The sequence below is a fragment of the Myxine glutinosa genome, chromosome 12 (genome assembly GCF_964187855.1).
Source record: "Myxine glutinosa chromosome 12, kmMyxGlut1.1, whole genome shotgun sequence".
Classification (NCBI taxonomy): Eukaryota; Metazoa; Chordata; class Myxini; order Myxiniformes; family Myxinidae; genus Myxine; species Myxine glutinosa.
This window is the reverse complement of record NC_136272.1, coordinates 26,419,277-26,563,455: the sequence shown is the minus strand read 5'-3', so window position 1 is coordinate 26,563,455 and position 144,179 is coordinate 26,419,277. Positions and strand designations below refer to the sequence as shown.

The following is a 144,179-nucleotide window of genomic DNA, read 5'->3' as shown; positions in this document are numbered from 1 at the left end:
GCGGATGAGGGTGCAGTGTAACAGATTTGAGAATCCTCTAATTTTTGTAAATATCACCCTCTGTAAATAGTAATTCTTGTAAATACCTCCGTTTTGTGTGAAAGATCAACGGTCGTCCTTTTAGTTAGTCCATCGCATGCACGTAGAAAATCATAGACCTCTCTATAGTTATTTCTTATTCTATGTTAGTTTAAGGCTCTGTTTCCCATTAATTGACACTGCATTGCACCAGATCAAATAAGATAGATCCCCTACAATATCGCCGTGGCCTCCCAAAGCGCCAGCACTGCGGCGTTCGCCACCGTTGCATTGGGTGGGGTTATTGGCATCACCATCGCCCCTTTCAATTGCCAACTGCATTTGCCCTCCATTACGGCGTGCTCTAACTCGGGGAAGAAAGGCGTGTCTCCACCTCGTCATCAGAAGGAGGAGTGAGCCAGCCCCGATCAACCAACCAAGGATGAGGGGTTTGGCCTGAGAGGGCGGAGAGAGAGCGTTCGAGGAGGTTTGCGAAAGTTCCATGGGCGTGGTTATATAACCCGTCGCGCAGAGCCCCCCACCGCAGTCCACCGGAGTTCAGTTCAGAGAGTTCAGTTGAGGGACTGCTTCAAGAGAGGTGGGGAGGACGCGAGATGCATAAGGGGCCAGAGGAGAGAGTGAGTTCCGGAGAGGAAAGCGTATAACCAAGGAGCACAAGGCGAATGAGAATCGGCATGCCCTGCTCGCGATACCAACCAGCACTCTGAGGAACAACAAGTGCGGGCACGCGAACCTCGACGTTCCGTGGTCCTCGGATCTCCCTGTTGCCCGTTCTGTGAACCAGAGTGCGAGGAGTCGGAGCTGTCACCTCCAGCCCTGCCGTTTGCATGGACCTGAACCTTCTCATCCCTCCACCCATTCCTGCCATTCCATCCTTTTGTGTACGTGAGTTTGTTTTTTGTGTCTTGTCCCTGGGAATAAGTTAAGCTTGTATAAGTGGAATTGCACTGTGTCTTCTTCTTCTTCTGTAAATTGCTTTCGTTTTCTTTCCTTCTCCCTTGGTTTCTTTGATTGTGTAAATAGGAATTAATAAATCCCTGTTCTTCCTACCTTTGCCTTCTTTCCTTCACATCCATTCGTCCTGGTGATTTCCATCATTGAACACCTGTGGCACGATTTGGCCAACGCATAGGAATCGGGTTTAGTACTTGCTAATGGTTCGAACCGCGGGCTGCTAACCCGTGCGGCAAATAACATCTTGTCCGTGGTTTCGAACGGGGCTATCCACCGGCTTCGTGGAGAGGTTGGCGGAGGTGTACGGGACTCCCTTGACCAATCACCTCGGCCAATCTCACCCCACGAAGAAGCGGGATAGTTCCAGGGTCGGGGAGACGGCCAGCTTAACAGGACAAGGGGATAACCACCCCTTGCTAACGGGAGAGCCGTCCCCCGTTTCCGTAACAATATATTGTTGCGGATATGGGATTTGCATCCATCCATATCCGCTTGTAAATATTCCCCGATTTCCTCAATACTTCCCAACTATCCCCAATCCCCCATTCCCTAGTCCCATTTTCTGTAAACAACACTCTGTAGACCCGACCTCCCCCTATTTCCCCCATTAAATGTCGTGCCCAGGTTCACCGCATCTCATGTAAGACAACTATAGGACATCTTGCTAGTTATTCTTAGTCTATGTCAGTTAAGGACTCGTTTCCATTAATTCTGACCCTTCGTTGCACCAGAATATGATTGTATGGCACCGTTAGGAAGTTTAGGACCTCCCAATACCTCCCCGCAGCTCTTCCTCACAGTTCAACAACAACAACAACAACAACAACAACAACGACAACGGGCGCGGGAAGTGCGCGTCCTCACTCCGGCTTGGTTGGTAGGGGGTGTTGGGAGGGCATCAGGCCTTCCCAACGAGCCGCCATCGAACATGTGCTCGACGGGGTTACCCAATAGGGGCTCCCTGTCAGCTCCTCGTCAAGGGCGGAGCCCGGTAACCCCCGCACCCAATGGCAGCGGCGGACCGGCCCCAGTGGGGCGGAGCCAACCAGCCGAGGGCGTGTCACTCCCCGCTGAGCATGCGCAGGGAGAGAGAGGTGACGTCAGATGCGCGCTGAGCTTGAAGCAAGAGAGACGTCCCTTCCGAGCGCTGTGACACCTCCCTGCATCTCTTGGACCGTGCTTGATCCTGTCCCCGAGCCAAGGTGCACCTTGTGCTATCAACCTACCTGTCCATTCCTGCCATCAATCCCTGTGTAAGTCTACCTTGTTCCGTTTGTCTGTGGTCTGTCTGGGCTAAGATAAGACTGTAATTAAGTGCCTATCTCTTCTGTGTCTTTACCTCACTACCTTGTAATCTACCCCCTTTTCTCCACCACTGTAATTATACCCTCCTCCGGAGGTCTTGAGAACTGTACCCCTTGCGTCGTTTCATCTATCCCAGTCGTTGTGTCCTTTCCATCATTGATTTAGCATAGCGCGATTTGGCCAACGTTTGGGTGGAATCGGGTGAGTTGGGGAAGAATCGGGGGAACTGTTAGGTCGCGGCAATACCACCGCTCGGTAAATAACATCTTAACCGCGTCCGTAACAATATATATATACAGTCACGTGAAAAAGTAAGTACACCCCATGTAAAGTTTTGACTTTTTCAACATATTTCAACATACAGCTATTTGATCTTCATTTCAACAATATTGACAGATAAAGGTGACATAATATAACAAATATCATGAAACATTTACATTTTGTAGTCCATTGTATAATTTAAATAAACATAAATGCAAATTTCGCATGTGGAAAAGGTAAGTACACCCTTGGCTCTTATAGGTGGTATTGCCCCCTTTGGCAGAAACAAACTCAAGTAGGCATTTCTTGTAACTGTCTTCCAGTCTCTGACATAGACTGGGAGAAATTTTTGCCCACTCCTCCACGCAGAATTCTTTCAGCTGTGCGAAGTTTGAGGGTTTTTTTTGCATGCACAGCTCGTTTCAACCCCCCCCCCCCCCCCCCCCACAACATCTCGATGGGATTTCGATCCGGGCTTGGACTTGGCTATTCCAGAACCCTCCATTTCTTTCTTTTCAGCCATTCCTTGGTGGATTTACTGGTATGTTTAGGTCATTGTCATGTTGCAAGGTCCACCTTCGGTTGAGCTTCAACTGTCCGACAGATGGCCTCACATTAACCTCAAGCACCCTCTGGTACAATGAAGAATTCATAGTGGATTATATGATGGTGAGCTGCCCAGGCCCTGTTGCAGCAAAGCTGCCCCAAACCATAATATTTCCACCACCATGATTTACAGTTGGTATCAGGTTCTTGTGGTCAAATGCTGTCTTTGGTTTTCGCCAAACATGTCTTCTCGTACTGCAGCCAAATAGCTCTACCTTTGACTCATCTGTCCAGAGCACATTGTTCCAGAAGTGCTGGTCTTTGCTGAGGTGTTCATTGGCAAACTTTAGTCTTGCCCTGATGTTCTTTCTGGACAGCAAAGGTTTCCTCCTGGCACACCTCCCATGTAGATCAAATTTGTGCAGCCTCTTTATAATGTTAGACTCGTGCACTTTGACATCAAAGTGGCAAGAGCTACCTGTAGGTCCCGTGATGACATTCTGGGGTTCTTAGAGACTTCTTTCAGCATCTTGCGGTCTGCTCTCGGGCTGAACTTGCTGGGCGGCCTGGCCTGAACAAGTTGGCAGTTGTTTGGAATCTTCTCCACTTGTAGATGATCTTCCGGACAGTCGAATGATTGATTTCAAATTGTTTGGAGATCTTTTTAAATCCCTTCCCAGACTCGTACGCATCTATAACCTTCTTTCTGAAGGCCTCAGAGAGCTCTTTTGATCTAGGCATGGTGACGCCACACACTTCAACAACAAAGAGCAAACCAAACTAAATATCTGAGGTTTAAATAAGACAGGTTCCTCCAAGATCCTCTCTAACGATGTTCTAATCATTTGCACCTGTGCTGGTGCACCTGATTCTAATTTTAGGTATTTGAAGTAGTGATAAATGTAGGGGTGTACTTACTTTTTCCACATGCGAAATTTGCATTTATGTTTAATTAAATTATACAATGGACGACAAAATGTAAATGTTTCATGATATTTGTTATATTATATCACCTTTATGAATCAATATTGTTGAAATTAGTCAGGTTCACTATGTCAATAAATTATATTTCGTTCAAAATCATGGTAGATTAGCAAACCTATACATTTTTGGAAAGGTTATAGCATAAGGAAACTAAAAATCAATGTTTACATTTGGAGAGATACCTGTATGGCGGCCATTTTGGATTTTCAAAATGGCCACTGTAAAAGACATATTTTGTTCTATTTCTGCCTCTAATTACCCTAAAAACTTTTTAAAATATACTAAACCTATATTTTCAGGGACAAGGAAACCAATGAAAGTATCAAATTAGTGCTATGGGGAATAGTAAGACACGAATCAAAGGTTTTGAATTGCAAAATACTGTCTTTATATTCGCGATAAGTTGCATAATCAAATCCATGTTATCATTTTGTACAGGCAGTTAATAACATCAAAATGTGTCACAATAATTCATATCACCAAACATACACAGGCAGTCAGCAAAATCATATATACACATGCAGTCAGTATAACTTCACATCTACACAGGCAGTCAATGACAAAATATACACAGGCAGTCAATGGCATCAAACATACACGATTACAGAATATACCATTTAGAGTTCGTCATCACTGTCCTGTGTGTCGTATCCGACAATATAGTCCGCATCGTTTTCACAGTCCGTTCCACACAAGCAAAGGTCGGTCAAATTGATTGGCAAATCGAATTGGTCGAATGGTCGATCGAATCGAATTCGATGAATCGAATCGAATCGATCGAATTGGTCGAATGGTCGAATGGTCGATCGAAGCGATTGGTCGAATGGTCGAATGGTCGATCGAAGCGATTGGTCGAATGGTCGAATGGTCGAATTGGTCGAATGTAATTGGTCGATTGGTCGAATTGGTCGAATTGGTCGAATCGAATTGGTCGGAATTGGCAAATGTAAACATTGATTTTCAGATTTTTCATGTAATAACGTTTCCAAAAATGTATAGGTTTGCTAATCTACCATGATTTTGAACGAAAAAACATAGTGAACCTGACTAAATGAAGATCAAATAGCTGTATGTTGAAATATGTTGAAAAAGTCAAAACTTTACATGGGGTGTACTTACTTTTTCACGTGACTGTATATATTGTTATGAATTTGGGGAGAGGAATATCTAGAGCCAGATAGATCTGTGTAGGTAGGTATTTGACTGTCGCGATAGGGAATAAGATAGCACCCCTTGTGTGTCAGACCTGGTAATCATTCCTTTGTCCCTTATGGCAACGCACTCCTATAAACACTTAGATAGGCCCTTTAGTGCACACAGTAATTAAATCCCCTTCCCTTACAACGACTTTGGAAAACAGGCAGGAAGCCAGATCGGGGCACTGCCGGATGGCCGCCGCCAGCTACACCTCTGGCAGGCCTAGCAACATCGAGTGACACGAGCTATAACCACGCCACAGGGAACGTGTGATTGGTTGGCGCGGAAGGCGCGAACCTCCAGCCAATCAGGGCGGGAGGCACGAAGACACAACTGAGAAGGAGGTGATTCATTGGAGGGAACATTGGAGAAGGTTCGGTGGATGGCAAGACGCTGAAAGGGACTGGTTGGTGGCGCGCCAAGGCTGACGTCACCGCCGCAGGTTATATTAGGGCTCGCCGGATGACATTTTCTCTCTTGCGCTGCACGTCCCTCTCTGGCTCTTGCGCTGCATGTCTCTCTCTGGCTGTCTTGCGCTGCACAACATTTCAGCAGCTCTTAGTTAGCAGCTCTCTTGGGTTTTCATAGCATGCATTCGCATTTGCTCTCCTTTGGCCCTCTCTCCCTTTTTGCCCGTTCTTCTTCGCGAGTCTCTTGATGCTGCACGATGTCTTGTGCTCTCTGCGCTGAGAATGGAGATCGCGTTTGTCGTGGTGCTTGGAGTGGTGCTCGGTGCTTTTGGTGCTGCGAGTGGGCGGGACCCCGTGTGCGATTGATTTGGAGCTTGAAGCGCGGCGTGCGGCTGAACAGACTAGGCTGGGGCGAGCGGGTCGTTCGAGGCCTGGTGGCGCACGAGCGGGGACGAACGGAGCCGCATTGGACGACACACTACAAGATGACGGACAGTTAAGACGCCCCACATTTCACACATTTCATACATGCCATATGCTTTATTTTCCTTTCATTCATTCCTGTGTCCTGTTGTTGAGTCTGGTGTGTGGGATCCCAATTTAGGATTATCATTTATTTACCGTCGCGTTTCATTGTATCGGGTTCCGTTTAATAAATCACTATTTTTGTACATTAAATCTTGGGTTGTTCGAGTTCATCAATTCCCGACAGGACCAGAGCTGCAGTCGGCATGCTCCAGGTAAGCGCTTTTCCCGCTTCTTCCTCTTCCCGCGAGTCAAAGCAAAATCCGTGTTTGGTCGTCACCTCCAGTAAATCTGTTTGGTCCATCCGCGGTCCCTGGTATTAACCAGAGGGATTCGCACGACAATATATACTGTATACAATATACATATTGTTACAGACGCGGTGGTGGATGTTAGTTTACCGAGCGGTTTGGTATGACCACGTCTGCACAGTTTACCCGATTATGCTCGAACGTTGACTAGTCGCGCTACGCTAGATCAATGAAGGAAAAAGTGACACAACGGCTGGGTTTCAAATGACACGACACCAAGGGTTCAGTTCTCAAGACCTCCGGAGGAGGTTATATTATGGCGGAAGGTTAGACTACAGAAATGAGAGGGACACCATAGGAAGATAGGCACTTAGACACACTCTTATATTAACCCCAACAGACGACAGATAAACGGGACAAAAGGCTGACTCACACGGGGATTGATGGCAAGGAAAGGCAGAATCGATGGCTCCAGGTGCACCTGGGCTCAGGGCAGAATCGACCCGGTTCGGTCCGGTCCAAAGATGCGGGGAGGTATCGTCGCGCTGGGGGTGGCGGTGGCTTCCTCTGCTCTCCGTAGTTCAGGCGCATCTCACGTTACATCCGGTAAGTCGCCGCGTATATCCGGCGGGGAGTGACACGCCCTCGGCTCGTTAGCTCCGCCCCAGATGGAATCGGCACGTCGCTTCTCATTGGGTGCGTGCGGGGGGGTTACCGGCTCCGCCCTTGACGAGGAGCTGACAGCCAGCCCCTTCGTGGTAACCCCGTGGAGCGCATGGTCATGGCGGCTAACCGAGCCGGTGTGAGGACGCACACTCCCCCTGCGCCGCGCCGCGCCCCTCTGTTGTTGTAGTTGTTGTTGTTTGGGGAAGAAGATGGGAGGAGGTATGGGAAGGTCCTAAACTCACTACTGGTGCCATATAATCACATTCTGGTGCAACGAAGAGTCAGAATTAATGGAAACGAGTCCTTAACTGACGTAGACTAAGAATAACTAGCAAGATGTCCGAAAGTTGTCTACGTGTGATGCGGTGGACCTGGGCACGACATTTAATGGGGGAAAAAGGGGAAGGTCGGTTCTACAGAGTGTTATTTACAGGCAATGGGACTAGGGAATGGGGGATTGGGGATAGTTGGGGAGTATTGGGGAAATAGGGGAGTATTTACAAGCGGATATTGAGGCCAAATGCCATATCCGCAACATTGCACCCTTCTCTACCCTCGGGGCGGCCCGACCCAATAAATTTTTACCTATTTTAGTGTGGCACTCAGATGTAGTTCCCTCTACTATTAACTCTACCCTGAGTGCGACAGTTTTACAGATATTCACAAATGAGTAAATATGTCCCCCTGCGACGTTGCACCCTTCTCCTCACAGAAACACACCCACAGGATAACCGAATCGCGGAAAGAATTCGCAAACTAAACATACAGCCGGTAGGGAGCATTATTTACACGACTACGCTGCTATTTACACTACGATCCAGGACCTGTTTTTGGAGGGACACATGCAGATGTTATGCATAGAGAGAGCACGCATGCCAGCATCGATACACCAACCCACGAGTGCTCTGTGGCCTACGGCCTTTAATAACGTGCAGAGCACCCTTTCCCAGCACGAAAAGCACCACCCCATCACACAGTCAGCACCATCCGGTGCACCAATAAAGTGTCTATAAATCATTGTGTGGTGTCGCAGCCGGCCGATGTTCTGCCGCTGGTCTTGCCTTCGTGTGGTGCACTTGGCCTTCTTACTTCTTTCAAAAATAAAGAAAGGCGCCAACCGCGTCCATTTCTTTATTGTGGCCGGCAGGGGGCCAACTATAAGTGGTTCACCTGTATGGCATAGGTGCCACGTTGACCCATAGGTCCATCCACGGGTGGTGCTTGGCCGCATAAGAACTGCGGTCCATGGTGGGTGGCCACAACCATTGCGGTCCATATGGTGTATCGATCCAGGCAGCAAGCAGCGAAAGTGCAGGCCCACAACTGCGAAGCCAGCACCTCTCTCTCCTCTCTCTCTCTGCCCCAAAGCCAGATCCTCGGAGGTGGGAGACAAAAGAAGCAGACAAGTGAGTAAGGTGGTAAGGGCGCAAAAGTGCACGCAATACAAGATGATGCACACTGGGGGCACATGGGAACCAGGTGAGACAGGTACGTTCCTATCGTACGCCCCCCCCCCCCCACCAGGTAACCTACATGGCCCCTCCCTTACCGCTTACTGTATCCACAAAACACAACACTACCCATAAACATCTACTTTACAAATCAACAAACATCCCTACTGTCTTCCCCGTTCCTCCCATAAACCAAATTCGTCTTCTCTCCCTCCTAACCAATCAAATTTGCCATTTTCAACTCTCATCAAAATTTGCCATCTCCAACTGAACATCACAATTTGCCATTACCAATTCATCATCAGTCCCTCCTAGGGAGGGAGAGATGGAATCACCCCAATGTCTCATCCACGTCGTGATGCGTCTCACAAATCCAACAGCAGTCCTTACTTCCTGCAACACAAAACAAAGAAAACACAGGTGTGGAGTCATCATCATCACCTCAGGTAAGTGGCTGCATATGGTGCGACAGGTTCATCAATCCTAACTATTTCCTAAATGACTTTAACAACTTTACACTACCCGGGGTCTTTCTCCGGCCAAACCATTGGCCCTCTTACACTATGGGTTCTAAAAACCAATTCCCATTGGCCAAACTGTGGTGCTTTTCAATTTGGGGTCTCACTCCCCCGATTCATCTCCCGGTGCCCTCGCACAATTTCTGGGCTGTGGCGTGTACCTCTCCCAGCGGGTCTACCCACCTGCACACCTCCACCACTGCAGTTGCCTCCGAGCTTACCTGCTCCTTACCCTAACCTAACTACCTGGGGAGGGCCCTCTGGCGCTCTCCCCACTTGGTGCCCTCTCTGGCACTGGGCTACCCGGGTCCATCCTCCGGATCCTCGGGACCCATCCACAACTCTACCGGCTCCCAGAGCCCACCTGCGGCCTCACCTGGCCGACATCCTCACAGTGGTGGAGTGCCCAACCAACTACACACACTAACAGGCTACACGCCCAGCCATTTCCACAACACTAATGCACCCATCCACAACACCATTCTGCAACCGCACCACAAATGCCAATATCCACCCACAATTTACCTGTACCCTCTACCTAACACTTACACTACCCGCCCCGGGTATCCGTGATGGGGGTCCACTCTTCCCCCATTCACACCTTCGCACCATGCACACCACTCCGTACCACTTACTCCAACTCTCTCCACACACCTGTACCTGCACACCTGTGCTCTCACACCTGGTGCCACCTGCACCCTTCTCTCCCCAAGCGCATTCGCGCTGATCCACACACTCACTACTCACACACTGTTCCACACACCTGTCCAGTTGCACACCTGTGCAATCACACCTGTTCAATTCTCACACACACGGCATCATCTCAGCTAACTACTCCCCTCTGAAACTTGCGCTTCCCAGTCGTCCCTTTAAACTATTGCGCTCCCTCGTCATTATCATCCACACTAATCTACCCGCGTCCCCACTACAGGTATCAGTCACTAACTAAACTTAACGTTACCTAAGGTCATCTTCTCTAGATCCCTACCGTTATATCCTAACCCTCCCGGGCTAGTTTTCACTGCCATACACCCCATAAACTAGTGCTCCTTTGCCCCCACATGGGAAGGATGGTGGATTTGCCATCCCACCACATCGGGGGTCTCTCACTACCAATTTTGCACATCAAATTTCAACAAATTAAAAATTTGCCAATCACTACCCATCATCTGCCAATCATTACTGCCAATCCTTTGCCAATCATCAAATTTTGTTTTTCTTTAATTTTGGGTCCAAAACACTAACCTCATCACCCAGTCTACTCACTAATGCCTCTCGGTGCGCCAATTCCCGTCCAAAGCCCGGCTTCGTAAAGCCAAGCCATGAATGCGGGTTGTTCTGTGCCAGCGGCTGGATACGTCCCGCATTCGGTGCAGGGAAGGAGGTTTACCCGGGCCGAGATCCCACGCACCATCTCGGCACGGAGCCATCCCATGGCTCGATCTCGACCTGCCGGAATGCCTCAACAAAAAGTGGTCGCCATGACGACCCTTTCTATCGGGCTGCCCGCTCCGCCTAGTGGAGCACGGACGCGGCCGTTCCACGCGAGGCCCAGCACGCACCGAGGGCCCGCTTCGGCTAAAAGTCGACCTAACCTCTAACCTGGTTACCGTCGATGCTTCACCTGGATTCTTACACCCCGCAGCCCGTTCCTTGCTCACACATCCAGCCGTCTCCATGCTCCTCGTACCTTTCCTTACACACCTCGGTACACTCATTCCACTCACAGCCTTGGTCACACACCTGACCACCGAACACCTTGGCACACATTCGTCACTCGCACACCTCACCAATACACCTCTTCGCGCCCCCTCCTCGGTCACCTCCTCTGTGACAATCACAGGTGTGCCCTCACTCGCACATCCTACCACGTGCCTCACTACCAATTCCAGCGTGCATTCCCACTCACGCTCTACCATTCCAGGTGTGCATCCTTCCATCCCAGGTGTACATCCTCGCTCACCTGTCACAACCAACTCACTCTCCTTGTCACTCTCACTACTCTCACCTCCATTCTTGACAGCGCACTCACCCTTACTCTTGACAGCGCACTCTTTCCTCGTGCACCTGTCCGTCACACACCTTTCTCGCGCACACTCTCCCGTTACACCCTCTGTAACACTCACCACAGGTGGACACTCTTCCTTACTTCTGACAGCGCACTCTTTCCTCATGCACCTGTCCGTCACACACCTTTCTCGCGCACACTCCTGCGCACACTCTCCCGTCACACCCTCTGTAACACTTACCACACCGCGCTTCCATGTGCTCCCTCGCACACGCGCTACGACCGACTCATTCTCGCCAGCACCCTCACTCCTTGGCACGCACTTTTTCCTCACACACCCCAGAGTCGGACTTTCTCGCACACCTCCTTTTTCGCACACCAGACCTGTCGCACACTTCACCAATGGCCTCTCACGAACACCCGGGTCCATCTCGACCCCCAAGCTTCTTAAATCACCTGGCGCATCATACGCACGACCATATTGGTCACCACTTACACCGGGTCCTCTTCCTCTTCGCTTCTCCTCCATCACCTGCGAATCCCTCATCCGGTTAATGAGCACATCATCACGATCCAAACACAAACTTTGGACCAATTCTTTTATCTCCTCTTTTATCTCTTTCTTATCCCCTCTCCGTCGCTTCTTAATTTCGCTCACCCCTTCTTCCACTTCTTCTAATTTCTGCTTCACCTCTTTTATTCCCCGGTACGTCTCCTCAAGCTCGTCCTCCAAGGCTACCTTGACCGTGTCCATGTGCGTCCTCACCTGCCGGTCCGTCGTCTCCATTACCTCTATCACCTCGTCCAACCTCGTTGTCAGTCCCTCACGTACCATCTGACATTCCCTCTTCGTCGCTATCAAGTCATCTTTTAGTTCTTTCTGTGTCGCCTTTAACCCTCCTAATACCGCAGTGTTCCTTTGAACCTGCTCCGTTACTTCTTTTTGTCCCTCCGTCAGCTGTTCCACCTCCTGCGTCAACTCCTCTATACCCCCTTGCAATTTTACAGTCCCCTTTCTCACCTCCTTCTCCATGCGCTCCTTACAGTGCCTCACCTCCTCGCGCACTCCTCCGACCTCCTCACTCACTCCTCTTCTGATCTCCTCTCCCATCACTTGCATCTCCTGCCCAGATGCCACCCTCATCTGCTCCATTTCCTCCCTATGAGCATCCAGTTTGGTTTCTACCCCCATTCTGACCCCCTCTATCTGCTGCCCCATTTGGTTAACTTCCCTTTCCGCTTGGTCCCTCATGTCCCTCAATTTGCCTTCCATGGTGTTTTCTAACCCCTCTAACCCTTTTTGCATCCCTTCCATTTGATTCTCTTGAGCGGCCATTCTGTTTTCTACCCCCGTTAACCCCTCCTGTATTTCCCCTAATCTATTGTCCAATTTCCCAAATTTCTCGTCTAATCCCTCACTGGTACCCCTCGCTTCGTCCCTCATTACCCCCATTTCGTTTCCCATTACCCCCATTTGGTTTCCCAACCGCTCACTATCAGCCCTCATTCCCACCATTTGTTCCATAAGGGCCCTCATTTGCAGGAGGAAAAGGTTCGAATCCACCAGGGGCGCTGCCACGGTCGCGGTCGCGGTGACCAGCGAGGCGCCATTTTGTGCGTCTGCTACCCTCGCTGCTTCGCTCTCCTCACGTCCCTCAATTTGGTCCTGGACCGACCCTGCCTCACTCTCCACTACCGGACCCCAGCCGACTTGGTCTGCCATAGCGCGACTTTCAAAATTCGGGTTTTTATTTCCGTATAACAAAATCAAATTTCGCCGTTATAATTTCGTCGAGCGCAGTAAACGCGCTCCGGATCGATTCTACCTCCCAAAGTTTGGGCCTAACAAATTTAGTCCCGGGTCCGAATTCCACTCCTCGACACCAATTGTTACAGACGCGGTGGTGGATGTTAGTTTACCGAGCGGTTTGGTATGACCACGTCTGCACAGTTTACCCGATTATGCTCGAACGTTGACTAGTCGCGCTACGCTAGATCAATGAAGGAAAAAGTGACACAACGGCTGGGTTTCAAATGACACGACACCAAGGGTTCAGTTCTCAAGACCTCCGGAGGAGGTTATATTATGGCGGAAGGTTAGACTACAGAAATGAGAGGGACACCATAGGAAGATAGGCACTTAGACACACTCTTATATTAACCCCAACAGACGACAGATAAACGGGACAAAAGGCTGACTCACACGGGGATTGATGGCAAGGAAAGGCAGAATCGATGGCTCCAGGTGCACCTGGGCTCAGGGCAGAATCGACCCGGTTCGGTCCGGTCCAAAGATGCGGGGAGGTATCGTCGCGCTGGGGGTGGCGGTGGCTTCCTCTGCTCTCCGTAGTTCAGGCGCATCTCACGTTACATCCGGTAAGTCGCCGCGTATATCCGGCGGGGAGTGACACGCCCTCGGCTCGTTAGCTCCGCCCCAGATGGAATCGGCACGTCGCTTCTCATTGGGTGCGTGCGGGGGGGTTACCGGCTCCGCCCTTGACGAGGAGCTGACAGCCAGCCCCTTCGTGGTAACCCCGTGGAGCGCATGGTCATGGCGGCTAACCGAGCCGGTGTGAGGACGCACACCCCCCCTGCGCCGCGCCGCGCCCCTCTGTTGTTGTAGTTGTTGTTGTTTGGGGAAGAAGATGGGAGGAGGTATGGGAAGGTCCTAAACTCACTACTGGTGCCATATAATCACATTCTGGTGCAACGAAGAGTCAGAATTAATGGAAACGAGTCCTTAACTGACATAGACTAAGAATAACTAGCAAGATGTCCGAAAGTTGTCTACGTGTGATGCGGTGGACCTGGGCACGACATTTAATGGGGGAAAAAGGGGAAGGTCGGTTCTACAGAGTGTTATTTACAGGCAATGGGACTAGGGAATGGGGGATTGGGGATAGTTGGGGAGTATTGGGGAAATAGGGGAGTATTTACAAGCGGATATTGAGGCCAAATGCCATATCCGCAACAATATATATATATACTGTATACATATATTGTTATGTTCTTGGGTATGGATGAAATACCTTGGTGAAGTTCAGAATTTATTTTTATTTTTTATTTTTATTTTTTTTGTACACTGAATCGAGGCTCGTGAAAGAGCTAACATTTATTTCACAAACAAATCAACCAGACAAACAAAATATATAAAAAGAGGGAGCGGAATACAAGATGGGGAGAGAAGGGGAAGCACACAAACATAACATTTGAGAGCAGAGAGATGTGTGGGAGGGAGAGGGCATGGGGGGAGGAGGCGTGGAAAGAGGGGGGGGGTGGGAGAAGTATAAAACACAAGGACACCAAGGACTTCCAGGACAGAAGTTAGTATTTCAAAAAAGTGGATTTGGGGTGAAATTAGCGGGGGTAGAAAAGAACAAGGTTTTGGATGGGGGAAGATAAGAGATTGTGGTGAACAGCTGTTATAAAGACATGGAGGGTGGAGTGGGATTGAGGAGAGTGAGGGAGTTTGTTCCAGAGGCGGGAGAAAAGAGGAATGAAGGAGTGAAGGTGAGCAGAGAGTCTTGATTTTGGCAGTTTAACCATAAGAGGGTTGCAGGCAGATCTTGTGCGACCTGCAGGAATATTTGGGGGACATAGCCCAGAGCGAGCTGGGGGGGGGGGGGGCAAGGCCAGAGAGGAGTCGGTAGAAGACGGAAAGACCACCAACCTGCCTGCGGTGAGTGAGTGAAAGGCCCTTGGAGTTAGCTTCATCGCGGGAGATTCCAATGATTCTGAACGCTTTGGTTTCAACAGCGTGAAGACGAGCTAGGTGTGAGGCAGGAGCACCAGCCCAGAGGGGAGAGCAGTATTCCATTGAGCTGTGGATGAAAGCCTTGTATGTGGTGAGGAGCTCAGGTGTGCCAAGGAAGGACTTCGCACGACGGAGGATGCCCAGTCGGTGACTGGCTTTGGAGGCCAGATTTGAAATGTGGTTTTCCCAGGAAAGATCATGGCAGATAGTGAGACCCAAAAGGTTGAGTGACAGAACTTCTTGGAGAGGATTATTCAGAAAGTGGATGGGAGGGTTGTCCAGTCGGTCTTTTCGGAGAGACATCGTAATAGTGTGAGATTTGTCAGGATTGAAAGACATGTTCCACTTGTTTGCCCAGTCTGTGATTTTTTCCAGGTCTGCATAGAGTGAGGAGGCTGCAGACTGCCGATCTGAGGGATGAGGAATGGAGCGACAGAGAGTAGAGTCATCAGCAAAGAGATAGAGAGGATTTTCAAGAGAGTCAGAGAGATCATTGATGAAGACCAGAAAAAGCACAGAGCCCAGAACACTGCCTTGGGGAACTCCAGCCTGAACAGGAAGAGGAGATGAGAGAAACCCATTCAGGGCCACACTTTGACTACGACTGGAGAGGAAGTCCGCCAGCCATGCGTGGAGATTTCCATGGATACCAAAGGAGGAGAGTTTGGTGAGCAGAGTGGGGTGCCAGACCGTATCGAAGGCATGTGATATGTCAAGGGAGACAGCTCTAATTTCCTGTTTGGCATTGAGGACCTCCATCCATTGTTGAGAAAGCAGAAGCAGCATGTCCAAAGTAGAGTGACCAGGTCTGAAACCAAATTGATGATCAGAGATCAAGCCATTGGAAAAGAGGAAAGATTTCATATCTGAAGCAATGATGGATTCCATGACTTTGCTGATAATTGGGAGAAGGCTGATTGGTCTGTCGTTGCTAGGATCTGTTTTTGCACCTTTTTTGTGCAAAGCGGGGATGTTGGCTGATTTCCAAGCAGATGTCAGATGACCTTGAGCAAAAGAGAGGGTGAAGAGAACAGAGAGAGGGAGTGAAAGAGCGGAGGAACAGGATTTTAGATCCCGTGGGCTGATGCCGTCAGGTCCAGTTGCAGAATCAGAGTCGAGGGTTGACAGAAACTTTTCCACCTTGTCAGGAGGAAAGGACACAGAGTCCAGGAGCAGCTGGGTATGACTGGGTATGGTGGGTACAGAGAGGGATGGGTTTGGGACACAAGATTTAGAGGCAAACACAGAGTTGAGGCATTCAGCTTTTTCACGTGCGGAGTCAGCTGTGTAGCCATTTGAGGTGAGGGAGGGGATGGAGGGGGAACAAACACCAGAAACAGATTTGACCAGACGCCACTAGGATTTGGAAGAGGGAGACAGATAAGAGTGTTCGGTCTTGAGAATGGAGAGATATTGTTTCCTGGCTCTCCTGAGGGTGGACACACACTTGTTTCGGGCTTTGTGAAAGGAAATTAGATTTCCTTCCATTGGATTTGCTTTCCAGGAGACGAAAGCAAGTTGTTTCTGGGCAACAGCCTCACCACAAGATTCCGTGTACCATGGACGGGAGGAAGGGTATGACAACTGAAGACGAGATGGGATAAATCTGTGCATGAGAGAGAGCAATTTACTTTGGAAGAATTCCCAGGATGAGTTGATGTCAGAGGCTGTAGAGATGGGAGACCAGTCCAGATGATTGATGGCTGCTTGAAGACCGTGCCAGTTGGCCTGAGTGAAATGCCAGACTCGTCGACGCTGAGGAGGCTCTCTGAGAATGGTCAGAGAGATGTCCACTTTAACAAGCACATTATCAGATGAGCCGATTGGAGCAGAAGAAGAGCAGCAGACATTTTCAGGGAAGTTAGTCATAACCAAGTCCAGAAGATAAGATGCTCCGTTGACTGAGATCCGGGTCGGGAAATTGACAGATTGTGTCAGTCCCAGTGAGTCGCAGAAGTCCTTTGCTGAATGTGTAGATTAGTATGCTCCAAGTGGCACGAAGAAGAAGAACCCACCTAGATGTAAATTAATTAGGCCGACTGTCCGGGTAAGAGCGTTTATGTGTCTCCACACGGAGGAGTGGAGTTGTGTTATTGAGGTAGGGCTTATGGGTAATAATTCCCCTGTGTGTAAAGGCCTCTTGTAATTTTTCCCTCCGTTTTTATATTCATAAAAAAGCCATGCCACGAATGCTCCATTCACCCACAACACCGACAGGGCTAGCAAAAACTCCACAGCTGCTTGATAGGACTAAACCCCACGTCACGCGAACCTTCTTGATGAAGGACTAGACTCCGCCTCGATGATGCGTGTTAAAGGAAACCATGCCCCGAGCTTTGTGAGTCGTTGAGGAACGATGGGGTGCTTCAATCACGCTCGACGATTGGTATTGTGACGTCAGACAGCTCGGGCTGAAAAGGATAAAGAGGAAGATTCTGCCTGAATCAATCTCATTTTGTTCTGCTTTTGGTCAGGGCGGTCTCTCTTGCCTGGTCGCTTGCTCTTCGTCTGTTCTTGCTTGGTCGCCGACAAAGGAGGCCGCGATCGTGCTGCGCTTCGTGCGGGGTGCGCCTAAGAGACGGTCGGAGCTCGGTGCAGCCGAATGAGAAGGACCAAGGGAGGAGCTCTTGTCCGTTTGCCTCGCACCGGCGGCTGGCTGTAGACGCGACGTCGCACCAACGCGTGTTTTCCCACGCAGGGACGCAGGACCTGTAAACCACACCAAACCCTCGTTGAGACTGGAGCTAAGTGGCTGCATGACACTGAACATTTATTTTCGTTATTTTTCCCTTGTTCGTGTCTTTGAGTCTGTGTAGACTGTAGAGGGACCCTCATTTGGAACTTTTAGTTTACCTTACCTTCCCTGTTACTTTGCATTATTTCAATAAACCCCGTATTGATTGCATTTCTTTGTCATACCTGTCTTGTTCGTTTATTCGTTTGTGGGGCGAGGAATAAACCCCGATCACGGCCACCCATTCAGGTAAGGCCTTGGGTCCTCCCCCGCACGCGCCAAACAGATAATCTCGCAAGGTTCGGCTTATATGCCTCGGAGTAAAGCTCGTTTTGGCTATCTGTTACCCTGAGTTGTTCACTACAGGGTCGACACGACAACTGGTGTCAGTAGAGTGGGATTTGAACCCTCTGAAAAACAAAACAAACTATAACTGGTGTCAGGCAGTGCGATTCGGACCCGGCGGACACTCAGTGACCGGGGTTATGAGTGCGACACTCGCTGAGTGCAAATTGCGCTCAGCTTTCGGAATTAAAAATTAATAGTCTCTCTCTCTCTCTCTCTCTCTCTCTCTCTCTCTCTCTCTCTCTCTCTCTCTCTCTCTCTCTCGTAGGAAGGATCAATCGTAGTACCGGGGTGTCCAAATTTTGTTTAGTCGATTGGCGTGTGAAGACGCAACTTCACACCAAACAAAATAGAAGAAATAACACAAGAACTGGGGGAACGAATTGGTAAAATAGAGTGGAGAATGGATAGTCAAATTAAGGACAGGCTGGGGGAATTCGAGATTAAAATGGAGATTAAATTTGGGGAAATGGAGAAGGCAATGGGAATAGAATTTGAGTCATAATGGGAGGAAATGGTATTAAAAATAGAATAAGGCAATACCCAGGCTGTCCGAATGGGGAGAAATTTGGACAAAAAAATTGGGGCAACTAACAAACGAATCAATAAATTAACTGAGGACCTGGATGGCTGTCGGACCTGCGTGGATGCCAGAATGCGGCAATAGGTAGAGGAATGGGGATTCGTTAAATGACAGGGGGTGGGTTGGCTGAAGAGGTAACAGAATTGGAGACTTGTGTAACTCAACCAGAGAGTGGGTGGTTATTAATAAAGGCCTGTGGGGGCCGCAATTGATGGGGGGAAAATAGTAATGAGATATTACAGGAGCGGCTGGAGACATGGGACAATACCATCAAGGGAAAGGTTGCTCGGGTCCAACAGGGTCTGCGGGACGAGATGAGTCGGTCCGTTCAGCATCTCCCCAGGATGAGATTAAGGGGAAACAGGGGACCCTCACCACGAGCCATATTTGGGCACCAGAGGCTCCGAGATGGCATACCCAGTTGGGCGGGGGTGGGGGGGGGGTATTTTAGCACTGGGCTGGATTTGGACATGGATGAGTCGGGGAAAAGAGCCTTTGGAAAATCAATTCCCCTTGTGCATTTTGACGGGTCAGGGAATTTAGAGGCTTTCCTGACGCAATTTGAGTGTGTGTCCCAGCTCAATGGTTGGGAAGAGCAGGAACGCATGGGGAATCTGGTGGTGACACTGGGGGGGGGGGGCAGCCGCGGACGTTTTAAACGTTGTCCCAGAGGGAATATTGACCAGTAGGGGCATCTGCGACGCCTTGAACCACAGGTTTGGGATGGGTGCAAGTTGCGACCTGGTCAGGGCCCAGGATATTTCCCAGTGAGGATAGCATATAGGGCACAGGCATGGGACAAGCTGGCGTTATAAAAATTTATGGCGGCTCTTCCTGACCTCGAGGTCCGGACTCTGGTGGTGTTGCGGGACCCGGCCACGGTGCACCAAGCGGCGGAATGCGCGGCAAGACTGACCTTTTTGAGGAGGTCGAACCGCACATCAGAGAGGGAACCTGCGATGGTACGACAGGCAGAGGTACGGGATCAGGAAGAGAAGCCAGAGGACACGGCCATAGGCCGAATGTTAAGGGGGTTCAGCCGCCAGCTATCAAGTTTGACTGGGGGGAAATTTGCCGGGGGCGAGTCATGGCAGTTTGGTCCAGGTTTGCCATCAGGACAGCCTCATTTTCTTCAGGTTGGGCTCCGCCTGGTGCTCCGCCTGGGTACCAGAAGGGTCCGTTCATGGGGACTTGTTTTAGGTGTGGGAGAAGAGGACACATGCAGTGGGATTGTCAGCAACCCCCTGGGCCGCTACCTCCTAAAAGGCTTCACAGCCCAGAAAGGGGGGGACCCCCAGTAAGACCACAGGCACCAGAAAGAGGATCACCGCCTAAGCCTGGGCCGGTCGCCATAGAGTGTTTGGGAAACTAGAACGAGCCGAGCATATGGGCCATGCTCGGCTGGCAAGTGTGTGGAGAAGCACCCTCCTTTGGTGAAAGTAGTGAATTGCGGAATAATTGGCATGGGTAATCTAAGGGTTAGATGCAAAATTGAGGGAGAATTTTGTGAAGCTGTGGTGGACACTGGGGCCAGTGATACCATTATCAATCCGAGCGTGTTAGACCAGAATGTTGGAGGCTGGGATAAAATTTATAGGGTAGAAGGACACAGCCTTCAACTGGCTATGGGGTTGATGGCACCAATATTGGGACGCGGAGTGGTGAGGGTGGAGTTGGGTAGGCTGGAGGTCAATGTGGTGGTATGGGTGGCTGAGATGTGCGATCAATGTCTTCTGGGATTGAGTTTCTTGGTTGAACACGACTGCCAACTAGACCTTGGGCGTGGTCATATGTCGTTGGGCACTGAGAGGCTGCAGTTGGTGGGACTGGGGGATGACGAGGAGGTGCAGGGGACGTGGCTGGAGGTGCCACGCACTGTGACTGTGCTTCCCAGGTCTGAGGCCGTGGTGATGGTGGAGTTAGCAGCAGGTGCTCAACACATTGGCCAGCTGGGGCTAGTGGAGCCGTGGTCCTCACAGGGGACCGAAGGATTGATGGTGGGTCACACCCTTGTGGACACTCGTGGGCCTATGTTGGTGGTTCGGCTGCTCAACTTGTCCGATAGCCCTCACACGGTAAGGGGCGGAGCCGTCGTAGCCAAGTGTAGTAGTGTAGTTGAGGTCACCGGAGGAGGCGGATTCACACGCTTGCCAGTACAGCCGGAAAGAGGGAAAAAATTGGGGGAATTTGATTGGCCGGACTCTGGTGTCCGGACAATATCGGACAATATTGGCCGGACAATATAATGTCCCGCACACGAGGGAGTGCGGGACATGATGACACGCTCTGAAGAGGGCCTTACATCAGAGCAGGTAGAGACATTGCACAATTTGGTTGATAAGAACTTGGATGTTTTCTCTCTCTGCTGAGGATGTTGGACCCACGAGCCTCGTCAGGCACAAAATTGGTACTGGTAGTCAGGGATCCACAGGCTCAAAAGCTCAATTAAATGGGTTGGACCTGACATGGCATGCTATACTTTTTTTTGTTTGTGTTTTTTAAAATTAATTTGGACATTAAGGTCCGCTGAGAGGTCTGCTCTGCCGGAAACCTTGCGAAAAAAATTTGTGGCCATTTTTGTATATGCAGCCTTTATTTTTTGCCCGAAAAATGTGAAAGATGTTTTTTTTCTTAAAATCCTCAGTGGGTTGTGTAGGCTGTCAATAAATGCATCCTAGATACACAGAACACATGTGTTGACAACATCAAATTGAGAAATACACTTACAAAACCTTTCCAAATTATTTAGAATCATTTTTATGCAAAAGCGCCCCCGATTTATTTTGCATTTTTTCATTATTTTCATCTTTACTTCATTGGTAATCAACTCTCCTTGCACTGCCCTCTCTCCTCCTCACCCCCAGGAGTACCTCTGGCTACGGCTTCCTCTCCGCTCCCACCTTTTGTTCATATGTGTTCTGTACCGTCCCCCAAACAGTGATGACTCCATCTACATTTCACTGTCTGACAACATGGACCAACTTCTATCCACTCATCCCAACTCTCTCTTCCTCATATGTGGTGACTTCAATTGTCATCATGCCACCTGGTTGGGTGTGGGTTCCTCTCTCACCAGTCATGGCACCTCAGCAAAGGACTTCTGTGACTCACTGGGATTGACACAATCTGTCAATTTCCCGACCCGGATCTCAGCCAATGGAGTATCTTCTCTTCTAGACTTGGTTATGACTAACTTCCCTGCTAATGTCTGCTGCTCTTCTTCTGCTCCAATCGGTTCTTCTGATCATGTGCTTGTCAAAGTGGACATCTCTCTGGCCATTCTCAGAGAGCCTCCTCAGCGTCGACGAGTCTGGCATTTCACTCAGGCCGACTGGGACGGTCTTCAAGCAGCCATCAATCGTCTGGATTGGTCTCCCATCTCCACTGCCTCTGACATCAATTCTTCCTGGGAATTCTTCCAAAGCAAACTGATCTCTCTCATGCACAGATTTATCCCATCTCGCCTTCAGTTGTCTTACCCTTCCTCCCGTCCATGGTACACTGAATCTTGTGGTGAGGCAGTTGCCCTGAAACAACTTGCCTTTGCCTCTTGGAAGGCTAATCCAACTGAAGGAAATCTCAGTTCCTTCCACCAAGCTCGGAACAAGTGTGTGTCTACCCTCAGGAGTGCCAGGAAGCACTATCTCTCCTCACTCAAGAATGAACTCTCAAACCTGTCTCCTTCCTCCAAATCCTGGTGGCGTCTGGTCAAATCCGTTTCTGGTGTTTGTTCCCCCTCCATCCCCTCCCTTACCTCAAATGGCCACACAGTTGACATCGCACGTGACAAAGCCGAATGCCTCAACTCTGTGTTTGCCTCAAAATCCTTAGTCCCAAACCCATCTCTCTCTGTTCCCACCTTTCCCAGTCGAACCAAACTGCTCCTGGACTCTGTGACCTTCTCTCCTGACAAGGTGGAGGAGTTTTTGTCAAACCTCGACTCTGATTCTGCAACTGGACCAGATGGCATCAGCCCACGGGTCCTAAAATCCTGCTCTGCCGCTCTATCTCACCCTCTCTCTGTTCTTTTCACCCTATCCTTTGCTCAAGGTCATCTGCCAGCATCCTGGAAATCAGCAAACATTACCGCTTTACACAAAAATGGTGCAAAAACAGATCCTTGCAACTACAGACCAATCAGCCTGCTCCCAATTATCAGCAAAGTCATGGAATCCATCATTGCTTCGGATATGAAATATTTCCTCTTCTCCAATGGCTTGATCTGTGATCATCAATTTGGTTTCAGACCAGGTCACTCTACTCTGGACATGCTGCTTCTGCTGTCTCAACAATGGATGGAGGTCCTCAATGCCAAACAGGAAATCAGAGCTGTCTCCCTTGACATATCACGTGCCTTCGATACGGTCTGGCACCCAGCTCTGCTCACCAAACTCTCCTCCTATGGTATCCATGGAAATCTCCATGCATGGCTTGCGGACTTCCTCTCTGGTCGTAGTCAACGTGTGGCCCTGAATGGATTTCTCTCATCTCCCCTTCCCGTTCAGGCTGGAGTTCCCCAAGGCAGTGTGCTGGGCCCTGTGCTTTTTCTGGTCTTTATCAATGATCTCTCCGACTCTCTGGAAAATCCTCTGTATCTCTTTGCTGATGACTCCACTCTCTGCCGCTCCATTCCTCTTCCCTCAGATCGGCAGTCTGCAGCCTCCTCACTCTCTGAAGACCTGGACAAAATCACAGACTGGTCAAACATGTGGAACATGTCTTTCAATCCTGACAAATCTCACACTCTTACTATGTCTCTCCGAAAAGATCTACTGGACAACCCTCCCATCTACTTTCTCAACAATCCTCTCCAAGAAGTTCTGTCGCTCAAGATTTTGGGTCTCACCATCTGCCATGATCTTTCTTGGGAAAACCACATTTCCAAGCTGGCCTCCAAAGCCAGTCGCCGACTGGGCATCCTCCGTCGTGCGAAGTCCTTCCTAGGCACACCTGAGCTCCTCACCACATACAAGGCTTTCATCCGCAGCTCAATGGAATACTGTTCTCCCCTATGGGCTGGTGCTCCTGCTTCACACCTGGCTCGGCTTCACGCTGTTGAATCCAAAGCTTTCAGAATCATTGGAATCTCCCGCGATGAAGCTATCTCTGAGGGCCTTTCACTCACTCACCGCAGGCAGGTAGGTGGTCTTTCTGTCTTCTACCGACTCCTCTCCGGCCTTGCTCCCCCAGCTCTCTCTGTGCTCTGTCCCCTAAATATTCCTACAGGTCGCACAAGATCTGCCAGCCACCCTCTGATGGTTAAACTGCCGAAATCTCGGCTCTCTGCTCACCTTCACTCTTTCATTCCTCTTTTCTCCCGCCTCTGGAACAAACTCCCACACTCACTTCAATCACACTCCTCCCTCCAGGTCTTCAAAACAGCTGTTCACCACCATCTCTTATCTTCCCCCATCCAAAACCTTGATCTTTTCTACCCCCACTAATTCACCCCAGATCCACCTTGTTTGAAATTCCAACTGCTTTCCTGGAAGTCTTGGCAGTGTCCATATGTTTTATACCTCTCCCACCCCCCCCCTTTCCCATGCCTACCCCCCAAAGCCCTCTCCCTCCCACAGTTCTCTCGATGTCTCCATGTCTCTCGGTCCCTGCTCTCAAATGTTGTGTTTGTGTCCTTCCCCCTCTCTCCCCATCTTGTCTACCGCTCCCGATGTTATTTGTTTTGTGTGTCTGTTTGTCTTTCTGTGTGATTAATGTTCGCTCTTTCACGAGCCTCGATCTTGTATACAAAAAAAAAAAAAAAAAAAAAAAAAAAAACTATGCCCTGAGTTATGACATCAGCCAATGTGTCATTCTTTTCACCAAACATTATAGTCATTCCACAGTAAACATTCTGAAAATCAAACCAAAATCAATGGATCTGTGGTGATTTTATTACCCTTACGCTAAAAAATCCTAGAGACATACCGTATATTTAGCATCATGGTAGTTTATGTCCATTTTATTAAACATCCTGGCCAAGGCATCTTTTTAATTTTAACAGAACCCTGTGCCCCCATAGAAAATACTTGTAACACAAGAAATACAAAACAGCAAAATGATTTTTTAAACAAAATGTACACAGGATGACAAGCCAACAAAACAATGATCGTTACGCAGCTGAATTTGGATAGATTAGTGACCAGTATGTAGAAAAAAAGGAAATTAAACTTTAACTGAACAAAATAAAAAATTACTGGCAACACATGAAATTAACATTGCACTGAACAAAATAACTTATAATGTGTAATGCATGTCACTGTCTTCGAGTGTGAGTTCAATCCTTGAACATTTGTTGGGGTCCCCGGTGCAGAGACATGCGATGACACACTTCACATTGGCTCTCGCACAGGAGCATCTTCGGGCACACATGCTTTTCTTGCAGTGACAGTATTTGGTGCGTTTGAATTCTGCAGGTTTTGCCTCCTTCAGCGTCATGGTTGCCACCAACTTACCATTGACAAGCTCTCTGCCAAAGTCAGTGGCAGCAGGGTAGGTTGGCTGAAACATGTGTGCTCGCTTGCATACAGCCAACTGATGCAGGGCTCGGCGAAGGTGTAACTGGAAGGCATCTTCGGTAGGTGGAAGGCAACGCATGTCTCCTTTGATGTTACCAAAGAGATGGGCTCGCAGTGCATCCAAATTACCACCGAAGTCACTTCTCTCATACAGTGACACCATGTATCGCCTGGCTGCTGTCACAACATCTTCCTGAACATCCAGGCTTTCTTCAGGGTCACCGTATCTGCGTAGGGGCAGAAGGTCTGCCAGGTGATCAACGGCAGTTTTGTAGGCGCGCCTTTTTCCTCTTCTGTAGAGATAGCTCACTGTGTCACATCCAGTCAGTATGTAGGTGGTGAGGAGCATGGATGTAATATCTGCAGCTTCAACATCATACTTCACTGCCAGGGCTTCGGCGATTGCATGAGCAGGTAGGTAGATATCCATCTTCTTCACCCACAGCTCCTGCAGGTCATCCAGGTGTGTGATGTAGTATATGCACATCATGATCACGTCTGTGTCAGTAGCCACCACTACAGCCCGTTTGTGGTGCAGATGTTGTACTGAGTATGCAATGTGGGCAAACATCCTGGTATCTGCCTCCTCATGCTTCTCACAGGACAGTTCTGGAAGCTCAACCTGACAATCTGCTGACAACAGGACAGTGCGACCAGGATCACAGAATATTCCACCAAGAATAAGTGTGCATCCTGCAGGAAGGTACTTTACTTGCAGTTCATGGAAGGTGCTGCTCCCAAGATGTTGGTGACGCTGGATGAATGCCATGGCATCTACTACCATTACAACAGGCTTGTCGGACGGTGGCAGTCTGTCCACTTCCCTCCATGAGCTGCCAAGGGATGTCTTGATTGCAGCCAAGTAGTCGGCCTTGTTCCCTTTACGCATGGCATAACCTTGGTCAAGGGATGGATCTGGCTCAAACAGGGAGGCTGGGCAACTTGTCCACTCATGACTGAAGACCTCCACCTTCTTGTCTTCATCCAAGTCCTGCACAAGTACAGGTTTCGGACAACTGCACGCTCTTCCTCGTAGACCTTCTTGGCTTTGAGTGCCATGGACAGTGACTTTTTTGGCTTTGCTGCAAATGTGGCAAGTTTTATTGGGGCTATTTTCTCACTGTCTGTTTTTCTTGCTGCAGCCAGTGCCTCCAGTCCTTTTTCACGGGCGCTCACCAAGTCTGCAGATGCAGCTTTGTGGCCTGTTGAGAGGTTCATCAGCTCCTGTTCTTCACATGTGAATGGATTGATCATCTGGTTGTTGATGACATCTGTTATTTTCCTAAAACTTTCAGCCTCCATTGTGCCTTGGCTGTTGGAGTCCTCATGGTGTTTGGTGTCATCCATATCCAGGTGTGCCATAGCCTTTGTCTGCTCTGACACTGCTGTCAGACCTGGAAGAGCTCGCAAGTATTTCTCCATGGCCGCTGGCTGCTGACTGATGCCAGTAAAGAGTTTTGTCTTGGTATCGCGGTTGTAGGTTTTCTCGAGTGCCATGTCAGTCCAGACACCATTGAAACGACCTTCTGTTTGATGTACAGTGAACTGCCCATCCTTGAATTCCCTATGGATGTTCGGAGCCAGTGTAGGTAGGCTTCTCATTGCTTCTAGGTAGTGGGGCAGGCAGAATACATACTTGTAGTGGCCAGCAGCTACAAGGTATGGTAACATCTTTTCTACTTCAGCCAGGTGTTCCTCCCACAGGCCTGCATGCTTAGCGTGGATGAACCGTTTCAGAATCATCACCATGTCCATGTACATTAGCCATAGCTTTGTGGTAGGTGACGTACATACTTCATCAAACTCAGCCATCAAACGTGACAGCTTTTTCAGTTGGTCGGTTGCATCAGCACATGTAGAAGATGCCTTCTCTACATCCTTTTCTGACAGGGCATCTAGGAGTAGCTGGACATTGATGGCAAGCACAGACATGCACTCCAGGTCCTTCTCTTCAATGATCAACCATCTGGCAAATGCTTCCCAGTGTAGGGCAAACATGGCTGCATTCACCATACTGTGGGTCTTTGCATCATAGTCGTTGCATCATAGTCTTTCCCACTGATGATCTTGTTTGCTGTTCCACGGAGACAGACATCAGCTTCTACCATGATGTCTTCGATTCCAGTGGCCTGCATCAAATGCCCAATTGCTCCCAGGAAATTTTGAGCAATATGGAAGCCAGCCATGCACAAGATAAGTTTGGCATACTTCTGGGGGTTCTTCTTTTGCAGACCCAGAACCACTTCATAGATTGCTTGGTCGCATGTGATGATGGTGAACTCTTGGCCCTGTTTTCTTGACACATCCATGCAGTACTGAACTGACTGTTCAACCACATCTGGGTCCGTTGGCCACAATTTTTTTTTAGCAAGATGAAAATAATGAAAAAATGCAAAAAAATCGGGGGCGCTTTTGCATAAAAATGATTCTAAATCATTTGGAAAGGTTTTGTAAGTGTATTTCTCAACTTGATGTTGTCAACACATGTGTTCTGTGTATCTGGGATGCATTTATTGACAGCCTACACAACCCACTGAGGATTTTAAGAAAAAAAAAACTTTCACATTTTTCGGTCAAAAGATAAAGGCTGCATATACAAAAATGGCCACAAATTTATTTCGCAAGGTTTCCGGCAGAGCAGACCTCTCATTCAGCGGACCTTAATGTCCAAATTAATAGAAAAAACACAAACAAAAAGTATAGCATGCCATGTCAGGGTTTCTCAAATTTTGGTGACTGGATCCCAGACTATGGTGAGGCTCGGCCTGTTCACCAACCGCCACAGCGGATCCCTTTCGCTAAGAAAGAGGAGGCGGAAGAGCAGGTGAAAAATGGAAAAAGCCGGATTTATCGAGCCCTCGGTGAGTCCTTGGGTGTCACCCATTGAGCTGGTGAAAAAGAAGGACGGGACCACTCAGTTCTGTGTGGATTATTGCCAGCTCAATCATGTGACACTCAAAGACTCGTATCCCCTGCCAAGGATTGATGACACCCTTGATGCTGTTTCAGGCTCAAAATGTTTTTCAACATTAGATTTAAAGAGTGGTTATTGGCAGGTGGAGATGGACAAAGCGGCGAGAGAGAAAACAGCGTCACCACAGGAAAGGGTCTCTGGCAGTTTGTTGTCATGCCTTTTGGATTGTGCAATGCCCCTGTCAGTTTGAGTGTCTGATGGACGAGTTTTGATTGGCTTACCATGGCAGACTTGCCTTGCCTATCTGGATGATGTATTGGTCCACGCTCCCACATTTGAACATGCTGCCAAAAAATTATCGGAGGTATTTGAGAGGTTAAGGGGTGCCGGGTTGAAATTGAACCCGAGCAAGTGCGAAATTTTCAGGAGAGAGCTGACTTACTTGGGTCACGTGATTAACGAGAGCGGCGTGGCCACTGACCCTGGAAAGGTAAAATCTGTAAAAGAGTGGCCCGTCCCCAAAAATGTAAGAGAAGTCAGAGGATTTTTGGGCCTCTGCTCTTACTACAGGAGATTTGTGGCAAACTTGGCAGAAATTGCAAGACCCTTGCACAAATTTATGGAGAAAGGAGCCAAATTTATATGGTTAGAGAGCTGCATCGAGGCATTCAGTCACTTAAAACAACGTCGGGTGGCGGCCCCAGTTTTGGCATACCCGACGGATGATGGAAATGACATCCTTGACACGGATGCAAGCCAAGAAGGATTGGGAACTGTGCTATCACAAATACAACACGGAGTCGAGAGGGTTATTGCGTATTACAGTCGGGCACTTTCGAGGCCCGAGCGAAATTATTGCGATACCCGCAAAGAACGATTGGCCCTACTGTCTGCAGTTGGACACTTTCACCCTTACCTTTATGGAAGGGAGCTTGTGATCTGGGTAGATCATGCCTCCTTGCAATGGCTTCTTCAGTTCAAAGAACCAGAGGGATAAATTGCAAGGTGGCTTGAAAATCTGCAGCAGTATAATTTCACTGTGCAACATCGGCCCGGCAAAGCCAATGCAGACATGCCAATGCAGACGCTCTCTCTCGGCGCCCCTGTTGGGAGGCACAGTGCAAATTCTGTGACAGACAAGAAGCCAAGGATCCAATTGGGCAGGACCAAATTGATGCATGCCTATATGCAGCGAGAGTGACCAGGCTAACTTTGCCACAACCACCACCTGGATTAGGTGAAGTGAATTGGCGAGAGAGTCAAAGGGAGGATCCCGTTTTGGGGCCCATTTTTCATTGGCTAGAGGAGGACAAAGGACCTTCTTGGGAGGAGATTGCTCCGCACGGGGCCCAGGTAAAGGCCTATTGGGCACAAACGGTAGGTGTTTGGTTTGAAGGATGGCCATTTGTATAGGAAATGGGTAACACAAATGGGCGATGTTGCTTCCTGGTTGATCGTTGTACCGGACAAATTGAAGGAAGTGGTTATGGGGCACGTACATGGGACTCAGACAATGGGACATTTAGGCATGGCCAAAACTTTGGCAAAATTGCAGCAGAGGTTCTTTAAGGTGAATTTGGGCAGGGACATTCAAAATTGGGTGAGATCCTGCGACCTCTTCTGCCATGGTAAGAAGGGACCCCCACATGTGCATAAGGCCCCACTCCAGGTGTACAACGTGGGAGCGCCACTACAGCGGGTGGCAGTATATGTGGTTGGGCCCCTGCTAGCCACCCGCCAAGGAAACCGGTACATCATGGTGGCAATGGACTACTTCACAAAGTGGTCAGAAGCCTACCCATTTCCCAATCAGGAAGCCCGGCTGGTAACTCAAGTTTTAGTTGAAGGCTTCTTCTCCCGGTTTGGCGTACCAAGGGAGCTGCACATTGACCAGGGCCGGAACATTGATTCCGAGCTCTTGCGGTCGGTATGCGAGCTCATCCAAATTATTAAGACCCGGACGACCCCTCTTCGGCCCCAATCGGATGGGATGGTGGAGAGGTTTAACAGGACCCTGTTAATCCAATTGGCCCTCTTCACCTCTGAGCATCAGCAGGAATAGGACGAGCATCTCCCGTTTGTGTTGATGGCTTACCGGACCGCACAGCATGCAACCACTCAGTGCACTCACGCCTTGTTGATGTTCAGTCGTGAAATGCGAGTCCCCACAGATTTGTTGACAGATTTGTTTTGTCTTTCACTGAAGAGAGGCTTCCGTCTAGCCAATCTGCCATAAAGCCCTGATCAGTGGAGTGTTGCAGTGATGGTTGTCCGTCTGGAAGTTTCTCCCATCTCCACACAGGATCTCTGGAGCTCAGCCAGAGTGACCATCAGTTTCTTGGTCACCTCTATTACCAAGGCCCTTCTCCCCCGATTGCTCAGTTTGGCCGGGCGGCCAGCTCTAGGAAGAGTCCTGGTTGTACCAAACTTCTTCCATTTAAGAATTATGGAGGCCACTGTGCTCTTGGGAACCTTCAATGCAGCAGAAATGTTTTTGTCGGCTTCCGCAGATCTGTGCCTCGACACAATCCTGTCTCTGAGCTCTGCAGGCAGTTCCTTCAACCTCATGGCTTGGTTTTTGCTCTGATGTGCATTGTCAGCCGTGAGACCTTATATAGACAGGTGTGTGCCTTTCCAAATCATGTCCAATCAATTGAATTTACCACAGGTGGACTCCAATCAAGGTGTAGAAACATCTCAAAGATGATCAAGAGAAATGGGAGGCACCTGAGCTAAATTTCAAGTGTCATAGCAAAGGGTCTGAATACTTATGTAAATGTGATATTTCAGTTTTTTATTTTTAATAAATTTGCAAAACTTTCTAAAATCCTGTTTTCTCTTTGTCATTATGGAGTATTGAGTGCTGATTGATGAAGGAAAAAATGAATTTAAACGATTTCAGCATTAGGCTGCAACGTAACAAAATGTGAAAATAGTGAAGGGGTCTGAATACTTTCTGAATGCACTGTACCTCCGAAGTCAGGGCCGGATCTGTCTCCGTGCGTTATTTGTATGAGGATGTGTCCATCTGGGTAAGCGTTATGTGTCCATGCGGGGGGGGGGGGGGGAGGTTTTCTATTATATTATTGATACGGAGGTTTTTTAATTATATTATTGATATTGTGGCGGACACAAAAGCCCACTGGCGTGGTGACATCATTCCACGCACCAAGTGGGCGGTGGCCACGCCCGAGGGGTAGGCGTGGCCTCAGGATATACACCGGGCGACCAGCCCGGAAGAGTTCAGTGTTACAGTGTAGTCTTACAATAAAGACGTTCATATGTTACCGCTTGTCCGCTTCCTCCTTGCTCACAAGCAGCGCGCGTAACGCCGCGCTTTACTGGTGACCCTCGACGTTGGATCTGCCGTAGCGATCCTTCCGAACACGACGCCATTGCAATGGCCAACGACAAGTCAATGGCGATTAAACTTCCCGAATTTTGGGAGGCCCAGGCCGAGGTCTGGTTCGTTCAAGCCGAAGCCCAATTTCAGCTTCGGCGCCTCACCGACGACGACCTGCGCTACTGCCATGTCGTCGCCTCCCTCGGGCCCGGCACGGCCGCTCGAGTTGTGTCCGTCCTTCGCCACCCACCGGACGGCCACAAGTACGAGGCACTCAAGCGGCTACTCCTAGCCACGTTCAGCCTCACGGACGACGCACGGGCCGACCGCCTCCTGGATCTCCCCGAGCTCGGTGAGACGTGCCCGTCGGTCCGAATGGACCATATGCTGTCACTGTTGGGCGACGAAGCCCCCGGTTCGCTATTCCGGGCGCTTTTCCGTCGCCAACTTCCAGCGCAGGTTCGCCTCGCGTTGGCCGGGACCGGGCTAACGGAACCCCGAGCATTGGCGGCCGAGGCGGACAAGTACTTCGCCGCTTCGGACACGCGGGCGAGCGTTGGCGTGGCCGTCACGACCTTCGACGCTGCTGTTCCACAGCATCATCTTCTACAGCACGCTGAGTTTCAGCAGCATGCTGATACGCACCTCGTGAACGCCGCCACGCCCCGCCCACCGCCGCGGCGAAAACCGCCACCGCGGGGAAACCCGTCGACTCCACCGGCCTGGCGGAGCCAGCCGCGCTCCTCCAGCTCCACCACCTGGTGCTGGTTCCACGCCAAGTTCGGCCACGAAGCTCGGCGGTGTCATCCGCCGTGCTCCTTCAACGGGTCGGGAAACGCCCGGGCCGGCGCTCAATTGTGGCGATGAGCGCCGGCCGTTCGAGCAGCCTGCTGTTCATAACGGACACCTTCTCCGGGCGCCGTTACCTGTGCGACACGGGAGCACAGGTGAGTGTCATTCCCGCCGGCACGTCAGACAAGCACGCCGCGGGTGGGGGCCCCGCGCTGCTTGCCGCGAACGGGACGCCCATCCGTACGTACGGAAAACGCTGCCTCTCTCTGCGGTTTGGAGGGCAGGTTTTCCGATGGACGTTCGTCACCGCCGACGTGCCCATGGCACTGCTTGGCGCGGACTTCCTGTGCGCTAATGGGCTCCTGGTCGACGTCAAGCGCAGACGGCTTGTCCAGGCCGAGACGTTCAGCTCGCTCGCATGTGCGTTGCCCAGCTCAACGAGCGGCTTGCCAAGCGGCTTGCCGAACGATTCGGTTCCGGCCACGTTGGTCTGTACGCTTCCGGCAGCGGACGCATTCACCCGCCTCCTCGCCGGCTTCCCGGCCCTCACGCGGCCCACCTTCTCGGCGGGCGCCGTCAAGCACGGGGTGGCCCATCACATCCCCACCGTCGGGCCACCGGTCTACGCCCGGGCACGCCGCCTCGAGCCGACGAAGCTGGCGGTGGCAAAAGCGGAGTTCGCTACCCTGGAGCGACTCGGCATCGTTCGGCGCTCAGAGAGCGCTTGGGCGTCGCCGCTGCACATCGTGCCGAAGCCCGGCGGGGGATGGCGACCGTGCGGGGACTATCGCCGTCTCAATGACGCCACGACTCCCGACCGCTACCCCGTCCCCCACATTCAGGACTTTTCCGCCCGTTTGGCGGGCAGGTCCTTCTTCTCGAAGGTGGACCTCATACGCGGCTACCATCAGGTCCCCGTCAGGCCGGAGGACGTCCCGAAGACGGCGGTCATCACGCCATTCGGACTCTTCGAGTTCCTGCGCATGCCCTTCGGTCTGAAGAATGCGGCTCAGGCGTTCCAGCGACTGATGGACAGCGTCCTGCGCGACTTGGATTTTGTCTACGTCTACCTGGACGATATCCTCGTCGCCAGCGCGTCCCGCGAAGAGCACCTACGCCACCTCCGCACGCTCTTCGAACGCCTGGGCCAGCATGGCCTGATTGTGAACCCCGCAAAGTGCCGGTTCGGCGCCGCCAGAATCGATTTTCTGGGGCACCGTGTCACCAGGCACGGAGCCGTCCCCCTGCCGGCCAAGGTGGAGGCGGTGAAGGGGTTTCCGCGCCCCCGCACGATCAGAGGGCTGCAGGAGTTCCTGGGCATGGTGAACTTTTACCATCGGTTCCTGCCCCGTATCGCCCAGCTCCTGCGCCCCCTGCACGAAGCTCTCCGAGGTAAGCCGGGCAAAGGCGACGTTACCTGGACCGAGCAGATGGACACGGCGTTCACGGGCGCGAAGCTCGCCTTGGCTAACGCCACCATGCTCGCGCACCCGGCGCCCGATCGCCCTCACCACCGATGCCTCGGACTACGCGGTGGGCGCGGTGCACGAGCAATGGGTGCGTGGAGCTTGGCAACCGCTGGCATTCTTTAGCCGGCAGCTTCGCCCGCCCGAACGCCGTTACAGTACCTTCGACCGCGAGTTGCTCGGACTTCACTTGGCGGTCAGGCACTTCCGCCATCTGCTCGAGGGCCGGGCGTTCACTGCCTTCGTCGACCACAAGCCGCTGATCTTCGCGATGGGCAAGGTCACCGAGCCGTGGTCGGCCCGGCAGCAGCGTCACCTCTCGGCCGTGTCCGAGTACACGACGGACATCCAGCACGTCGCGGGGAAGGACAACCCGGTGGCGGATTGCCTTTCCCGGGCCGTCGCCCACGCAGTCCACCTCGGCATCGACTATGCCCGGATGGCAGCGGACCAGGCCGCTGACCCCGACGTCCAGGCCTTGCGGACCGCCGTCACGGGCCTCCGCGTCACCGAGGTGCCGTTCGACGGCGCGGGCGCGGCCCTCTTGTGCGACGTCTCCCTCGGGCGTCCTCGCCCCATTGTGCCCGCGGGCTGGCAGCGCCAGGTGTTTGACGCCATCCACGGCCTGTCCCACCCGGGCGCGAGGGCCTCCCAAAGGCTGATCGCCGACAAGTTCGTCTGGCATGGCCTCCGGAAGGCCGTCCGCGGCTGGGCCAGGACATGCCTCGCGTGCCAGCGCGCCAAGGTGCACCGGCACACCCAGGCCCCGTTGGCCCAGTTCACGGTGCCGGAACGCCGGTTTGACCACGTCCACGTGGACCTGGTGGGACCTCTGCCCCCCTCGCGGGGTTTCACCCACGTCCTCACCATGGTGGACCGCACCACCCGGTGGCCGGAGGCCGTGCCCTTGGCGTCGACAACGGCGGCCGATGTCGCGCAGGCTTTCATCGCCACCTGGGTCGCCCGGTTCGGCGCCCCCTCAGACATCTCATCCGACCGCGGCCCCCAGTTCACCTCGGAGCTCTGGGGGGCGGTTGCGCAGGGGCTCGGGGTCCGGCTGCACCGAACCACGGCCTACCACCCCCAGGCTAACGGCCTGTGTGAGCGATTTCACCGCTCATTGAAGGCCGCGCTCCGGGCCACCCTCCGCGACGGCGGCTGGGTCGACAGGCTCCCCTGGGTCCTGCTGGGCCTCCGGACGGCGCCCAAGGAGGACCTGCGCGCATCCGCGGTGGAGTTGGTCTTCGGGCAACCGCTGCGGGTGCCGGGCGAGTTCCTCCCCGACTCCACGGCACCATGGTCCGCGGCACAGCAGCGCTCCGCTCTGCAAGAGACCGCCCAGAGGTTCGCCCCGGTGCCAACGGCATGCCACGGGCACCCACCGACGCACGTCGCCCCGGAGCTTCGCACGGCGGAGTACGTCTTCGTCCGCCACGATGCCCATCGGACACCACTGCGGCCCCCGTACGACGGGCCTTTCCGCGTGCTGGAGACCGGGGCGAAGCACTTCACCCTGGACATCGGCGGTACTCCTGACCGCGTTTCGGTAGACCGCCTCAAGCCGGCCCACCTCGATGTGGACCATCCACTGCCAGTGGCCCGACCCCCACGTCGGGGCCGCCCTCCTGCGGGCGGACCCCCGGCACCGCCCAGCCCCGCCGCCACGGCGCCCCCCGGTCCTGCACCCATCCCAGGGGCAGCCAGGGGCATCCCACCTGGTATCCCTGCACCCCAGACGCCGCCGATCGCCAGGGGGCGCTTCGGCCGGGTCATTCGTCTGCCCCGCAAACTGGCCCTCCAGGTGCGCGGGAATTCTGGGGGGGCGCGTGTGGCGGACACAAAAGCCCACTGGCGTGGTGACATCATTCCACGCACCAAGTGGGCGGTGGCCACGCCCGAGGGGTAGGCGTGGCCTCAGGATATACACCGGGCGACCAGCCCGGAAGAGTTCAGTGTTACAGTGTAGTCTTACAATAAAGACGTTCATATGTTACCGCTTGTCCGCTTCCTCCTTGCTCACAAGCAGCGCGCGTAACGCCGCGCTTTAATATAGTGGTTGGCGTGAGTTGTTTGATACAGTAGTAGGTGTATGCATGTCGGCATTTTTCTCAGAGAAAGCTGAACAGATCTTTGTCAAACTTTCAGATGTTCATCAGTGAGTGCCTGGGAGTGTTTCAGGCAAAAAAGGTTTTTTTGTTTTTTTGAAAAATACAAAAACTTCGTTTGTGGGGATTTTAAATAAATCGCTCTATAGTGCCTACGCCTTTTTGATTAATGACAGTTATATACAAGTACACCTTCGCATAAATAAATACAAAATAATCACCAGACATTTGAACACAAATATAATCAAAATTCAAGAAGCAGTCGACGTTGTATGTAAGGCTTCTTCTTCTTCTTCATCAACTAACCCCATAAACGTGATCAATGGCACATTCAGCAGCATATATTCAATAATAAGGTAAAATGATGATTTGATATTTGTGATGGATTCCGATTTGGATGTAATTGCTTTTCCAATATATTTGCCCTCATTTCAAATATGTTAATGTTTCCTTTTCACTTGAGCAATGCCAGGTATTCCAGCTATAAACGTTTTTATACTTTACTCGGGGTACAAATACAAATAAACTTTGTCTGGGGGGTAAAATAGGCTATGTGGCCCCAGCCTCATTCGGGGGTGTGGCATGTGGGGGACCGGGAGAGGGGCGTAAATTCTCTATGTAAATGTATACCGTGTAGCGCCACCTGGTGATTGTGGCAGAGTGTATTCCAATTTCCTTTTTTACCTGAGCAACACTGAGATTACGAAGCACTCTTTTCATGGGTAAATTTTTCCTCCTTCCCTTCCCCTCCTCCCCCAAAATGGAGGGGCCTGTCAAAGCCACCCTCCCCCCCCCCCCCCCCCGATGTATATGTAGTATATATTTCCCCTTCCTCTCCCCTCCACCGTCCACTCCCCCACTCCCTTCCTCACCCCTCCCTCTCCTGTTTTGGGTCTTTGGGGTGTTTTGGGTCTTCGGAGTCTTTGGGGTCTTCAGGGTATTTTGGGTCTTCAGGGGTCTTGGTGGTCTGAAGGGTCTTGGGGGAATAAAAAGGTCGTCAAAGGTCTGAGGAGTTTCAGCAGTCTTAACGTAATTAAGAGGGTTAATTAAGAGTGTGTCAATTTTATTTGAAGAAGAAGAAGAAGACATTTTCATCGCATATAAACATAACGACAGACATAACGACATAACCATATACGTTTGCTCTATTTAGTCTATTATAATAAAGATATGGAGAAGGCAAATTAATAATTTTGTCGAAAGCGTCACATATAATCAATCAATTTTCAATTTTCATCCGATTGACCTGAAATTTTAAGAATTTACATATTTGGTCACAGAATTGGTTCACCAATCAAAAGCTAGAAGCTGATTATTATTTTCGATCTGAAGGTTATGTCAAGGTTGCGTAAAATCACGAATTTTCATCTTCTTCTTTTTTTAAAAACTGTTTTCGTTATTTTGAGCATTCGGAAGAAGAAGAAAGAAGACTTTCTTTTGGATTTGGATTTTTGGATCTTCTCTTCTGGATTTGGTTATGACAAACTTCCCTGAAAATGTCTGCTGCTCTTCTTATGCTCCAATCGGCTCATCTGATCATGTGCTTGTCAAAGTGGACATCTCTCTGACCATTCTCAGAGAGCCTCCTCAGCGTCGACGAGTCTGGCATTTCACTCAGGCCAACTGGCACAGTCTTCAAGCAGCCATCAATCATCTGGACTGGTCTCCCATCTCTACCGCCTCTGACATCAACTCATCCTGGGAATTCTTTCAAAGTAAATTGCTCTCTCTCATGCACAGATTTATCCCATCTCGTCTTCAGTTGTCATACCCTTCCTCCCGTCCATGGTACACGGAATCTTGTGGTGAGGCTGTTGCCCTGAAACAACTTGCTTTCGTCTCCTGGAAAGCAAATCCAACGGAAGGAAATCTCATTTCCTTTCACAAAGCCCGAAACAAGTGTGTGTCCACCCTCAGGAGAGCCAGGAAACAATATCTCACCGTTCTCAAGACCGAACTCTCTTGTCTGTCTCCCTCTTCCAAATCCTGGTGGCGTCTGGTCAAATCTGTTTCTGGTGTTTGTTCCCCTCCATCCCCTCCCTCACCTCAAACGGCTTAACGGCTGACTCCGCACGTGAAAAAGCTGAATGCCTCAACTCTGTGTTTGCCTCTAAATCTTGTGTCCCAAACCCATCCCTCTCTGTACCCACCATACCCAGTCGTACCCAGCTGCTCCTGGACTCTGTGTCCTTTCCTCCTGACAAGGTGGAAAAGTTTCTGTCAACCCTCGAATCTGATTCTGCAACTGGTCCTGACGGCATCAGCCCACGGGTCCTAAAATCATGTTCTTCCGCTCTTTCACTCCCTCTTTCTGTTCTCTTCACCCTCTCCTTTGCTCAAGGTCATCTGCCATCTGCTTGGAAATCAGCCAACATCACCGCTTTGCACAAAAAAGGTGCAAAAACAGATCCCAGCAACTACAGACCAATCAGCCTTCTCCCAATTATCAGCAAAGTCATGGAATCCATCATTGCTTCAGATATGAAATCTTTCCTCTTCTCCAATGGCTTGATCTCTGATCATCAATTTGGTTTCAGACCTGGTCACTCTACTCTGGACATGCTGCTTCTGCGTTCTCAACAATGGATGGAGGTCCTCAACGCCAAACAGGAAATTAGAGCTGTCTCCCTTGACATTTCACGTGCCTTCAATACGGTCTGGCACCCTGCTCTGCTCACCAAACTCTCCTCCTTTGGTATCCATGGAAATCTCCACGCATGGCTGGCGGACTTCCTCTCTGGTCGTAGTCAACGTGTGGCCCTGAATGGGTTTCTCTCATCTCCTCTTCCTGTTCAGGCTGGAGTTCCCCAAGGTAGTGTTCTGGGCCCTGTGCTTTTCCTGGTCTTCATCAATGATCTCTCTGACTCTCTTGAAAATCCTCTCTATCTCTTTGCTGACGACTCTACTCTCTGTCGCTCCATTCCTCATCCCTCAGATCGGCAGACTGCAGCCTCCTCACTCTCTGCAGACCTGGACAAAATCACAGACTGGGCAAACAAGTGGAACATGTCTTTCAATCCTGATAAATCTCACACTCTTACGATGTCTCTCCGAAAAGACCGACTGGAAAACCCTCCCATCCACTTTCTGAATAATCCTCTCCAAGAAGTTCTGTCACTCAAGCTTTTGGGTCTCACTATTTGCCATGATCTTTCCTGGGAAAACCACATTTCAAATCTGGCCTCCAAAGCCAGTCGCCGACTGGGCATCCTCCGTCGTGTGAAGTCCTTCATTGACACACCTGAGCTCCTCACCACATACAAGGCTTTCATCCGCAGCTCTATGGAATACTGCTCTCCCCTCTGGTCTGGTGCTCCTGCCTCACACCTAGCCCGTCTTCACGCTGTTGAAACCAAAGCGTTCAGAATCATTGGAATCTCCCGCGATGAAGCTAACTCCAAGGGCCTTTCACTCACTCACCACAGGCAGGTTGGTGGTCTTTCCGTCTTCTACCGACTCCTCTCTGGCCTTGCCCCCCCAGCCCTCTCTGGGCTCTGTCCCCCAAATATTCCTACAGGTCGCACAAGATCTGCCTGCAACCCTCTTATGGTTAAACTGCCAAAATCAAGACTTTCTGCTCACCTTCACTCCTTCATTCCTCTTTTCTCCCACCTCTGGAACAAACTCCCTCACTCGCTTCAATCCCACTCTACCCTCCAGGTCTTTAAAACAGCTGTTCACCACCATCTCTTATCCTCCCCCATCCAAAACCTTGATCTTTTCTACCCCCGCTAATTTCGGTCCCCATGTGTTTTATACCTCTCCCCCCCCCCCCCCCTCCCCTTCCCACGCCTCCTGCCCCCAAGCCCTCTCCCTCCCACTCTTCTCCCTGCTCTCAAATGTTGTGGTTGTGTGCTTCCCCTTCTCTCCCCATCTTGTCTTCCGCTCCCTCTTTTTGTATATTTTGTTTGTCTGGTTGATTTGTTTGTGAAATAAATGTTAGCTCTTTCACGAGCCTCGATTCAGTATACAAAAAAAAAAAAAAAAAAAAAAAAAAGACGTCTGCATTCAAATGGACGCGGACGGGCTTTGCATTTTCAGATGCCTCCTAGTAGTGGGGCGGCTTAGCCCAAATATTCAAAAGAATTGTGCATTTTGTGATACAAGCACCAAATTTGGCACACTAGTAGACTATCATATTATGAAAAGATCTGGATATTGGGCCATCTCAGATTCAGAGATTTGATTTTTGCAAGATTTGCAGATTTTGCAAGCTGAGATTGCAACGCCAGGGACGGCCGACTCCTTCCTACGAGCTGCCCACGTCACCCGCACAAGAAGAGCTCATCAAATCACTGCAGCGGCACTGCAAATCCTGCAAAACCGTGTGTATGAACGCCACTGTATGACATATGCTGATGATGCAGAAGACCTGCCTGAGTTCGAAGACTGGTGTCACCAGAGAGGAGAAGACATTCCCAACTTTCAGTACTGGGCAACTGTGCTGGAACTAGAGATGTTGGTACTGGTCTACGTGCGTTCTCTGCGGCAGGCTTCATTCACGACGTACCTTGATGCCCTGACGGAACTGGTCCCATGGTTCCATGCCTTAGACCACACACACTATGCCAGGTGGGTCCCTGTTCACCTGAGGGACACGGTTGCACTCCCAATGAAGCACCCAGATGTAGCCAGAGAATTCAGGGCTGGCAACTTCACTGTACAGAAGACGAAGAAAGTGTTCTCTTCGATCCCAATCGAATCGAAATCTTGCAAAAATCAAATCTCTGAATCTGAGATGGCCCAATATCCAGATCTTTTCATAATATGATAGTCTACTAGTGTACCAAATTTGGTGCTTGTATCACAAAATGCACAACAGGTTTGCTATGCTGCTACACTATAGTTTTTATTGCAGTCCATGGAAATCTTAACATTCATCTCCAGCACCACAATTTAAAACGATCAATCTTCTTCCATTCTTTCTTTCTTTTTGAATGTGGGGTTTCACTTATTTACTTAATATCTTGCAGGCATTTCACTCCAACTTAATTCTGCAAGATGCATCATTAGTGGGGTGAGGATGAGCCTATGATGTAGGAATCCTCATTTGTGGCGGATAAAGACGTACCCGGGAATTTACGACTCCAGCCAAGTGAAAACAGTCGTCTGTTTTTCAAGGCAAAGCCACAAAGGGATGTTTGAAAGTTCAGAAGATAGTGCAGGTAAACAAGACAGGGAGAGGGAGATTGATGTCCACTCCGAAGCATGGTAGGTAGACCCACTCTACGATTTAGTGCCCCCTGTTTGTGCAGTGTCCAACAACAACTGCTAGTCTCATTGGATCCATCTGGCGATCAAAGTCAGAACCAGAGAGTTCATCCATAATAATGGAAGCTTTTCATAGGCGAGCACAGAGGTGTGAATTAATTTATCGTGTAGGAGCTGCTGCCTGGACATCATCGACACTGAGATGGCAAGAAGAGTCACCTGGTCTCGAGGAATATCCCAGAAGATCAGATGAGCAGTTTAGATGGGAATTTGGAATTCGTTCTGGATGCTGGCAACAACTCCCTATTTGCAAAAATACACATTCGGATCTTTAACGTCCACCACCTAATGTCAGCCAGACAGGTCCCCAGGTAATGTCCGTCTGAGGGTCGGTGCGCATTTTGGGATGCACCTTGCTTGCAAACCACCAATGAGAGAGTTTATCGTCGGGCAGAGAATCGAACCCCAGACGAGACGACTCAAGGACAAGTGTGGCTACCCCTGCAACATTCTGTCAGACTCTGTAGATTTATGATGCCTAGCAAGCTGGGTAAGGTAAGGGTGTGGAGGCCCAAAAGGGAGAAACTGCAACTGATAACATGATCGCTAAGGCCTGGCAGGAAAAAAAATAATCGCAGGAAGAGAAAAGCTCAAAAATATCCGTTACCAATTCCAGGAGTTTAAATAACAAGATGGAAGAGCTTGGAGTGAAAGTAGACGGTGAGGAGTACGATGGTGTCGCAGTAAGTGAAACTTGGTTTAACGAGAGAAATTGGAGGGCAGGACTATGGAAGACAACAACAGGTATATTGGAATGATAGGATATCGAAGATAGGAGGGGGTATGCCAATCTGGATTTTAAAAAAACACACCACAGTAGTATGCTGAGAGAAAACGGGGTATTATGGAGGGAATTATATATGTGTGGGGGTATAGATTAGGAATGGCAGGAGCAGTTTAAGCTACTTGTAGGATGCTTTATATGGTTCCTGAGTTGAAGGAAGAGCAGGATAAAAGGGCGCATGAATAATACAGAAAGCCATGTGGTAGGGGAAGAGTATGGGGTTTTAAATTTTATTATGGCAGCAATACATTAGGTCCACAATCAGGAAAAGGGCAGAGCAGATAAAGATTTTCTAGATCTAGTCCAAGATTGTTTTGAAGCCAGTTTGTAGAGAAGACCCTGAAGGAGGGGGTGGGGGGAGTTGTTAGACCTCTTCAAAGTAACTAGTACACCCACTCCCGAAGGAAGCGACAGGCAGGTCATGAAGTTATCCCTTCTGGGGTATATATAGATCACAGTAGATCTAGGCTTGCAGCCGTTAATCTATGGTAGATGCAACAAGCATATAATGCCTCAAGAAAGTCGGCATTTCTCTGGGTTTCTTTCAGTTTAGTGTCAACCCTAACTGCACTTGGGGGTATGAGGATCCTGCAGGGATTCCACCCCTCCTCCCCCCTCGACATTTTTCGCAACCAATGGGGATTTTTCAAATTGCGTGCAAAATGTGCAAATTTTCAAGTTTGTGTCAGCCATCGACAGCCGAGATCAGTCAGCGAAAACTCAACGTCAAGCAGTTCAGTTAGGGTTAAACAGCATTTGCGACTGTTTAAAGTATGTGTTTGTATTTATACTGTACATACGTGTTTGTGGTTCATATATTTTTTACTTCCAGTAGGGTTGCCCCACAAAACGCCACAATAAGCTATTGTTATGTCGGTGGGTATGGCATATATAGATTTAGGTAGATCTGTATAGGTATAATGCTCCAGTTGTCGTGGGTAGCTAGAACCATCTCGATGTAAATAAGTAGCGGACCTGTCTAGCCCGGATGTCGGATAAGTTGGGTATGTGTCCCCGCCACGAGGGGGCGGGGCTTGTTAACTAGCGTAGGGATTATGCTAATTCCATTGTGCGTCGTCCCCTCTGTGAACATACCTGTGTCCCGTATGGCAACACATCACATACATTAGCTAGATCCATGAGTGCACCACATTAATCAATTCCCCCGCTGCCACAATGACTGACCGAAAAGACCAACGGCAAATGGCCGCACAGTGGTGCACCATGGCGATCAAACATTGACCAGGCAGGCTGGGAGCCACGCCCAGGAGAACTCGTGATTGACAGGAGGGGGAGAGGCGAGCAACACCAAGAGCACCGATTGGATGGTAAAGAAGGACTTGTGATTGGCCACCGACCAATGGCATGGGAGCAGGGCGCCAAGAACTTGGCCAATGAGAGGCGACCAACGGGATCGGAAGATTCGAGAAGAGAGCTGACGTCAGAGGACGATCAGTAAAACGACTGGCTGACGGACATTTTCTGCTCTTCGCCTATACCTGTCTTTGCCTCCGCTTTTCTCTTCCCTTTGCCCTCTTGCCCTGGACTGTTCCTTTGCGCCGGACCCTCTCTTGTGGTGGACCTCGTCCCATTTGGACCCTCGCTCGTTGGACGTTGGAAGGACATTGGCAAGGCGACGATTCTCTTACCCGGATTCACGTACAAACCTCGCGAACGATCGCGCGGGGATATGAAGCTTGGCGTGCAGCGGCGTCCATGGGCCTGGTGGAGCGCGAACTGGGGCGAAACTAGGCCTACTTCCCGCTGACCGGAGCCACGGTCGGATGACTGCACTCGGAGCCGGACCATCCTTGACGACTGCAGACTACTGATTGAGATAAGACGCACAACAGAACACAACGAAACGGTTATTTTATTATCCTTCCCATCGTGTGTATTCGAAGTCTGTGAGTGGGGCTGTCCCAACCAAGGTTTTAGTTTTTATCATCGCGTTTCCCTGTCCCTACAGTTGTTTTAAGTAAACCCTTTTATTCTTTTCTTTTCTATTCAAAATCCCGTGTTCGTGTGAGTTTAATCACCTTGCAGGTTGAAGACGCTGACGCGCATGGGCCGTGAGGTAAATCTCGCTGCCACTTTTTCCTCTTCCCTCCTTCCTCCTGCGCATGTATAGTAAATCCGCCATAAACGTCGCCTCGGAGTTAAAGCTCGTTTTGGCCATCCACGATTCCCCGGTCTTAACTGAGGGGCAATCGCGCGACACTATTTATACACACTAACACAGCATTTGTCAAAGGAGAGAAAAACCCTCGGGGAGGGGCGAGGGGTGGGGGGAAAGTTATTATTTGTATTAATATTGTTTTGTAATAATATTAATATTATGCCATTATCATAAGTGTTGTTATTACTTTTGTTATGAGAAGGGACTTTGGAAAAACACCATGATTAGCTATCTTAACATGGATGTACACCTCAACATGGATTTCGCCCAAGGCAGAAAACCCCCTTGGGGGAGGGCGGGGCAAATTAAGTCGGCACAGCCTCCATCATGTGGCCCATAGTCCTCCTGTCAAGTTTGGTTGAGATTGGATAAGTAACGACCGAGTCTATCGCTGTCAAAAATACAGTCAGACTGACGTAAGACACCAAACAAGCTTTGAGGGTATGAGGAGAAAGTTAGTTGTTAAAGTTTGAGATAAACTACCAGGAGTGCAATCAGTCGGGCAACCAGAGAAACGGGCAACCTTCAAGGAGCAAACGTGCAGCATACAGAGTAAGTATATTCTAGTGACATGTAAATCCAGAGGCAGAAGAAGACCAGGGTGGTTGAGCAATGAGGTACACAGTGTAATTAACGATAAGCAGAAGGAATATTGTCACGTGTACGGCCCACCAGCAGGTTGGGTTAAGTGGTTAACACCTAAGCAGATGGACCTGTGCAAGCCACGACCTGCAGGCTTGTCTGCACAAGACGCTGACAACAGATTTAGCTCGACCAATCAATATTGGATCCGATATGGTTTTATCGGACAGCCTTCAGTGACCTCAAAAGGTGCAATTATCATAGGATTGTGGCCTTAACGTCCCCTTAACTTCCCTCCAAGAAACCCAATGGACTAAACGTTGCGAGATGATAGGCATGTGATCGTAAATAAATAGATTTCTTTCCAGAGGGCAACAAATGCTGTGAATCCCAACACCAAGAAAAGCGATAAATACACACAATGCAAGACGAGACAGAATTTGATGCAAATGTCGAGGTACCACATGCACAGCACCTATTCACTCAGAACCGTGCTGGGTTTTAAGGTAATGCGTCCCGGTCATGGGCAGGGCGCTGCTGGTGCATAGGTCTGCGTCCTCTTTCTCCTGCCAGTGGGGTTCATGAACGAGCAGGGCAGTAAATGAGGTGAAGGAGAGCAGTGGCGTGAAGAGCACGAGAAGTGAGGGCACAGCCTCACACTCACCGATCTTCCACACCTCCAGGGTGGGGCCAAAGTTGTCAGTCTGAGTGGACCAATGTCCAAATGCCACAGTCACACCCCTGACCTCTCACCATGCTACTGCAGTCCTCACATTTGACTAAGATCCAGCCAATCACCAGCATCATTCCAGTGACCTGATCAAAAGGACGGCCGCTATGCTCTGTGACGCCGTCATGATGGCCCAGCCCAGACACAAACCGGTTTCAGACGAAGACAAACATAGGATGAGACACTCCTAACATGTCTAATCACTAAATTGAACACCATTCCCCCAGCAGCGGTATGTAGGACGACTTTGCTCAAAACATTGACCTTAATAAAGCGGTAGAATGCTGTATGGTTGCCGCGTGAGCACCCTCGGGTGCTTTTTGCTTCTGCCTTTGGATCACCGCCATTATAGCTTGCCTTGTGCTTTCATGACTGGAATAAAGTTGGTTTCCCACGCTAATAAGCCATGCCACGTCAGATGGCATCAGACCACGGGTTCTAAAATCCTGCTCTGCCGCTCTTTCCCACCCTCTCTCTGTTCGTTTCACACTCTTTTGCTTAAGGTCATCTGCCAGCATCTTGGAAATCAGCCAACATTACCGCTTTACACAAAAAAGGTGCAAAAACAGATCCTTGCAACGACAGAGCAATCAGTCTGCTCCCAATTATCAGCAAAGTCATGGAATCAATCATCGCTTCTGACATTAAATCCTTCCCCTTCTCCAATGGCTTGATCTGTGATCATCAATTTGGTTGCAGACCAGGTCACTCTTCTCTGGACATGCTGCTTCTACTGTCTCAACAATGGATGGAGGTCCTCAATGCCAAACAGGAAATCAGAGCTGTCTCCCTTGACATATCACATGCCTTCGATACGGTCTGGCACCCCGCTCTGCTCACCAAATAAAACTCTCCTCCGATGGTATCCATGGAAATCTCCACGCATGGCTTGCGGACCTCCTCTCTGGTCGTAGTCAACGTGTGGCCTTGAATGGGTGTCTTTCATCTCCCTTTCCTGTTCAGGCTGGGGTTCCCCAATGCAGTGTTCTTGGCCCTGTGCTTTTTCTGGTCTTCATCAATGATCTCTCCGACTCTCTGGAAAATCCTCTCTATCTCTTTGCTGATGACTCCACTCTCTGCCGCTCCATATCTCAACCCTCAGATCGGCAGACAGCAGCCTCCTCACTCTCTGCAGACCAGGACAAAATCACAGACTGGTCAAACAAGTGGAACATGTCTTTCAATCCTGACAAATCTCACACTCTTACTATGTCTCTCCGAAAAGACCAACTGGACAACCCTCCCATCTACTTTCTCAACAATCCTCTCCAAGAAGTTCTGTCACTCAAGCTTTTGGGTCTCACTTTCTGCCATGATCTTTCCTGGGAAAACCACATTGCCAAGCTGGCCTCCAAAGCCAGTCGCCGACTGGGCATCCTCCGTCGTGCGAAGTCCTTCCTTGGCACACCTGATCACCTCACCACATACAAGGCTTTCATCCGCAGCTCAATGGAATAATGTTCTCCCCTCTGGGCTGGTGCTCCTGCCTCACACCTGGCTCGGCTTCACACTGTAGAAACCAAAGCTTTCAGAATCATTAGAATCTCCCACGATGAAGCTGATTCTGAGGGCCTTTCACTCACTCACCGCATGCAGGTTGGTGGACTTTCTGTCTTCTACCGACTCTTATCCGGCCTTTCTCCCGCAGCTCTCTGTGCTCTGTCCCCCAAATATTCCTAGAGGTCGCACAAGATCTGCCAGCAACCCTCTTATGGTTAAACTGCCAAAATCTAGGCTCGCTGCTCACCTTCACTCTTTCATTCCTCTCTTCTCCCGCCTCTGGAACAAACTCCCCCACTCCCTTCAATCCCACTCCTCCCTCCAGGTCTTTACAACAGCTGTTCACTACCATCTCTTATCTTCCCCCATCCAAAACCTTGATCTTTTCTACCCCTGCTAATTCACCCCAGATCCACTTTTTTTGAAATTCCAACTTCTTTCCTGGAAGTCCTTGCAGTGTCCATGTTTTATACCTCTCCCACCTCCCCCCAAGCCCTCTCACTCCCACAGATCTCTCGATGTCCCTGCTCTCAAATGTTGTGTTTGTGTCCTTCCCCCTCTCTCCCCATCTTGTCTGCCGCTCCCCTTATTATATGTTTTATGTGTTGGTTTGACTTTTTGTGTGATTAATGTTAGCTCTTTCACGAGCCTCGATCTTGTATACAAAAACAAACAAACAAAAAAAAATAGCCTTTGCTAAATTATTGCTGTGGTGTTATTCTATTATGACCCCCTGGTTTTTTGTCGTCCATATTTTCATAATACTTACCCAACCCCAGCATTTTACATTTCCTTATGTTGAACTTCATCTGCGAATCTGTTGCCTAATCCATTAAAGTATCAAGACTTTCCAGAATTCCATTACCCCACCTCTCTCTTTACTTCTAAACCTTACCTCTAAGCTTAGTGCCACCTGAAAATTTGGAAAGATCACCGTCAACGTCTTGGTTATCCACCCTGGTCTCTGTGACTATACCTCTACTTCCCACTGGAATATACCTACTCCGCACGCTACACAATTGCTCCTTGAAGGTTGCCCATTTTTCTGATGCTCTGTGACTATACATCTACTTCTCACTGGAATATACCTACTCCGCACGCTACACAATTGCTCCTTGAAGGTTGCCCATTTTTCTGATGCTCTGTGACTATACATCTACTTCTCACTGGAATATACCTACTCCGCACGCTACACAATTGCTCCTTGAAGGTTGCCCATTTTTCTGATGCTCTGTGACTATACATCTACTTCTCACTGGAATATACCTACTCCGCACGCTACACAATTGCTCCTTGAAGGTTGCCCATTTTTCTGATGCTCTGTGACTATACATCTACTTCTCACTGGAATATACCTACTCCGCACACTACACAATTGCTCCTTGAAGGTTGCCCATTTTTCTGATGCTCTGTGACTATACATCTACTTCTCACTGGAATATACCTACTCCACACGCTACACAATTTCTCCTTGAAGGTTGCCCATTTTTCTGATGCTCTGTGACTATACATCTACTTCTCACTGGAATATACCTACTCCGCACGCTACACAATTGCTCCTTGAAGGTTGCCCATTTTTCTGATGCTCTGTGACTATACATCTACTTCTCACTGGAATATACCTACTCCGCACGCTACACAATTGCTCCTTGAAGGTTGCCCATTTTTCTGATGCCGACTGACCACTCGTTATCTTTTCCCAATCTAGAGCACCTAACTCTCTTCTCATACCTTCAAAGTTTGCCTTCCTGAAATCTAGCAGCCTTACCATACTATCCCGAATTCCACATCTCAATATGGGTATGTTAGGTATTGTATGGGTATGGACCTGAGGCTGAGGTAGTGATGAACAGGTGTCTTGAATCCCTGGAGGTAAGAATGGGACTGAACACACTGGGGAATTTGTTTATACAGGTGGGAAAATAAGCAGCAAATGGGTGAGCCTGGATTTGGAGAGTTTAATAAGAAGAGAAAGCAATGCAATGAAAAAGGCCAGAGGCTAAACAGAAAGGAGACAGCAATGTTTGCAATGGGAATTGAAGGGGTTTTTTTTAGACTGGAGGAAGGTGAAGAAGCTAAAAAGGGAGTAACTGCAACTGATAAGTTGATTGGGAAGGCCAGACAGGAACAATTATTTACAGGAAGATAAACGTTAAAAGTAATAAATACCAATGCCAGGAGATTAAATAACGAGAAAGTCACAAATTATTTACGAGTCATAGTTTGGCGGTGTCATGTGCTCAGTGTGACGTCAACCCTTGCGAGCGTCACATCAAAAGGTGATTGTGCTGTCGGGGTTCATTCCCCACCCAACCCTACTTCACCCCCCAAAAACATTTTTTATAAAGGAAACAAAACAGCCTGGTGACATCACTGTGCTTGTTTTACTGTTGTCCACCCACCCAGAGAAATCAGTCGATCGATGTGAAATCCGATGAAGGTTAAACACGCTCAATGTCGGCTTCTCCTTGCTTCCCATAGCAAGGTTAGCATGCAGTCGTGGCCAAAGATATTGGCACCTTTGCACTTTTTTCAAATAACTCACAATTTTCTCTATAAATAAGTTGAAATTGATAAAAGTATGTGGTCTCCACAATTATTTATTTCACTGTTAATATACAGAACCGTTGTTTTTGATTCAGAACTTAAAATATCCTATTAAATCAGAAAATAAAAAGAAATGGCATTGACAAAATTATTGACACCCGAGACTTAATATTCGGTAGCACAGCCTTTGGACAAAATAACTGCAGTCAAGCGCTTCCTCCACCTCGCTACTGGCAGTTTGGCCCACTCTTCTTCTGCAAACTGCTCCAGTTCTTCCAGATGTAAAGGGTGCCTTTCTTTTCCCAACTGCTGTTTTCAGATCTCTCCACAGGTGTTCAATGGGATTTACATCTGGACTCATTGCTGGACACTTCAGAACAGTCCAGCGTTTTGTCTTGAACCATTCCTGGTGCTTTTTGAAGTGTGTTTTGAGATCATTGTCCTGCTGCAAGACCCATGACCTTCGAGACGGAGACCCAGCTTTCTGACACTGGGTTGACATTGCGCTCCAAAATGCCTTGATAATCTGATTTCATGATGCCATGCACACAGTCAAGGCTCCCAATGCCAGAGGCAGCACAGCAACCCCCAAAAATCACTGAACCTCCTCCATGTTTGACTGTAGGGAAGGTGTTCTTTTCTTTGAAGGCTTCATTTGTTTCTGTAAACATAGAAATGATGTGCTTTACCAAAAAGCTCGAATTTGGTCAATCTGTCCATAGACATTCTCCCAGAAGGATTTTGGCTTGTTCAGGTGTGTTTTGGCAAACTCCAGTTTGTTTAGACTTATGTCTTTGTTAGACTTTCATATATATATATATATATATATATATTTATATATATATATATATATATATATATATATATATATATATATATATATATATATCTCTCTCAGCAGTGGGGTCCTCCTGGGTCTCCTACCATAGAACCCCCTTTCATTGAGGGGATTGGGATGGCTGAGCTGATGGTGCGAGTTGAAACTGTCATACCTTGTATCTGAAGGTCAGCTTGAATCTGTTTGGCAGTTGATCAAGGTGCTTTCTCCACCATTCGAACAATCCTTTGCTGCAATCTTCGATCAAGTTTTCACTTGCGGCCACGTCCAGGGAGGTTGGCTACATTGCCATGGGCCTTAAACTTCCTGATAACATTGCGTATGGTGGAACAGGAACATCAAGATCTCTGGAGATGGACTTGTAGCCTTTAGATTGTCAATGCTTGGCTACAATGTTGTGTCTGACCTCCTCAGAGAAGTCTCTGGTTTTCTTTATTTTCTCCTATGCTCAATGCTCATTGTGGTACAACTGTGACACAAAACAGCAGAATGACTCCTTTTTCTCTATTCCAAACTGGTTGAATGAGTGATTTTTCACCCCTCAGCCCAAATTGGGGCTAAGGGGTATTGTCGTCACAGGCGTCCGTCAACTTTTGGTTTCCGTCAATTTCGAGAGAACGGCTTGTCCGATTAAATTCATTTTTGCAGTGTGTGTTGGGGTTGAGTAGAAGGTTCCTTCGGAAGATGGGCGTGCTGCGATTTTCAATATGGCCGCCACGGTAGCCATCTTGAAATTGGTTTTCCATCAATTTCGAGCAGAACGGCTTGTCCGATTAAATCCATGTTTGCAGTGTGTGTTGGGGTTGAGTAGAGGAAGGTTCAGGGGCGCGCTGCGATTTTCAATATGGCCACCACGGCAGCCATCTTGAAATTGGTTTCCGTCAATTTCAAGCAGAACGGCTTGTCCGATTAAATCCATTTTTGCAGTGTGTTGGGGTTGAGTAGAGGAAGGTTCCTTTTGAAAATGGACGCGCTGCGATTTTCAATATCGCCGCCACGGCAGCCATCTTGAAATTGGTTTCCACCATGCATGGGCTGAGGGGTTACGCCTGCTTTGCGGTGCTATTTATTTTTATATTGCACGCACCTGCAACTCACCACAGGTGAGTTCAATTCCAAAGTAAAGGAGAATCACCTGCTTGAAATCTAATTATTTATAGCAACTTCTCAAAGGTGCCAATAATATTGTCCAGGCTATTTTAGGATTTCTGTGTGGAATAAGCTAAGATTTTGTAATTTTTTCACCTTTTTTTGTTTTGTTCCACTGTAAACCAAAGAAATACAAATGTGGATACCAAAATAATTTAAATTTCAAGTTTTCTGGAAGAAATGGTGCATTATTTGAAAAAAGTGCAAGGGTGCTAATATTTTTGGCCACGACTGCACTTCGATCGATGTTCTGTCGACTCCATACATCGATAAACTGATACATCTAATTGATTTTATCGAGCACGAGCAGGAGTACCACGCATTTCCGGTGATGTTCTAATCCTGCTGGCATTTTGAAAAAAATCATTTTTTTTTCTATTTTTTTGTGGGGGCCTAAACACCCACTAATGGATGGGGTCAGTGATTATTTAATATTACCTTTCACCGAGCTACAAAGAATTAGGCACTTATAGAGTGATTAAACAAAAACAAATCCAACCTTTTGTTTCAAATTTGTTTTGCCTAAAACACTCTCCGATACTCACTGATGAACCTCTGAAAGTGTGACGAAGATTCGTTCGGCCATCTCTGAGAAAGAGAAACATCTCTTTTATAATATAGATAAGCATGATTTGACAAATGGACTTCTTGTCCAAGCTCCTTATATTTTTCTTTTATTAACACCACAGGGGAAGGGTCGAGCCCCAAAACCAAGAGGGGCCCCCTGGGTGACAAAGCAAAGAAAGAATATGGGAAAATGTAATATCTAGACGATTGATTCATGACTTCAAGTTGAGAACACTGTTGGAGGGGGAAGGAGGAGGAATGCCGATTGGTACGGAAGGAAGCGTATCCTCATCACATTTACCTAGGCCTTGTTACATGCTTTGCAGTGTACCATGAACTACCCTGCATACAACGTCCGCTGATGATCTTTGTTCCAAAAGCGCAACAATCGGCCATTGTCTGGAAACCATTTTAAACGGTGTCCAACTGTCTAAATTTGTAGTTTATTACATTCTTTCAAAGCGATCTTCGGGCCAAACATAATCTCCAGGCAAAGCAAATGTAGTGAAGCCATTTCCAGCCTAGATTGAGGAGATATATGCTTTAATACAATAAGTTTAACATGCAACTAATATATAACCATTGCACAAACTCTGTAATCCATTCAGTTTCCTCTGTGGCTCATCTTTTGTGACTCACATAACATGATATTTCATTATCTGAAGAAGAAGAAGCATAAGAAAGAGCAGAGATAGAGAGAGAGCGCGCGAGAGAGAGAGAGAGAGAGAGCGCGAGAGAGAGAGAGAGCGCAAGAGAGAGAGAGAGCGCCAGAGAGAGAGAGAGAGCGAGAGAGAGAGAGCGCGAGAGAGAGAGAGAGAGTGCGAGAGAGAGAGAGAGCGCGAGAGAGAGAGAGAGAGAGAGAGAGAGAGAGAGAGAGCGCGCGAGAGAGAGAGAGAGAGAGAGCGCGAGAGAGAGAGAGAGAGAGAGCGCAAGAGAGAGAGAGAGAGCGCCAGAGAGAGAGAGAGAGCGAGAGAGAGAGAGCGCGAGAGAGAGAGAGAGAGAGAGCGTGAGAGAGAGAGAGAGCGCGTGAGAGAGAGAGAGCGCGAGAGAGAGAGAGAGAGTGCGAGAGAGAGAGAGAGAGAGAGAGAGAGAGAGAGAGAGAGAGAACGAGAGAGAGAGAGAGAAAGCGCGAGAGAGAGAGAGAGCGTGAGAGAGAGAGAGCGTGAGAGAGAGAGAGCGCGAGAGAGAGAGAGAGAGCGCGAGAGAGAGAGAGCGAGAGAGAGAGAGAGCGAGAGAGAGAGAGAGAGAGAGAGAGACAAAGAGCAATTGGCTTTGGACAGAAGGCAAGCCTCGTTTTTTTTATTTTTAAATAACTAAAAGTTTCCCAACATCGTAACTCTTCCAAGTTAGACTTCAAACAAATGCTTGTCTTGTCTTTTGAGGATCCTGGCTCATTGTTAAGCCAGAACAAGGTTAATTGACTATTGAGGAGCAGTGCAAACGAGATAATTTAATGAATCGGAGAACCCTAAGAAAGCTGCCTCAGGTCTCTGCAGTCCTCTGATAGGAATGCAGTTACCGCTCCGCTGCGGAACGAGTCAACAGGAATGCATGTGGGTCGATCAAACATTCAGTGCGTTCAAAATGCAATCATTAACCCAACTTGTGCATATCTTCAACCAAGTGAGATGCAATAAAAAATATTTTTACCATCGGCCCAACCTTCCCAAATAGGCACTTTTCTTCTAATTTTATTTCTTGAAATATTTGTTTTCAGTCAAACTTTTATATGTTGAGTTGGCTGGGGTTAGAGGGCAGTGGAGGAGTATTTCACTAAAGGTAGGCCAGCAGCAGCAGTTTGGTACCATTCGGCCCCACCCCACAAAAGGGAATTGAGGAAGATGATGAAGAAGAAGATTTATTTCTTGAAAAGCTAATTAAGCACATACATGGAATGCTCTGCTGTTCCTCATACTTTGATACATCGACTTATTGCAGTTTTAAATGAGTTAATATCTGACATCAACAATGAGTTAATATCTCCTGCCTCTGACATCAACTCATCCTGGGAATTCTTCCAAAGTAAATTGCTCCCTTTCGTACACAGATTTATCCCATTTCGTCTTCAGTTGTCATACCCTTCCTCCGCCCCTAGTACATGGAATCTTGTGGTGAGGCAGCTACCCTGAAACAACTTGCCTTAGCCTCCTGGAGGGAAAATCCAATCGAAGGCAATCTCATTTCCTTTCACAAAGCCCGGAACAAGTGTGTGTCCACCCTCAGGAGAGCCAGGAAACAATATCTCTCCACTCTCAAGATTGATCTGTCAAACCTGTCTCCGTCTTCCAAATCCTGGTGGCATCTGGTCAAATCCGTTTCTGGTGTTTGTTCCCCCTCCATCCCCTCCCTTACCTCAAATGGATACACAGCTGACTCCGCATGTGGAAAAGCTGAATGCCTCAACTCTGCGTTTGCCTCAAAATCTTGTGTTCCAAACCCGTCTCTCTCTTTACCCACCGTACCCAGTTGTACCCAGCTGCTCCTGGACTCTGTGTCCTTCTCTCCTGACAAGGTGGAGAAGTTTCCGTCAATCCCCTACTCTGATTCTGCAACTGGACCAGACGGCATCAGCTCACGGGTCCTACAATCCTGCTCTGCCGTTCTATCTCAACCTCTCTGTGTTCTCTTCAGCCTCTCTTTTGCTCAAGGTCATCTGACATCAGCTTGGAAATCAGCCAACATTACCACTTCACACAAAAAAGGTGCAAAAACAGATTCTTGCAACTACAGACCAATCAGCCTGCTCCCAATTATCAGCAAAGTCATGGAATCCATCATTGCTTCGGATATCAAATCTTTCCTCTTCTCCAATGGCTTGATCTCTGATCATCAATTTGGTTTCAGACTAGGTTTCAGACCAGGAACAGACATGCTGCTTCTGCTGTCTCAACAATGGATGGAGGTCCTCAATGTCAAACAGGAAATTAGAGCTGTCTTCCTTGACATATCACGTGCCTTCGATACGGTCTGGTTCCCCGCTCTGCTCACCAAACGCTCCTCCTTTGGTATCCATAGAAATCTCCACGCATGGCTTGCGGACTTCCTCTCTAGTCGTAGTCAACGTGTGGCCCTGAATGGGTTTCTCTCAAATATCCCCTTCCTGTTCAGGCTGGAGTTCCCCAAGGCAGTGTTATGGGCCCTGTGTTTTTTCTGGTCTTCAACAATGATCTCTCTGACTCTCTTGAAAATCCACTCTATCTCTTTGCTGATGACTCCACTCTCTGCCACTCCATACCTCATCCCTCAGATCGGCAGTCTGCAGCCTCCTCACTCTCTGCAGACCTGGAGAAAGTCACAGACTGGTTAAACAAATGGAACATGTCTTTCAATCCTGACAAATTTCACACTCTTACGATGTCTCTCTGAAAAGACCGACTGGACAACCCTCCCATCTACTTTCTGAACAATCCTCTCCAAGAAGTTCTGTCACTCAAGCTTTTGGGTCTCACAATCTGCCATGATCTTTCCTGGGAAAACCACATATCCCAAGCTGGCCTCCAAAGCCAGTCGCCGACTGGGCATCCTCCGTCGTGCAATGTCCTTCCTTGGCACACCTGAGCTCCTCAACACATACAAGGCTTTCATCCACAGCTCAATGGAATACTGTTCTCCCCTCTGGGTTGGCGCTCCTGCATCACACCTAGCTCGGCTTCACGCTGTTGAAACCAATGCTTTCAGAATCAATGGAATCTCTCGTGATGAAGCTGATTGTGAGGGCCTTTCACTCACTCACCGCAAACTTTCTGTCTTCTACCGACTCCTCTCCAGCCTAGCTCCCCCCAGCTCTGTCTGTGCTCTGTCCGCCAAATATTCCTACAGGACGCACAAGATCTACCAGCAACCCTCTTATGGTGAAACTGCCAAAATCAAGACTCTCTGCTCACCTTCACTCCTTCATTCCTCTTTGCTCTCACCTCTGGAACAAACTCCCTCACTCTCTTCAATCCCACTCCTCCCTCAGGTCTTTAAAACGGCTGTTAACCTCCATCTCTTATCTTCCCCCATCCAAAACCTTGATCTTTTCTACCCCCGTTAATTCAGCCCAGATCCACTTTTTTGAAATACCGACTTCTTTCCTGGAAGTCCTAGCAGTGTCCATGTGTTTTATCCCTCTCCCACCCCCCTTCCCATGCCTCCTCCCCCCAAGCCCTCTCCATCCCACAGATCTCCCGACATCCCTGTCTCTACTGTTGTACTTGTGTGCTTCCCTCTCTCTCCACATTTTGTCTCCCTTGATCATATGTTTTTTTAATGTCAGTTTGTTTTGATGTGATTAATGTTAGCTTTTACACGAGCCTCGATGTTGTACACAAATTTTTTTTTTTTAATGCTCCAAAACGGAGGACTACTCTCACTGGGGGGCGGTTGGGCTTCTGCATTCCAGCTTGCACTTCTGTACACAGTGAGAGTTAGAGATCTGGGCCTTGTCAGACATTCCTGATCATAAACTAGTAAGCTACTAATAAGAGTGCTGTTTACTTAAGGGCTAGCAGGAAGCTAAAGTCTGTGCTAATTGGCTCAGCAGCATCAATGGTTTTCTGCTCCATGTCTAGGTGCTGTAGTGAAGGGTAAACCTCTCCAGGCTGAAGTTTGGCCTTATCAGAGTGAATTAAAGGAACCTTGCTGATGATCCCAGTGGAGCCCATTTCCAGACTTTTGGCAAATATCTGCCTTTCATAGTCACTATCCCATGTACTAGGGATTTGGGAGGTACGATGCCGAACATCAGGAGAGGAACAAGGCTCCGTCAATGGGCCATCGTGCCTGCTATCAGATGGCATTGTTGAAGGTAATTCTGTTGGTTCATTTCCGGATTCCATGTTAGATTCATAAGGTGCATCGATGTCCAGCCTCGACTCATTTTCATAACTTTCCTTGTGGCATTCATTCAGACTCACCTCAAAGTCATTCTCATTATCTACCTGTTGCTCATTCATGATCTCATTCCACGTTGGACCACCATGGTCCTGATATGAATCCAAAGGGTCACATGGTTCTTTGTGGTCTTCATCCATCTCGGAGCCTTGGCAAAGGTTGTCAAGAGCTGGAGCTGAAGTGCATAGAGGTTGTACAAGGTTCAGAAAAGGTACTTCCACAACTGCAGAGACTGAAAGACTCTCGTTGGTTGTCCGAGCCATGGCCTGGTGTTTGCTCAGGCTTTGCGTGGCTTGAGACTCCTGTGGCAGAATTGAAATCAGTTGTGAGTCAGCGAACAGCATGTATAAGGTTACCATCTCCATAAATAAATGCTAAAGCAAAAGAAGAACACATGATGTCAACATGCAAACAGCCATGGATATTTTGCATTATTGACACAAACTGTTCAATGTGTCCTGTAAATGAGAGATCAACTTTCCAAGCAAAATTGTGCTCCAACTTGGGACATTATAGTTTTGATGTCAACATGGAAAATTGCTAACTCCTGAAATTTCAGATAAGGTTTTCTGTTGGGGGTCTGAGCTTGGTGGACATTTGACTTTTCGGTAGTCCAGCAATCGCCAACACCCTGAACAAACTCCAAATTCCTGCCCTTACCTACATCAACGGCACAATCGCACCCTCAGCCAATGATGCTACCCTGCAGCCTCGTGCTGCATCTGAAAGAAGAAGAATCAAAGCTTAGATTCCCACACCAGGGCTTTGTTGCGTTAGTTGTTGCTTGCCAAGCCAGCCTTTCCGTATCAACCATATTGCAAGCAACCCTTACCAAGCCAATCGGCGAGTGGAGCAAGCTATCCATCCCAAAACTACCCCGACATGACATCAATGATAGAAATGATAACGAAAGGGAAACAAACATACCAAAAATATTCTGAGTGTTGTGTTTTCAAGATCAGGGATGGCTGGCCACAGGTGCTGCTTCAGCCTGGGGGAAGTTTCAAGAGTGAATAAGGAAAGGCATCAATATAAAATAATTTCCAGGACCTCCTGTATACACAGTGCCTTCAGAAAGTATTCACACCCCGTGACTTTTTCACATTTGGTTGTGTTGCAGCCTGAATTTAAAATGGATTAATTTGAGATTTTTTTTTGTTACTCATATACACATGAATATGAATGAATGAATGAATGATCGTTTTAAGGCCATTTTCCCACTAGAGCGGGGGTTAGCCTTGCGGGCCCCATGACATTCATGGTTCCCTGTTTGAGGCAATGTTTTTATGGCCGGATGCCCTTCCTGACGCCAACCCTTGGTCACACTCTTACGATGCGCAGGGATACGGTGTACCTATTCTAAACCGGGGTACACACCGGGCTCATTCATCCCAGCAAGCTGGTACTCAATTTGCCGACCTCGGAAGGATGACAGGCTGAGTCAACCCCCCTGGCATTAATTCAGCAATCGACCGGGATTCGTACCCAGGATCCTAGGATCCCAAGCCGGCACCCTAACCGCTAAGCCAACACCAGGCTTTACACATAATACCCAATAATGTCAAAGTGGAGTTTTTTTTAGAATTAAATTTTTTTTTTTTAATGCAATACATATACAGTATATCTAAATGCCATAAGTATTCAACCTCCTGAGTCAATTGTCTTGTTAGAACGTAAACTTCGCCGCAGTCTAAGGTCTTTTGCATTCTGAAGCAGGTTCTCCTCAAGGATTCACCTGTATTTGTCTCCATTCATTGTTCCCTCGATCATTACAGGTCTCCCAGTCCCTGCCACTGAAAAGCATCCCCATAGCATGATGCTGCCACCACCATGCTTCACGGTAGGGATGGTGTTAGATGGATGATGAGCTGTGCTCGCTTTCCGTCAGACATAGTTCTTTGCATTCAGGCCAAAGAGTTCAATTTTCGTCTCATGAGAACACAGAATCTTTTGCCTCAGGCTCTCAGAGTCTTTCACGTGCCTTTTTGCAAACTCCAGGCATGCTGTCATGTTCCTTTTTCTCAGGAGTGGCTTCTGTCTGGCCACTCTCTCATAAAGCCTAGATTTTGTGAAGTGCTGCAGAGACTGTTGTTACTCAGTTTGATCGGATGGCCAGCTATAGGAAGAGTCTGGGTAGTTCCACATTCTTTCCATTTCAAAGACTGTATCAATTGTTTTATACCCTTCCCCAGATCTATGCCTCCTCACAATTCTATCTCGGAGTTCTACGGACAGTTCCTTGGACTTCATGGTTGAGTTTTTGCTCTGACATGAACTGCCAACTGTTGGACATTGCGCAGAAATCTGTATTTCTTTCTAAATCGTGTCCAATCAGTTTAATTCGCCACAGGTGGACTCCAATCAAGTTGTAGAGACGTGTCAAGGATGATCAAAGGGAATTGGATGCACCTGAGCTCGATGTGGAGTGTCATTTATTGACACAAAAGGGTCGAATACTTATTGACTTGACATTTCAGCTTTTCATTTTGAATTATTTTATTAAAAAACTCCTGAAAAAGAATTCCACTTTGACATTATGGGGTATTATGTGTCGATCAGTGAGAAAAACAATTAAATTTAATCCATTTTTAGTTCAGGCTGTAATACAACAAAATGTGACAAAGTCAAGGGGTGTGAATACTTTCTGAAGGCACAGTAGGTGATACTTTCTAAGTTCTGAACAATGCACAACTACTAATTTTGATTTTCTGCCCCGACTTGCACAAATACCCTCTTCCTGGTAATATTGCATCACTTGACAAGCCTTCCTCACATCCCTAACCTTCTTCTTCACAACCCAGAATTCCCTCCACTGTGTACCTTCCTCGACGATGCAGGATAGTAACACCACATGAAATGAACAGTAGAACCAGCAAACAGGGAATGACCACTTGAACCTGTAGCTCCCCGTGTGCTAGAGAGGAATATATAACGAAGCACGCATGACTTGAGAAACATGGCTTCCTTGTTGAATGCCACCATGTCATTTTGAGAATTGCCCAGCAGGTTAATGTGCTTCACACACAGTAATGGGGAAACGAAAGGCACAGAAAGATGGAAATTGATGGATGAAAGCAGAAATGAGGACAATTGTCATTTTTGTCAGCATTGTGTACGGTATAATGTAGTCAGTGATTCATACCATATAAGGGCGTGATAAAGACCTGTTCAGGACTGTGAGGTCCTTGTCCTGCTTTGGTCATAGCCAGCACACTAACTGAGTACTTCGTACCAGGTTGCAGGCCCAGAATCTCAGCATTTGTTGCATCTCCTTTCACTTTCTCAGCTGGGATCAGGAGAAGGGAGGAAGTCTTTTTCCAGGCTAATACTAAAGACATCAGCATCAACTTTAGATCAATAACCAATTAATTAATTAGTCATTTGGCCTTCTAGAAAATGCGATACAAGACTTGCCAGCAAGCCTTAGTGATTGGGTAACCAGAGCCTCTCCCATTCTTGTTGGTTCAGTTCTCAGTAAAACTGAGCCAGGATGGACCCTGGATGACATCGTTACTCAATGTGGTTCCTGATTATGCCAGTCCAGGAGATTACAGAAACTTTTTTTCAACAACCCGAGGCTCATGGATGAGCAAAATGACTGAGGGCAACTGTTGAAACAAAATGAGTAGGGCAACTGTTGGACCCAATAAGCAAGAGAATGAACAGGAAAGGAGAAAAAGAGGAAGGGAGGAAAAACTTACACTTGGTAAGATGGTTGAGCTAGGAAGGATGGGGGACGGCAGGATGTAGCGGGAAAACGCTTACTTGAAGCCCTGAAGGGAAGAGCGATTGAAGGCGGTTCCACAAATAGGAGAAAAGGGACACAAAATAATCAAACGTTGAAAAGATCATGATTTTGGATTGGGATTATCTGATATGGTGGTGAACAGCTGTTTTGAAGACTTGGAGAGAAGAATGACATTGGTGAGAATGTGGAAGTTGGTTCTATATGCATGAAAAAGAGGACCGAATGAGTGGAGGTGAGCAGTGGTCCTGGATTTGGGGAATTTCACGAGAAAGGGGTTGATGGTAGATTGTTTGTGCCCTGCAGATATCTGGGAAAAGAAAGCACGGAAAGAGTGGAAAGGAGGTGGTAGAAGACAGAGAGAGACCACCGGCCTCCTGTCTGAGGTGGGAAAGCATCATCGGCGGGAAAGTGTCATCCTTACTCAGCTTCATCGTGGGAGATTCCAATAATATTGAAGGCCTTCGTTTACATGGCATCAAGCTGACCAATGTATTTGGCAGGGGAGCCAGCCCAGAGTGGAGAGCAGTACTCCATCAAGCTATAGTATAGATAAAGGCCTTGTAGGTGGATAGTTCAGGTGTGCCAAGGAACAACTTTGCATGATGGAGGATGCCCACTTTAAAATGTGGTTTGTCCAACAAAGATCATGGCTGATAGTGAGAACCATGAGTTTTTGAGTGACTGAACCTCCTCAGGAGGATTGGAAAGAAAATATATGGGAGGGTTTGCGATATGGTCCTTTCAGAGAGAGAGAGAGAGTGAGAGTGTGAGATTTGTCAGGATTGAAAGTCTGAAGAGATGGACGAGTCTGCCGCCTGTCTATCTGAAGGATGAGGGATGTCATGGTAGAGGGTGGAGTCGTCAGCAAATAGATAAAGGGAATTTTCCAGAGTCAGAGAGATCATTGATACAACAACAACAACATGCATTTTAAGGCCATTTTCCCTGCTAGAGCGGGGGTTAGCCATGCGGTCCCCATGACAATCTTCTCCATTTTGCCCTATTTTCTGCATCTCTCCTTGTTAACCCCCTTGCCCGCATTTCTTCTTCCACCATCTTCAGCCAAGTCTTTCTCGGTCTTCCCCGTCCTCTACTTCCTTCTACATTAATTTCCATCACTCTTCTCAACCAGTCACTTTCATCCTTCCTCAACACATGACCAAACCATCTCAACCTGTTCCTCTTCACAGCATCAATCACAGGCAATATTCCCATCATCTTTCGCAATTCATCATTTGTATTCCTCTCTCTCAACGATACTCCGCACATCCAGCGAACCATTCGCATTTCCACCCTTTCCAGCCTTCGTTGCTGCTCTACGTTCATTACCCATGTCTCGCTCCCATAAATCATAACACTTCTCACACATGCAGCATACACCTTTCCCTTCAGCTTCAGCGACACTCTCCTCATCAGCACGCCACTCAGTTCCCGAAACTTCTTCCATGCACATCTCACTCGAGCAACCGTTGCCGAGTCTGATCCACCTTCTCCATTCAGCATGTCTCCGAGGTAGCAAAATGTTTTCACACCTTCCAGCTTCACGCCGTCTCCAAGATCCAACTCAACATTTCCTCCATCTGCAGCTCCCTCTGTGAACACCTTACATTTGAATGTAGCTGCCACACTGGTAAATGACCCTCTCAGACCACTACATTTTTGATGAACCCACTCAGCGCACATTGTACATTGAATGGAGTTCACTCCGACACCCTTCCTGCACACAGCACACGGCCACTTCCCAGTTCTTTCCACCTCACCACATGCTTTACCACTTGCCATCACCTTCGTCTTTCCGATATTCACCTTCAGACCTTTTGTCTCCATACATTCCTTCCACTTGTTCATCTTTTCCTTCAGTCCATCCATACTTTCCGCAATCAACACCAGATCATCTGCATACAACAACTTCCACGGTAAACCCTCCTTTACGTTCTGAGCCAGCACCTCCATCACAGCTACAAATAGTAGTGGACTTAGTACCGACCCCCTGATGCACTCCCACCTTCACCTCAAACTCACCACTGTTCCCGTCCTACGTCCTTACAGCTGTGCACGCTCTTTTGTACATTGCCATCACGACTCTGATCAACCATTCCTCCACTCCTAACTTCCTCAATGCCCATGTCAATACTTTGCGTGGAACCCTATCGAATGCTTTCTCCAGATCAACAAACCCAAAAAACAACTTCTTCCTCTTCTCCATGTACTTCTCCTGCAACTGCCTCACAATGAAAAGCGCGTCTGTCGTTCCTCTTCCTGGCATAAATCCAAACTGCATTTCGTCGATCTTCACTTTCTTCCTTATCCTCCTCTCCAACACCCTTTCCAATACCTTCATTCCATGCTCCAATAACTTTATCGCTCGGTACGAGCCACACTCCAGAGGGTCACCTTTCCCCTTGTATAGAGGGACGAGGGTACTCAGTTCCCAATCCACTGGAATGCGGCCTTCTTTCACCACCAGATTACAGATCTCTGTCATTCTCTTCACACCCCAACTTCCTGCTGCCTTCAACATATCTCCCACAACTCCCGTCGGCCCTCCCGCTTTTCCACTCTTCATTGCTTTTATCGCTTCCTCAGCTTCCTTCTCAGTTATCTTCTCTGCCGGTCCTAAAACTGGGTTACTCTCTATGTTGCCATCCCATTCATTCTCTGTATTCAACAGGCATTTCCATACATCTTTTCCATCTTCCTTTAATTCCATCTGGGTCGACAACGATTTCTCCCGCTTCATCCTTCAAGCAACTCACCCCCATCACATCACACCTCTCTTTCGCTATGTGCTTTGCAATCCTGAATACCGCTTTCTGACCCTCTTCCGAATCCAAGCGTTCTCCGAACATTTTCCTACATGCCTCCTGCGCCTTTGCTACCTCTTTCTTTGCAGCCTTCCTGGCTGCCTTATAACTTTCATGCTCTGCTGTTTCTGCTCCCGTACTCTTCGCCTTCTGCCACTCCTTGAACTTCTTCCTCTTCTCGTCAATCCTCTTTCCAACTTCATCATCCCACCACCATGTTTCCGAGTGCCTCGGTGGTCCTTTTGTCCATCCACATACCTCACCAACGGCTCCCAACAGACTAGCTTTCATTGACATCCAACCACTTTCAAGCTCAACCACATCATCCTCGACCCTACTCAGCCTCTCTTTTAATGCCTCCCTTACTGTCACCTCTTTCAACCTCCACACCTTCATTCTCGGTTGGTACTTCACCCACCGAGGTCTCCTCGCACCTCGCAGAGATCATTGATGAAGATTAGTAATAGTCTGGAGCCCAGAACACTGCCTTGGGGGAATTCCACCTTTAACAGGGAGAGGAGATTAAACAAATCCGTTGAAAGCCAAACGTTGGCTACAAGAGTGGAAGAAGTCCGTAATCCAAGAGTAAGAATTTGCCTTGGATTCCATCGGCAGAGAGTTTGGAGAGCAAGGCAGGATTCCAGACTGTATTGAAAGCTTGAGATATGCCGAGAGAGATGGCCCTGATCTCGTGTCTGACATTGAGGGCCTTCGTCCATTGTTGGGAGAGCAGAAGCAGCAAGTCCAAGGTGGAGTGACCTGGTCTGAACCCAAATTGGTGATCTGAGATGAGGCTGTTGGAGAAAAGAAAGGATTTGATGTCAACTGCGATGATGGATTCCATAACATTACTGATGGTTGGAAGTAAGCTAATTGGCTCGCAGTTAATGGGATTGGTTTTTTTAACCTTTAAAAAAAAAAATGATACAGTGATGTTGGCTGATTTCAACGCAGATGGAAGATGACCTGGGGTAAATGACAGCGTGGAGAGAGAGAGCGAGAGAGCGAGAGAGCGAGAGAGAGAGAGAGAGAGAGAGAGAGAGAGAGAGAGAGAGAGAGAGAGAGAGAGAGCAAGCGCAGCAGACCGAGTTTTTAGAACACGCGAGCTGATGCTGTTCGGTCCAGTTATAGAATCAGAGTCGAAGGTTGTCAGAAACCGCTCCATCATCTCACGTTGAAAAGACACAAAGTACAGGAGCAGTTGGGTGTGACGAGGTAGAGTGGGTGCAGAGAGTGGGGAGTTGGGGACACACTATTTTGAAGCAAACACAGAATTGAGTAATTCGGCCTTCTCAAGAGTGGTGCGATTTTAAGAAATGGAAGGGATGAAGTGGGAGCATACACCGGACACAGAGTAACAAGGTGCCACCAAGTTTTTGAGGAGTGAGACGAGTTTGAAAGTTAAGTTCAATCTTGACGTTGGACAGAGGTTGTTACTTCTTGGATATTCCTATTTCTAGGTTCATAATAAAGTACACATTCAAACTTTCCAGTTTGACATTCCAGAAGACAATGTTGAAACCTCTATGTTTGGAAGCCGAACAGCAATCCTTCAAATAATCATGTGTAATAAAGCTGCTGATATGAGCGACTTTGAATGTGAATAAAGCATTAATATTAAATTTTATCTCACGTGGGAACTCAACTCACCATTCATTAAAGCTCATTATTAAGGTCACCATGAGAGCCAGATATAGAGCATACAGATGGAGCTCACTGTGATCTGGGAAGTCCCAATGAGGAAAGATGCTAAACCCTCATCTTTATCCAAACAAATAATTTGGAGGGTCACCAAACAAACCAAACCGAGATACATTGGGATCTTTAATGTCAAAATTGAAGTGATGGTCTGCTTTATGTCCCTTCCAATGGACAATGCACTCCGCAAAGCAGCATATCCTATTGGGTGCCACACAAGATGGTAATTTAAGTTTCATCAAACCCATGACCAGACAGTTAACCTTATGGGTAGGCCAGTGAGCTGTCACTAAGATCACCTGCTTCTTGATTTTTAAATTCCACTGTAAATTACCCTTTAAAACAGAAAATGAATTACTCGGTGGCTTAATAATTAGAGCATCTACTTTGTCGGCAGTTTGAACCCCAGCCGAATCATACCAAGGACGTTTTAAAAAGTGCGTGCTGCTTCGTTGCTTGCCGCTCAGCATAAAAGGATAGAGCATGGATAATGAACCATAAGTTGGCAACAAGAAAGGCCAAAGAAAGCTGCATAAAGCAACGAAGACAAGCCACACAAGGTAGGCCCTTTGCTGTTTCAAACCCTACCGGGGTTCATCTACAGCTGCAGACATCCACAAGTCGTACATACTACACACCCCATCAGCTGCTGGGCCGGTCATCCGTTATAGTTAAGTATTCACTCTAATTATAGGTCAGAGATGTGATTGGATCTCATGTATATACACACATATATGTATGTATGTATGTATATATACATATATATATATATATATATATATATATATATATATATATATAGTATATATATATATATATATAGTATATATATATATATATATATATATAGTATATATATATATAGTATATATATATATAGTATATATATATATAGTATATATATATATATATATATATATATATATATATATATATATATATATATATATATATATATATATATATATATATATATATATATATATATATATATATATATATATATATATATATATATATATATATATATATATATATATATGTATATATGTATATATATATATATATATATATATATATATATATATATATATATATACATATACACAAAGAATTAAGTTAAGCACCCCCCCCCGTTTTTTTACAACCTCGCACATTACAAGTTTGTTGTCGTCAAAACAGTGTAATATACCCATGATATTGCTATATTTTCTGGAGAAGTGATATTATGGTCACATAAAAACATAACAATCATGCCGTTTTCAATATTTTATTCTGAATAATTTAAGGTGAAATTTTTTGGGAATTTTAGGCATATTTTCACCTCAATTTAAGTATGGAGCTATAGGTCCATCACGGACAGTGTGGATGACGTTTATGTTTTCTAACGTACAGTCATTGTTCTGAGAAGACCTCTAGCGATCTTTGCGTCAATAACGTGTGTAGGACCCACGTGATCGGATCACTGACTCAACCCTACGTCTCATAGACCCTGTAAGCCGTCGTATGCGTTGCTGTGGCAGGTTGTTCCATTCCCGATGTAATGCACGTTCCAATTCATCCAGATTGGCTATTGGAGGGACCATCTTCGCAATTTGTCGTCCCAACATGTCCCAAACGTGCTCGAGGGGGTTCAGGTCAGGACTGTACGCAGGCCAGGGGATGGTTGTCACAGCACCTTGCTCCAGCAAGGCTTCTCGGACGCGTCTGCACGGTGAGGCCTGGCGTTGTCCGGAAATCCTGATTACCACCGTAATCCCGCACTTCGATGACCACACCCTCGCCAGCAGACCCATCTTCATGGATGACAACGCCAGGCCTCACCGTGCGAGACGCGTCCGAGCCTTGCTGGAGCAAGGTGCTGTGACAACCATCCCCTGGCCTGCGTACAGTCCTGACCTGAACCCCCTCGAGCACGTTTGGGACATGTTGGGATGACAAATTGCGAAGATGGTCCCTCCAATAGCCACTCTGGATGAATTGGAACGTGCATTACATCGGGAATGGAACAACCTGCCACAGCAACGCATACGACGGCTTACAGGGTCTATGAGACGTAGGGTTGAGTCAGTGATCCGATCACGTGGGTCCTACACACGTTATTGACGCAAAGATCGCTAGAGGTCTTCTCAGAACAATGACTGTACGTTAGAAAACATAAACGTCATCCACACTGTCCGTGATGGACCTATAGCTCCATACTTAAATTGAGGTGAAAATATGCCTAAAATTCCCAAAAAATTTCACCTTAAATTATTCAGAATAAAATATTGAAAACGGCATGATTGTTATGTTTTTATGTGACCATAATATCACTTCTCCAGAAAATATAGCAATATCATGGGTATATTACATTGTTTTGACGACAACAAACTTGTAATGTGCGAGGTTGTAAAAGAACGGGGGGGGGGGGGGGGGGGTGGTGCTTAACTTAATTCTTTGTGTATATATAGGCAATCTGACATCCTAACTTCCTGATGCCTTATGAATGAATGTGCTTCGAGATGTTTCTTGCGATTTCTGTACTCTGTGCTTTTCCTTCGTATTTGTCAGGAGGTTGCGTGTGCGTCTTCACGATGTATTGTAGCACATGGCCGCGAGCTGCGTCCATAGGCAGAGAGTGCCAGGAGAGGAAGAGCCAGGTTTTACCAGGCTCCAAGCTCGTAATTTTAGGGGCCATCAGAGGTACTGGTGGAAAAGAAAAACAGAAAAATTAGAATAATAGGTGCTCTTGATGCTGTCATCGTTGTTGACTGATATTTTTCTGATTTGCATTTGAGCTAACGTATTCAAGGATAAAGGACAGCACAACTCACCCCCCTCTTGTGAAAACTCCGACACACTGGCTGCTTCACTCTCTCCGACATAGTACGATGCGTGAACAGACACTTTGTAACACCTCATTGGTTCTAGGCCTGGGTAAAGGAACATTATGTTGCACATTTTAGTTCAAAATTCTGCTGAAGATCATATTGATTTGTTTGCATACAATTTGTGGCCAAACTGAAATTTTCGCTTATCCAAAACCACCTGAAGAGCATCGTGTTGGCCTCGTGGTAAGTTCAGTTAACTAGTAATTGGCTGATAGTGAGAACCATGAGTTGGAGTGACTGAACCTCCTCAGGAGAATTGGCAAGAAAATATATGGGAGGGTTTGCCCTTATGGTCCTTTCAGATTACTTTTCATTGATTTGTGGCTTCAAATTCACCTGAAGCCCACAATGATAAGTAATTGGATTCTATAAGCTTCTGAAAAACTGAAACTGAAAGAACTGTGTTACTATCACATACAAAATCCCTATTCTATAATATCCAACGTAAGTGTTGATAAAGGCCTGTCTGTGATAGCCCTTGACTCGCTTATTTGGTGAACCAAACACCCTAAGTACATTTTCATAAATATTTTCACAAAAATCTAGGTAAGCATGGTGAACTAGAACGGCACTCAGTAGAGAGCACACCTCCGCCTGGATGGCCATATCACTCAATGGTGAAGAATCACTTAAAAAATTCAACGTGCTGGATCTGGATCCGGATGTTCACCAATATTGAATCGATTCTTCCTTGTCACACACACAACCGGTCCACCAAGTTTCATCCAAATCCATCCATAACTTTTTGAGATATCCTGCTATGTATCGTTTTTGGCCCGATCTCCCAATGGTGAAGAATCACTTGAAAATTAAATAATTATCATTTCCGAATCCATATTCAGATCTTCACCAAAATTGAATCGATTCTTCCTTGTCACACACACAACCTCTCCACCAATTTTCGTTCAAATCCGTCCACAACGTTTTGAGATATCCCGCTATGTATCGTTTTTGACCCTATCTCCCAATGGTGAAGAATCACTTTAAAATTCTAGCAGCCGGATCCGAATCCGGATCTTCACCAACATCTAATCATTTCGTCCTTGTCACATACGCCACATCTCTGCAAAATCTCGTCCAAATCCATCCACAACTTGAGATATTTTGTTCACAAACAAACAAACAAACAGACAAACAGGGGTAAAAACATAACCTCCATCTACCTTTGGTGGCGGAGGTAACAAGAGAAATATGAGTGAATAAAATCACACCTGGTACAAGGCAACTTCTGATTTTAGGTCCAACACGAAGCCAGCCCTGCGGTCTGCCTTTCCACTCACAACCTGCCCAAGCAAGCACAAATTCAAGGTGGCAGCAGGTTGTTGGACTGGGCGCATCCCAGGATACATTGAGGGCAGAGTTGCCGGCCGATTTGGCAGAGACATCCCGAGGAGCTTCCAGACCTAGTGTAAGGATGAAGATAGAAATGGAAACGGACGCATTTCCTTTTGGGATACAAACTGAAGTCAGCATGGGTATCTCAGGTAGGGCCGGTGCAAGGCACCCCAGGTGAACCTTCAGCTTTGCAACACACCGACACCCCACAATTACATTTTAAAAACTAGCAACGGTACCCACCATACTAGCCAACGGCTTCAATTGGGAGGCCCAAATGAAAAGGCCAAATATCAGAAATTGAAGGCTTTTTTTATTTTAAACGATTAATATAAACATCCGTTAAATCAAATCACACACAAATCATCAAAATCTAAACAGTATCTTTAGAATTTCAATAAAAGCGACATCACTGTTCATATTGGTAAATATTATTCCATCGTGTTTGGAAAAACTGGAAAATTGGAAAAAAAATTGGAAAACTTGGAAAAATTGGAAAAACTGGAAAATTGGAAAAACAATAATTGGAAAAACAATATAGCCTATTTTACTCCAGGGGGTCCCAGGATTACCCACCCAAAATTTCGTTGCGATCGGTTGAGCCGTTTTTGCGGTACCTGGGAACGGACGGACGGACAGACAGATATTTGGTGAATTATAGTGAGATGAATATTGTGTATTGGTATGAATAAAACAAGTTCCTCAGGTCGATGTTTTTCGCAATTTCATGTTAAAATGGCGAGGTGGATAACCCATCCAGTTTTTGCTGCATCACCGAGGAGCGGATGTACGTTTTGATCAACTTCAGCTTGAAAAAGCTTCGCTCTCCATTGGCCACAGGAACAGGGAGGATGATGAGGATGTGTTGGGGACATTATTTGTGAGGTTAGTTACGCAAAGTTAAGTTACGCAAAGTTAAAAGTTAAAAAAGTTTTTTTAAAGTACCGTAAAAGTAAAAAGTTAACGTTACGCAAAGTTGAGCATGTTGTGCTCTTGCCAACTTTGGAAGTTGCCTTGCATTGGCTCGCAATTCCCTGAACAAATTGGAAACATCAATATCTTTGGCGTCGCCATGTTGTACTTGTGAAGCTTCCTCTAGCTTCAAGCAACGTGTTCCACAATTTGCTTCGATGTTCTATTCTGCAAACTGTGAACATCATAGAGGAAGCAAAACACAGAACCCATTTGATGAATGTATGTGAATCGTCATTCAACCAATTGTATTGTTGGGTCAAGGATTGATAAAGGAAAACTTAACTTTGAAATTTTCCTTGGGGTTCCCAATATGTGATATTTGCACACCTCCCAATATGTCATATTTGCACACCTCCCAATATGTGATATTTGCACACCTCCCAATATGCGATATTTGCACACCTCCCAATATGTGATATTTGCACACTTCCCAATATGTGATATTTGCACACCTCCCAATATGTGATATTTGCACACCTCCCAATATGTGATATTTGCACACCTCCCAATATGTGATATTTGCACACCTCCCAATATATGATATTTGCACACCTCCCAATATGTGATATTTGCACACCTCCCAATATGTGATATTTGCACACCTCCCAATATGTGATATTTGCACACCTCCCAATATGTGATATTTGCACACTTCCCAATATGTGATATTTGCACACTTCCCAATATGTGATATTTGCACACCTCCCAATATGTGATATTTGCACACCTCCCAAAATGTGATATTTGCACACTTCCCAATATGTGATATTTGCACACTTCCCAATATGTGATATTTGCACACCTCCCAATATGTGATATTTGCACACTTCCCAATATGTGATATTTGCACACCTCCCAATATGTGATATTTGCACACTTCCCAATATGTGATATTTGCACACTTCCCAATATGTGGTATTTGCACACCTCCCAATATGTGATATTTGCACACTTCCCAATATGTGATATTTGCACACCTCCCAATATGTGATATTTGCACACTTCCCAATATGTGATATTTGCACACCTCCCAATATGTGATATTTGCACACCTCCCAAAATGTGATATTTGCACACTTCCCAAAATGTGATATTTGCACACTTCCCAATATGTGATATTTGCACACTTCCCAATATGTGGTATTTGCACACCTCCCAATATGTGATATTTGCACACTTCCCAATATGTGATATTTGCACACTTCCCAATATGTGATATTTGCACACCTCCCAATATGTGATATTTGCACACCTCCCAATATGTGATATTTGCACACTTCCCAATATGTGATATTTGCACACCTCCCAATATGTGATATTTGGACACCTCCCAATATGTGATATTTGCACACCTCCCAATATGTGATATTTGAAACCTCCCAATATGTGATATTTGCACACCTCCCAATATGTGATATTTTCACACCTCCCGATATTTGATATTTGCACACCTCCCAATATGTGATATTTGCACACTTCCCAATATGTGATATTTGCACACTTCCCAAAATGTGATATTTGCACACTTCCCAAAATGTGATATTTGCACACTTCCCAATATGTGATATTTGCACACTTCCCAATATGTGGTATTTGCACACCTCCCAATATGTGATATTTGCACACTTCCCAATATGTGATATTTGCACACCTCCCAATATGTGATATTTGCACACCTCCCAATATGTGATATTTGCACACCTCCCAATATGTGATATTTGCACACCTCCCAATATGTGATATTTGCACACCTCCCAATATGTGATATTTGCACACCTCCCAATATGTGATATTTGAAACCTCCCAATATGTGATATTTGCACACCTCCCAATATGTGATATTTTCACACCTCCCGATATTTGATATTTGCACACCTCCCAATATGTGATATTTGCACACTTCCCAATATGTGATATTTGCACACTTCCCAAAATGTGATATTTGCACACTTCCCAAAATGTGATATTTGCACACTTCCCAATATGTGGTATTTGCACACCTCCCAATATGTGATATTTGCACACTTCCCAATATGTGATATTTGCACACCTCCCAATATGTGATATTTGCACACCTCCCAATATGTGATATTTGCATACTTCCCAATATGTGATATTTGCACACCTCCCAATATGTGATATTTGCACACCTCCCAATATGTGATATTTGCACACCTCCCAATATGTGATATTTGAAACCTCCCAATATGTGATATTTGCACACCTCCCAATATGTGATATTTTCACACCTCCCGATATTTGATATTTGCACACCTCCCAATATGTGATATTTGCACACTTCCCAATATGTGATATTTCCACACTTCCCAAAATGTGATATTTGCACACTTCCCAAAATGTGATATTTGCACACTTCCCAATATGTGATATTTGCACACTTCCCAATATGTGGTATTTGCACACCTCCCAATATGTGATATTTGCACACTTCCCAATATGTGATATTTGCACACCTCCCAATATGTGATATTTGCACACCTCCCAATATGTGATATTTTCACACTTCCCAATATGTGATATTTGCACACTTCCCAATACTGTATGTGATATTTGCACACCTCCCAATATGTGATATTTGCGCACCTCCCAATATGTGATATTTGCACACTTCCCAATATGTGATATTTGCACACCTCCCAATATGTGATATTTGCACACTTCCCAATATGTGATATTTGCACACTTCCCAATATGTGGTATTTGCACACCTCCCAATATGTGATATTTGCACACTTCCCAATTTGTGATATTTGCACACCTCCCAATATGTGATATTTGCACACCTCCCAATATGTGATATTTGCACACTTCCCAATATGTGATATTTGCACACCTCCCAATATGTGATATTTGCACACCTCCCAATATGTGATATTTGCACACCTCCCAATATGTGATATTTGAAACCTCCCGATATGTGATATTTGCACACCTCCCAATATGTGATATTTTCACACCTCCCGATATTTGATATTTGCACACCTCGCAATATGTGATATTTGCACACTTCCCAATATGTGATATTTCCACACTTCCCAAAATGTGATATTTGCACACTTCCCAAAATGTGATATTTGCACACTTCCCAATATGTGATATTTGCACACTTCCCAATATGTGGTATTTGCACACCTCCCAATATGTGATATTTGCACACTTCCCAATATGTGATATTTGCACACCTCCCAATATGTGATATTTGCACACCTCCCAATATGTGATATTTGCACACCTCCCAATATGTGATATTTGCACACCTCCCAATATGTGATATTTGCACACCTCCCAATATGTGATATTTGCACACCTCCCAATATGTGATATTTGAAACCTCCCAATATGTGATATTTGCACACCTCCCAATATGTGATATTTTCACACCTCCCGATATTTGATATTTGCACACCTCCCAATATGTGATATTTGCACACTTCCCAATATGTGATATTTGCACACTTCCCAAAATGTGATATTTGCACACTTCCCAAAATGTGATATTTGCACACTTCCCAATATGTGATATTTGCACACTTCCCAATATGTGGTATTTGCACACCTCCCAATATGTGATATTTGCACACTTCCCAATATGTGATATTTGCACACCTCCCAATATGTGATATTTGCACACCTCCCAATGTGATATTTGCACACTTCCCAATATGTGATATTTGCACACCTCCCAATTTGTGATATTTGCACACCTCCCAATATGTGATATTTGCACACCTCCCAATATGTGATATTTGAAACCTCCCAATATGTGATATTTGCACACCTCCCAATATGTGATATTTTCACACCTCCCGATATTTGATATTTGCACACCTCCCAATGTGATATTTGCACACTTCCCAATATGTGATATTTGCACACTTCCCAAAATGTGATATTTGCACACTTCCCAAAATGTGATATTTGCACACTTCCCAATATGTGATATTTGCACACCTCCCAATATGTGATATTTGCACACCTCCCAATATGTGATATTTGCACACCTCCCAATATGTGATATTTGCACACCTCCCAATATGTGATATTTGCACACCTCCCAATATTTGATATTTGCACACATCCCAATATGTGATACTAGCAGAAGTACCCGGCATTGCCGGGTGGGGGAGGGGAGGGGAGGGGAACGGGGGGGAGGGGAGAAGAGTGGGAGGGGGAGGGGGAGAGGGGAGAAGAGGGGGGGATGGGGCGGGTGAGAGATGGGAGGGGGGTGGGAGGGGAGGAGGGGAGGAGGGAGGGGGAGGGGGTGGGAGGGGAGGAGGGGAGGAGGAAGGGGGAGGGGAGGAGGAAGGGGGAGGGGGGAGGGGAGGGGGAGGGGAGGAGGAAGGGGGAGGGGGGAGGGGAGGGGGAGGGGAGGAGGGAGGGGGAGGGGGAGGGGCCAGAGGGGGGAGGGGCCGGAGGGGGAGGGGAGGGGGGAAGGGGGGAGGGGGGAGGGGAGAGGGAAGAGGGGGGATGGGGAGGATGAGGGATGGGAGGGTGAGGGATGGGATGGGGGAGGGGTAGGGGGAGGGGGAGGGGGGGGGATGGGGGAGGGGGAGGGGGAGGGAGGGGGATGGGGGAGAGGGAGGGGTGGGAGGGGGAGGGGGAGGGGTGGGAGGGGGAGGGGGGAGGAGAGGGGGGGACCCGGCAGAAGTACCCGGCATTGCTGGGCGGGGGAGGGGAGGGGAGGGGGAAAAGGGAGGGGGAGGGGAGAAGGGGAGGGGGTAGGGTTGAGGGGGTAGGGTGGAGGGGGAAGGGAGGGGGAGGGGGAGGGGGAGGGGGAGGGGGGAGGGGGGAGGGGGGAGGGGGGAGGGGGAAGGGGGAAGGGGGAGGGGGGGAGGGGGGAGGGGGAAAGGGAGGGGGAGGGGGGAGGGGGAAAAGGGAGGGGGAGGGGGGGAGGGGGAAAAGGGAGGGGGAGGGGGGAAATGGAGGGGGAGGGGAGAAGGGGAGGGGGAGGGGGAGGGGAGAAGGGGAGGGGGTAGGGTGGAGGGGGTAGGGTGGAGGGGGAAGGGAAGGGGGGACGGAGGGGGGAAGGGAAGGGGGGACGGAGGGGGGAAGGGGGGACGGAGGGGGGAAGGGGGGACGGAGGGGGGAGGGGGAAGGGGGAGGGAAGGGGATGGCCAGTCAACAATGACGTTGCAGTTCTCATGGTCGGAGAGCAGCACAACAATCGGACATAGTCCTGCATATTCGCAACAGCACGAAGCGGCTTTTGGAGACTCACCGATCCTGTGACGTCCTCCAGTACCGGCGTTGCCGGGCGGGGGAAGGGAAGGGAGACCCGTACATTCCCAACCCGTACATTCGCCCTCTCGACTCAAGCTCACTCGGACAAAAGCCTCGTACAAATTACACCGTGAAGGCCCAATGGTCATGTCTATGCCACAAATCACGGGCGCACTGAATTGAAAATATGTATATAGAACGCTCATACTCCGTGAAAAGTGAAGCCGCCGTGTCGCCATCTTGGTCAGCACGACTCGACCAACTCGCTTCGCGGATCTCGTTTTATGCGGCAATTAACTGCTCCAATCGGTTACGGAAGGGTTGTGGAAAGACGTTTCACAGCTGTTTCAAAGACATTTAATTCATATCGCACAAAATCGATACAAAACACGATCGCATAAAAGGTGAAAAAACGTGTGACGTGTGACGGGATGGAACATCATGTGATCGCTCTGAGCGAATCAGCGAGCTGCTCTGGAACCGGCTGAGATTAGCAGGTACTTCGCTGAAATGCGCTGAGGTAAATATGAATAAAAAATATGGATCGTCAAATATTTTGAGTTCGGCCATGTTCGTCCCAGGCTCAATGGCTATGTCTATGTCAAATATCAAGCACGTAAGCCTCTCCGTTTAGGAGTCAATCGGTAACATTACACACACACACACACACACACACACACACACACACACACACACACACACACACACACACACACACACACACACACACACACACACACACACACACACACACACTGTGTTTACCTTCGCAAAAGCGGAAGGTTATGTTTTGATCGCTGTGTATTTATTTGTATGTCTGTGTGTGTGTGTGTATGTTATTCGCATAACTCAAAAAGTATTCAACCGAATTGCATGAAATTTGGTGGGATGATTGGTTATTATACGGGACACATTTGATTAGATTTTGGGAGCAATCGGGTCAAAGGTCAAGGTCAAGGTCACGAAAAGGTCAAAATCGTATTTTTGTTGTTCTGTTCCCTACACTCCCATGCCAAGTACAGAACAGTAGCTGCGGCGAAGGTATGCGCTCTACCGAGTGCCCGTTCTAGTTTATACATATATCGATTTGCACACCTCCCAATATGTGATATTTGCACACTTCCCAATATGTGATATTTGCACACTTCCCAATATGTGATATTTGCACACCTCCCAATATGTGATATTTGCACACCTCCCAATATGTGATATATGCACACCTCCCAATATGTGATATTTGCACACCCCCGCAATATGTGATATTTGCACACCTCCCAATATATGATATTTGCACACCTCCCAATATGTGATATTTGCACACACCCCAATATGTGATATTTGCACACTTCCCAATATGTGATATTTGCACACCTCCCAATATTTGATATTTGCACACCTCCCAATATGTGATATTTTAATCTGGTGTTGGCTTTGCGGTTAGGGTGCCGGCTTGGGATCCAAGGATCCTGGGTTCGAATCCTGGTCGATCGCTAAATTAACACCAGGGGGGTTGACTCAGCCTGTCATCCTTCCGAGGTCGGCAAATTGAGTACCAGCTTGCTGGGATGAATGATCCCGGTGTGTACCCCGGTTTAGAATAGGTACATCGTATCCCTGCGCATCGTCAGAGGCGACTAAGGGTTGGCGCCAGGAAGGGCATCCGGCCATAAAAACATTGCCTCAAACAGGGAACCATGATTGTCATGTGGCCTGCAAGGCTAACCCCCGCTCTAGCGGGGAAAATGGCCTTAAAACGATCATTCATTCCAATATGTGATATTTGCACACCTCCCAATATGTGATATTTGCACACCTCCCAATATGTGATATTTGTCCAATATGTGATATTTGCACACCTCCCAATATGTGATATTTGCACACCCGCCAATATGTGATAATTTAACACCTCCCAATATGTGATATTTGCACACCTCCCAATATTTGACATGTGTACACCTCCCAATATTTGACATGTGCACAGTCACCCCTGAGTTGTCTACCTGGGGTTTGAAGTGTGGCTCACCTATAAACTGGCATCGTTTTGTTTTGCACACAGCGCGAGGGCATCTATCGGATTTTTGCCAGCATTAGTTGGTGGATACCACCTGACAGGTGGGGCATCGCATCAGGGGCCCCAGTAAATGATGCAGCCAAGCAGGGCCACAGGAAGGATGACGGGCTGAGTCAACTCGACCTGGCGTTACTGAGTCCTGGCGAAGGAAGTACCTGGCGTTAATTCAATGGGATTCTAACTCAGGACCTTAGGATCCCAAGCCCGTCACCCGAACTATTAGGCCAACACCAGGTGTATCATTGGTTACTAACACGAAAAGACAAATTCCCTCAAAAAATTTTTATCGACCGATTGCATTTACTCAAAATTTACTAAACATTTACTCAACAAATGTCCAGGTCGAGTTTAAACTACCCCACCCTTAAATGGGGTAATGAGGGTCAATCGGTTTTATGTCACCTGTCAGTGTGCAACTGACGGGTTTGTAGTCGAATCGAAAGGAGTGCGATTAAACTCTCAGGTAACCAGTTCATAACCTCCCATTTCCTTCCTTGTAATCAATACCTGAGCGTGGAGTCAGGTATAACTTGAGGTCAGGATCTTCTGCTCTCAACATTCTGTCTCGATGATTCTGCGGCAATAGGAGACGAGTTCGATTTGGCAGATCAAGTCAGGTCGACTTGACTTCCGTATTACCTGTCCTTTGAGCAACAAAATACAATGTACTAAGAGATTGCGCCCCTTCCGAAGGCTCGGAAGCTTTGGCCAACGATCATTGCACTCTTGGTCCTCTCTGTAACTAAAAGCACTTTAATATCCTTGCCTGCCCTTCCGCGAGCCGAGGCCCTGTCGAGAAAAACAAAAAAGCACTCAAATGTCCTCAGCTCGAAAATAAACGACCCCGGATTTGTTCGCCCATTGGGAATTAATTCAACCGCACTTTGTGCGTCTTTGTGAACGCGTCACTGAGCAGGGCGATCTACATCTGAACATCCAGGTGGATTCAAAACTACACCTGACTGTCCCTTGTCCCACATTTGAAGGGAAGAAAAATAATTCTCTGTTTTGATCGTGATATAATAGTCTCAACAAACACATCCTCCCTGCTCGGTTTACAATTACGTTCAAGTACACCTAGTGCTGGGAAAAGCCATTAAATGGTCGAGGACCCTCCAAATGGGAGAACAAAATGAAACCTTTTTTACTCAAAGATAAATATATGAAAGCTTGGAGCATAATGGTTGTGGTCATTTTATTTGGTGGCAGGATTATTCTACAGAGACTTATATGTACACATGGGTGACATTTTGAAAACATAACGAGCAGGAACCCACGGGACATCGGTGGAATGGAAAATGTGACTTCAGGTCATCAACTCTCCCCACACTCCCAAACCCCAAGTCATCAACCCTCATCCCAAACCCCAAGTCATCAACCCTCATCCCAAACCCCAAGTCATCAACCCTCATCCCAAACCCCAAGTCATCAACCCTCACCCCCAAACCACAAGTCATCAACCCTCATCCCCAAACCCCAAGTCATCAACTCACCCTCCCAAACCACAAGTCATCAACCCTCATCCCCAAACCCCAATTCATCAACCCTCATCCCAAACCCCAAGTCATCAACCCTCATCCCAAACCCCAATTCATCAACTCACCCTCCCAAACCACAAGTCATCAACCCTCATCCCCAAACCCCAAGTCATCAACCCTCATCCCAAACCCCAAGTCATCAACCCTCATCCCAAACCCCAAGTCATCAACCCTCATCCCAAACCCCAAGTCATCAACCCTCATCCCCAAACCCCAATTCATCAACTCACCCTCCCAAACCACAAGTCATCAACCCTCATCCCAAACCCCAATTCATCAACCCTCATCCCAAACCCCAATTCATCAACCCTCATCCCAAACCACAAGTCATCAACCCTCATCCCAAACCACAAGTCATCAACCCTCATCCCAAACCCCAATTCATCAACCCTCATCCCAAACCACAAGTCATCAACCCTCATCCCAAACCCCAATTCATCAACCCTCATCCCAAACCACAAGTCATCAACCCTCATCCCAAACCACAAGTCATCAACCCTCATCCCAAACCACAAGTCATCAACCCTCATCCCAAACCCCAATTCATCAACCCTCATCCCAAACCCCAATTCATCAACCCTCATCCCAAACCACAAGTCATCAACCCTCATCCCAAACCCCAATTCATCAACCCTCATCCCAAACCCCAATTCATCAACCCTCATCCCAAACCCCAAGTCATCAACCCTCATCCCAAACCCCAATTCATCAACCCTCATCCCAAACCCCAATTCATCAACCCTCATCCCAAACCACAAGTCATCAACCCTCATCCCAAACCCCAAGTCATCAACCCTCCAACCCTCCAAACATCCTCCCCACCTCCACCACAACTCCTCAACCTCCCCCACCTCCACCACAACTCTTCAACTTCCCCTCCCCCACCCCACACTGAAAATACTCAACCCCTGCCCTCCTCCCACCAGCCAAAGTCTCAACCTCCCCCTCCCAACTCTGTTCAATCTTTGCCCTCCTCCTCCCACTAATAAAAGCTAAAGGTCATTCTTACATGAATCATTACATATTTAAAATTGTCACCACAATCACCGAGTTTCAAGTTGTCTTACGTCGTTATCATTTTCATTATTTGTCAATAAGCAGATACCTCATTATTCTGGTGTATTTTATGTCACGGACAATGTATTGAAAAGCGTTTTCGCCAAGTTCAGTTAAAAAAAACAAAAATAAATAAATAAAAAAATAAATAAATAAAACCCACTTTCGATTCCGACCAACCCACGTGTTTATTTACTTCACACAACATGTAAACGACATGTCCATGCACATGTGAAATATGGCTTGTTGATAAAATCCTGCATTTGCACGTCACTCTGCTTTGAAAACTCAGGAGAAAACCAAAATTACGGACAAACTTCCATATTATTCGCTGGTGTTTTTCATAAAAGGCCACAGCTTGGAGTTTTTTGGGGTGGTGTATAGTAGACCACTGCCTCGATCGCTCCTGGACAAAACATGCATTACCTAATTTCCTCTGCATGGACTGTAATCAAAACATACCCTTTCTTCAACACGCTCCTTTATTTCATGATAGAAGACGCATTGTTCAGTCTTCAAATGTACACCACACCAGACGCAGAGGCCTGAAGCCGAAGGACTTAAAGCACGTTTCGAGCAAAGGACAAACACCCCAGTGTTGAGATTAATTGACCACCTAGACACTTCTAGAGTAGCAGAAGCATTGCAGCAATTTCAATCTACAACATTCACTTTGTGGAACAACTTCATGGATGCTGCGCTTATCACGCTCAGACTACTGAGATCTGAACGCGATGCAGATTTATACCTTCACTTCACCTCAGGCTCAGGGCTGTTTGTGAGACTATTCCATATTTATTTGTTGGTGGGAGGAACAATTATGCTAACTAGAGCGTTAATAGAACACCTTACCCGACACAGTGTTAAAGTATATAATTCATTTGAAATAAAATAATGATTTTAAAAGTCGCATGAAAAAATTTCGGGACATTTATCACCGCTTGTGCAGTCTTATACACCACCTTATATAACATGTCAAACTACAGCAAAACTGGAGGCTTTTGGGAGCAATATAATAAGGCGATTTGTGTTCTACAGTGTTGAAGTATATAATTAAATTGAAATAAACTAAAGATTGTAAAAGTTGTATAAATTAATTAACTTCGGAAGATTACCGCCATTGGATGCAGTCTTTTACACCACCCTATATAACATGTTTTTTTTTGTTTGTTTTTTGTTTTTTTTGTATACAAGGTCGAGGCTCATGAAAGAGCTAACATTAATCAAACAAAAAGTCAAACCGACACATAAAACACAAAAAATAAGGGGAGTGGTAAACAAGATGGGGAGAGAGGGGGAAGGACACAAACACAACATTTGAGAGCAGAGACATCGGGAGAAATGTTTTAGGGGGAGGTGGGAGAGGTATAAAACATATGAACACTGCAAGGACGTCCAGGAAAGAAGTTGGAATTTCAAAAAAAAAGGAAAAAAAAAAGTGTATCTGGGGTGAATTAGCAGGGGTAGAAAAGATCAAGGTTTTGGAAGGGGGAAGATAAGAGATGGTGGTGAACAGCTGTTTTAAAGACCTGGAGGGAGGTGTGGGATTGAAGGGAGTGGGGGAGTTTGTTCCAGAGGCGGGAGAAAAGGGGAATGAAAGAGTGAAGGTGAGCAGAGAGCCTAGATTTTGGCAGTTTAACCATAAGAGGGTTGCAGGCAGATCTTGTGCGACCTGAAGGAATATTTGGGGGACAGAGCACAGAGAGAGCTGGGGGAGCAAGGCCGAAGAGGAGTCTGTAGAAGACAGAAAGACCACCAACCTGCCTGCGGTGAGTGAGTGAAAGGCCCGTGGAGTTAACTTCATCGCAGGAGATTCCAATGATTCTGAAAGCATTGGTTTCAACAGCGTGAAGCCGAGCTAGGTGTGAGGCAGGAGCACCAGCCCAGAGGGGGGAACAGTATTCCATTGAGCTGCGGATGAAAGCCTTGTATGTGGTGAGGAGCTCAGGTGTGCTAAGGAAGGACTTCGCACGACGGAGGATGCCCAGTCGGTGACTGGCTTTGGAGGCCAGCTTGGAAATGTGGTTTTCCCAAGAAAGATCATGGCAGATAGTGAGACCCAAAAGCTTGAGCGACAGCACTGCTTGGAGAGGATTGTTGAGAAAGTAGATGGGAGGGTTTTCCAGTCGGTCCTTTCGGAGTGACATTGTAAGAGTGTGAGATTTGTCAGGATTGAAAGACATGTTCCACTTGTTTTACCAGTCTGTGATTTTGTCCAGGTCTGCAGAGAGTGAGGAGGCTGCGGACTGCCGATCTGAGGGATGAGGAATGGAGCGGCAGATAGTGGAGTCATCAGCAAAGAGATAGAGAGGATTTTCCAGAGAGTTGGAGAGATCATTGATGAAGACCAGAAATAGCACAGGGCACAGAACACTACCTTGGGGAACTCCAGCCAGAACGGGAAGGGGAGATGAGAGAAATCCATTCAGGGCCACACGTTGCTTACGACCAGAGAGGAAGTCCGCAAGCCATGAGTGGAGATTTCCATGGATACCATAGGAGGAGAGTTTGGTGAGCAGAGCTGGGTGCCAGACCATATCAAAGGCACGTGATATGTCAAGTGAGACAGCTCTGATTTCCTGTTTGGCATTGAGGACCTCCATCCATTGTTGAGACAGCAGAAGCAGTCCAAAGTAGAATGACTTGGTCTGAAACCAAATTGATGATCAGAGATCAAGCCATTGGAGAAGAGGAAGGATTTGATATCCGAAGCAATGATGGATTCCATGACTTTGCTGATAATTGGAAGTAGGCTGATTGGTCTGTAGTTGCAAGGATCTGTTTTGCACCTTTTTTGTGTAAAGCGGTAATGTTTGCTGATTTGCAAGCTGATGGCAGATGACCTTGAGCAAAAAAAGAGATGGTGAAAAGAACAGAGAGAGGGTGAGATAGAGCGGCAGAGCAGGATTTTAGGACCCGTGGGCTGATGCCATCTGGTCCAGTTGCAGAATCAGAGTCGAGGTGTGACAAAAACTTCTCCACCTTGTCAGGAGAGAAGGATACAGAGTCCAGGAGCAGTTGGTGCCAGACATGTTACATTAATTATTCGTGCCTGTTGTTTGCGTTTATTATGACGACCTTAAAAACAGTACGTTTCCTGCTTGTAATGGTTTTCAATTTTGTTTTACTGCCAGACAGGCAGGCAGGGTAAAAAGATTACCTCACTCTGCGCATACACGTCGGAACAAATTCAGTGCCAAAGTACCGCTAAACTCAGTGGCGTAGTGATGATGGGGGTGGGGGAGGGGGGCGGAGTGCGAAGTGGATGGGGCACCAAATGACACCCTCAAAAAATCGTTTTCATGCTCCATTTGGTTGTATTTTCAAACTCTTTACATCCGGAATCATTTTTTTCCTAATTCCTATTTCTATCACCTCGCACAGATGTCCGTGAAGTTATCACCCTTTACCCGTTTCAAAGTTAGGGTTGTACCATTACAAAAATGGGGGGTGTTGTGGATTTATTTGTACAAAAGGTGGATGCAAATGCGTAAACAGGGTACATTATGGACTATGGTAATCCGTTAATGGTTCGAATCCTGTAAAGGCCTGAGAAACATAATGTAACACCCCGTTCTCACTTGAACGATTTTCTATGCGAATGCCGTGCGACTACAAAATCGCACAGGGTGTACGGGAGTCGCACGGCAGTCTGTTGATTATTCGCACAGCTTGTAGGAGTGTCGTGTGTAATCACTGGTAATTCGGATGGGTCGCATGCCGTGCGAGTTTTATCAACTGTTGAAAATTCCCATACGGCTGTCGCACGTTTTGCATAGTTCGCATTGGTCGCATCGATTTTATGCGATTCGCGCGGATCGAACGGCGCTTGTACGGCGGACGCACGGCACTCTGATTGGTTGTATGGTGGTTGTACCGCATGCGCACAGGTCGCACGCGAGTTGAACAAAAATCGCACGGCGCTTGCGTGGGACTCGTTGAGGTTGTACGGCAGTCGCACGCAACTTGAACTGTTATCGGATGTTTCGGGAGGAAAAGTCGCACGAGAGTTTCCCGGCAGTTGCACGGCAGTTGTACAAGTGAGACTGCGCGGAAAAAAACAGGTAAATTCGTACGGAAATCGCACGGCTGTACGATTTTTTTAGTCGCACCGCAGTTGTACAAAAAATCGTTCAAGTGAGAACGGGCCTTAAGACGCGAATAGGGTAATGGTTGGAATCCGGTAATGGACTGAATCGGTTAATCGTTTGAATGCAGTAATGGTTCGAATCCGGTAAAATAAAACCGAATCCGGTAAACGTTTGAATCGGCTAAAGTTTTGAATCCGGTAAACGTTTGAATCGGCTAAAGTTTTGAATCCAGTAAACGTTTGAATCAGTTAATGGTTCGAATGCGGTAGTGGACTGAATCGGTAATGGCCTGAGAAACATAACGGCAGCAACAACAACAAAAAGCACGACAACTCTCACCACCCTCCTCTCCCCAATCTGCCCCTCATTCAAACGTTTACCGGATTCGAACCATTAACCGATTCAAATGTTCCCCAGATTCGAACCTTTAGCCGATTCAAACGTTTGTAATGGTACAATTTTTGCAATGGCACAACCCTAATTTTGAATAGGGTAAAAGGTAAAGGGTGCTAACTTCACGGACACCTCTGACAGTAAATTAATCCGTGTTCAGGTGTTGCTGCTGCATACATCTCTTAGCTTGTATAATGAGGTTTAAGATGCACTCGGTAACATGGAGATCACCCATTGGCCCAAGGGATGGAGGGGTGTAACTGTTGGACGTTTGTTGTGTAATTACGTCTATCAAATGTAGATATCTCATGGTGTTATGGCCCAAACAGCGAGGCCAGGATCACGTGTCAAGTGAGTTCTTTAACTTCCTTTCCTTCCTCTGCTGCTCTGTCTCATCAGCTCCAGTCTCTAGGCCACAGAAATACCACACCTTGCTGCATAGAAACACCACACCTTGCTGCATAGAAATACCACACCTTGCTGCATAGAAATACCACACCATGCAGCACAGAAATACCACACCTTGCTGCATAGAAATACCACACCTTGCTGCATAGAAATACCACACCTTGCTGTATAGAAATACCACACCTTGCTGCATAGAAATACCACACCTTGCTGCATAGAAATACCACACCATGCAGCATAGAAATACCACATGTTGCTGCATAGAAATACCACACCTTGCTGCATAGAAATACCACACCTTGCTGCATAGAAATACCACACCTTGCTGCATAGAAATACCACACCTTGCTGCATAGAAATACCACACCTTGCTGCATAGAAATACCATACCTTGCTGCATAGAAATACCACACCCTGCTGCATAGAAATACCACACCTTGCTGCATAGAAATACCACACCTTGCTGCATAGAAATACCACACCTTGCTGCATAGAAATACCACACCTTGCTGCATAGAAATACCACACCTTGCTGCATAGAAATACCACACCATGCAGCATAGAAATACCACATGTTGCTGCATAGAAATACCACACCTTGCTGCATAGAAATACCACACCTTGCTGCATAGAAATACCACACCTTGCTGCATAGAAATACCACACCTTGCTGCATAGAAATACCACACCTTGCTGCATAGAAATACCATACCTTGCTGCATAGAAATACCACACCTTGCTGCATAGAAATACCACACCTTGCTGCATAGAAATACCACACCTTGCTGCATAGAAATACCACCCCTTGCTGCATAGAAATACCACACCTTGCTGCATAGAAATACCACACCTTGCTGCATGCATGTTTGATGTAGTTGTTGTTAACTACCTTGGATCATACCTGCCTGCTCTAATGCTTCAGCACGTGTTTACCTTTCACCAAGCCCAGGTATGCTTGCACCAGGGTGGGGATTATAGGTTCGTTTTATTATTTGGCCCCCCAATAGGAATTTATGACGATGTCAGTGCCTCCAGGGGGGCGCTATTTTTGACCTTTGTCCCTAGCGCCACAAACCATCACTACGCCACTGGCTAAACCGCAGGTTCGTTTTCCGAATCGTGTTCAAAATATAACATTCAATTAAAATTATCGTGTCTCTCGATCATAAACTGACGTTTGTGGACGGATGGACGGATGGACAGAAAGAAGTGAACCAATCACTTAACGCCGCATTAAGCTTCACGTGCGCGGGATAAATATACACCTGTGTATGTGTCTGAGATGAGACATCTGGAGGCTACAGACTTTGATACCTCGAGCATAATGCAGGGTTGTTGTTCATCAATCATCAAAACATAAGTCTTCCAACTGACCAGGCACTGGAGTTGATGGTGAACCATGAAGCTAATAGTCCAGGAGTTGGCATTGCCTTCACTTTACTCAAGGTAGCTCAACTCCATTGGCTTTTGCCAAAGCATGTCATAGGATCCAATTCAGAGGCCATGAAGCTAACATGCAAAACGTCATCCTAACCTAAAATACACGAGGGACTATAACGGCACTCAGGTAAGCACACACCTCCGCCAGGCTGAACAGTTTACGTTTTGTATCCACTGATAGATCGGATCCGGATCTAGACATGAATCAAAATCGAATCAGCTTGTTCTTGTCAGCTACACAACTCATCCACCAAGTTTTTATCATAATCCGTCCACAACTTTTGAAATGTGATGCTATATATAGTTGTTGGCCTTATCTCACAATGGTGAAGAATCATTTAAAAAGTTCTAGCATCCGGATGCGGATCTTCACCAAAATCTACCCAATTTTTCTTTATCACACACCCAACCTGTCCGCCCAATCTGTCCGAATCCATCCACAACTTTTTGAGATATCCTGCTCACAGACAGTCAAACAGACAGACCTGAAAACATAACCCCCCCACCCCAACCCCCCCACACACACCTCCACCTCGGGTGGTAGAGGTACCTAGGAAGCACTGGACTAGTAAGAGATGCTCTGATGTAGAGAACATTTTCATCTTGAGAATCAGTACCAGAATAATCTTTACATCGAGACTGTTCCAGGTTCTCCTGTCAACAATGTAACTGGAAAGGATGCAATAAAGGAAGTGGAAGACTGCTTGACAACATTGAAGGAAACTGCATAATCACAAATGGTTATCTTTGCAGAAAAAAGGTTGTTGCACCAAAGCAAAAGAACCAAAGAGCTTTTGGGATACCCTGCCATGATCCAAGAAAAAACATTCGCAGATATGTGTAAACCTTTTGCCCTCTGACAAGCAGAAGAAGCTGATTTGCTGTCATGAAGTCAGACTTGGTGGTGTAATGGTTAGATTGTCCGCTCCCAGTCTGGGAGGTCAGCGGTTACAATCCCAGTGGAGTCACACTAAAGATTTAAAAAAACGTTCAGTATTTAACAGGATATGAGCATGGACAATTCCCATAGGTTGGAAATTACCATAATTTTCTCCTTGGGAAACGCCCCGCTAAGTGTGGTGAGAAATGCGGCACCATTTTTGTGATGTCGCTGGTACCAAGAGTACCCCAGGAAGTGACGACACGTCCCCCAAGCTCAGTGAGTGCGCTCGTCTCATCTAACAGTTTTTTGTTGTGAAAAAAGAAGAAAAAGTCTTGTTTAGGTGTTTATTATCTATATCCAGGATGCGAGATATTGACCTCAAGATGGTCTGAGAACATGAGCTTGGCACTCTTCAACTGCACAAAAGTAAGAAGTCTGATCTGGAAAGGAAACTAGAATCTGTGATGAAATCCATACACTGTCAAATCTCGCAGACCAACCAGACAGGAACTACATACCCCCCTACCCCCCCCCCCCCCTCCTTCCCACGCCTCCTGCCCCCAAGCCCTCTCCCTCCCACACTTCTCCCTGCTCTCAAATGTTGTGGTTGTGTGCTTCCCCTTCTCTCCCCATCTTGTCTTCCGCTCCCTCTTTTTGTATATTTTGTTTGTCTGGTTGATTTGTTTGTGAAATAAATGTCAGCTCTTTCACGAGCCTCGATTCAGTATACAAAATACATCATCGATGGAATGGCGATGCTACAATCATTGAAAGAATTCACGACTTTTGATGATCTTTCAGAGCAAGTCAGGAAAAATATCTTGACATTACTAGAGAAGAAGGACCTCGAAATTGACAATATCACAGTGGTGTTTGACAAGTATGACAGGCAAGGCCCAATTATGATGATAGAGCATAAACGTCCACACGCTAGGGATACCACACCAAGTCATAAAGTCACTGGCCCTCGAGATGTGCCAAACGACCGTCTCTTTCTGAAAGGCTCTGCAAAGAAGGCTGCCATGGATGCATTTTTAAAGAGAAGATTGCATCCTTTTTTTTTGACGGAGAGGCGATTAAAAAAAAAATCATTTTGAAAGAAAAAAAGGATTTATTGGCATCAGCAACAGACAAAACAGCAACGATGCTCCCACCAACTGAAGATGCATTGAAGCAACATGTCTTGAGGACCTCCATCTCCTGCCATAGTCACATACCAATACCGTATCAAGAACCGAAGGATCCTGCAGGCCATGGATGGACTACAGGAGGAGTTGGAACCCACGAGCACAAAATGTACGAAAATTAACGTTCCCAGAAGCAAGTCGGAGATGTCACCCAGCTCGACTGCAGAGATTGCAGCGTTTCACGGAAATGGCCCTGCCTGCTGGCAGGTCGACCCTGCATTGAATCGCGTTCTTGTACAGACTGCCCAAACTGTGCAACATTAGCAGATGAAAATGATTACGGTGGAAACGAGGATGGCTGTGAGGCCTGAACATGCTGATAAAAGAAAATGTGATGTTGTAGCGGCTACCGCTGGGTTTTCACAATCGCCTTGCACCTATCAAGGACGCGGAGCGATCACCATGCCGGGCTCGTCCAGGACGCCCGGGCAGGCTCGCCCTCAACTTGCCAGGCCGCAGCCAGGACGCTGGGCCACGCCCCCTCTCGCCTTTCCTGGGCAAACGCTCCGGGATAAGTTGTATATATTATATTGCTGCCCGATAAACGGGCTTTTCAGAGTGCCTGAGTGTTTGGTTTGATTAAAGCAACTCGGATGAATTCCAGCTTTTTGTCGCGTCCATTCTTCCGATCGACGTGGGAGCCCCAGCTCCTTCATTGGTGACCTACCGACATGGACACGGCAGTCGCCCTTAAACTGCCTACCTTCTGGGAGGCTCACGCGGCGGTTTGGTTCGCACAGGCGGATTCCCTGTTCGCCCTGCGAGGCATCACGGCCGACGACACCCGCTTCCACCATGTGGTAGCAGCGCTCGGTTCGGCCACCGCGGCCCGCGCCCTGAGCCTCCTCGAGAGCCCGCCAGCCGCTGACAAATACGGCGCGATTAAGAAGCTTCTCCTCGACGCTTTCGCCCTCCCATCGGCGGAACGCGCACGGCGCCTGCTCGACCTGCCCGAGCTCGGCGACACAAGCCCTTCCGAGCGAATGGACTACATGCTTTCACTGCTCGGTGAGCACTCTCCGGCATTCCTGTTCCGGGAGCTGTTCCTCCGTCAGCTGCCTAACCCGGTACGCCTCGCCCTGGCAAGCACGACGATCACAGATCCCCGGGCCCTTGCCAGAGAAGCCGACAAGATCTCCGCCGCAGGACAGCGCATCGCAGCGGCGACATGGGACCCACCGCCGTCCGACGCAACACCCATGGTGCCCGAGCACCTGGCACGGTCGACGACCGAACTGCCGACGCAATTGGCGGCCGCTACACCGAGCCGACCACCTCCAGCACGACGACTGGGGCCTCCACCTGACCAAGCGTGGTGTTACTATCATGCCAGGTTCGGACAGAAGGCCCGGACATGCCGACCCCCGTGCACCTTCGGCAGGCCGGGAAACGGCCGGGCCGGTGTTCATTACCAGCCATGAGCGCCGGACACATGGGCAACTTACTGTTCATCACGGATAAAGCGTCCGGACGGCGCTTCCTGTGCGACACCGGCGCCCAACTGAGCGTCATACCCGCCTCTGACCAGGACAGGCAATCCGCGGTTTGCGGCCCCTCCTTGGTTGCGGCCAACGGATCGACCATCCGCACCTTCGGCCCGCGCAACGTCACCCTCTGCTTCGGCGGCCAACGCTTTGCTTGGACGTTTGTAACCGCAAACGTGCCCATGGCTCTGCTAGGCGCCGACTTCCTCTGCGCACACGGACTGCTGGTGGACGTCCAATGGCGTCGTTTAATCAACGCCGAAACCTTCAGCTCCCTGGTATGCACATTGAGCAGCTCCACGCCGACCGAGCTGGCATGCGCCGTCCCGGCGGCGAACGAGTTTGCTCGCCTGCTCACGGAGTTCCCGGCCCTCACGCGGCCGACGTTTTCGGCCGTCGCAGTACGGCATGGGATCGAGCACCACATACGAACCACGGGCCCGCCGGTCTACGCCAGGGCCCGCCACCTCGACCCAGCCAAGCTCGCCGTGGCGAAGGCCGAATTCGACGCGTTGGGGCACCTCGGCATCGTGCGGCGCTCCGATAGCGCGTGGGCCTCGCCACTGCACATCGTGCCAAAGCCGGGGGGTGGATGGCGCCCGTGTGGCGACTACCGCCGTCTCAGTGACGCTACCACCCCCGACAGGTACCCGATCCCGCATATCCAAGACTTCTCCGCCCGTCTGGCGGGACGGGTCATTTTTTCGAAAATTGATCTCATACGGGGATATCACCAGGTACCTGTCAGGGCGGCCGACGTCCCTAAAATGGCAGTCATCACGCCGTTCGGCTTATTCGAATTCTTGCGGATGCCGTTTGGTCTCAAGAACGCGGCTCAGGCGTTCCAGCGCTTGATGGATGGCGTGCTGCGTGACCTGCCGTTCCTTTTCGTTTACCTGGACGACATCCTCGTCGCCAGCACGTCCCGGGCCGAGCACCTCCTCCACCTCCAAACACTGTTCGGGCGCCTCAGCGAGCACGGCCTCATCGTCAACCCGGCCAAATGCCACTTCGGCACGACGGCCGTTGATTTTTTGGGCCACCACATCACCAAGAACGGGGCCGTGCCGTTGCCAACCAAGGTCGAGGCCATCACCACGTTCCCGCGTCCCCGCACCATAAAGGCCCTGCAGGAATTCCTGGGAATGGTGAATTTTTATCACCGCTTCGTGCCCCGCGCTGCTCAACTCATGCGGCCCCTCTACGAAGCCCTCCGGGGCAAGCCGGCCAAGCACGACATCGCCTGGTCCGCAGCAATGGATGCGGCCTTCCAAAGCTCAAAGCGGGCCCTCGCCGACGCAACACTGCTCGCTCACCCGGTGCTCAACGCTCCCATCGCCCTCACCACGGATGCCTCCGACTACGCGGTGGGCGCCGTACATGAGCAATGGGTGAACGGGGTTTGGCAGCCACTCGCTTTTTTCAGCCGGCAGCTCCGGCCGAACGAGCTCAAATACAGCACGTTTGACCGGGAGCTCCTCGGTCTACACCTGGCCGTCCGCCATTTCCGCCACCTCCTGGAGGGCCGACCTTTCACGGCGTTCGTCGACCACAAGCCGTTGGTTTATGCCATAGCCAAGGTCACGGAGCCGTGGTCGGCCCGCCAACAGTGCCACCTCTCCGCCGTGTCGGAGTTTACCACGGACATCCGGCACGTCGCTGGCAAAAACAACGCCGTGGCCGACTCTTTCCCGGGCCAGCGCGAACGCGGTCCACCTGGGCGTGGACTTTGCGCTTATGGCGGCGGACCAAACCACCGACACCATGGTGCAAGCCCTCCAGGCGGCGGACACGGGCCTCCGCCTGGCCGACATCCCCTTCACGGACACTGTCCTGCTCTGCGACGTCTCCCAAGGCCAGCCTCGCCCCATCGTGCCCGTCACCTGGCAACGCCGCATCTTCGCCTCCCTCCACGGCCTTTCCCACTCGGGCCGGAAAGCTTCCCAGAAGCTGGTGTCGGCGCGATTCGTCTGGCACGGCCTTCGTCGGGACGTCCGCGATTGGACCAGCACCTGCACGGCCTGCCAATGGGCCAAGGTCCACCGACACACCCAGGCCCCGCTGGCACCTTTCACCGTGCCCGAACGACGTTTCGACCACGTCAACGTGGATCTGGTGGGCCCCCTCCCCCCGTCACGGGGGTTCACACACCTGCTCACCATGGTGGACAGGACCACCAGGTGGTCGGAGGCCGTTCCCCTCGTCTCCACCACCACCGCCGACGTGGCGCAGGCTTTCATCGCCACCTGGGTCGCCCGCTTCGGCGCACCGGCGGACATCTCGTCAGACCGCGGACCACAGTTCACCTCCGAGCTGTGGGGCGCGGTCGCCCGCAACCTGGGGGTCAAGCTCCACCGTACTACGGCCTACCACCCCCAAGCAAACGGGTTGTGCGAGCGATTCCACCGCTCCATGAAGGCCGCGCTCATGGCCGGCCTTCAAGACGGCGGTTGGGCCGACCGGCTGCCGTGGGTCCTTTTGGGCCTCCGCACGGCCCCCAAGGAGGACCTCCAGGCATCCACCGCCGAGCTTGTCTATGGCCAGGCGCTACGCGTCCCGGGCGAATTCGTGCCCGACGCTACCAGTCCCTGGTCCGCAGCTCACCAGCGCTCGGACCTCCAGGAGGCCGCCCGACGGTTTGCCCCCGTGCCAACATCCCACCACGGTGACCCCCAGTCCTACGTCCCCCCAGCACTTCGCACAGCGGAGTATGTTTTTGTGCGTCACGACGCACATCGGGGGCCACTCCGGCCGCCGTATGACGGGCCCTTCCGGATCCTGCGACGGGACGACAAGTCGTTCGTCATCGACATCGGCGGCAGGTCGGACCGGATTGCGGTGGACCGCCTCAAGCCGGCGCACGTGGACGTCGACCACCCACCACGGGTGGCCCTTCTGCCGCGGTGAGGCCGCCCCCCGTCCACGGTGCCCCCCACTCGACCGCCCACCACCACACCGGACCCCCTCCCACGACCCGCCAGGGGTCGCTTCGGCCAGGTCATCAGGACCCCCCTCAAATTGACCCTGCCGGTGCAAGTCGATTCTGGGGGGACGTGTGTAGCGGCTACCGCTGGGTTTTCACAATCGCCTTGCACCTATCAAGGACGCGGAGCGATCACCATGCCGGGCTCGTCCAGGACGCCCGGGCAGGCCCGCGCTCAACTTGCCAGGCCTCGGTCGGGACGCCCGGGCATGCCCGGGCATGCCCGGGCAGGCTCGCCCTCAACTTGCCAGGCCGCAGCCAGGACGCTGGGCCACGCCCCCTCTCGCCTTTCCTGGGCAAACGCTCCGGGATAAGTTGTGTATATATATTGCTGCCCGATAAACGGGCTTTTCAGAGTGCCTGAGTGTTTGGTTTGATTAAAGCAACTCGGATGAATTCCAGCTTTTTGTCGCGTCCATTCTTCCGATCGACGTGGGAGCCCCAGCTCCTTCAATGTAATGTAAACCTACACACAATGGCCAGGCCAAGAGAATGCAGAACTGTGGAGCATTTCTTCATAAACGTGACAAGATTTAGCCATAAATCTTGGGGGAAAACAATAAATTGTGATTTCAGTTGTCAGAAATATACTCACAGATGATAACATAGAATCTTGCATTGTGTTTCCAGTGAATAACTTCAACTGTTAAAGAAATTTAAACAGTTGTTGTGAATCATGTACACAGTGCCGTCAGTACAATCCACATCTCAAATATTGATAATCGGTTTTATGGGTAGCCGTGGACACACATCTGTAGAACACCTCTGCCCACAAATGGAATGACCACAACCACCATTTTTGAGTAGTTCATATATTTATTTTCAAGAAACTAATTAAATAATAAGGTTTTATAATAATAAGTAACTAATTAAATAAGGCTATTTTGGGTTTTGGCTGGAGTACCAATACCACTTCTACCCGATTTGTACCTTGCTGATATGTTGCCATTGCCAGCAGGGCCAGATTAACCTTTTGTGGGCCTCGCGCCAAACAAATTTGTGGGCCCCCATTTCCCCCGCTCCCAGCACCTGTCGTTGACAATGCAGTCACGCCACGCACCACTCACTATATGACTGCAGTACAGAAATGAAATGTAAACGGCAACAACACGACAAAATGATTACGTGGCACTGAAAAAAAATAATATATATATATATATATATATATAATATATAATTATATATGGCGAACCCCCGCTCTGGCAGGGAAAATGGCCTTAAAATGCCTGTTGTTGTTCTTGTTGTTGTTGTTGTGTGTACCTACACTGCATTCAGAAAGTATTCAGACCCCTTCACTTTTTTCACATTTTGTTATGTTGCAGCCTTATGCTGAAATCGTTTAAATTCATTTTTTCCCTCATCCTGGCCTGGTGTTGGGCTAGCGGTTAGGGTGCCAGCTTAGGATCCTAGGATCCTGGGTTCGAATCCCGGTCGATCGCTGAATTAACGCCAGGGGGGTTGACTCAGCCTGTCATCCTTCCGAGGTCGGCTAATTGAGTACCAGTTCACTGGTAATTCCCTGCTTGTCGTAAAAGGCGACAAAAAGGGTTGGCGACAGGAAGGGCATCCGGCCGTAAAACATTGCTTCAAAAAGGGGACCAACAAAAACAACAACAACCACGGTGCCCGAAAAAGGCCAACCCCCGCTTTGCGGGGAAAAATGGCCTCTAAAGGTGGTTTTTTTTTTTTTTTTAATCTACACTCAATACCCCATAATGACAGAGAAAACAGGATTTTAGAAAGTTTTGCAAATTTATTAAAAAGATAAAATTGAAATATCACATTGACATAAGTATTCATACCCTTAGCTATGACACTTGAAATTTAGCTCAGGTGCCTCCCATTTCTCTTGATCATCTTTGAGATATTTCTACACCTTGATTGGAGTCCACCTGTGGTAAATTCAATTGATTGGAAATGATTTGGAAAGGCACACACCTGTCTATATAAGGTCTCACAGCTGACAATGATTTATCAGAGCAAAAACCAAGCCATGAGGTCGAAGGAACTGCCTGCAGAGCTCAGAGACAGGATTGTGTCGAGGCACAGATCTGGGCTTTATGGCAGAGAGACCAGAAGGAAGCCTCTCCTCAGGGAAAGACACATGAAAGCCGCTTGGAGTTTACAAAAAAGCACCGAAAGGACTCTCAGACTGTGAGAAACAACATTCTGTGGTCTGATGAAACCAAGATTGAACTGTTTGGCTTCCGTCTGGCCACTCTGCCATAAAGCCCAGATCGGTGGAGTGTTGCAGTGATGGTTGTCCTTCTGGAAGTTTCTCCCATCTCCACACAGGATCTCTGGAGCTCAGCCAGAGTGACCATCGGGTTCTTGGTCACCTCTCTTACCAAGGCCCTTCTCCCCGATTGCCTAGTTTGGCCGTGCGGCCAGCTCTAGTAAGAGTCCTGGTTGTTCCAAACTTCTTCCATTTGAGAATTATGGAGGCCACTGTGCTCTTGGGAACATTCAATGCAGCAGAATTTTTTTTTGTAGGCTTCCCCAGATCTGTGCCTCGACACAATCCTGTCTCTGAGCTCTGCAGGCAGTTCCTTCAACCTCATGGCTTGGTTTTTGCTCTGATGCGCATTGTCAGCTGTGAGACTTTATATATTTAAACGATTGAAAAAATGAATTTAAACGATTTCAGCATAAGCCTGCAACATAACAAAATGTGAAAAAAGTGAAGGGGTCTGAATACTTTCTGAATGCACTGTATATGCATATATATATATATATATATATATATATATATATATATATATATATATATATACATATACATATATATATGTAAACACATATATATATATATATATATATATTGTTGCGGATATGGGATTTGGCCTCCATATCCGCTTGTAAATATTCCCCTATTTCCCCAATACTCCCCAACTATCCCCAATCCCCCATTCCCTAGTCCCATTGTCTGTAAACAACACTTTGTAGAACCGACCTTCCCCTTTTTCCCCCATTAAATGTCGTGCCCAGGTCCACCGCATCTCACGTAGACAACTTTCGGACATCTTGCTAGTTATTCTTAGTCTATGTCAGTTAAGGACTCGTTTCCATTAATTCTGACTCTTCGTTGCACCAGAATGTGATTGTATGGCACCAGTAGTGAGTTTAGGACCTCCCCATACCTCCTCCCATCTTCCTCATGAAACAACAACAACAACAACAACAACAACTACAACAACAGCGCGCGGGGAGTGCGCGTCCTCACTCCGGCTTGGTTAGCCGCCATTGACCATGCGCTCCGACGGGGTTACCACGAAGGGGCTCACTGTCAGCCCCTCGTCAAGGGCGGAGCCCGGTAACCCCCCCGCACCCAATAAGAAGCGGCGGGCCGATTCCATCTGGGGCGGAGCTAACGAGCCGAGGGCGTGTCACTCCCCGCTGGATATACGCAGCGACTTACCGGACGTGACGTCAGATGCGCCCCCAGCTTGAAAAGAGAAGTCGCCACCTCTGAGCGCTGAGAGACCTCCTGCATCTCTGGATCGGACCGGGTCGATTCTGCCCCTGAGCCAAGGTGCACCTTGAGCCTCGACTACCTGCCCTTCCTTGCCATCAATCCCTGTGTGAGTCAGTTTTGTCCTGTTTATCTGTGGTCTGTCGGGGCTACTATAAGACCGTGATTAAGTGCCCACCTTCCTATGCTGTCCCTCTTGTCCTTGTAATCTCAACGTTCCGAAATATTATAACCTCCTCCGGAGGTCTTGAGAACTGTACCCCTGGTGTCGTGTCATTTAACCCAGCCGTTGTATCCTTTCCTCAATTGATTTAGCGTAGCGCGACTCGGCCAACGTTCGAGTATAATCGGGTAAACTGTGCAGACGCGGTCATACCAAACCGCTCGGTAAACCAACATCCACAACCGCGTCTGTAACATTTGGTGTCGAGGAGTGGGATTCGGACCTGGGACTAAATTTGTTAGGCCCAAATTTTGGAACACCAATTGTACCATTAGGGTAACATTTGGTGTCGGGAAGTGGGATTCGATCCGGAGCGCGTTTCACGCGCTCGAAATTATAACAGCGAAATTTAATTGTGTTTTACAAAAAAAATAAAAACCCGAATTTTGAAAGTCGCGCTATGGCAGACCAAGACGGCTGGGTTCCGGTAGAAGAGAGTGAGGCAGGGTCGATCCAGGACCAAATTGAGGGACAAGAGGAGAGCGAAGCAGTGAGGGTAGCAGATTCGCAAAATAGCGTCGTCACGCACGAGGTAGCGGGCGCGCAAAATGGCGCCTCGCAGATGGCCACGGCGACCACGCCCGCGACCGTAGTAGCGCCGCAGGTGGATTCGAACCTTTTTATGTTGCAAATGGGGGCCCTTATGGAGAGGCTAGAAGCAAAAATGGGGGATTGATGAGCGATGGGCCCGGTGGGTAAGGGGGGGCATCCCTGCCACCCTTCCCATAGTGGGGCAAATGCGCTATAGTTTATGGGGTGGCTATGACAACCGAGCCAGGGAGGGCTTGGATAATTGTAGGGATCTAGCGAAGATGACATTAGGTAACGTTAAGTTTAGTTAGTGACTGATACCTGTAGTGGGGACGCAGGTAGATTAGTGTGGATTATAATGACGTGGGAGCGCAATAGTTTAAAGGGACGACTGGGAAGCGCAAGTTTCAGAGGGGAGTAGTTAGCAGAGATGATGCCGTGTGTGTGAGGATTGAACAGGTGAGGATTGAACAGGTGTGATCGAACAGGTGTGCAACTGGACAGGTGTGTGGAGCAATGGATGAGTAGTGAGTGTGGTGGATCAGCGCGAAGGCGCTTGGGGAGAGAAGGGTGCAGGTGGCACCAGGTGTGAGAGCACAGGTGTGCAACTACAGGTGTGTGGAATATATGGAGCAGAGAATGAGTGGTGTGGAGAGAGTTGGAGTAAGTGGCACGGAGTGGTGTGCATGGTGCGAAGGTGCGGATGGGGGAAGAGTGGACCCCTTTTCACGAGTACCCGGGGAGGGTAGTTTAAAGAATAGGTAGAGGGTATAGGTAAATTGTGGTTGGATATTGGCATTTGTGGTGCGGTTGCAGAATGGTATTGTGGATGGGTGCATTAGTGTTGTGGAAATGGCTGGGCGTGTAGCCTGTTAGTGTGTGTAGTTGGGTTGGGCACTCCACCACTGTGAGGATGTCGGCCAGGTGAGGCCGCAGGTGGGCTCTGGGAGCCGTTAGTGTCAGTGGGGCCCGAGGATCCGGAGGACGGACCCGGGTAGCCCAGTGCCAGAGAGGGCACCGAGTGGGGAGAGCGCCAGAGGGCCTTCCCCAGGTAGTTAGGTTAGGGTAAGGAGCAGGTAAGCTCGGAGGCAACTGCAGTGGTGGAGGTGTGCAGGTGGGTAGACCTGCTGGGAGAGCTACACGTCGCGGCCCAGAAATTGTGCGAGGGCACCGGGAGATGAATCGGGGGAGTGAGACCCCAAATTGAAAAGCACCACAGTTTGGTCAATGGGAATTGGTTTTTAGAACCCATAGTGTAAGAGGGCCAATGGTTTGGCAGGAGAAAGACCCCGGGTAATGTAAAGTTGTTAAAGTCATTTAGGAAATAGTTAGGATTGATGAACCTGTCGCACCATACGCAGCCACTTACCTGAGGTGATGATGATGACTCCACACCTGTGTTTTCTTTGTTTTGTGTTGCAGGAAGTAAGGATTGCTGTTGGATTTGTGAGACGCATCACGACGTGGATGAGACATTGGGGTGATTCCATCTCTCCCTCCCTAGGAGGGACTGATGATGAATTGGTGATGACAAATTATGATGTTGAGTTGGAGATGGCAAATTTTGATGAAAGTTGAAAATGGCAAATTTGATTGGTTAGGAGGGAGAGAAGACGAATTTGGTTTATGGGAGGAACGGGGAAGACAGTAGGGACGTTTGTTGATTTGTAAAGTAGATGTTTATGGGTAGTGTTGTGTTTTGTGGATACAGTAAGGGGTAAGGGAGGGGCAATGTAGGTTACCTGGTGGGGGGGGGGGGCGTACGGTAGGAACGTACCTGTCTCACCTGGTTCCCATGTGCCCCCAGTGTGCATCACCTTGTATTGCGTGCACTTTTGTGCCCTTACCACCTTACTCACTTGTCTTTTCTTTTGTCTCCCACCTCCGAGGATCTGGCTTTGGGGCAGAGAGAGAGGAGAGAGAGGTGCTGGCTCCGCAGTTGTGGGCCTGTACTTTCGCTGCTTGCTGCCGGGATCGATACACCATATGGACCGCAATTTTTGTGGCCGCCCACCATGGACCGCAGTTCTTTTGCGGCCAAGCACCACCCGTGGAAGGACCTATGGGTCAACGTGGCACCTATGCCAGACAGGTGAACCACTAATAGTTGGCCCCCTGACGGCCACAATAAAGAAATGGACGCGGTTGGCGCCTTTCTTTATTTTTTAAAGAAGCCAGAAGGCCAAGTGCACCACACGAAGGCAAGACCAGCGGCAGAACATCGGCCGGCTGCGACACCACCGGTGACGTTGAACATTTTATTGGTGCACCGGATGGTGCTGACTGTGTGATGGGGTGGTGCTTTTGGTGCTTGGATGGGGTGCTCTGCACATTATTAAAGGCCGTAAGGCCACAGAGCACTCGTGGGTTGGTGTATCGATGCTGGCATGCGTGCTCTCTCTATGCATAACATCTGCATGTGTTCCTCCAAAAACAGGTCCTGGATCGTAGTGTAAATATCAGCGTAGTCTTGTGTAAATAATGCTCCCTACCGGCTGTATGTTTAGTTTGCGAATTCTTTCCGCGATTCGGTTATCCTGTGGGTGTGTTTCTGTGAGGAGAAGGGTGCAACGTCGCAGGGGGACATATTTACTCATTTGTGAATATCTGTAAAACTGTCGCACTCAGGGTAGAGTTAATAGTAGAGGGAACTACATCTGAGTGCCACACTAAAATAGGTAAAAATTTATCGGGTCGGGATGCCCCGAGGGTAGAGAAGGGTGCAATGTTGCGGATATGGGATTTGGCCTCCATATCCGCTTGTAAATATTCCCCTATTTCCCTAATACTCCCCAACTATCCCCAATCCCCCATTCCCTTGTCCCATTGTCTGTAAACAACACTCTGTAGAACCGACCTTCCCCTTTTTCCCCCATTAAATGTCGTGCCCAGGTCCACCGCATCTCACGTAGACAACTTTCGGACATCTTGCTAGTTATTCTTAGTCTATGTCAGTTAAGGACTCGTTTCCATTAATTCTGACTCTTCGTTGCACCAGAATGTGATTGTATGGCACCAGTAGTGAGTTTAGGACCTCCCCATACCTCCTCCCATCTTCCTCATGAAACAACAACAACAACAACAACAACTACAACAACAGCGCGCGGGGAGTGCGCGTCCTCACTCTGGCTTGGTTAGCCGCCATTGACCATGCGCTCCGACGGGGTTACCACGAAGGGGCTCACTGTCAGCCCCTCGTCAAGGGCGGAGCCTGGTAACCCCCCCGCACCCAATAAGAAGCGGCGGGCCGATTCCATCTGGGGCGGAGCTAACGAGCCGAGGGCGTGTCACTCCCCGCTGGATATACGCAGCGACTTACCGGACGTGACGTCAGATGCGCCCCCAGCTTGAAAAGAGAAGTCGCCACCTCCGAGCGCTGAGAGACCTCCCGCATCTCTGGACCGGACCGGGTCGATTCTGCCCCTGAGCCAAGGTGCACCTTGAGCCTCGACTGCCTGCCCTTCCTTGCCATCAATCCCTGTGTGAGTCAGTTTTGTCCTGTTTATCTGTGGTCTGTCGGGGCTACTATAAGACCGTGATTAAGTGCCCACCTTCCTATGCTGTCCCTCTTGTCCTTGTAATCTCAACGTTCCGAAATATTATAACCTCCTCCGGAGGTCTTGAGAACTGTACCCCTGGTGTCGTGTCATTTAACCCAGCCGTTGTGTCCTTTCCTCAATTGATTTAGCGTAGCGCGACTCGGCCAACGTTCGAGTATAATCGGGTAAACTGTGCAGACGCGGTCATACCAAACCGCTCGGTAAACCAACATCCACAACCGCGTCTGTAACAATATATATACTGTATATACATATATATATACATATACATATACATATATATATGTAAACACATATATATATATATATATATATATATATATATATATATATATACATATATATATACATATATATATATACATATACAGACTTGGCATTTAATATGGAATTTTTTTTTTTTCTTGACGGGTTTACTTTCTGAACTCAGGATATCAATTTGGTGAGTTTCTTTTACTCTTCTGTGATGTCTTTGTTGAAAGAACCATGTCACTGATTGTCTTTCGCAGCAAGAAGTCAATAACAGGATTATATCACAGGTGGCGTGACAAAATGTAAGGACAGGTACATTTGACGATTGGCTTCACAATAGGGTATATAAGGGTTGTTGCATTCTGTATTAGTGGAAAATAACTGCTGCACATCTACAAAAGTTATTGCCGCTTCCTCTGGAGATGGTCTGTCAACTTGACAATGCTGTTTGTCATGGAGTGGTGGCTTTAGGAAATTCTGGCATGAAACAGCGTGATATTGCCCGGCAGCATGGCATCACTCAAGGTCAGGTGTCAAAGATCCTGAAACGAAATGCTCAGAGGGGTATCCCTACTCCAATACCGAGGCCAGGACGTCCACGCAGAACCACAAGGAGAGATGATCGCCAGCTGCACCGGTTAGTCTGCAATGGCCATACCAAGTCAGCTAATCGGCTTAGGGCTGAGTGGCAGCAACTGACAAATGTGCCTGTATCCAGAAGGCTAGTCAACCAACGACTGGTTCAAGCAGGCTATCGTGCCAGGTGTCCCCTGAGAAAGCCACGCCTGACCAGACAATACAGCCAGCGCCGATTGCAGTGGGCCACTGGGCCAGAGAGCACTGTCAATGGCAGCCAGGGCACTGGAATCACGTGACCTTCAGTGACGAGTCTAGATTTCTGGTCTATCGTCAAGATGGCCACGTCCGAGTGCGCAGAGAAGTGCATGAAGCCCACAACAAAGATTGTATAGTGCCAACAGTCCAAGCTGGAGGTGGTGGGGTGACCGTTTGGGCTGCTTTTCATGCAGGGGGCAAAACTGACCTGGTTGTTCTGAATGGAAACCTGAACCAGTTCAAGTACAGGGTCATTCTGGAAGAAGCATTACTTCCATTTGCTCGTGCAGCCTTTCGAGGAAACTTTGTCTTCCAAGATGACAATGCACGGCCTCATCGTGCTCACATTATCCAACACTTTCTTGCTGACCGTGGTGTAGAGCATATGGGGTGGCCTGCCATGTCCCCGGATATGAATCCGATCGAGAACTTGTGGGCAGAATTAACGCGTCAAATCGACAACTTGGTCCAGCAGCCTGCCTCTGTGCGTGAATTGCAGCAGGCTATTGTAACTGCATGGCAAGCGATTCCTGTCCAAACCTTGGCAAATCTCGGGTACAGCATGCCTCGACGTGTACGTGCTCTCCTGAATGCTCGTGGGGGTTACACGAAGTACTGAACTGTAATTTTACTGTCCGTAATCCCAGTCATAATTTAGCTTTTGTTTTTGTTGAAATTTTTTTTGGCTAATGTGCAAAATAAAGAAATACTTCTGGAAAACGTACAGAAGTTTAACACAGTACAGTCCGTGAGTTGAGTTCGATATCAGTTTACATCACTTTCAAGGATCAATTTATTTGCTTCGAAATGTCAAATGTGGTTTTTGTTTCTTTTAAAGGTCACATTAACAAAATCTAGAATAATTTCAACATAATTCCAATGAACTTTTGGTTCTAAGTCATCTTGAAAAGTAAGTTCACCCCCACAAAAAAATATTCCATATTAAATGCCAAGTCTGTATATATAAACACACATATATATATACAGTATATATATATATATATATATATTGTTACAGATACGACTTTGATGGTATGGTGGGCCGAGCGGGATGGCCGCCGTATCCGTACAAGTTACCCGATTGTGCCCGAATGTTAACTAATCGCGCTACGCTGGCTCAATAGGAAAGAGAAGACACCCGGCTGGGTTATAATCACACAATACGACACCAGGGGTTCAGTTCTCAAGACCTCCGGAGGAGGTTATATTAAGGCGGAAAAGGTTAGATTACAGGGACAAGAGGGAAACATAGGAAGGTGGGCACTTAGACACAACCTTATATTAACCCTAGACAGACCACAGATAAACGGGACAACGCTGACTCACACGGGATTTGATGGCGAGGAAAGCGGCAGTCGATGGCTCAGGTGCACCTGGCTCAGGGACAGAATCACGTACGGTGGTGTCCAGCAGATGCGGGGAGGTCGCTCAGCGCTCGTGGGTCGCGACTTTGGTGGAGATGCCGGGGAGGTCGCTCAGCGCTCGGGAGGGTGGCGTCTTGTCCTTCCAAGCTCGGGGCGCATCTGACGTCACGTCCGGCGCGGGGCCGCGTATATCCGGCGGGGAGTCACGCCCTCGCTCGTTAGCTCCGCCCCATATGGCATCGGCCCATGGCTTCTCATTGGGTGCGGGGGTTACCGGCTCCGCCCTTGACGAGGGGGCCGACAGGGAGCCCCCTTCTGGGTAACCCCGTCGAGCACATGTTCAATGGCGGCCAACCGAGCCGGAGTGAGGACGCAAAGCCGCTGTTGTTGTGGTTGTTGTTGGAGCTTGAGATGATGGGAAGAGATGCGGGGAGGTATGGGGAGGTCCTAAACTTCCTAACAGGTGCCATATAATCACATTCTGGTGCAACGAAGAGTCATAATTAATGGAAACAAGTCCTTAACTGACATAGATTAAGAATAACTAGCAAGATGTCCTATAATTGTCTACGTGTGGTGCGGGGGACCTGGGCACGACATTTAATGGGGGGATGAAGGGGAAGATCGGCTCTAATGGGTGTTGTTTACAGACAATGGGACTAGGGAATGGGGTAAGGGAGAGTTGGGGAGTATCGGAGAAAATAGGGGAATATTTACAAGCGGATATGGAGGCCAAATTCCATATTCGCAACAATATATATATATATATATATATATATATATATATATATATATATATATATATATATATACACTGTATATATATATATATATATATATATATATATATATATATATATATATATATATATATATATATATATACATACATATATACACATATATATATATATAATTTATTAAAATGTATTGTGAGGTGTACACTTATAAAATCAATTTTGGTTGTTAAAGGCCACTTTTCGAGGCACCAGTGGCACCATTGTAAAAACTGGCCCAGGCCTTTGGGTCTCTCACCGATCCTTCCAGCAGTTGGGATGGAAATCCGACCTTTCGTTTTCCCCCAGCCAGCCCCATTCTTTACTGAAACACTGATCGTGTAACTGCCACTATCCAACTGTACGTGGCATTCTGTGGCGAGGCTTTCACATGCAGGCCAGTTTGTGGGAAGTCCTTTGTGTCCTGGCCACACATCGACTCTGTAGCGATGAAGCTGACCCGACAGCTCTCTCTCCGTCATGTTCTGGGGCACAAGCCACAAAAGGAAAAGCTCCCCCAATTAATCCAACAATAATGCATTCACAGAGAGATTAAATAAATTTTAATATTGTATTTACAATATTTGCGGCGAAGATTCCAAAGTGTTTATTTTGTCCATACCTTCCAGTATATTGTAACATCTCTTCGTCCGGATTCTTTCACATCAATGACTCTCCAAACATCTGGACTCCTGGCAGGGGCTAGGAGCAGTGAGAACATTTTAATTGGTGGACATTATCTACCATATAAAACACAGTCAGTTTGTGTGTTTGTGCAGACGTCTGCCCCCTTCATAAGCGTAAGTTTTAAAGACCAATCTTTCAACCTGAATTTGTGTTCACAAAGGTCCATTTTTGAGGATAAAACAAACTCGAAAAACATTTTCCATAAAAGAGTAATTATGTCTCTTCTATTGGAATTGTAGACGGTGCCTTGCAAACTGAGCCTTCAGGGCGGTGTACAGAAGCGTTTAAAAAAAACAAACAATAAATACAAGACGCAGGGAGGTAAAATTCGCTGCACGTGATGTGCAAACAGACGCAAAGTAAAACGAGTGTTCATTTACCTCCGCATGAAGTCTAATAAATAAAGAAGATATAAGCACACCTGACAATAGGCCGAGGCTTTAGACTTTGGCACGCTCACGAGGCTGCACTGTTGAATAAACTGTTCCAACCCATTATATTTGACGGGCTTTTACAAGTCCGAAATAATTATAACGGGCACTCTATGGTTTTATCAATACTCAACAAGTCAAGTGAATCCACTTGGATTCCGCCCAGGTTGGCACATGGAAATTATGATGTAGCATAATTATCATCTCGGGTCAAGATTTGAAATTATGCCATGGTTTTTGTAAAATTGCTACTAGTATTCACATTATGTACTTTCACCAAAACATACATCATCATAGAAACATACATAGAATTTGGGTCCTCTGGGTCATTTGGGTCCTCTGGGTCATTTGGGTCCTCTGGGTCATTTGGGTCCTCTGGGTCATTTGGGTCCTCTGGGGCATTTGGGTCCTCTGGGTCATTTGGGTCCTCTGGGTCCTCTGGGTCCTCTGGGTCATTTGGGTCCTCTGGGTCATTTGGGTCCTCTGGGTCCTCTGGGTCCTCTGGGTCCTCTGGGTCATTTGGGTCCTCTGGGTCATTTGGGTCCTCTGGGTCATTTGGGTCCTCTGGGTCATTTGGGTCCTCTGGGTCATTTGGGTCCTCTGGGTCATTTGGGTCCTCTGGGTCATTTGGGTCCTCTGGGTCATTTGGGTCCTCTGGGTCATTTGGGTCCTCTGGGTCATTTGGGTCCTCTGGGTCATTTGGGTCCTCTGGGTCATTTGGGTCCTCTGGGTCATTTGGGTCCTCTGGGTCATTTGGGTCCTCTGGGTCATTTGGGTCCTCTGGGTCATTTGGGTCCTCTGGGTCCTCTGGGTCATTTGGGTCCTCTGGGTCATTTGGGTCCTCTGGGTCATTTGGGTCCTCTGGGTCATTTGGGTCCTCTGGGTCATTTGGGTCCTCTGGGTCATTTGGGTCCTCTGGGTCATTTGGGTCATTTGGGTCCTCTGGGTCATTTGGGTCCTCTGGGTCATTTGGGTCCTCTGGGTCATTTGGGTCCTCTGGGTCATTTGGGTCCTCTGGGTCATTTGGGTCCTCTGGGTCATTTGGGTCCTCTGGGTCATTTGGGTCCTCTGGGTCATTTGGGTCCTCTGGGTCATTTGGGTCCTCTGGGTCATTTGGGTCCTCTGGGTCATTTGGGTCCTCTGGGTCCTCTGGGTCATTTGGGTCCTCTGGGTCATTTGGGTCCTCTGGGTCATTTGGGTCCTCTGGGTCATTTGGGTCCTCTGGGTCATTTGGGTCCTCTGGGTCATTTGGGTCCTCTGGGTCATTTGGGTCCTCTGGGTCCTCTGGGTCATTTGGGTCCTCTGGGTCATTTGGGTCCTCTGGGTCATTTGGGTCCTCTGGGTCATTTGGGTCCTCTGGGTCATTTGGGTCCTCTGGGTCATTTGGGTCCTCTGGGTCATTTGGGTCCTCTGGGTCCTCTGGGTCCTCTGGGTCCTCTGGGTCATTTGGGTCCTCTGGGTCCTCTGGGTCCTCTGGGTCATTTGGGTCCTCTGGGTCATTTGGGTCCTCTGGGTCATTTGGGTCCTCTGGGTCATTTGGGTCCTCTGGGTCATTTGGGTCCTCTGGGTCATTTGGGTCATTTGGGTCCTCTGGGTCATTTGGGTCCTCTGGGTCATTTGGGTCCTCTGGGTCATTTGGGTCCTCTGGGTCATTTGGGTCCTCTGGGTCATTTGGGTCCTCTGGGTCATTTGGGTCCTCTGGGTCATTTGGGTCCTCTGGGTCATTTGGGTCCTCTGGGTCATTTGGGTCATTTGGGTCCTCTGGGTCATTTGGGTCCTCTGGGTCATTTGGGTCCTCTGGGTCATTTGGGTCCTCTGGGTCATTTGGGTCCTCTGGGTCATTTGGGTCATTTGGGTCCTCTGGGTCATTTGGGTCCTCTGGGTCATTTGGGTCCTCTGGGTCATTTGGGTCATTTGGGTCCTCTGGGTCATTTGGGTCCTCTGGGTCATTTGGGTCATTTGGGTCCTCTGGGTCATTTGGGTCCTCTGGGTCATTTGGGTCCTCTGGGTCATTTGGGTCCTCTGGGTCATTTGGGTCCTCTGGGTCATTTGGGTCCTATATTCCTATCCTATAACATATATATCTCCTATAACCTATCCTATAAATATAGATTTGATGACGTCATGTTTACACATCTGAGCGACAGAAATGAGCGACAGAAATGAGCGACAGAAATGGGCGACAGAAACTAGCTTCACTTTTGAGCGCCCGAAATTCCCAGGCAAACGCTATAACGCACCAGGTTTACAACCTGTGCGTTAATAATTATAATCATGCACCGCTTCTGGTCCCTCGAGCAAGGAGGCTTGCTTTGATCTCTCCACGACATCGAAGTTTGAGTATTTTCCCATTCGTGTCTTGGTCAAATTTCCACTGGTTATTTTATTGCGTATGTGTTATTGTGTGTTTATAGTTAGTTTTGGTTTTGTAATTATTGCAAACTTGTGTGTAATTAGTCATTTTTTGTTCGCACCTCGTGCACAGCCTGGTCTATCTCGGCTCCTTCCCCCCATCAGTATATTGTGAATATAAGTTATTTCCTTTGCTGTATTTGCTTGTTTCTTTGATTTTCTTTTCTCCCACTACCTCCCACAAACATCTTACCCTTTGTCTAACGTTTTAAATACAAAAAAAAATTTAAATACAAAATTTATTTATTAATTCCTTCTCTCCTCGCTGACACATGCTTGTTCTCTCGCCCCCTCGTCTCGTCTTGTGCCCGCCCCATTATCTCACCTTGTGCCCCACCCCCTTTATCTCCTATTTATCTAGCCTTCCCAACTCTAGTTTCCTCCATACTCATTCAACACTTTCTTCTTCTTTCTCAAATCCACGTCCTCACTTCGGGACTTTTCCCAGATTGTTTTTCACGGTTTTGTTTAAATATTATTTAAATATGTTTAAACTTTCCCCTGCAGTGATTTATTCAGTGGTTTATTACAACACACTGTTTTTCTTCCTATTTAAAAGGCCTTTTTCAATTTCCTCTTCAATTCATTCAACTTAAAAAAAAAATTCAAGATATTACAGTTCCTCCTCCCTACATTCTCGAAACTCACCTTCCTTCCACCCCTCTTCTATCATTTTAAAACGGATCTCTGAGTTGAAAATCACAATAAATCCAGTTTGTAATAAATGTAACGTTTTTCATTAATCATCCACTTTCAAACCCCCCCGCCCCCCTCACACCTCCTCTCCAAAACTCCACCCTCCCTTTCAATTCCCCCCCCTCACCCCTCCCCTCCAAATCTCCCCCCTTGTTCCTCCCTTTCAAATCTCCCCCCTTTACCCTCCCCTTCAAAGCTCCCCACCCCTCCCCTTCTTATCCCTTGCCTCCCTCCTGATCATCTTTCTCCAATTCTCCCCCCTCCTCCTCAAAGCGGCCTCCTCCTCACTTCGTCTCCCTTCTATCCCTTCTATCTTCTATCTTCTATCTATCCCTTCTATCTCATACCTCCACCTCCTCCAACCTTGTAATTTGCTCTGCCCCCCCTCAATCAACCCCTCACTGTGCCACATCCCATCACCATCAAACCTTTTGTCATCCTCATCCTTCCCTTTCTTCTAACTCTTCTGCAATCTCTGACACACTATCAACAGCTCTTCCTACCTCCCCCTCTCCCCCTCATCTTACACTACCCCTCCCCTCCCCTGGCCTGCACCCGATGCTCCCACTCCCTCTTCCTTAACGGTATGGACCTCAAACATCCGGGGCCTTCGCTCAAACCTGACTGATCTCTCCATACAGGTTGCTTCTGACAAACCTGACGTAATCTGCTTTACAGAAACTTTCCTCCTTCAAGACGTCTCTGATTCCTTAATATCTCTTCCTGGTTACTCCCTCCTCCGGTATGATAGACCTGAGCCTCATCCTGGTGGTGGAGTTGCTATCTTTATCAAAAACTCTCTTCCTCACTCTCCTTGCTCTCCACCCCACCCCCAGGAGTACCTTTGGCTACGGCTTCCTCTCCGCTCCCACCTTTTGTTCATATGTGTTTTGTACCGTCCTCCAAACAGTGATGACTCCATTTACATTTCGCTGTCTGACAACATGGACCAACTTCTATCCACTCGTCCCAAGTCTCTCTTCCTCATATGTGGCGAATTCAATTGTCATTATGCCAGCTGGCTGGGTGTGGGTACCTCTCTCACCGGCCATGGCACCTCAGCAAAGGACTTCTGCGATTCATTGGGACTGACGCAATCTGTCAATTTCCTGACCCGGATCTCAGTCAACGGAGCATCTTCTCTTCTAGACTTGGTTATGACAAACTTCCCTGCAAATGTCTGCTGTTATTCTTCTGCTCCAATCGGTTCTTCTGATCATATGCCTCTTAAAGTGGACATCTCTCTGGCCATTGTCAGAGAGCCTCCTCAGCATCGACGAGACTGGCATTTCACTCAGGCCGACTGGCACAGTCTACAAGCAGCCATCAATCATCTGGACTGCTCTCCAATCTCTACTGCCTCTGACATCAATTCTTCCTGGGAATTCTTCCAGAGTAAACTGCTCTCTCTCATGCACAGAATTATCCCATCTCGTCTTCAGTTGTCTTACCCTTCCTCCCGTCCATGGTACACTGAATCTTGTGGTGAGGCAGTTGCCCTGAAACAACTTGCCTTTGTCTCTTGGAAGGCTAATCCAACTGAAGGCAATCTCAGTTCCTTCCACAAAGCTCGGAACAAGTGTGTGTCTACCCTGAGGAGAGCCAGGAAACAATATCTCTCTCAAGACTGAACTCTCAAACCTGTCTCCTTCCTCCAAATCCTGGTGGCATCTGGTCAAATCTGTTTCTGGTGTTTGTTCCCCCTCCATCCCCTCCCTTACCTCAAATGGCTGCACAGTTGACACCGCATGTGACAAAGCCAAATGCCTCAACTCTGTGTTTGCCTCAAAATCTTGTGTCCCAAACCCATCTCTCTCTGTACCCACCTTACCCAGTCGAACCCAACTGCTCCTGGACTATGTGTCCTTCTCTCCTGACAAGGTGGAAAAGTTTCTGTGAAACCTCGACTCTGATTCTGCAACTGGACCAGACGGCATCAGCCCACGGGTCCTAAAATCCTGCTCTGCCACTCTTTCACACCCTCTCTCTATTCTATTCACCCTCTCTTTTGCTCAAGGTCATCTGTCATCAGCTTGGAAATCAGCCAACATTACCGCTCCACACAAAAAGGTGCAAAAACAGATTCTTGCAACTACAGACCAATCAGCCTGCTCCCAATTATCAGCAAAGTCATGGAATCCATCATTGCTTTGGATATCAAATCCTTCCCCTCTCCAATGGCTTGATCTCTGATCATCAATTTGGTTTCAGACCAGGTCAATCCACTCTGGACATGCTACTTCTGCTGTCTCAACAATGGATGGAGGTCCTCAATGTCAAACAGGAAATCAGACCTGTCTCTCTTGACATATCACGTGCCTTCGATATGGTCTGGCACCCAGCTCTGCTCACCAAACTCTCCTCCTATGGTATCCATGGAAATCTCCACGAATGGCTTGCAGACTTCCTGTTCAGGCTGGAGTTCCCCAAGGCAGTGTTCTTGGCCCTGTGCTTTTTCTGGTCTTTATCAATGATCTCTCTGACTCTCTGGAAAATCCTCTCTATCTCTTTGCTGATGACTCCACTCTCTGCCGCTCCATTCCTCATTCCTCAGATCGGCAGTCTGGAGACTCCTCCCTCTCTGCAGACCTGGACAAAATCACAGACTGGTCAATCAAGTGGAACCTGTCTTTCAATCCTGAGAAATCTCACACACTTATGATGTCTCTCTGAAAAGACCGAATGGACAACCCTCCCATCTACTTTCTCAACAATCCTCCCCAAGAAGGTCTGTCACTCAAGCTTTTGGGTCTCACTATCTGCCATGATCTTTCCTGAGAAAACCACATTTCCAAACTGGCCTCCAAAGCTAGTCGCCGACTGGGCATCCTCTGTCGTGCGAAGTCCTTCCTTGGCACACCTGAGCTCCTCACCACATAAAAGGCTTCCATCCGCAGCTCAATGGAATACTGCTCTCCCCTCTGGGCTGGTGCTCCTGCCTCACACCTAGCTCGGCTTCATGCTGTTGAAACCAAAGCTTTCAGAATCATTGGAATCTCCCGCGATGAAGCTAACTACAAGGGCCTTTAACCCACTGGTCTTTCTGTCTTCTACCGACTCCTCTCCGGTCTTGCTCCCCCAGCTCTATCTGTGCTCTGTCCCCCAAATATTCCTACAGGTCGCACAAGATCTGCCAGCAACCCTCTTCTGGTGAAATTGCCAAAATCAAGACTCTCTGCTCACCTTCACTCCCTCATTGCTCTTTTCTCCCGTCTCTGGAACAAACTCCCTCACTCTATTCAATCGCACTCCTCCCTCCAGGTCTTTAAAACAGCTGTTCACCACCATCTCTTATCTTCCCCCATCCAAAACCTTGATCTTTCTACCCCCGTTAATTCACCCCAGAGCCACTTTTTTGAAATACTGACTTCTTTCCTGGAAGTCCTCGCAGTGTCCATGTGTTTTATACCTCTCCCACCCACCGCCCCCCCCACCCCCACTTCCCATGCCTCCTCCCCCCAAGCCCTCTCCCTCCCACAGAGTTCCCGATGTCCGTTCTCTACCGTTGTACTTGTGGCTTCCCTCTCTCTCTCCCCATCTTGTCTCCCGCTCCCTTTATTGTATAATTTGTATGTCCTTTCTATTTTTTTTCTTTGTGATTGATGTTAGCTCTTACACGAGCCTCGATCTTGTATACAAAAAAAAACAAAAAAAAAACGGTCTAACTCGAGTTGCGCTGAGCTTCAAAATTTCACAAAGCAAATTAAATGGAGATAAGGAAGGCCAAACGGAGGTTTAGGTATTGGCATAGGCCTGAGTTTGAGAGCAAGAACTGTACCTAGACTAGTCGACTGCAGCATATGTCATGTACATATGTCGATACAGTCCCGGTAGTCATTTACAATATGAATATACAGTATGGTGTATATACAGTGCGTATCAAAAAAAAGGTAATCCGAATTCCAGGGGTTAATATGCAAAGGTTATTCATTTTGACAATTTACATGTGGTTTACTAATTAAGAGGAGATCCTCAGCTTTCCATTGATACCTTCCATGCATCATTGCTGTCACACATGACCGAGCACATGTTCATTGAAAATGACAAGTTCAAATCGCATTTTTACAAGTTTGGCTAATCGATGCAAGTCAAGATAATTGGTGCAAAATGAACGTCAGATGTGAACTTTTCTCAGGAGTGATTGGCCTTTATGCACCCACACCTTCAACATGTCCACCTCCCCTTTCAACACAAAGCTCACAGCGGCGGAGCATGCCCTGAACTGCTCGTCTCACCATAGCCGGGTCATTGCGCAAAGCATCCACTTCATGTCGAATACGGCCCTGCAATTCATCAAGATCATGGGGAGGAGTTACGAACACCTTGTTCTTTAAATGTCCCCAAAGGAAATAATCACATGGTGTGAGGTCAGGTGATCTTGGTGGCCATTCCACTGCATGGTTGAGGGCGATGACTCGGTCTCCAAAGAGTTCCCTCAGTCGATCTCGGACAGCGATAAGACGATGTGCTGGGGTGCCGTCTTGGGCCCACCAGAGATATCTGAAGACACCACAAACCTGTCGCTCAAAGTTCTCCTCCAGCTGCGGTAAAACTTCATCATTGATCATCTGCACATACCTGTTACCATTGACATTCCTTTGAAAGAAAAATGGTCCGATCACCTGACCACTTCCACAAAGTCCCAACCAAACAGTCCACTTTTGTCGATTCATGTTGGTGTCAAAATTAAATTCCGGGGGTTGTCCTGTTGGTGCATATTCAAGAACATTATGGGTATTGACCTGGCCGTCCATGGTGAAAGCAGCTTCATCGCCGATAACGAGATACCGCAGGAAATTGACATCTGCTTCGCAACGTGCTATCAACCATCTGGCAAGCACCAGCCTCCTGGCAAAATCCCCTGGCATAAGTTGATGCCGGATGTGAATCCGATATGGATGTTGGTGGAGGTCCAGTCTTGTGATTCGGTTGAATGTTGCCGAAGGCAATCCCGTCCCATTTCGTCTTGCGCTGGTATCCTGAGGATGCTCCAAAACTTGCTGCCTTACTGCTGCAAAGTTCATTTCCGATCGCCAAGTGTGCCTTCTACCAGAATTCCCCTTGTTGCGGTTGAGGCTAGTGCCATGCTCTTGGTATTTTCTAACATTCACCCAGATGGTTTTGGCTGCTGGAGGCTCCCGTTCTGGGAAACGTTCCCTGAACGCATCACGAGTTCGCTGCAAACTTCCAGTTTGGTGAAAGGTTGTAACCACGAAGGTCCGCTGTTTAGTCGTAAGTTGAACCATCTTTTCAATGAATCAGACTGTCTCTAAACCCATACACTGTAGGCCCATCTTAAATACCCATCTTAAACAAAGGATGACGCAACCGATGATTACCAGACCAGCTTAACAATTTTACATAATCAACTTGGCAGTCGACAAGTAATGCGTCCATTTCAAACTGTCTTGCACCGATTAGCCAAACTTGAAAAAATGCGATTTGAACTTGTCATTTTCAATGAACATGTACTCGGTCATGTGTGACAGTAATGATGCATGAAAGGCATCAATGGAAAGCTGAGGATCTCCTCATAATTGGTAAACCACGCGTAAATTGTCAAACTAAATAACCTTTGCATATTAACCCCTTGAATTCGGATTACCTTTTTTTTGATACGCACTGTATAGCTGTGATTCATGCTGGAGTCTCGCTCAGAACCAAGCTCGGATTGCCGTACCTTTCTCGGATGTTCGATTCCTTGCTTTCTGGCTCCATTTGCTCCAGTGGCTTCCATCTGTCTGAACCCGGTGTCGCAAATAAGCCACATAATGGTGGAAAGGCTGCAGTTGGTGTATTGTGTAATTGTTAATGATGTCTGTTATCTGTGGAAGGGAAGAGAAGTAGAGTGTGACGGTAACAGCAATAAAGGGCAGCATACCAACTTCCCTGGGAATTCATAGGATAGCATGTCTTATGATGGATCCTGTACCTTTAGAAAGTCCATTTATACCATCTTTAACAGCACACATTGTTTTGTTTTCACAAGTGACTGACATATGTTTCTAATCAACTCTTCTTATTCGTTTGTAGGCAGCACAGGTCGGCGGGGTGACATTATTGGCAGGACAGACAGCTTCGAGGTGAGTTTGCGTACCTCTAGGGCCTAGGCCATCCTGTTTGCCCTCAAATCTGATAAAAGAAACCGACTAGACACAAATAATTTTTTCCAGAAGACATGGAATTAAAAAAAAAAATTGCTCATTACTTTTTGAATATTTTCGAGGCTGCATAACTTTTACACAATGAGATGCAATTAAATGAATATCCCATATGTAGATGGGGGAGGCCTGGGCCAATATCCACGAGACGTTCGACATAAATACTTTTGTATTTTCAAAGATAAATATATAGCTGCGATCACCAAGGGTAATCCTCCCCCGGCTTCCCTTGACGATCTCCCGCTAATTACCCTTTGCCCGTGATTCAATGATAGACATATTATTTTCAGACCGCCATATGACCTTGACCTTCAACATTTTGGAAGAGTGTGAAAATCAAGGAAATGTGTCCCCATGCATAATCTATCCATAAAACTCAACATCTTGAAAATAGGAGGAAAATTATTCAAGTTATGATCAAAAAGATGTTTTTTATTAATTAGGTCACAATCTGAAAAAAGCATGTCAAGAACACTAATTAAATATACTCAACATCAAAAGAAACATCAAATCTTTCGAAGGACAGTCATTGAAATCCTCCACGCCAAAATGAAAAATATTTGAACACAGAGGTAAAGTTCAGCTATCATTACGAAACATGTCAATAAACAAGAGGTTACCTCAATCACAAAAAACAAAAAGCATGAACATCACATGGGGTGGTGCAACAAAAGTCACAGCACTGCAACACAAAGGCACGCACCTGAATACAGTCAAAACAAAATGACACAGGAATCGACACAACACTCCTAACAGTCAAGGACAGAATGACAGCAGTCCTCAATATCGTGTGTGTCCTCCCTGAGCTGTGATGCAGGCGGTACACCTCCGACGCATGCTCTGTACCAGGCGTCTGATGCGGTCCTGGGGAAGTCCGTCCCACTCCTCCTGCAAGCCTTGAATGAGCATTTGCCGATTGACAGCCGTTGATCTCCTCGATGCAAGACGTCGACCAAGCTCATCCCAAAAATGCTCAATGGGATTGAGGTCAGGGGAATAAGGTATCCAAGGCATCACTTCAACACCCTGTTCCTGGAGGAAGTTGGTGGTCAGGCGAGCAGCATGGGGTCGAGCGTTGTCCTGCTGGAAAACTGCGATGTCAGGGTGAGCCTGGAGAAATGGCAGCAGATGAGGTCTCAAAACTTCATTGAGATAACGCTGACTCGTGAGATTTCCTTCGATGACGACCAGAGGTGTCCTGAAACGGGTGGAAATGCCGGCCCATACCATCACACTGGGTCCTCCCCAACGATTGATCTGGCAAATACAGCATGATGCATACCTTTCCCCACCTCTGCGCCATACCCTTTGACGCCCATCAGCAGCATGGAGGCAAAATCTGGACTCATCGCTGAACAAGACTGCACTCCACTGTGGCTGTGTCCAGCGGCGATGCTGCAGACACCATCTTAGTCTGTTCCGCCGATGCACTGCGTTCAACACTGGACCTCTGCAAGGACGTCTTGCCACCAGGCCCCGACTTCTCAAGTGCCTCCGCACAGTAGAGACACTGATGCGGTTGTTGTGGCGACCTTTTGTCACTGCAGCTGTTTACGTTGCAGGGCGGAAACGATCACGAAGATGCTGCAGCACAATCCAGCGGTCTTGGTTTGGGGTGGTTACCCGTGGTCTTCCTCTTCGTGGACCATCATTCACAGTTCCAGTTTCACCGTAACGCCTGGCCAGGTTGGAAATTGCAGGCTGTGAGCAACCAAGACGTTGGGCAATTGTTCGCTGGCTTCCATCAGCCTCAAGCATCCTAATTGCCCTTAAACGTTGTTCAGATGTCAGACGTGGCATCTGAATTTTCTTGTTGTTTTCCCTGTCAGAAGCCTCTAGTGTGACTATAGACAGCAGTAAATGAATGTCTAAGCACAAGAACTGAAGGATTTCATTATGAGGGTCATTATTTAAAGGGAAAGATCCCTATACAGAACCACTCAAGCATGCCATTGTTGATCAACCAGGTGATTGAAATGAAGTTCCCGTTACATAATCGGCCATTACAATTGAAGAAACGTGTTTGTAAAGTTGCACATTTCAAAAAATGAAAGTGATAAGTTAATTTTGATGTTCAGTTTATAAATGTGCAACTTTAATGCAGGTACACTATAATGATGTAATAACATATTGGAAGGCCAAGCAGTCTTTGAGATTTTGCAATGGCAAAATTGAGCGATGACAAAAAATGTGTTGTTTTCTCAGACCGCCATTTGACTTTGACCTTTAACTCAGAGGGGTATGATGCAAATTAAACGTAAATGCTGCTTGCCCTAGAGTGAGAGGGCAGTTTGACTAGAGAGGGCAATTTCGTTCCAATCAGGTAAACTTTAGTCGAGTTATGGTGAAACATGTGAAAATATTTATAATTAGGTCATGACCTTGAAAATAGGTTCAGGTCAAAAAACATTATGTCAACGCCACATACTTTGTATTCCCATTATTGATGCACAATTTCATTCTGAAAATCCTTGGACATTGGCAAAGAAAAGGAGAAAATCCAAAATTGTGGCTTAGTACTCCGAGAGGTGTAAGACTTGATCTTTAACTCAGAGGGCTATGGTGCAAATTAAATGTAAATGCTCCGTGCTCTGGGCTATCTCGAGGGAGATTTCATTCTGATTGGACAAACCTTAGTTGAGGGACGGTGAAAAGTCCTGATTGAGGGTGGAACACTTTTATGAGAGGCCACCTCACCCAGAAGATGGTGCCATCCATATGCCCGCGCATGCGTGCGAGAGATGACTTAGGCTTCTCTTGGAGACAACGCCTCTCTCTCTCTCTACTTTGTTGCTCCCCGAGTTGGACTATGTGTGGAGACGTAAATTCCACCTCCTCATTGCTATTCCCTCTCATCGCAATCCATCCTCTTGTCCACCAGCCCTGTGTCACCCCAGCCTGCAGAACACCATCATCCTTTGCCACACCAGCCTGCATGGGTCATGGCAGACCCAAGACCAGCTCGTGCCTGCACAATTCCACACCTTTGTATCTGGTTGAATCTGGTATTGTCGGCACCATTCGAGGGGGTTTATTTATTTTCGTGTACCTCAGTGCTTGTGCCTCCCTACTCATTTGTCATTTGAGCACCTGGTTTATTATGTTATTCATAGCGTCCTGGACTCCTGGTCTGTTCCATTATACATATATATATATATATATATATATATATATATATATATATATATATATATATATATATATATATATAATCGTTAGATTAAATAAGACGCGGACGTAGCTTCAGGACGTCGATCTTTAATTGTCGACAATCTTTCGACCAACAAAGGTCTTCTTCTGAGTCAGCCCCAAGTTCAACGGAACTTGAATCAACGTTCAACGGAACGGAACAACAAGTTCAACGAATTTACTTCCGTTGAACTTGGGGCTGACTCAGAAGAAGACCTTTGTTGGTCGAAAGCTTGTCGACAATTAAAGATCGACGTCCTGAAGCTACGTCCGCGTCTTATTTAATCTAACGATTATTTATTCAATACAAATGAGACGCCCTGCTCGTACTTTGGAGTTTCTACTATTTCTTACAGTTATATATACTAGGGCATGCCCGTACTATATCTATATCTAAAATTATATCCCCCCCCCCTCTATTTACATGAAATGGTTTGGTCCAAAGCGAACGGCTTGCGAGTACGGTGACAACCCCCCCCCCCCCCCCTCTATTTACATGAAATGGTTTGGTCCAAAGCGAACGGCTTGCGAGTACGGTGACAACCCCCCCCCCCCCCCTCTATTTACATGAAATGGTTTGGTCCAAAGCGAACGGCTTGCGGAGTTTGGTAAAGAAATCGCCATAGCGTGCACAAACGCGCAGGAAAGCGAAAGAATCGCAAATTAGTTTTAATTAGTTTTAAAACATAGTTTAACGCCAACATAGCGGCAACATAGTTTGCCAACGTGAAATAAATGAATACGCTCTCAAATGTGCCGTCCGAGGCAGAGTCTGTTCGCCACGTTCGGCACACGTGATAACTCGCTGCTCTCTGATTGGTTGAATCGTTTTTTGGACATAGCTCGGTAACTACTTGTCCGATTAATATGAAACCTTGAAAAGGCACATCCTCGGGTCCCCAGCAATATACCTGGCAAGTTTCAAGTATATCGGACCCGTGGTTGTCGAGAAACAGCGGTCACAGACAAACAAACAAACATACACACAGAGATTAGTGGAATTATAGATAGATATATATATATATATATAAAATCTATATACAGTATATATATATATATATATATATATATATATATATATATATATATATATATATATATATATATATATATAAAATATATATATATATATATATATATAAAAATAAAAAAAAATAAAAAAATATATATATATATATATATAGTATATATATATATATATATATATATATATATATATATATATATATATATATATATATAGATATTAGTGGTCGACCGATATATCGGGTGATATCTGGCATTTTGAGATCAGTTCTTGTGAGGCTTGGCAACTTGAAGCCCCTAGTGTTGCTAGTTTTGAGGATAAAATACCAGGAATCAAAGGATTTTGGACTGTTTTTAACAACTAGTACACCCATTCCCCATGGAGGTGGCAGGAGGCATCATGTTATTATCCTCTGTGGGGTATATAGATTACAGTAGATCTAGGCTCAGGTCCGTTCATCTGTGATGGATATGATAAGCATAGAATGCCTCAAGGATGTCAGGATTCTTTCAAATTTATTTCAGTTTAGTGTTAAATAGCAGTAGCGACTGTTTAAAGAGGTAATCATACTTGTTTGTGGTTTCTAATATTTTAAAAATCCCTGTAATATAATTTACTTCCATAAGGGTCTTGGGAGAAATATCGCACGTCACAAACCCCCCTTTGGGGATGGGGGGTATTGTTTTGTAATAACATCAATATTATGCTGTTGTGGCGGTTACCTTATTGGGACATAATCCACGGGCACGGGCTTTTGATTGTGTGGGCGTGACGTGCGTGCGGTTGTTGAAGCCACGCCCTCCGAAGTGGGTGTTGGCGCTATAAAAGCTGTAAGAGTTCCGTTCGCGTAAGGATTTCTGTCGGAATAAAGGAGCTTTGAACACCTAAGAAATGGCCGCGTCTTCTCGTCATCCGCAACTCCTAAACGGTCATCATTACCTCCGCTACCGAAGGTGGGTGAAGGTTATGTTTTGGCCCCTGTCTGTCTGTCTGTTTGTTTGTGAACAGGATATCTCAAAAAGTTGTGGATGGATTCGGACGAAATTTGATGGACAGGTTGTGTATGTGACAAAAAATAATCGATTCAATTTTGGTGAAGATTCTAATCTGGATTCGGATTAGAGAATTTTTTCAATGATTCTTCACCATTGAGAGAAACGATGTGTAGGAGATATCTCAAAAAGTTGTGGACGAGTGATGATGAAACCAGGTGGATGATCTGGTGAGGCGACCATCATCTGCACACTATACGTCCTGTCATGGAGTATCACTGCCATATTTGGGCTGGTGCTCTGGCCTGTCACCTATTTCTTCTTGACAGACTCCAGTGATGTGCTGCCATTTTGGTGGGACAGGAGTTGGCATCATCCCTGGAACCTCTCTCGGTCCGCTGCTGTGTTGCTTCCTTGAGCCTTTTATACAGATATTACCACGGAATGTGCTCTGAGGGTCTATCACAGGTTGTTCCACCTGAGCATACTTTCAGTCGCTCTACAGTCTACACGTTTGGCAGTTTCTTCTCAACATACACTGTATCTGTCCCAAGGAGTCAGACTGAGGTTTTCTTCTACTCTTTTCCCCTGCATTGAATCACTCTGGAACAGTTTACCTGCATCCTGCTTTCCCCTCAATACCCACCTACCTAAATTCAAGAGGAATGTCAATAGATTCCTCCTTTCTATCTAATATCTATACTTTCCTTTGTGTAGCCCCAACTTAAAGACTTTGTGGCGGGTGATATCTCGTAATGAAAAATCAGTGGGATACAAAACGTAAACTGTTCAGCCTGCCTGATGTACCGGTATGCACTCTACCGAATGTGCACAAACGAACAAACAAGGTTTCTTCTTTATATGTAGACATGGCTGGGTAAATGGCCGAAAGCAGTGTTTGTCAGTCGAATTTACCGGACAACCCACCCGTCGTGGTGTTCGGTTGCCACGACCCCCAGTTATCTCCTACAAGGGTTGAAAAGGTCCAGATGTATATTTGCAGTTTTCCTTTTATATCTGCCTCATGATATAGTTTTTGCCGGACGTGGACTAATGTGAGCCTTCCGTTCGTTTAACTTTCTGGACACCCCTTGTATGTTTTTTGTAAGTATGTTTATTGACACATTCTGACCTGTTTCCAGTTAGGAGGGACACCAGGCTCATCGACGGAGTAGCGGAGTTGGTAGGAAAATGTCTCTTCTGTGTTCCAGGAGGCCTTGAGGGAACAGCAAGAGGCTTTGTCCTGCGGCTCCAACCACAGGTGACGAGGTGCATATGGGAGAACTAAACAAGGTTCAAAAATGCATACAAATGAGATACTCACGATAGTGCAAAAAACAATAAAACCTACAAGGAGGTACCACACTTATAAATAAATAAATGTTTTTTTTTGTTTTTTTTTACTCTGTGTATTTTTTTTTATACTCACACATTGTTTTGAAAAATAAAAATACGTTGGCATATCAGACTTACGAGTTTCTCAATCCGAGAACATTCCCCCGTCCCCCGTACATCCCTCACGTAATGTCCTCACTGGTTATACACCTCCCACCTACAGGAAGGGTCCAAAAACAGCCTCTACCAACTACAGGCCAGTGAACTAGCTTTCAATTACAAGCAAAGTCGTGGAATCCATAGCGGGGCGGATACGTGACTGAGGTGTGCACTTCTGGAAAGAAGCATGAAAATTTGCACATGGGGTTTTTTGAGTATGCCGGTTTCAAAAATTGCGGGAACCACGATGTCACTCCAACGTTTCCCGCCAAAAAATTCAAAATTCAAAATGGCCACCACAAAACACATTTTGCCCATAAATCAGCTATAAGTGCCCCGATTACCATGATCTTGGTGTCTATGCATATGCTGTTAGGTCAAGGAACTCGGTAGAACACTTGTGAAATATCATTGTGAAAACTTGAATGCTATGTGAAAAAATGTGAAAAAATAATGCTAATAACATTAATTTGTCACATCAATGTAAGTGCCCTGATTACAATTGATCATGGTATCTCTACCTCTGTTTTTCAGGTCAAGGAATCCAATGGTGTGTCATACATTCTGTTGAAACAGTAAATTATCTCTGTCAGTATCTCATATTTTCAGATTTGCTTGCTTACTTATTCTCCGTTACACTGTCCTGAACAGAAACACAACTGTGTACACTGGAGAGTTGCTTTGACACACTTGCATCTTTTTGTACAAGACTTTTTGCAGCCACATTTCAACAGTTCCTGACAAGCTTTGGCTGCCTGTGGAAGAGTGGTCCACTGGTCCAGCATGGAGTCCATGGGGAATCATCTCTCACTCTCTCCCAACCCCATAAATCTGGCGATGGAACTTCGGGGTCTCCTATAAGTGACTGTCCCCAGATGTGCCCTGCCTGATAAACAGCCCTTTTCACATGCTGTTCCAGGGCATGTAACGTTGGAGGAATGTTTTCCATCGTACGGTTTTGGGTGAACAACTGCTTCCTGGCTTCATTCACATGGCTGAGTGCTGATGTTCGCTGATACAAGAGAACAACATATCTCTCTATTTGGTGAAAGTCGTCGGGCGATACCTGGCTTGGAGCATGGGATAAGTGCGCAAAAATAGGTTTAAGATGAGGCATACTGTGCCAAACAGCCCAAGCTGTTCTCTTTCCAATTCCACGGAAGGCAGAAACAGTATCACATCCTGATATTGCATGAAGATAACATGAGACATATTGGTTTAGCAAAGTGGCAAATGCAAATATATACATTGATGTGACAAATGAATGTTATGAGCATTTTAAAAATAAAAATTCACCAAGAACATTATATTACAGCCGTTTTATGGCCAAAAAAAATTACTTTTTTCTGGCGGCCATCTTGAATTTTCACCTTTTTGGCGGGAAGATGCAACTTATGATATTTCACTTGTGTTTTTTTGCATTGCTCGACCTCAAAAACATAGGTATAGACATCAAGATCATGGTAATCGGGGCACTGAGAGCTGATTTATGGGCAAAAATGTGTTTTGTGGCAGCCATTTTGAATTTTTTGGCGGGAAACGTTGGAGTGACATCGTGGTTCCCGCAATTTTTGAAATCGGCATACTCAAAAACCCCCATGTGCAAATTTTCATGCTTCTTTCCAGAAGTGCACACCTCAAGTAAAATACATCACATATCCACCCCACTACCATCATTACTTCTGATGTCAAGTTTTCCTGTTTTCAAACAATCTGATCTCCGAAAATTTACAGTTTTGGTTCTGTCCCGGTCACTCAACTCTGCGCATTCTTCTTGGAATCTACCGAATTATTGGATTATTGGAATCTACCAATAATCTACAATAATAAATAAAAATATACAGTAATAAAATTTATTGGAATCTACCGTGATGAGGCTGAAGCACAAAGTCGACATCACAGGTCGGTCGGGTGGTTGCTCATATAATCCAGGCGCACATGTTCTTCCAATAACTCCGTTCTGGTTAAACTTCCAAATTGCAGACTGTGTATACACACCTCCTCAACTCTTTTATTCCTGACTTCTCCCATTTATGGATCTGCTTAATCCAGAGACTATTCTGTCTCACTCTTCCCTCCAGGGCTTCAATCAACCAAGTAGTACACCGCCATCTCTTGCCATTCCCAACTTTGCCCCATGATCCTTATTACCCCCATGAACCTTTCGAACCCAACCATCTTACTTGCTAGTTTCAGTAAATGCTGGCGATCAGAATTCTCCCCTCTTTCCTCTATTTTCCTGGTCGTTCATTGCTTTGATGTCTGTCCCACTGTCAGTTCTACCTCGCTCTTCCATGAGCCTACTCCTGTAAAGGAAAAAAGTAGGTAGTAATTGTACTAGTTGCATTGTGGTTTCAACAGCAACTCCAGGAACGTTACTACACATGGACATACACTAGTACGGATGGTCGCAACTCATTGCCAGTTGGAAACTAGTGTTTAAGGGCCAGGAAAATGTAAAATGTGGGAAGGAAAGGATGTGCGTGTGATGGTGTGGGGGAAAAGGGGATTCTAATTCAGAAAAGTCAAATAAATGGAGAGGATCGGGGAAAGACGAGAGTTTAGGAAGTAGATGGGAATATAAGGAGAAAGGACAGATCATAGTATAGGCAGGAGGGAAGGGGAATGTGTCGAGACAATAGATGGGGTGGGAGGGGGGCAGAGTTGGTTCAGAAATATTGTATACTGCACAATGGAGACAGGCCATGAGTGAGTACTACAATATAAGACCCGTCGCTTCGCTGATGGAATACCAATCTTACAGATGGAGATAGTTTTACGTATGCAAGTGAGAGGAATTTTTGAGGTCCAGACTGTGGGGTCCAGTTTTGCATACGTGCTGTGGGTACCCAGGGTCAGGTCAGGGGTATAAAAAAAGGTATTTTTTTAAATCCCCTTTGTTCCCCTCCGTGCCACATCAGTCCACCACTCCTCACGTATGGAGAATACAGTGCAGAGGTTAACGGGGTACACGGTATAAAGCACACGGGTGGGGGGGGGGGAGTGGGGGGGGGGGGTACACGGTATAAAGCAAATGAACACGACTAGGAATTTCAGGAAAAAGTTGGAGATTGAAAGAGAGGTATTTGGGGTGTTTAACGGGGGTAGAGAAGATCAAGGTTTTGGATGGGGGAAGATAAGAGATGGTGGTGAACAGCTGTTTTGAAGACCTGGAGGGTGGAGTGGGATTGAAGAGAGTGAGGGAGTTTGTTCCACAGGCGGGAGAAAAGAGGAATGAAGGAGTGAAGGTGAGCAGTGAGTCTTGATTTTGGTTGTTTTACCATCAGAGGGTTGCAAGCAGATCTTGTGCGACCTGTAGGAATATTTGGGGGACAGAGCACAGACAGGGCTGGGGGGGGGGGGGGGGATATGAGTCGGTAGAAGACAGAAAGACCACCAACCTGCCTGCGGTGAGTGAGTGAGAGGCCCTTGGAGTTAGCTTCATCGCGGGAGATTCCAATGATTCTGAAGGCTTTGGTTTCAACAGGGTGAAGCCGAGCTAGATGTGAGGCAGGAGAACCAGCCCAGAGGGGAGAGCAGTATTCCATTAAGCTGCGGATGAAAGCCATGTATGTGGTGAGGAGCTCAGGTGTGCCAAGGAAGGACTTCACACGACGGAGGATGCCCAGTCGACGACTGGCTTTGGAGGCCAGATTTGAAATGTGGTTTTCCCAGGAAAGATCATGGCAGATAGTGAGACCCAAAAGCTTGAGTGACAGAACTTATTGGAGAGGATTATTCAGAAAGTAGATGGGAGGGTTGTCCAGTCGGTCTTTTCGGAGAGACATCGTAAGAGTGTGAGATTTATCAGGAAATCGTGGCCAAAAGCCGAATTGAGGCAGGTTTCACAATTTGTGAGTTCAACAAATATAATACAATCTATATAATAATAGCGTAAGGACTCGACTTTGTTATCCCTTTTACGCTGCACCCAGTGACCTGATGCCCATGGCACTAATGGATTTACGATCTACAAACCGCGCTCTTTGTTTATCACGTACAGCCATACTCTAAAAATCTGAATTAGCCAACGTTGGGGTCCAAAAGCATCCGATTAACTGCCGATACGACGCCATCTTACGACGCCATCGTATTGGCGTCTGCTGGGCGAAGGCGAAGCAAGCCGTCGGCTGATTGGACAGTCGAGTGGTGTGAACATGGGTGGTGTGAACCAAATGGTCTTTTTATTCCCTTGAACATTTTAAATTAGGATATATAAGGAAACGTCTTTATCGTCATTTTAATAAAGTTAAATGGAGTGATGTTGCGATACTCGGGGTGCATTGCATAAATCCTCGTAACTCAGAGAGGTGTAGCAGGTGGCGAGACGTAAGGAAGCTTAAAGATAACGAGCTGAAAACAGACGAACGATATGTCAATCTCTTTCTACACCGAACGGAAATAAAAGTATGAGAGCGGGAAGGCATGGCTTGAGCACTTCGAGCAGAGAGGACTGATTGGACTTAACTTAAAGAGAAAAAATTGGAGCTTAACGGAAGAAGAAGATCCCATGAGCGCTCCCCTATGCCATCCATAATGGTACACTCTATCCATACACCACATCCTCCCTTCCGTGGATGTTCCACGGCTTTCGGCTAGTCTATATAATAATAGCGTAAGGACTCGACTTTGTTATCCCTTTTACGCTGCACCCTGTGACCCGATGCCCACGGCACTAATGGATTTACGATCTACGAACAGCGATCTTTGTTTATCACGTACAGCCATACTCGAAAAATCTGAATTAGCCGACGTTGGGGCCCAAAAGCATCCGATTAACTGCCGATACGACGCCATCTTATTGGTGTCTGCTGGGTGAAGGCGAAGTAAGCCGTCCGCTGATTGGACAGTCGAAGGCGACAGACAGCAAGCTGTCCACTGAGTGGACAATCCTGAGCATGCATTTGTGCCGGTGTCGTCGATCGCGGTGTACGCTAACCTCATCAGGTGGGTTTACCATAATTTCTTCATATACTGTGATTACAACGAAGTGAAACTGATCAGCAGCCCATCAGTATCATATAAAGCAATAAATAACAAGGCTTCAGCTTCTGAAAGCTTAAAACAAAGTGTACTTCACAAAGTGACGAAAAGTAGGCGTAGGCCTAGGCCCTACCTATTCAGTTGTTGTGTTTCCGTTGTGGCCATGATCTCAACAAATGGCGTAGACCCTGTGGCGTAGGGTAGGTCAAGATCAGCCCCCCCCCCCCCCTTTCGTTTCACCAACTCCTGCATCTGCCACCGTTCATGATTATCAAAGTAGGCTTTACAGGCTTTACCCTGTCGTTGTTCATATACGCACTCTTCATTCTCATCTTTCTTCCTAACTCTTACTCGGACAAGCAAATCCCCAATGCTGCCATCCATAATGGTACACTCTATCCATACACCACATCCTCCCTTCCGTCGATGTTCCACGGGTTTCGGCTAGTAATGCAATAAATTGGCAACAAATTATAAAATAGATAATACAATAAAATGAAAACTAATACAAAAAATGACAATAAAAGGACCACCAATTATAAAATAGATAATACAATAAAATGAAAACTAATACAAAAAATGACAATAAAAGGAACACCAATGTGTTCAATAAAATGAAAACTTATACAAAAAATGACAATAAAAGGAACACCAATGTAGAATAAAAATAAAAGAACACCAGAAAGAAAAACAATTCAGCAGTAATTTGACGATTCACACCACATCAAAGTTCAAAGTTCAGCAAACACTACAATTTGTTATTTAAACGGACGAGGGACGCCATTGGGCGTGGGCGAGGGACGCCATTGGGCGAGGGAAGCCATTGGGCGAGGGAAGCCATTGGATGAGGTACGCCATTGGACGAGGGATGCCATTGGGCGTGCGATGCCATTGGGCGTGAGCGAGGGATGCCATTGGATGAGGTACGCCATTGGACGAGGTACGCCATTGGACGAGGGATGCCATTGGGTGAGGGACGACATTTGGCGAGGGCCGCCATTGGGCGAGGGACGGCATTGGACGAGGTACGCCATTGGACGAGGTACGCCATTGTACGAGGGATGCCATTGGGCATGGGCGAGGGATGCCATTGGGCGAGGGATGCCATTGGGCGAGGGACGCCATTGGTCGAGGGATGCCATTGGGCGAGGGACGCCATTGGATGAGGGACACCATTGGGCGAGGGACACCATTGGGCGAGGGACACCATTGGGTGAGGGACGTCAATGGGCGAGGGACGCCATTGGATGAGAGTCGCCATTGGGCGAGGGACGCCATTGGGCGAGGGACGCCATTGGGCGAGGGACGCCATTGGGCGAGGGACGCCATTGGGCGAGGGTCGCCATTGGGCGAGGAACACCATTGGGCGAGGGTCGCCAATGGGCGAGAGACGCCATTGGGCGAGACGCCATTGGGTGAGGGACGCCATTGGGCGAGGGACGCCATTGGTCGAGGGATGCCATTGGGCAAGGGACGCCATTGGATGAGAGTCGCCATTGGGCGAGGGACGCCATTGGGTGAGGGACGTCATTGGGCGAGGGACGCCATTGGATGAGAGTCGCCATTGGGCGAGGGACGCCATTGGGCGAGGGTCACCATTGGGCGAGGGTCGCCATTGGGCGAGGGTCGCCATTGGGCGAGGGACGCCATTGGGCGAGGAACGCCATTGGGCGAGGTACGCCATTGGGCGAGGGATGCCATTGGGCGAGGGACGCCATTGGGCGAGGGTCGCCATTGGGTGAGGGTCGACATTGGGCGAGGTACGCCATTGGGCGAGGGATGCCATTGGGCGAGGGACGCCATTGGGCGAAGGTCGCCATTGGGCGAGGGACGCCATTGGGCGAGACACGCCATTGGGGGAGACGCCATTGGGCGAGGGACGCCATTGGATGAGAGTCGCCATTGGGCTAGGGACGCCATTGGGCGAGAGATGCCATTGGGCGAAGGACGCCATTGGGCGAGGGACGCCATTGAATGAGAGTCGTCATTGGGCGAGGAACGCCATTGGGCGAGGGATGCCATTGGGCGAGGTACGCCATTGAGCGAGGGACGCCATTGGGCGAGGGACGCCATTGGGTGAGGGACGCCATTGGATGAGAGTCGCCATTGGGCGAGGGACGCCATTGGATGTGAGTCGCCATTGGATGTGAGTCGCCATTGGGCGAGGGACGCCATTGGGCGAGGGATGCCATTGGGCGAGGTACGCCATTGGATGTGAGTCGCCATTGGGCGAGGGACGCCATTGGACGAAGGACGCCATTGGGCGAGGGACGCCATTGGATGTGAGTCGCCATTGGGCGAGGAACGCCATTGGGCGAGGGATGCCATTGGGCGAGGTACGCCATTGAGCGAGGGACGCCATTGGGCGAGGGACGCCATTGGGTGAGGGACGCCATTGGATGAGAGTCGCCATTGTACGAGGGATGCCATTGGGCATGGGCGAGGGATGCCATTGGGCGAGGGATGCCATTGGGCGAGGGACGCCATTGGTCGAGGGACGCCATTGGGCGAGGGATGCCATTGGATGAGGGACACCATTGGGCGAGGGACACCATTGGGCGAGGGACACCATTGGGTGAGGGACGTCAATGGGCGAGGGACGCCATTGGATGAGAGTCGCCATTGGGCGAGGAACGCCATTGGGCGAGGGACGCCATTGGGCGAGGGACGCCATTGGGCGAGGGTCGCCATTGGGCGAGGAACACCATTGGGTGAGGGTCGCCATTGGGCGAGAGACGCCATTGGGCGAGACGCCATTGGGCGAGGGACGCCATTGGGCGAGGGACGCCATTGGTCGAGGGACGCCATTGGGCAAGGGACGCCATTGGAGGAGAGTCGCCATTGGGCGAGGGACGCCATTGGGTGAGGGACGTCATTGGGCGAGGGATGCCATTGGATGAGAGTCGCCATTGGGCGAGGGACGCCATTGGGCGAGGGTCGCCATTGGGCGAGGGTCGCCATTGGGCGAGGGTCGCCATTGGGCGAGGGACGCCATTGGGCGAGGAACACCATTGGGCGAGGTACGCCATTGGGCGAGGGATGCCATTGGGCGAGGGACGCCATTGGGCGAGGGTCGCCATTGGGTGAGGGTCGACATTGGGTGAGGTACGCCATTGGGCGAGGGATGCCATTGGGCGAGGGACGCCATTGGGCGAAGGTCGCCATTGGGCGAGGGACGCCATTGGGCGAGACACGCCATTGGGGGAGACGCCATTGGGCGAGGGACGCCATTGGATGAGAGTCGCCATTGGGCGAGGGACGCCATTGGGTGAGAGACGCCATTGGGCGAAGGACGCCATTGGGCGAGGGACGCCATTGAATGAGAGTCGTCATTGGGCGAGGGACGCCATTGGGCGAGGGATGCCATTGGGCGAGGTACGCCATTGAGGGAGGGACGCCATTGGGCGAGGGACGCCATTGGGTGAGGGACGCCATTGGATGAGAGTCGCCATTGGGCGAGGGACGCCATTGGATGTGAGTCGCCATTGGGCGAGGGACGCCATTGGGCGAGGGACGCCATTGGGCTATTTTTGAATCTTGTGCTTCTGCATTTCTACTCGGTTAATTGTTTTGAGTTTCATAGCAAATAGACACGGTGAGATCTGTCTGCAGGTAACAAGTAAATTGCCACTGTGAGATCTGTCTGCAGGTAACAAGTAAATAGCCACTGTGAGATCTGCCTGCAGGTAACAAGTGACTCCAAACGACAATGACGTAAAGCATCCAGGTAACGACGGTAGTTTGGGCCAATAATATGTCGACAAGGCATTTTCTGAACACGTTCAACCACTTTACACATTCAACCAATCACAACCACTTTACACATTCAACCAATCACAACCACTTTACACATTCAACCAATCACAACCACTTTACACATTCAACCAATCACAACCACTTTACACATTCAACCAATCACAACCACTTTACACATTCAACCAATCACAACCACTTTACACATTCAACCAATCACAACCACTTTACACATTCAACCAATCACAACCACTTTACACATTCAACCAATCACAACCACTTTCCACATTCAACCAATCACAACCACTTTACACATTCAACCAATCACAACCACTTTCCACATTCAACCAATCACAACCACTTTGCACATTCAACCAATCACAACCACTTTACACATTCAACCAATCACAACCACTTTACACATTCAACCAATCACAACCACTTTACACATTCAACCAATCACAACCACTTTGCACATTCAACCAATCACAACCACTTTACACATTCAACCAATCACAACCACTTTACACATTCAACCAATCACAACCACTTTACACATTCAACCAATCACAACCACTTTACACATTCAACCAATCACAACCACTTTACACATTCAACCAATCACAACCACTTTACACATTCAACCAATCACAACCACTTTACACATTCAACCAATCACAACCACTTTACACATTCAACCAATCACAACCACTTTGCACATTCAACCAATCACAACCACTTTCCACATTCAACCAATCACAACCACTTTGCACATTCAACCAATCACAACCACTTTACACATTCAACCAATCACAACCACTTTACACATTCAACCAATCACAACCACTTTACACATTCAACCAATCACAACCACTTTACACATTCAACCAATCACAACCACTTTACACATTCAACCAATCACAACCACTTTACACATTCAACCAATCACAACCACTTTACACATTCAACCAATCACAACTACTTTACACATTCAACCAATCACAACCACTTTACACATTCAACCAATCACAACCACTTTACACATTCAACCACTGTTGCTTTGTGATTCTGCTCGACCAATCAGGAGCCCGGATTCCAATAAGTGAGGAACAAAAGATGTAAAAATGGCTCCAAGATCATTGCTTGGGAGGGAACGGTATTTTAACTTCCTTATCATGTGTAACACAACATCATTCAATGACGGGTTGGAAGGGGGTGATTTGTTTCGAGCGATACAGATGTCAACAAGTTTGTTGACGGCATTAACGTGATCGGGGCTTAAAGGGGTCTACTGGGGCCTGGGGTCTAAGTAGATCCAGGTTTGACCCCCAAAATAGGAATTTGCTTTTTCCTTTGAAACTACACACACGATTTTGATTAAACTTCACCACCTGTGATGTCCCAAAGTTTGTTCACGGCATTTTAAAAAATCCGGCCCCGAGAGGGTATAAGTGGGGCTTGCCCCCCAAACCCCCCCCCCTCTTCACCCTCTCTTTTGCTCAAGATCATCTGCCATCAGCTTGGAAATCTGCCAATATCACCGCTTTACACAAAAAAGGTGCAAAAACAGATCCCAGTAACTACAGACCAATCAGCCTGCTCCCAATTATCAGCAAAGTCATGGAATCCATCATTGCCTCGGATATGAAATCTTTCCTCTTCTCCAATGGCTTGATCTCTGATCATCAATTTGGTTTCAGACCAGGCCACTCTACTCTGGACAAGCTGCTTCTGCTCTCTCAACAATGGATGGAGGTCCTCAATGCCAAACAGGAAATTAGAGCTGTCTCCCTTGACATATCACGTGCCTTCGATACGGTCTGGCACCCCGCTCTGCTCACCAAACTCTCCTCCTATGGTATCCATGGAAATCTCCATGCATGGCGTGCGGGCTTCCTCTCTAGTCGTCGTCAACGTGTGGCCCTGAATGGGTTTCTCTCTTCTCCTCTTCCTGTTCAGGCTGGAGTTCCCCAAGGCAGTGTTCTGGGCCCTGTGCTTTTTCTCGTCTTCATCAATGATCTCTCCGACTCTCTTGAAAATCCTCTCTATCTCTTTGCTGATGACTCCACTCTCTGCCGCTCCATTCCTCATCCCTCAGATCGGCAGTCTGCAGCCTCCTCACTCTCTGCAGACCTGCACAAAATCACTGACTGGGCAAAGAAGTGGAACATGTCTTTCAATCCTGACAAATCTCACACACTTACAATGTCTCTCCAAAAAGACCGTCTGGACAACCCTCCCATCTACTTTCTGAATAATCCTCTCCAATAAGTTCTGTCACTCAAGCTTTTGGGTCTCACTATCTGCCATGATCTTTCCTGGGAAAACCACATTTCAAATCTGGCCTCCAAAGCCAGTCGCTGACTGGGCATCCTCCGTCGTGCGAAGTCCTTCCTTGGCACACCTGAGCTCCTCACCACATACAGGGCTTTCATCCGCAGCTCAATGGAATACTGCTCTCCCCTCTGGGCTGGTGCTCCTGCCTCACACCTAGCTCGTCTTCACGCTGTTGAAACCAAAGCGTTCAGAATCATTGGAATCTCCCGCGATGACGCTATCTCCGAGGGCCTTTCACTCACTCACCGCAGGCAGGTTGGTGGTCTTTCTGTCTTCTACCGACTCCTCTCCGGCCTTGCTCCCCCAGCTCTCTCTGTGCTCTGTCCCCCAAATATTCCTTCAGGTCGCACAAGATCTGCCTGCAACCCTCTTATGGTTAAACTGCCAAAATCAAGACACTCTGCTCACCTTCACTCCTTCATTCCCCTTTTCTCCCGCCTCTGGAACAAACTCCCTCACTCTCTTCAATCCCACTCCTCCCTCCAGGTCTTTAAAACTGCTGTTCACCACCATCTCTTATCTTCCCCCATCCAAAACCTTGATCTTTTCTACCCCCGCTAATTTCACCCCAAATCCACTTTTTTGAAATACCAACTTCTGTCCTGGAAGTCCTTGGTGTCCTTGTGTTTATACTTCTCCCAACCCCCCCCCCCCCCCCTTCCCACGCCTCCTCCCCCCAAGCCCTCTCCCTCCCACACATTCCCGATGTCCCTGCTCTCAAATGTTGAGTTTATGTGCTTCCTCTTCTCTCCCCATCTTGTCTACCGCTCCCCTTTTTATATACTTTGTTTGTTTGTGTGATAAATGTTAGCTCTTTCACGAGCCTCGATTATGCATACAAACAAGAAAAAAAAAAAGAAAAAAAAAAGGTATTTGAGTTTGTTCTCAGAAACTACACACGCAATTTCGATGAAACTTCACCACAACCTTAGTCACCCATACAACAACAACAACATGCATTTTAAGGCCATTTTCCCTGCTAGAGCGGGGGTTAGCCTTGCGGTCCCCATGACAATCTTCTCCATTTTTCCCTATTTTCTGCATCTCTCCTTGTTAACCCCCTTGCCCGCATTTCTTCCTCCACCATCTTTAGTCAAGTCTTTCTCGGTCTTCCCCGTCCTCTACTTCCTTCTACATTCATTTCCATCACTCTTCTCAACCCTTCACTTTCATCCTTCCTCAACACATGACCAAACCATCTCAACGTGTTCCTCTTCACAGCATCAATCACAGGCTCTATTCCCATCATCTTTCGCAATTCATCATTTGTCTTCCTCTCTCTCAACGATACTCCGCACATCCACCGAACCATTCACATTTACACCCTTTCAAACCTTCGTTGCTGCTCTACGTTCATTACCCATGTCTCGCTCCCATAAATCATAACACTTCTCACACATGCAGCATACACCTTTCCCTTCAGCTTCAACGACACTCCCCTCCTCGTCAGCACGCCACTCAATTCCCGAAACTTCTTCCATGCACATCTCACTCTTGCAACCGTTGCCGAGTCTGATCCACCTTCTCCATTCAGCATGTCTCCGAGGTAGCAAAATGTTTTCACACCTTCCAGCTTCACGCCGTCTCCAAGATCCAACTCAACATTTCGTCCATCTGCAGCTCCCTCTGTGCACACCTTACATTTGAATGTAGCTGCCACACTGGTTAATGACCCTCTCAGACCACTACATTTTTGATGAACCCACTCAGCGCACATTGTACATTGAATGGAGTTCACTCCGACACCCTTCCTGCACACAGCACATGGCCACTTCCCAGTTCTTTCCACCTCACCACATGCTTTACCACTTGCCATCACCTTCGTTTTTCCGATATTCACCTTCAGACCTTTTGTCTCCATACATTCCTTCCACTTATTCATCTTCTCCTTCAGTCCATCCATACTTTCCGCAATCAACACCAGATCATCTGCATACAAGAACTCCCACGGTAACCCCTCCTTTACGTTCCGAGCCAGCACCTCCATCACAGCTACAAATAGTAGTGGACGTAGTACCGACCCCTGATGCACTCCCACCTTCACCTCAAACTCACCACTGTTCCCGTCCTTCGTCCTTACAGCTGTGCGCGCTCTTTTGTACATTGCCATCACTACTCCTTAGTCACCTTAGTCACCCATGATGTACCAATGTTTGTTCAAGACATTAGAAAAATTGGGGTCTGGGGAGGTATATGGGGTCGGGGGGGGGGGGAGGTGAAGGGAGAGGAGAGGGGGGGGGGGGGTTGCCCCCCACAATAGGTGTTTTTTTCTTTGTTTGTTCAAAGTATTATGATTATGTTAGTACGATTCTACATGCTGCCCTGTCTTCTAGCAACCATTGAAATTGGTTTAAAATACCTTTCGTCATGCAGTATACTGTTTATTCTGCCAGGTGAGCACCAGGTGTATTGCCCCTACGTTTATATTAAAGATTTGTGTGATATAGAAACATGTAACGTTCAGTTGGTTCAACCAAATTCTTGTTTTGAAGTTCACCTATTTATAATCGCTTGGGTTCTCTCTCTGCAGGTGAATCAAACGCAGAGTCAAAATATTGTGATCCGCATTGCATCTGATGACGTCACGTTTGCAAACAGTATCACTGACCAAACTTCCTTTTTTTACATTCTCGGTTGAGTTGATAAATCAGTTTGTCTTGTGTTGTCTGCACTAGTAGGAGGCACATGTAGCTATGACTGACCAAGCTGCGATGAAGAGGACACGTTGAAGGTGTCCCCCAGGTAAATGCCCAGATCGTTGGAGGCAACAACCTGCATGGAGAGACTGCCCTTTATGGGCAACATGGGAGATGTGTGCTCGCACGACCCGGAACTACAGGTGAAGGTTCTGCTGTCACCAGACCTAGGGGCACAAGGCACGGTCTTGTCATTCATCATCAAGTGTGGTCCATCGACAGCGACCATTATCAATCAATTAATTAATTGTGTGATCAATATGAAGTTTTTACATAAAAAAGGTTTTCAGAATGGATTTAAAACGAATAAATGGAATCATTGTGATCCTATTGAGGGACATTTCAGACTGTGACACCAATTGGACACTGTTTGTTAATAGATGGAGCAACAGATCATGTGGTCCTGCATGAATCATGGTGACGTCATTGTTTAGACTTACAGATTGGATCCCTCAAGCAATATTACATTTAATGAATGAAATCATGCACTCATGTAGATGAACAATAACCTTCTTTTTATCGCTTTAATCATTCATTCTTTGTCCTTTTCTACATTTCTACCTGTGGTCACTATTCCTATCTGTTTGCCCTCTGTTGTTCTGCTCTTCCATGAAGTCTCGTCGTGTTCATTTATTTATTCCTTTTAAAAGACCCTCGAAGTATATGACGTGTGCGGAAGTTTTTCTGGATTTCTTCTCCCCATACGTGACCATCGGAATGACGTGACCATCGGAATGACGTATGAACGCTAAATGTTTTCAGTGACCCGTTTCTCCTCACCCGGGCACTTTTAACCTGCTGTTGTCAACGCGAAAACTGCAAGTCAAATATGGGGTTGTACCTGTGCATACATATGGCACATACGAGGAGGGAGGGGAGAGCTGAACGAAACCCCCAATATATAACAAGAGAGATCATAGAACACGTTACCCTTAGTCAGGTTCACTATGTTTTTTCGTTCAAAGTTTTTGGAGATTAGCAAAACGATACATTTTTGGAATATTCAGAGCATGAGGAATCCAAAAATTAATGTTTGCATTTGCGTAGACACCTTTGCGAAAATGACACTCAGGACAGTGATGACGATCTGTAAAAGCATATTCCTGAACGGTATAGACCTCGTAGATCCTGTGTATAGGACTTATAGTTCAATCTGATACTAACAAGGCTGCTTTCTTGCTTTATAAACCCATACCTATAACTTCAAAGGACTTGCAATATCATGTATTACGTAATAGTTATATCACAAATATAAAGACAATGGTTTTTGTTGCTTTTCTATAATCCTGAGCACTATTTTGAGGCCTTTATTGGATTCCTTGACTCAGAAAACATAGGATTAGCAGATTTAATTAAGTTTCTAGGTTGACTCGAAGCCGAGATAGCGCAAAATATGTATTTTATGGCGGCCATTTTGAAAATCCAAAATGGCGGCCATGGAGGTGTCTGTGCAAATACCAACATTGATTTTCGGATTCTCCATGCTCTGATGATTCCAAAAATGTACAGGTTTGCTAATCCCAAAATTTTGAAAGAAATTATGTTTGTTAACATAGTGAATCTGACTACCTGCACAGTGGTGAGAAAAAGGACATGGGAAGAGACTTTTAAATGTTTGATTTGCCTTTCTGAGCACAATGTATATTTCTTACAATCTGCAATTTGGTCTGAATCTCAATATTGATTGGTCGAGAGTGCAAGCGGAAAATTTGATTGGACGAGATGACGTAAAATGGCGGAATATTTTGTCAAAGTACTGCTAAACTGGAGGTTTTTGGAAGTGCTAACAAGGCAATTTGTGCTCTTCAGTGTTTAAGTACGTAATTCCATCAAAATAAGAGAAAACTTTTAAGGGTGTAGAAAAAAAATAAACAACGAAACCCATTTTTTCGGAAGGTAACCACCACTGATAAGCACCGTCTTTTACACCACCTTATTTAACACGTTACATTAGTTCTCCGTGCCTGTTGTTTGTGTCCTTTATTACATCCTTAAGAACAGTAAGTTTCCTGTTTGTAATGATTTTAAATTTTGTCTGACTGCTAGACAGGTAGACAGACGAAAATAACGACCTTACTCCTCTGTGGACATGCAGGTTAGGGACAAGATTCCGTACAATTTACCAAATTCACAGCCAAAGTACTGCTAAACTGCAGGTTCATGTTCCAATTCATGTTCCGATTCGTGTTCCGATTCGTGTTCTATATTGTTCAAAATACAAAATTCAATTAAAACTAGAGTGGCACTCAATAGAGAGCATACCTTCACCAGGTGAACAGTTTACGTTTTGTATCCCACAGTAGACCAGAAAATCACAATACAGAATCAGATTTAATCAAAATCATCCGTCCACAACTTTTTGAGATATCCTGCTATGTCTCGTTTTTGGCCCGATCTCCCAATGGTGAAGAATCACTTTTAAAATTCTACTAGCTGGATCCGATTCCGGATCTTCACCAAAATTGAATCGATTCTTCCTTGTCGTACACACAACATGTCCACCAAATTACGTCCAAATCCGTCCATAACTTTTTGAGATATCCTGTTAAGTATCGTTTTTGGCCCGATCTCCCAATGGTGAAGAATCACTTTTAAAATTCTACTAGCTGGATCCGATTCCGGATCTTCACCAAAATTGAATCGATTCTTCCTTGTCGTACACACAACATGTCCACCAAATTACGTCCAAATCCGTCCATAACTTTTTGAGATATCCTGCTATATGTCTTTTTTGGCCCTATCTCACAATGGTGAAGAATCACTGAAACAAAATATACTAGCCGGATCTGATTCCGGATCTTCACCAAAATTGAATCGATTCTTCCTTGTCACACACACAACATGTCCACCAAATTACGTCCAAATCCGTCCATAACTTTTTGAGATATCCTGCTATGTATCGTTTTTGGCCCTATCTCGCAATGGTGAAGAATCACTTTAAAAATTCTACTAGCCGGATCCGATTCCGGATCTTTACCAAAATTGAATCGATTCTTTCGTGTCATACACACAACATGTCCACCAAATTACGTCCAAATCCGTCCATAACTTTTTGAGATATCCTGCTATATGTCTTTTTTGGCCCGATCTCACAATGGTGAAGAATCACTTAAACAAATTATAGTAGCCGGATCCGATTCCGGATCTTCACCAAAATCTAATCATTTCGTCCTTGTCACATTCGCTACATCTCTGCCTAATTACGTCCGAATCCGTCCTCAACCTTTTTGAAATATTTTGTTCACAAACGGACAAACAAACAGACAGACAGACAGGGGTGAAAACATAACCTCCGTCCACCTTTGGTGGCGGAGGCAACTAAGTTGTTTCTTGATCATAGAGCGACGTCTGTAGACAGACGTTAACCAATTTAACCAATTGCAACAGAGTTAACCAATATTGCTTAACCCTGCTCTGCGCTACGCACGTGGGAGTAATAAACAACTTGCGTTTGTATAATCGATAAAAGATCCAAAACACATTGTCCCATGAACGCTACTGGTAATCCACAAGAAACAGGCCACATATTTCACGCATTTAGTGATTCAATTTTAAAAATATTCAAAATACAAAATGAAAATTGATGATTCTATGCAACTTTGACCTTCAGATTGAAAATAATAATGAGCTTCTAGCTTTTGATTGGTGAACCAATTCCGTGACCCAATATGCAAATTCTTAAAATTTGGTGACGATTTGATGACAACAGCTCAAATGGTAAAAAGTTACGGCCCAGACAGACAGACAGACAGACACACACACACACACACACACAAAAGAGATTGCAAAACCGTAGGGGATGAGCTGATGAAGTGTTACATAATTGGGAACACATGATTTCGCTATTTTTCATTCCCGATTCCGTTACTTGGTGTGGACAACGAGGCTGTAGTTGGTCGCCAGTTCCGGGTCCAGTCCTGCATCAAATTGGCATTGGAGTGGTCCATTCTGGTTCCCTTGGAGAATGCAGGAGAGATTCCTGGGTTTCTGTGGTGGGACTATCGGGATCAGGGAAGGAGAGAATTGCATCACACCTTGAAAATGAAAAGAAATATTTATTAATGACTTTATTTTTATATTTATTCATGGATCAAAACATTTATTAAAGGCTAAAATATTGATGAATAACTTCATTTGTATATTTATTAATGGCTTAAATATTTATGAACAGTTTTATTTGTATCCTTACTATAATTCATGAACCAGTTTGTGTGTGTTTGTTTGTTTGTTTGGCGCTACTCCTCCTACAGTTCTGACCCGTTTACATCCAGACTTTCTATATAGGATCAGCATGACCCCAATTATTGTATATGGGTGTTTTTTTTTCTTTTCCTTTGGACTTGGAGGAGAGCAGGGAGGGACACAAATTCTCTATGTAAATGGGTATCGTGTAGCGCCACCTCCAGGTCAGAGAGGGTATTACAAGTCCCACTCATTACAGCACGGTATTCCTGTCCGCAAGTTTTCCAGGGCAGTGAGGTGTTTTGAATTATAAGCAGCAGGCATGTTTTCACTTCATGCACGTAACCCAGGTTATTTTTTATTTTATTTTTGGGAGCGATTGAGGCAGCCTTCAGTTGCTTATACACCACCAAAATAAAGGTATGTGCCAGAAGAACGTGTCACATCAAACAAGATCACCCATAGAGCGGGTACTCTGCTAGTGATCTAAAATAAAGGAGATAGCTGGACGTTCGGACCGACTGAGTCAATTCGCACCCTCATCTATTGAACACTATTTCTCTATAAGATTAGCCAAAAAATGTGTGAAAAAGGTTTTTTGGACAAAGTCTTGTTTCTTGAAACGCACATTTATGGTTAATAACCATTTTCTGTAAAGTTTGAAACTCCAGCTTTGAGCGGTAAATGTTGTTTGTTTAAAGTAGGTGACATGTTTAACAGCAATGAACGACTTTCAACCCTCAATAAAATTAATATACGATGTTAAAATAGATGCTCTAAAATCACCTTCCTCTCCTATTTCTGAAAACGTAAACTTTTTTTTGAGCACGGACCCCTTGATGGCCTGGGCACTCGGTCAGTGCCAAAATGCCCGGCTGCTGCTCAGTCCGCCCCTGTTGTTTGGAAGTGCCAGCAAGGAGATTTGTGTTCTACAGGTTTGAAGTGTATAATTAAATTGAACCACAATAAAAGTTTTAGTGACGGTATAAAATAAACAAAACAAACCTTTTCAGAAGTTTACCGGCATTGATGCAGCGTCTTTTACACCACCTTATTTAATACATTACATTACAATACGTTTTTTGTGCCTGTTGTTTGTGCCCTTTATAGCATTCCTAAAAACAGTGAGTTTCCTGTTTGGAATGATTTTCAATTTTGACTTCCAGACAGGTAGACAGAGTCAAACAACTACTTCACTCCTGTGTGCGCATGCACGCTCGGTACGAGACCCCGTCCAATTTGCCAAATTCAGAGCCGAAGTACTGCTAAATAAAAAGCAGGTTAGTGTTCCGATTCATGTTCTGATTGGTGTTCTACAGTGTTCAAAATATAACATAAAATTGAAATTAAGTAGTTCCTCATAGTTTGATGTCTGTAGACAGACAGACAGAGTGAACCAAATGCTTAACCTTGCATTTGCACTTTGTGTGCAGGGGGAAATAGTTGTATTTTATTGTCCCCCGTCGCACCGCGGAGCGAAAGGTGGACTATGGTTTTCCCCTCTGTCCGTGTGTCCGTGCGGGCGGGCGTGCTTGCGGGCGTGCGGGCGTACGTGCGTAAGCGAAGGACCGCATTCGAATTTGGTGTATGGGTGCAACCCACGTCCAAATCCAAGATGGCCGCCGCCATGTATGTCTGACGCCATGTATGTCTGAACCTTGTGAGCGGAATATCTTGAAAAATAAGCGAAGTACCAACGTCTAATCTGGTGTGTGGGTGTATCTACGCATAAGGAAGAACGCTATTGAAAATTGGGTCGCCACGTCAAAATCCAAGATGGCCGCCTTGCGTCTTCCACTTTGTCAACTCGCATCACTTCACCGACGGGGGACCTAGGCGTAACGCTTGTTTTGATTCATTTCACAAATAAAAATACATGGAAAGGTTACTCTGACAAATTATGTCAATAAAAGTACCATACTAATCCAACGAATGATCAAAGCACATTTACAACGTGGATATAATCAGAAGTACCCAAGGTACAGGTTAGGCTCCACTTTAAACTAACTTACATTAGACTACGGATGTTTACAGTAAAATAAGTGAAAACACTTACAGCCGCTGCGCAGCCAGGATTTGGCCAGGTGGAACGCAGGTCTATCTGGACATTTTATGTAGCAATGAAGCCAGGCGGTAGCAACCGAGAAGTTGTTCAGAGTGAGTCTGGAGGACAAGTCATCATAAATAGTACCAGGAGACCCATTGGTGGCACCGGTACTGTTCAGTTTCCAATTCACCGAGCAGGAAGGAAAGACCGAGTTCTTGTAAAAGGTACTGGTGGTGGAATATAAAGGAATTGTTGTTGAAAGATCACTGCTGGAGAGTCGGATGGAGTTGTTGCCATGGCTTTGGTTGACCCTTTCTCCAAAAGCCCTGGTTGCAGGAGCTAGAGAGTAGAAATCTTTGTGTTGGTGCGCAGTCGAGGTTGCCGAAGCGTCTGGCTTGTCCTTTGGCTTGATAAGACAGTTGGCGATGAGAGTAGAACCTCGAAGGAGGGTTGACGAATTGATGACGATGGCATGATCATTGCCAAGGAATTCTGGGAAGGCTTGAAAGGAAGATATACAAGGAAGAATGAAATGGCCATTCCGAGGAAATCGCTAAATAAATGAAGCTCTATTATAATACAATGGTTGGACATATTAAGTGCAAACAAATGACTTTTTGGGCAACACCAAACATGCTTTATCTTCAAATAGAATCAAAACTAAAATGATGAAAAACGGTAAATTCAGTGTAGTTATAACTGCTTGATAACTAGAGAGTTCATCGAACACGTTACCCCACACAGTGTTCAAGTACATACTTCAATTTAAAATAAAACAATGATATTAAAGATTGTTTAAAAAAAATCTGGTCATGAACTGTTCATCGATCATAAACTGACATTTACAGACGGACGGACGGACATGAACCAATTGATTAAGCTCTCTTTTCGCATCTTGCGCATGAGCTAATGAGAGCAAAGCATCAATATATGAGTACATCTGGTTGTTTTGAGAGAAGAGCAAGAAACTATATAGTACCACACTTCATAGTAACATTTAAGCCGGCTATCCAATCCAATTACTGATAGTAAATAGCTTCACCATTTAATACAGTACCACGTTGTTCAGGGGCACTTATGGAAGACACAATATTGAGGCTCATGGAAGAGCGAGATGATAAGGCTAAAAAGGCAATGAACAGACAGTGGGGTAGTGGGCCATATCTGGACTCAATAAGCAAGTGGGTGAAAGAACAGGAATAAAGGAGAGAGAGGAGGGAAGAAAATACAGTACCTTGAAAGTTAGAGGGTTGTATTACGTTGGGTTAATGGGGGTAGGGAAGGTTGTCGGTAGGTACGGGGAATGATTTGAGATGATGGTGGTGCACCATTTGCTGAAAGATGTGGAGGGAAGATTGGGATTGAACATCCTCAACAAAGCGATTTCAGAAACGGCACAAAAAAAGAGGAACAAAAGAATCCAGATGTGTGATGAGACCTGATTATGGAAGTTTAACCAGAAGGGCATGCTGGAAGAGAGTATACGTCGTTATGTTTTCGGGTTGAGGGCAGAGGTGAAAACAGAGGCCACTAACCTGTCTGTCAAGTGAGAGCATGAGACCTTGAATTTTGATCAATCATAGCGGGAGATTCCAGTATTGTTGAGATATTTAGATTCCACAGAATACAGGACAGACAAACGTGATTCTGGCGAGCCAGAGGCGAGAGCAGTAGTCCATTGACCAATGTACAAAGGCCTTGTAGACTGCGTGTCGTTCTGATTTTCCCAGAAATAACTTGGAACGATGAAGGATTCCCAGGATGCGGCTAGCTTTAATTAGAGGCCACCTTTGCGATGTGGTCACCCCATGGGAGGCCATGTCTGAAAGTGTGGCCTAGATGTTCAAGGGACTGAACCTCTTCCAGAAGCTAATCGTGGAAAAAGAGAGGTGGGTTAGTTTGACAACTTTTCTGGCGTTACAGGGTGAGACTATGAGATTTGCCAAGATTGAAAGCCATCTTTCGTTTGTCAGACTAACATCTCATAAATTTCAGACCAGCGGAGAGTGACGCAGATGCTATCGGCCGGTCAGTGGGATGGGGTACTGTATGGCACAATGTGGGATCTTCCACCAAAAGGAAGGGAGGACCTTTCAGAGCATTGGAGATGTAGTTCATTTAGACGAGGCACAAGATTAGGCCCAAAATACTGCCTTGAGGCAGTCCAGCTTCTAAAGCAGGGATAGGAAAGAGGGTTCCATTGATAGGAATGTGCTGACTGCACAAGTTCACAGCATTTACGGTCTTGGCAAGTAGGAAGTAGGACAGGAAGCCAGACTGTGTGGAATGTCCAGGATATGTCCAGGGAAACAGTCCTGACCTCTTGTTGGGGAAGTTACTTGTGAGGTTTTGAAATGCCATTTGCAGAACTGAAAGTTAAGGTACCTTACCAGAAATACAAGTTATGATGCCAGGCAGGAGCAGGAAATACCGGAGAAGGTCTTCTCCCATGGCAGGATACCATCAGAATCAGCTGTGCAAACAAAATGGAAGTAACTGTGATAATCATCCAATGTACTCACCTCACATTCTAAATTAATTTCATTGACACTACTGAGTCTTCTTCTCCTGTATCCAAGTAAACCTAAAATGACCTTGCACGACACTTAAACCACAACAAGCTGTGACTACAACATACCTTTAGGCCAATAAGCATGGCCCTCTACGACATGTCATGAGGATCGTCTGGAGTATCCGCCAAGGCTTAGTTGGCAGAGTGGTCTAACAGGAATAATCGCAAATCCTGGTGGATATTTTTGTGCGACCCTGGCACAGTGCTCGTGCGGAAGGACCACAGCAGCCGTGTGCACCCCCTGGTCTAACTGTGTGGTAATCCTCGACGAAAAACGTTTGTCCTTTTAGGAAAACACCCTCCTTTTTCCCCACGTGCAGTGTGACGTCGACACAATCTCTGCCCCCATCAGGCATTGCGTGTTATCAACCACTCTACAGGAAACGTTACTCTGGCTCTGCTTTTTCCAGTGAAATGTACTATAGCTGTTTAACATGAAATTCGATGACCCAAAGGTGGACTGTTTGCTCATGTGCTTTCTGGAATGTGCAAATGATTCAAAATGTTAAAATACTGTATTATTATTATTATTATTATTATTGTTATTATTATTGTGTATATTTTGAGGCACTTTAAATTTTCAAGATTGTTTTGATAAAACCATCACATGCC

The 144,179-nt window shown here is 47.4% G+C and overlaps 1 protein-coding gene across 2 annotated transcripts; it reads right to left on the bottom strand.

The window, feature by feature from the left end:
• Positions 1 to 53,653: 53,653 nt before the first annotated feature.
• Positions 53,654 to 143,826, bottom strand: LOC137437262 (interleukin-12 receptor subunit beta-2). Of its 2 annotated transcripts, none has more exons than XM_078766614.1 (16): positions 143,634 to 143,826; positions 143,386 to 143,468; positions 141,005 to 141,496; positions 138,635 to 138,764; positions 134,773 to 134,933; positions 120,636 to 120,787; positions 113,815 to 113,959; positions 104,531 to 104,610; positions 104,168 to 104,393; positions 69,023 to 69,214; positions 67,755 to 67,853; positions 67,465 to 67,626; positions 59,831 to 59,974; positions 59,509 to 59,602; positions 57,616 to 57,679; positions 53,654 to 56,990 (listed from the first exon to the last, which is right to left on the bottom strand). In XM_078766614.1, the coding sequence occupies exons 2-16, from the start codon at positions 143,444 to 143,446 to the stop codon at positions 56,289 to 56,291; spliced, it is 2,904 nt and encodes a 967-aa protein (XP_078622740.1). In that variant the 5' UTR covers positions 143,447 to 143,468; positions 143,634 to 143,826; the 3' UTR covers positions 53,654 to 56,288. The 2 variants fall into 2 exon arrangements, with proteins under 2 accessions (XP_078622740.1, XP_078622741.1); XM_078766615.1 differs by having other exon boundaries at positions 113,815 to 113,875; positions 143,634 to 143,727.
• Between the last annotated feature and the right edge of the window lie 353 nt (positions 143,827 to 144,179).

What these genes read in the sequence shown, in the direction of transcription:
- LOC137437262 (XM_078766614.1), bottom strand. Translation starts at nt 143,446, where the DNA reads ATGGGAGAAGACCTTCTCCGGTATTTCCTGCTCCTGCCTGGCATCATA. An exon ending in GAATCGAACATCCGAGAAAG is followed by an intron (nt 104,611 to 113,814) that starts GTACGGCAATCC and finishes CACTGCTCCTAG; the next exon opens with CCCCTGCCAGGAGTCCAGAT. An exon ending in ATCCTGCATCGTCGAGGAAG is followed by an intron (nt 57,680 to 59,508) that starts GTACACAGTGGA and finishes AACTTCCCCCAG; the next exon opens with GCTGAAGCAGCACCTGTGGC.